The sequence below is a fragment of the Dipteris shenzhenensis genome, chromosome 3 (assembly GCF_047967505.1).
Source record: "Dipteris shenzhenensis isolate YYH24624 ecotype China chromosome 3, Dip_SZ_1.0, whole genome shotgun sequence".
Classification (NCBI taxonomy): Eukaryota; Viridiplantae; Streptophyta; class Polypodiopsida; order Gleicheniales; family Dipteridaceae; genus Dipteris; species Dipteris shenzhenensis.
In genome coordinates, this window is record NC_141598.1 from 22,502,233 (window position 1) to 22,646,411 (window position 144,179).

A 144,179-nucleotide genomic window follows, 5' to 3' on the forward strand; every position below is an offset into this window, starting at 1 on the left:
AACTCAACTTTTTTTGAGACCAAGTTTGTCAATATCCATGAACTCATCCACACCTAATAAGACATCGCTAATAAAACCTCTACCCTTCTCAATGCACATGAATTCATCTACTTGAAATAATGCATCACTTCTGAAATCTTTTACTTTAGTACCAATGAACTCATCCACTCATGATAAGATATCACTTCTATAGTTAAGTACAGGAGATTTCACATTGAAAACATCCATATCTAAAGGGACAGAGCTTGGCATGTGGGCATGCTTTTTACATCTTTTGATATTGTAGTATATCTTATCTTTATCATTAAAAACCACGTGCCTCTTTCTAATCTTCAAAAATTGCATGCTCTATCTCATATCCTTGCCTACCTCATAGTAGGGACTATTTATCCAAGGAGGTTGTGTTATCATCCATACCATCTTCAAAATCCTCATCGATGCAAATGACCACTGCTCCACTTTGTTGAAATCCCAACACTTGACCTTTTGGTACATTCTTATTTACAAATGACCTCAGTTGTAAAATATCTCCTATTCTAAAATCCAAAGAGATGAGCTTTGTATTTCTAATGACGTTGGTTGGATAAGTCTCATCTTTATCCCATGTAATAAATGATTTGTTGGATGTATTATAGGGCATAACATCTCCAAGTATTTCTATATCCCCACATTTATCATTTAGCTCAACATGTGTGCTAAGAATTTTTGATATAGTAACTGTCACCTTATCTTTGCCAAGTCTTCTAAAATAGCAAAGTGAATTTGGATCACTCTCATGGCTTCTAACAAATGCAACTATTTCACTTTTGTAATGTTAAATCAACTCCATTGTAAAACAAATTTAATGGTGATAGGAGTTTATGAGGTCCTCATTTAGAGCTACTCAAACTTATCAGTTTAGGATATAGGGTTTAGGGTTTAGCATTTAGGATACAAGATTTTTTGAGACACGCACATAGGATAGAAGTACCCTGATGCATATTTTTTCACAATCATGCATTACGCATGGTGAGAAACAAAGTAATATGATGCCCAATCATGGAAATGATATCTAATGAGTATAATAATTTCAAGAGGACTTAAAACTAGGAGTAAAACCCATGCAAAGTATCATAGCAATTGGAGATAAGCATATAGAGTAAAATCACACTGATGAGTATTTTATAACACTCATGCATGATGTGTGGTGAGAAAGAAAAAAAGCACACCCAACCATGTAAAAGTTATATGGTGGGTAGGATAATATTCATGGATGTAGGGTTCAGGGTCTAAGGCATAGGATTCAGTGTTTAGGGCTCAATCTTGAGGGTTTAGGATATAACATATAGGACTTAAACTGAGTTAGGTTCAAGGTATACGATTTTAGGATTTAAGCTATAGGGTTTAGGATTTAGGGAGGATTTAGGTGTAAGGTATAGGAATAGGGTTTAAGCCTTAGGATTTATTGTATAGGGTTTTGGGTATAGGGTTTAGGATTTAGGATTTAGGGTTTAGGATATAATATTTAAGGTATAGGGTGTAGGGTTTAGGGATTAGGTTATAGGGGTTAGGATATAGGGGTTAGGGTTTAAGATATAGGGATTAGGGTATATGGTATAGGTTAGAGGGTTTAGGATATAGTGTTTAGGGTTTAGGATATCTGGTTTAGGATTTTGGGTTTAGGTTATAGAGATTAGAGTTTAGGATATAGGGTTAGGGTTTAGGTTTAGAATTTAGGTTTGAGGGTTAGAATTTACACTATGTATAGGGTGTAGAATTTTAGTATCTATAAGGTTAGAATTTAGGTTTTAGGGTTAGAATTTACAGTATGTATAGGGTATAGAATTTCAAGGTTTAGGGTATAGGGTTTTGAATTTAGGGTTTACAATATAGGCTATAGGGTTTTGTTTGAGGGTATAGCTTATATGGTTGTATGACTAAGACTATTCATTTTGGTCTAAATAAGAAGAGCAAAATGAACTCACATTAGTAAAGAACCTCAATCTACATCTTAATGAGGCAATCATAGATGATGATGTCAAATATATATGGGGTCAAAAGTCTTATTGTTGAAATGCCATTGATGTGGGGGCACCAAAGACCTTTACCCAATAGAGCAGGACTATTGATCGTATGCATAGCAAATATTCAAGGCTTTGAAAATGGAAAGAAGTCCAATATAGTACTACATTCAATAGCATTTTTTCCAACAAGAGAAAGCTCTGAGGGTTTAATTACATTTAAAGGGCCCATACATTTTCTAAAAATGTTCTATAAATTCTTTAAAGAGACTCTTAAATGTATCGCGCATGAAAAAAGTGTAAAGAGATAGATGGTGAGGGATGCCAAGAAGAATTTTTTGATGCAATGTAAATTCAATCCAATTGATGGTTACTTTGGTTATGCTTGTAATTAACTCTCTAGACAAAAGATCAAATTTCTTTTAGGTGAGATAACCACAAAAGACGGAAGATGGTGATGGTGATGGAGGTGATATTGACGGGAATGCCTATCTACATCGTACCCTCTCACGTCTTGAGCCTGAGCTACAGACAAAACTGATACAAGATCTGGGACCTAAAGAAGAGCTTGTCGATGACTCTGATTTCCCTCCTCTACATTCAAAGAAAGGTAATAGAGCGCTTTTCTTTAGCGATTTTTGGACTTTGAGAGCAAGCTTCTTTTTTGAAAATGACAGAGAACCTCTTTCCACTAGCTCAGGACGCTCTCCCGCCAGCAATAGAGGAGGAAGCAACTCCCATGCAAGAGGATGCGGAGGAGGTAATATTGATTAAAGGGACATGGCCTTCTACCTTAACTCCACCACTGATAGAGGTTGGCAAGCCAGCAATGGCGAGAGAGGTGCCAAGACCTTGTACTTGGCAACAGTGTAGATCAGAAGAAAAGAGTTTTTCTTCCTCCCCTCTTGGTCGAGATTCATGCTCTTCACCCTTCCTATCCAGAAGAGCCCTCAAAATTCTCCCATGCATGGAAAGAAGAAGATGATAAAGCAACCCACCTGCATGGAGGTAAAATGAAAGCATGCAAACGTAGCAACATCCTCGCAGATAGAGGATTAGAACTTGAAGAAAGAAGCAGAGAAGATGTTGAGAGAGATGATGAAAGACAAGCTACCAAAGCAGTTGGCCTTCAAGCAGCCTTCAGGCAGAAGCGCATGACTCACAGAACCATCAAGCTCTCCCCTCAAGCTTTGGAATGGGAGGAGGAAATGTGAAAAGTGCATGCCAACTTTCAGAAACAAATGCTCAAACTGGTCGAGTAGTGTAGATTGATCAATGTATGCATGTCACTGCTACACTCAATGATGATCTCCTTTTCGAGTCTATGGAGTGGTTAAGCACACATGCATTGGTCAAATATTTGCTAGGTTCTACAGTTCTAGACCTCCTCTCATAGTTATCAAAATGTGGATTCAAACCAACTGGATGAGGAAGGAATTAGTTGTCTCCAACATCAGATTCCTTAGGAAAGGCTATTTTGTTTTCCTTTTTGAAAGGGCCGACATGGCTACAAGAGCTCTGCAACATGGGCTTTGGACCATCCAGAACCAACCTCTCTATCTTTCAAGGTGGTCTCACAAATTCTCACCAACCCAAGGACCACCAAAATACCCATTTGGGTTGAACTACCTGATTTATCTTTATCTCTCTATAATCAACTTCCCTCTCTCTATAAAGGATTGGGTAGGATTCTATAAGTAGAAATTGAAAACTCCATTAACCCCAAGGGGAACCCCTAGATCTACATTCAGAAGGATATAGTTGAGGAATTTCCTAGCTTTCTGGTAACCCTCAATAGAAACAGGAGTAATTATAGAGAACAACACTTGCTCTTCAAAAACCTCCGTAACTCCTACTTCCTATGTAGACTCACTAGCCACTCTATCAAGAATTGTCCTTTTTTATAAAAAAAAACAAGCCTCAAGTTCCCCCCACTCCCAAGACTCCTATGGTGCAATCAAAGAAATGGGTGCTAAAGGTCCGTGCCAGTAATATAGAGAAGGCCCTTGACAATGTGGGACCTCCCTCTAGTCCTAAATCTTCCCATCAACAAGCTAAGTTAAAGTCCCCACAGCCTCTTCTCACTAAGAACTCGTTTGATGCCTTAGGTGAGGATGAATCATGAAGAAGGCATGTGGAAAAAGAATAGCCACAAATCCAATCTAGGTGTCGTTGGGGTAGGGGACCACCAGCCCTTGGATCAGAGAAAACCAGGATGATGACTTTGATCTTGGATGGGCCAAACACTTTGAAGAATATGTCATTAGAAGCGATGATATGGCCATTGACAGCATGGTAGGTACAGACACAAAAGAAGAGCTTCTAAAGGTTTCCCAAGAGATCAAAGAGACCTCCTCCCAAAACTTAGCCTTCATGGTGGTCCAAAACAAAAGAAGGCAATCCAAAATAGCCAGTGTAATAAGTGATAGCCCAAATCCCAGGGCTAGAAAGGGATCCAAAAAGAATGGTAAGTAAAATAGTCTCTCTCCTCACCTATAATGTCAAGAGGCTTAGTGACCCTGGTAGAATTGAGGAACTCTCCTTCTGGCTGAGAGCCAACTCCCTCTCCCCTTTGTTTTTAGCCCTTCGAGAGGTCAAAGTAATTGGACCCACTCTATAGGATAGACTTAAAAGAGTAGACAAAAGAAGAATATGGTTTACCACCAATCATGAGGATGGCAAAGGAGGTACAACTATAGGTATTCTTTCTCACTTTGGTGGATGTATTCTTCAGGAACAGGTTGACACTCAAGATAGATGGGTCTCGTTAATTTGCCTAATCAAAGGACAATGCTTTACTGTCACTTTTATCTCTGCCCTAATAGTTGTCAAGACAGAAAGAACACTTGGGACTCAATAGATGTAATCGGGGAAAAAGGTTTTCTCCTAGGAGACTTTAATATGGTCGAAAATAGCAAAGGCTGGCGGATGGAAAAGGGATTAGTTGTCAAGGGGGAAGAAAGGGAAGCTTGGGAAAATGTTAAGGAGCAACTTCATTTGGTTGACACTAGCAAAGAGGGCTCCTTCACTTGGTGCAATAGTCAAACTAGCCTCAATAGAAGAGAAGCTAGGCCAGACAAAATCTATCTTTCTCAAGACTTGTTGACTGAGATCTCTTCTCTTAGCAACAATACTCTTTCTACCCTTTCTATATCAAACCATAAACCTATCACTCTCCAATGTGACTTTAGAATGGGAAGGCCTTCCACTTTCTTGGTTTAAGGCTGATCCTAAACTCCTTGGTCTTAGGAGTGTTCAAGAGAGGATCATTCATGTTTAGGATGAACTACAAGCAACACTCTCCCTTATCAACAATGAAAGATATAGACGAGGATAAGGCCAACTAGGGTAGTCAGAGTCATCCAGCCAACAACAGATGACATAAACTCGAATCCTATGGAGATATGTGATAACCCGAAATGTCACGTCGATTTGTAGTCTGGGTGCTCCAAACTCAGTGACAACTATATGATGTGGTGGCTTACTAACGAATCATACGTACAAGCACAAGAACCTGGAGTTGCTTCACTCTCACCCAATCCACACTTAAGAGGTCAGGATTGCAACATGGGCTGCCATACATACTTGATGGGCGAACCAAAGAGTCAAAAATAAGGGACTTGGTCCGTGGATCCTAAAAGTCAAAATGAATACACTATCTCTCTAGTCTAGTCGAGTGAGTGCTACATAACCCTTGCTCACCCGAGCCTACATTAATCATCACATCATGAAAATAGGCCATGAAAAAGGGACTCCCAAGTAGGTGTATGATTACACAATCTCAACGGGGGCTCCGTTGAAGGAGAACTGCTCTCGGTGCATGGCGGAAGGGGATGTATTGAAGGTCATAACCTTGGTTCTACCAAGGTTGACCTCCAAACCATGAGTATCTGAATGAGGGCCCCCAACTAGAGAGCAACCCATCCCTCCTAGTGTCTTGATGATAGTCTCAAGCTCATCAATGTAGAGGCCAAATAGGGTTGGTGACAATGGGTAATCCCTATGGTGCTCATGATCTCATTTGTCCATCCTAAACCAATACGAACACAACTGGTTGAAACTCTCATAAAGGGCCATGATTGCTCGGATGATATCCGGATTATACATCAAATACTGTAGTTGTCTTATAAGTCAAGCTTGTGGAATTATATTAAAAGCTTTGTGAAAATCCACAAAGCAATAGTAAACCCTTTGTTTCCTATGCTTGACCTCCTTGATGATACCTCTAAGGGTAAGTATATGATCAAGAGTCACATGATCTGTCCTAGACTCATAGGATCTCCTGCTTTATGAATGGGAGTGATAGTGTTAAGGGTCCAAGTATCGGGGAAACCTTTACAGAAATCCTCATTAAATCACTTAGCCAAGATCAAGGCCATGGTTTTTTATGCCTTATGCAATGAACTCAGTGCATAGTCCATTTTGATCTTTGGCATGGCCATTATGGAGCTTAAGGGCTGCATAGGTAACCCCTTTAGCTATGAAAAGTGTACAAGATGTGGGGCAGGGTATATTGTAGAGATCAGGTATTGGCTAGTGTGTGATTTGCATAAGAATACCAGAGTGTGCTGTAAGCAAGAGGAGTCAGAGAGCACCGTTCAAGGAACCTGTTCTCCGATTCTATTCATATTTCTCAAAGGCTCCCTATTGCCTCTTTTTCATGAGCTATGTTTGATTGTCTCTGATATATCCATCTTATTTATGCATGTATTTCATTGTTATGGGTGCACGTTTTTATGAGTACATATGTTTGCATCTTTCTTATAGGGCATCCCGCTTAGGTTTTTGTGTGTTTATGCCTCTTATCTAGGTTTGCTATATGTAGAATTGTTTTGACATAGTTCGTTGTTTTTGTGTTTTGCAATGCCTCCAAATGTTGTTGTTCCAAGTAAACTGCAGTGCTTGATTTCTTGGTTTAAAAGTTTCTATTTTTTCTCTCTCTCGATTCACTATTTCTCATTGAATGTCTTTTTAAGTAGTTACATGTGTAATTTGTGGAGGTTTGTCCTACACAAGCTACCTCTTGCATGGATAAATACACATATATACATGCAAATGTATGTACATATGTGTATACATGGTTACAAGTTACAAGCCAATTTTTGGAAGGATGGTTTAGGACCCCAACAATACTCCCTGTTGTCACTAGGGTATCAGGAGCTTGTGTTTTTCCCATAGCTACAACTTATAAGGCAACATCTGGAAGGATGGTTTAAGGACCTCAACGATACTCCTATTGTTATCAAGGCATCAGCAGCTTGTGTTTTTCCCTCATCATTAGTAATAATCTTCTTCAATAGAAACCCTAAGTTTATCGTAGATCTAGCAGAACCCTAACCCTAGAATAGAGTTGCTGTAGAGTTGCGGTACAATTGCAGAAACCCTTACCATGATGTAGCTTCATAAGGTCAGGCATCATAGAGAGAGGTCACACCTCAAACACATATAGAGTTGGTTCACATGTGCAACATTTGTGTGATTTTGTCATTGTCTTCTTGCAGTGTTGAAAAATTTTTAGCTGCATCTTCAAAATATACATGCATGTGGGTGCTTTCAAGCAAAAAAATCAACATTTCGTACAATCTTGGGATTTTGGCAATTGATAAGTTACACACTCTTAAGGCCAAGTTTATAGTTAAATTAAAAATGTTATGCTTGTCTTGGTTATGCTAACTCTTCCTAGTACATTTAAACAATCAATGGCCTTTTTTTAAGATGAGTTTATGAATCTTGGCTAGCAAAAAGTTCTTGGGTTGAGTTAAATTTTTTTTGATAGACGTTGTTGGTTGTTTGCATTGAAACATATATTGAACACTTCAACATGACCAAGAGTACCCTCTACTATAATGTGGTTGCCATATCATCCACTTGTGGGCCATGATCAATGTAGAAATTAAGCTCTAATTCCCATACTTGCTATCAAAAACATGCTTTTGCAGGAAGCAATAAGGATATCCAGAGTTATATGAGGAGATTGGATCATCATTTCAAGGTTTTTTCCAAGGGGATGAATTTGGCACTACGACTTGTCTTTTAGACACTGAGGCAGGCTCCAAGTGGTGCAAGATTTGATGAATCTGAGAGAGAGGTAGATTTGTAGAGGACTTTGGTTCAGATATTTTATGATATACACAATCCAATTTGGGTGCTCGAGTGTCCTATAACACAGTTAAGGTTGCCATCATTTGAGGTAAGGGTAGGGCACATATTTCCAATGCGGGCCTAGGAGTACCTAAAAGAATTATGCCCTGACATACCACATATAAATCACATGTTTAATGCTATTGTATGGGCAAAACCTATGGAGCAAGCTTCAGAGAGATTGTGCATTTGCTTCACCTAGAGTCCAGAACATCACACATTGACTCCTAGGATGTTGGATGCAAATTTGTTAGGTTAAAACATGCTTGAAGCGAATCACTATATGAAGGGAAACAATGTGGAACCATTGATTGCAAAGAGAGAAATGCCAGAAGATGAAATGGTTCATTTGTTGAGTACGGAGATGAATACCATCATCGCAGAGGCAATTGTAAGTAGCAAATCTTCTTTAATTTCTAAAATTTTTACCATCCTGTTGTTCCCTGTGTCCTTGAAATGTATTGGTATTAGAAAACTCTAGTTTTTGTTGGGGAATATTTGAACTCTAAACTCCTAGAAAACGATGACCTATTGAAATTATCTTTGTCTTTACAGCCTTTCTTTCATTGTATGCCTCCAGTTTCTTGAAAATTTTTGCCTTGGCCATAGCAGCCAAGAAATCCTTAAATCCTGTCCCTTTCATCATTTATAAAAGATCCTCCTTGACACCTTTTGTTTGTGAGAGAGTCACATGTCACTTCAAGTGCATATTTATATAGATGCATGAATTTTCTTTGTACTCATCTATAGAGAGATCATGCTTCCCTTCTTGAACCTATTTGAAATTATTAAATTCCATTTTTTTCCATGTAGTAATGAGGGGAACAATACCTCTTTTTAGCTGTTGCTTGAAATCCTACCCAAGTGATAGGTTCATTTGGTTTTCCTCTAATCTATAGATGAGGTTTTCACCACAACTTTGTGACTCCATGGAGTTGTAGAGATACAATCTTTGCCTTTCCGACCTCATCAAATTCTTGTAGGGTGGAGAAATCTTGAAGCTTCTCAAGCCAAGCCTCAAGGTCTTCTCCAACCTTCTTCTCACTATCAAATTCTAAAAGTTTGGCCTTCTTAAAGGCTTGCCTAAGAGCCGTTTCAACAACATCCTCTTCAACTCTTGTTCTCTTTTGAGGTCTTGGTTCTACATCATCATCATTTCAAGGTATTTTCACATAAATACCGTTGTTGAGATATCCATTCATTTGGTTTCTTTCAGAAGTATCAGTCACATCCTTGCCTTTGAATTATTTCAGCTCTTAAGTAAATGTTTGAATCAAAAGATCTTGTTCAGCCATTCTTCGTTGAGCCTCATCACTGTCAGCCATCTATCTCACTCACAATCAAGAATTCAACCGGCTCTGATACCACATGAGACGCTCCATACCTTGAAATCAAGATTGAATTTATAAAGAGAAGTAGAAAACTGAAATACGATAGAAGGAGACTTTGTATTAAATCAAAATTAGTTACAATCAATCCTAGATACACGACGGTACTCCATGTATGGAGCTCAAACCACCCGACCACCCTCGAGCTATTCTCACTCTCACTCTCACTTGCATCATATTTCTCACTCTCACTCACATCAAGGTACAAAACTACTACTAACAAAACTACAAAAAAAAAGATACACAAAAATGTGAAGCGTCACACAAGTCGACTACTTTTGCAACCCAAAACTTCACATTCTATTTGCATCATCCAATTGTGAAACTACAACAAAACAATCGACTTCTATATCTACTTGTCTCTCTTAATCGGTCCACAATATAGACTAATTTGATTCATTTCCAAAGACCGGAGCTAGGCATCAATCTTTCCCAACATTTGTCCGAATCAAAGTGCTTTCTTCCTCAACGTCCTCTTCTCGTTATTTTTCAAGGTCTTTTATCAATGTGTTCCTTTAAATGGATTCTTGAGTTATTCAAGCTTTTTAAAAATTATGGACCAGTAACCAACTCTCATAAGAACAATCTTGAAGCAAACCATGTAGACCATGCCAATGAGTGTGACTATGGTAGCATATAAGGTCTGCGGTGTACATAGCTTGTGAAACAATATCCAACAGGGATTAAGCTACTGTCTCCAGGTTCTTTTTCTTGGTAATGTATAGAGTACAAAAGGACTATTCCATATAAGGCTGAGGCACAGAGCTATGTAAGGAGCATAGATCAACGATCTCATGAGCCTTACCTTCGATAGATACCGGCAGAAGCATAGTCAAAAATATCGGCATGGAGAACGTAGAATCATCAATAGCTTTATGCTTGGCGCACCTCTTGACATGGGCTTTGAGCTATCTACTAGTAGTTCATATAGCTCACAACACACGTGAGCATAAGAGTAGCTCTGACTGTGTAAGCATATGAGTAGCTCTGACTGTGTAAGCTCTCTACTGGACAATATGAAATAGACGTCTCAAACATTCATAAGATAGTGCAGTAGATAAGTTCACATAGGATATCAATACACCCACATCTGGTATTTTTGCCACATCGTGTGTGCATTCCTACGCAACACAAACCTCATCAAAGCACACGTATGAAGAAGTACTAAAAAAGACCACAATTGTGGCAAGCTCAACCCGGTTGTTTCTGCATAAAATGTCCTCGGTGCTAGCCTTACAGGAAAATGTTAAGAGACCAGTAATTAAAGTGGGAGCTCTCAGTCTAGTAATCAATGCCCATCCTCACCTCACTAGGATCTAACTTATCCATGCTATTCTCAAATGACAAAGACGTCAAAGTACATGCCATTACTTAACAAAGTAGAAGAACGCCTCATCTCCATAAGAGTTCCCTTTGCCCAAATAAGAGAACTAACTTACGAAGGGTTGTATAGTCTACACGGTAGTATCGTAAACGTGTTTGCATATGTGGATAGAGCACAATGCCTATTACCTCGCCTTTTAACCGACAATGCAATGCTCATGGTTACCATCAAGAGGAAATCAGAATCACAGTTCGTCGCCCTACATTAACAATGCATGCACTTCATGAACTACTTGAAACACCTCTGTACAAGTGAAATAGCATTCAAATAAATCCACCCTGGATGCAACATATATGTGCAATGCAAATATCAGAAAGGAATTGTGGTGATCCAATAGAGCAAGAGAATGTCAATGTGATAGAAGATGATTTACTTATGAACACTCTAGTGCATGGCATATATAGTAGCCAACAGGTTGTGGACTACCATTACAAACCTAGTTATTGCTCCATCGAAAGGATTCCTGCTGTTAAGCTTATTCAGAGACAAATATTGTGAAGAACTGGCATTCCCTACATTATTCTTTGAACGCCATGAAAACAATGCTAAGGCGTGATCCCGAAATGCTCAGACATGTATTATAATTCTTCTTCATCATAGAATTTCAAAATAGATGAATCCAACATGACCATGTCTTGTTGTGGGTAGAAGGAGCACCCCTTTATGAATCAATCCACAGACGATGACTTTGGTTATAATGCCTCTGCCTAGTCATGTCAATTCGAGTCACTATAGGAAAGTATACAAGACGTTTGCGTGTTCTTATCCAAGCAATCGACACTACAACTCACATTAGAAGAATTCTTTCACAATTTGGGAATCACAAAATAAGATTATGTCATGGCAATCTATCACAACCCATGATTTTCCTCCGTAGGAAACCCAACAACATGTACACAAACAACTTCAACCCCACCATATCTAAATTATGGGAAGAAAATACTGATATACAATTCATTTTGAGCCCGCATGGGGCTACATCATATTGCACATCATACATTATTTAGATAGACAAAAAGAAACAAACGATGCAGTACAACTAGCCTCCAAAGAGAGCTTCAAAACAAGGGTAACTGTAGCAAAACACATAAGAAAAGTTGGGAATGCAATCTTGAACACACAGCATATTAGCTCACAACAAGCAGGGTACCTTATGCTACCACTACCACTAAATAGCACAAACTGGGAATTTGTTTACATTAACACCAGTGCAGCCCCAGAATGCACTTTACTCTTGAAAAGATGCAAACAACTGGAGAAAATGGAACCCACGGATAACATCTTCTTTGATGACATCATATGTAAATACATGAAACAGTTAGTGGATCTACAAACTATTCTCCTTGCTAGTTACGCAAGTAACTACAGATTGAAAGCGAAATGTGAACAATAGAGAAAGAAAGCAAAAATTGTGCACTTCAATAACTACAATAAAAACAAAGACCCAGAGAACCACTACAAAGAGCTATGCCTATGATACCTACCATTCCTAAGAGAAGAGCACACCCCCATGGAGGAGGAATTCCAAACTTGGCATGACTTCTACAATGCAAATGAGGATATAATTTCAACCAATCATGCTAACAAAATCCTTTCATGCCTCATTATTGAGACGAAAACACAATCTACGACATCATCGACATCGACAAATGAAATTCGTTTGCCAACAACAAAGAAATATGATATAGCAATTGATGCAACAAAAAGAAGGGCCAAAAAAAAAAAACACAATGCAATATAGACATTATCTCCAATGACATTTTCTATACAAAATTGAGAAAGCTTAACAAGGACCAAAGAATTATTGTAGATGATGTAATGCTACAAAAAAGAATATGACTCGAAAAAAAATTACATCTGTTCTTATCCGAAAATGCTGGCATGGGGAAGACTTTCATTTTGATGCTCATCGTTCAAGGGCTACTTCGCAATTATTTCCATAGACAAGCAACAAACATAGAAACACCAAGAGTCCTACTGTTAGCATATACTAGAATGATGCATATCAAATAGGCGGTACAATGATCCATGCCGCACTCCATCTACCACTAATGATATCTAATTACACAAACATTTCAGTAGAAAAACTGCAAGAGTTGTCAATGCTATACAAAGACGTGGAGCTGATAGTCTTAGATGCGGTTTCCCTCATTGGATTGAATACATTCATTGCAGCAGACATGCACATGCATGAAATTAAACACAACCACATAGAGCCATTTGGAGGGGTTGACGAATTCTGTGTAGTGATCTTTGCCAAGCAATCCCCACAAACGACTCGTGGATATTCCTTCAACAAACGACATCATTCGCTTTAATGTCAACCTTCTAAAGGGAGTGTGTTAAATATTATGAGCTCCAACAACCAATGCAGCAAGATAATAATCACTTTCTGCAAAAATTGAGCAAGATTCGAATCGGCACACAAAGCACAAAAGACCTTCACATACTACATAGCCTATTCTGGAGACAGTCACAAAATAAACACACAATACCACACCTCTTTTACACACCTATTCTGGAGGCAGCCACAAAATAAACACACAATACCACCCCTCGTTTACACAAATGCAATGAAGGACATCCATAACAATTATGCTTTCTGCACACTTGAGACAGAACCACACTTTCTAAAAGCAATTGATATAAAGCATAGAACTTGTAGCAGGAATATAGCAATCCCCTTTCCAAGAGTTTAATCTGCTTCTTTTGAATAAGCACATCCCTTATCTGTTCTTTCCACAAAGAAAAGTTTGCCCCATCAAACTTTTTAATGCTGAAAGCTCCTTTTCAAACATAGAAGAGGATGCCATGATGCAAATAAAGCAAAATCCCTCTTTGCACACTCTTAATCTCCTTATTCCTTTTCCTCCAACGTTATGCTCTCTGTGGGCATTTCATTTCACTCACACAGAGGCAAGTGACATGTATGATAAATGATAGATATATCATTCACCTTGTTTCAAAAAGGGCGAATACAATTTTGTATTTTCAAGACATGTTTGGCTTCCCATAGGTAAGTCTAAGAGAAGGCGATTCAACAAGAAGCGAAAATGACCATTTTTTATTTTCAAAAAATCTTGATTTTTTATTGATTCACTTGCCTCTAGAAATCCTCCACATTTTTAGACACTCTCTCTCTCTCTCTCTCTCTCTGTCTCTCATCGCTTTCAATTCATCTTCTCCCTCGCCTCCCCCCCTCTCTCTCTCTCTCTCTCTCTTTCTCTCTCATCGCTTTCAATTCATCATCTCCGCCCTCGCCCTCTCTCTCTCTCTCTCTCATTCTCACCGCTTTCAATGCATCATCTCCGCCCTCTTTGGCTATTTGGATCTTGGGGAGGCCTGATGTTTTGTTAGTAGTAAGTTGTGTAGCAAATGATGATGATGATGATGATGATGCTTCGTCTTCTTCGTATCTCTTTTTCATGTGAATTGAAAGCCCACCAAAAAAAAGAAGCTTTCATGGTGCTGAACTTCCGTCTGGATTGCTCTTGAAATTTGCGCAGACATTTTCCTTCATCGCAATGCTGCTCTCGAATTAGAGACCTGCGATGACGAAGATCGACACAAAAGCTTTCATGGTGCTGAACTTCCGACTGGATTGCTCTTGAAATTTGCTCAGACATTTCCTTCATCGCAATGCTGCCGTCGAATTAGCGACCTGCGATGACGAAGATCGACACACCCATCACGAGAACCCGGGAGATCCTCCCCATCCCCTCAAGAATTCATCCACATATCAACCACAACGATTGCTTGCTTCCCAACATCCAAAAGAGCAGCACCACAGCTCCTCCCTTGATCATCGCCCTCAATTGCCTCCACGATTATCAATTGGAGCAGGAAGCTCTCTCAGGTGTGGCTCTCGTCCAGCACGTCGGCCTTGCCCACATCTCCGATGGACGAATCGACGTCGCCATCGCCGTTCTCTTGCATTCGCTCGCCTTTCTTCCCCGAGCTGCCCAGCGTCGCTTGCAGCCTTGGCAGCTGATTTTATGCCTCGGATCGGTCGACAAAGCAGCGGATTCGTCCCTTGCCAATGATCTTGGTCTCCATCTTCTGCACGTAGATACTGGGCGGGCAGAGGAGATCGCGGATACCGTAATGGCGCTCGTTCTGGGGATGCTTCGTCACACCCATATTCTCGCAGCACAGGGCTTCTCCAGCTCAGGGTGGCTTGGTACTATTCAGCCAATGTGCCGTGGAATGCGCCGATGCAGAGGCCTCGTATTTGGAATCGTGGGACGTTCGGCCTCTGCCTGCGCTTTGGCGGCCAGGATTGTGGCTTTTAAAATGAAGGTTCTGTACTTTGAGGTCGAAGAGGTAATCTTTTCAACTATTCACATGAGTTGCGCCCCTAAGACTTCGTGGCAATGTCAAATTCCCTTGGGGGACTTATACAGTGATGTTCATACTCTATGTTCAGTAGTTACAGGTTTTCCCTGCTCTTTCAAGTCGCGCACCTTTTTTTGATCGATACTATGAACTCGGAAGATTCGATTTCCTTGTTGCAGGGGAAGGATGGAACTTTGCATGCACGGATGAATTTCCCACCAGCTGCAAGAAAGGTAGAAAGTTTAAACGAGCTCCTCGCAGACAGTGACGTTGTATCTCTTCACTGTTCCCTTACAACTGAAACCGTGCAATTAATCAATGCAACGTCACTGCAGCAGATCAAACCAGGTGATCCATTGGTGCATTGGCCCCACCCGTTGTAGCATTAATTGATACGGCGAACTGATGTGTCTTGGATCTTGTTTTGCACTACCTGATAGTCAAATGAATGCGGGTGCTCAGGAGCTTTGATTGTGAATACCAGCAGCTGCCACCTGCTTGATGACTGTGCCCTGAAGCAGGCACTTATAGATGGGACTGTTGCCGGGTGTGCTTTGGATGGTGCAGAAGGGCCGCAGTGGATTGAAGCTTGGGTGAGGTTCGAACTCTGCGTCTTTTATGTCTGTGGGACATGGGTTCATTTCTACAAACTGCTTCAGTAATTGACTGTTTTAAGCTCCTATATGCATTTCAAAGATCCTTATGGCATGTAAACCAAGTTCCTACAGGTATCTCCATCTATGTGGCATACCATTGAAGAACACTCGAGTGTCTCCTATATTCATTTCAAAGATCCTTAGGGCATGTAAATCAAGTTCCTACAGATATCTCCATCTAGATGGCATATCATTTGAGTGTCTCATAAAGGCCTATAGCTACTGGATTTGTTCAGTAGTTGAAAGGAGGTTTAGTACCAGGTACTCAGTAGAAGCAATTAAAAAAAGCAACAAATAGTCGATATAAATGCAGAATAGAAGACATTGACGTGGTTGAGGCTCTACTTAGAGATATTTGAAAGTACAGCTGTGTCTGCGATGATGTATGCCTTTTAAAAAATCACGTGTTTCATGCTTTATTACTGGCTCTTTTAAATTTTTACATCAGTTAAGCTCAGCTAGGGCAGCTTATCCTTCCAATGGGCCAATAAGTTTTCTTTTGGCTTGCTACATGCCATTTTCAGGGTTTCAAAACCTTTATTTAGGCCTTGGTGTCCCTCTCCAACTTTGAGAGGTTTATCAATGAAAGCGGTCTCTACTCTCCCTCTTCTTGCACCATCTGCTTGACAGCACCTTCCAATCTGGTTTGGCAATGCCACATATACCCCTTCCCGAGTGAAATTCCACTGTTTTGTCCGGAGTGTAAATTTATGGGGACGCTGTCAGTCGATTCAATGAGGAAAATTGACCTGATCCATATATCCGTGCATCTGGACAAGGATCTTCCCAACCACAAGAGAAAGCTCCATGCCAGGTATGTCCTGAAATTGGCAAGAGGCACAAGTACTTTGCCTGTAGCAGGAGTGATCCAAGATTGAAGCAATCTCAAGAAAAACGATTGTTATAGAGTACTTATGTCGAATAGGGATAAGGAAGACTTACCTTCTATCGATCCCCATGACTATGCATAGCATCCCTTTTGGCACATTCACCATCCACTTTGCTAGTGTGGGATGCTTTCTTTTTTAATGTTAAGTGGGGCTGATTTTGATTTTTTTCTTTTGTGCAAGGGACAGACCAAGAAATTATTACATCGAATGCACTGTCCTTTCTTTTCATGCTTTTGCTATGGCTTAGTCAACCCAGTTGTGTCTTTATCTACCCAATTGAACCTTCCCTTCCTCCCTCTTAACACTCAATTCTATTATAGATGTTGGCTTGGAGAGATCAATCTCATGAACTCGAATAAGTTGCATAAAGCGGAGCTCTCGATGCAGTGTTGAATTTATCCTAAGTTTGTGGTTCAATGCCTTTGGCTTCCACCGTTTGCCACCCTAAGTAGGGCTGAATCTTGTACAAGCAAGGTCACTGGTACACTTTGAGATCCTGATTTGTTGTCCTCCAAGTTTGATCTTCTTGTGAGGAAGCTGTATAAAGATTGAATCTTGATGTCATCTTCACTTCTTCACATGGCTTCTTCCACACTATGCTCTAGAATTCTGCCACAGTTTGATTTCTCCTTCACATTGACGCTGAACCTATATTTTTCTGATTCGTATTTGATGCAAACTTCACTAGTCCCAAAAAAACTTCTTCCGAATTTTAGTTCAGAACGTATTTAACTCAACCTGCGGATTTTGTAGTGGTAAAGGAAACAATTTTGATCATCTTAAAATTTAGACAGCAGCTCCCTTGATCCTTTAAATAACATCTATTAGTTAAGAAAGTTTACTTCTTGTATATCTTGGAGTCACAGGGCTCAAGACCAAGCTGCAATGGAAGCTTTATGCAAGGGTTGCTAAATTTAAACCATAGAATAGGCCAGGGGTGGTCCTAAGCTAATCTGAGGCTTATTCAAATGAAGATTGTGGATCACAGGAGCATATCATGTGCACTGTTACCACTGGATGTGGGCAGCCAAATCTGTGCCAAAACTGTGTAGATACCTAAAGATGTAGACGATTCCCTGGCCGGGCTGTATCAGTAAAATTCAGCAATCAAGCTCCTTACAAATAACCTCTGCACTATCCACCCATAGGAAGCGGATCCCATGCACCTGTGGGGATTGAGGTTAGAAGTCTATGCAATAAGTCTAAGGGATTTGTGATTTCAGGGAAGAGTGATCCAAGTAGCAAGAGGCAGGAGAAGAGGTTATTCTGATTATGGCAAATATATGGCTGCTGCGAAACATAAGAGAGATGAGCTCACAATCTGCTGGGATGCTGCAAATCACCCAACAAAGTAAGGTTCACAACAAAAGGTTAACCATTTCATGGTAGGAGTGGTTCGTAGATGCAAGGCATGTGTAGGAGCATCATATGGCTAAAAAATAAGAGGGTCCAGAAAGCTGAGGATAAATCGTGCTCCTCCTGATAAGTGGCCCTTTAATAAAGAAAGTGAATAGCTACTGTTCAAACTACTAGGCTGGTTTAAAAAGGTACGATTTATTTTACCCATACCTTCAAAAAGTACCTCTTTAAACTTCTTATTTTAAATTGACCTTCAAACAAGCCCTACATCTAAGGCACATATTTAGAGCTTATTGAACCAAAGTTTGCGCTCTGGCTCATGAATGTCTAGACTCTAGAGTGCAATAGGGACGAAGTTCTTGGCATTCGCCAAAAAAAGTAAGACCCCACTTCACCAACCTTACCAATGTAACTAGGATGGTCTTAGTGTGCCTCTTAGACTTTGCTCTTTCCCATTCCTGCCAAGACTCATCCCCAAAGCCCACTCAGGAATGATGGAATGTATCCAGTGGCTCCTGAGCAGGCCCTTTCATTCTGATGTGCATGTTGGATCCAAAGATCCAGTGGATGGTGATCTGGCTGTGACTCTCCGTACAACCTCCGAGTCTCTGAACGACTCTTGATCCTCCGTTCAGCTCTAACCAAACTTACCATATGTACATCAAGTGATTTCCGATACCTGCAAGTAAGTGACCAGAACTCTTTGAACCTGAGAATGGTGACCATGGTCATGTAGAGTCAACAAGGAAATCTCTAAACAAATTCACATGTGTGCACAAAAGTAACTATAGGATCCAAAATTACATTAATAATAAATTCATAAAAAATGTAAAAAATAACATGATGGTATAATTAGATGTTCAAAGGTGCTTGCTGTATACTGTTGTAATCGTATCAGACAAAACTATTGGAACAGTCAAGAATCATGTTGATATTTTATTGAATCGTGCAAATGGGATTTGTATGCAGTCAGTGCTGAAGTTACTCTCTTCTTAAATTAGTGCTTTCGCTTGATGCTGATTTTAAATTTCTGCTAGAAAGCATCTCACCCGCACTGGATTTCTTGGAACTTCTTGAAGTATGGGGCATTGGTTAAGCTCACCTGTTCTATAGGGCCCTATATTTAGGTGGGAACATCGTTGTAAATCAAGTCACATAGCATATCGTCATTTGAACCCCTTCGGCAAGAAAATCAACTAATGTTATGTGGCATGTAACACATCTGTTTCTTCTCTTGCAGGTTAGAGAGATGCCCAATGTTTTAATATTGCCTCAAAGTGCTGATTACAGTGAGGAAGTATGGATGGAGATTCGGGCAAAAGCTGTCACGATATTACGTGCCTTTTTATTGGATGGAGTTGTGCCAAGCAGTGCTGTATCGGATGAAGATGATGATGATAGAGATTATGCCTGGCAAGAAGAGAGACAAGACAAACACGATAAGGATGCACTTGAGTGGTCCAGAGATGCAGAACCCCCACTGGGGGACATCCAATCGGGACAGGACTTCCGGCAAAAGCAAACGTATTTAAGTACTCCAGATCCTCGCCTTCAGGACAACACCCTGTCACATTCTTTGAGTCAGCGTGATGGTAGGAGCCATGGAAAGGCTTCAGGGAAAAGAGGTAAGAAGCGGCCTGGTCGTCGTAAGGCACAGCGAAGTGGAGAGTCATTAGCAACAGAAAGGGAGACAAACTGGGTTGCTCTACAGCGAGATGACCGAGGCGCAAGTATCAGTGGCAGGGATCAAATATTGAGCTCCAGCTCCCGGTTTGCTTCACCAGAGGAGTCCAAGCCTAAAACAGAAGCAGGATATTCTATTGCTGGTCAGCTGGGTTTCAACAAAGGGGTCTTTGGACAAGCAATTGATTTCCTTAAAGAGGGTTATGTAGTTGCTTTGAGAGCTAACGATAGATGTGGGTACCATGTGGCAAGGCAACAAGGCCTAGGTCGTGGATGGTGTTTGGACACAATGTCTAATGTTACTATTCGAGATCCGGCAGCCCAGTTTCTTGTTGTGGTGCGAAATAGGGTAGCTGCTCCCTTCCCCTCTTTTTATGCATCCTTTCCATGAAGTATGGCAGAGGGGAAATTGCTTGTGTTAGACTTAGCATGACCTGAAACTACACTGATCTCTTGTGTACGCTTAGTGAGCATCACACTGAGCTACAGCACTGATTTTGTAGGAGAGGATTGGTTTACGGTCTCTTGCTGCGGGAGGGAAACTCCTTCAAGTAATCTCAGCTACTTTATACTTTATCTTTATAAAAAATTACAATCGAACATATATTTGTCTAATTCATCCTAAGGTTGTTTGGTTCTCCATATAAAGGAAGCTCTGATGTCCACAGGCCAACAAGAAACTGGAGCTCGTTTTTGTGAACCATACATTTGATGTGTGGGAGAGCTGGATGCTCGAAGGTGCAAACTTAGAGCAATGCAGATTAACAAATGGCAGATTCCGAAGCGTGAGTTCTGTTATTATATTTTGTGGACACAGCAGCGTATCTCAGTTTATATATGAGAAAAGGAAAAGTTCAGTCATGTTGGTTGTTAGGTTTAGCAAAGAAGCCAGTGTCCCATGTCTTCCACTCACTGTTGTATAATGATATTCTACCTGTGGTAGTGAAGAAAATCCGGCTTGAAATGTTCTATCTGTATTAAATAGATTGCAGAGTGCTCTTAATCTTTAAAGGGAACTTGCGCTGGCATGAGTCTTATCTTGTACTTTTTCTGCAGGTGTCGTTGGACATTGCTATCGAAACTCTTGCTGTATTAGGAGAAGAAGATGGGGTAGCTCGTTGGCTGAGTTGACTTTTCCTTGTTGATTGCGTAATTGCATTTTGGGGTGTAACCTTTTACATTAAATGATCTACTAAAGACACTCTCTTTAGTGTCAATTGGTTGGAATCTATGAAATAACCCTGGTGTTCTCTTCCGTTTGAATTATACACAAAGATAATGTGCGTGTTGAAGTTGCTACAAAAGGAAGTGGAGGCGGTTGGGCTTTGCCACCAGCAGATGTTGAAATGAGAGGATACATTACTATGTGGGAAGACTTTCAATCTTTACAATTGTGACTTTGTTGCATATATACATGCTAGTACCTAAGGTCAGTGGTACTTGAGTTGTATTGAAATTGAAAGGCTGCCAACACGGTCACAAAAAAAGAACGGTAAGTGATACTTTGTAATTAAACGATTTTGTTATCGTCATTTTTTAAACTTTTATCATGTCATCGTTCCTTCAATAAATGGCATGATGCTAGTCATAAGAGCATAGTTGGTGGTTTCAACTTGAATTGCTTTGCCTTTCTGAGCATATGCCAATTTGGTTGGAGGTCTGCTTTCCCTAGTAGACCGTCTGAGTTGCCGTGGTTCTTCTTGAGGTGTCTCTGGCAATTCTTTCTCTTCTTTATCAACCTTTTCTGTAGATGAATGTGTAATCAGTGTATCCATCTCTTGTGTATTTGATGTCTTCCATTCTGATTCCTCATCAAAGATTACATCTCTAAAGATAATGATATTTTAGTTTATGGGATTATACAACTTGTATACTTTACTTTCTTCAATGTAGTCAACCATGATGTATTTACGTGACTTCACATCCATTTTTTTACGATTATCATCATGTATTTGGGCATATGCTATACAACCAAATATACAGAGATGTCTAATGTGTTGCTTATGTCCAGTGAATGCTTTATAAGGTGTCATACTTTGAATTGGTTCGGTCAAAAGCCGATTAAGCAAGTAGTTTGTAGTGGCTATTGCTTCTATCCAATACTAATTCGAAAGATGCTTCTCACTGAGCATTGCTCTAGCACTGTTTGCTAAATTATCATTCTTCCTTGCTCTTGCATTCTGTTGAGGAGTATCTGCACAAGTGAATTGTCTTCGAATGCGGTGACTTCTGTAAAAGTTTATGAATGCTGAAGACACCTCCTCTGTCTGATCTCATGATCTTAATCTTTCTACCTGTCTGGTTTTCTATCATGGCTTTGAATTTTTAAAATCTAAGAAAAACTTGAAGTTTTTCTTTCAGAAAGTAGACCTAATTATATTTGCTGCAATTGTTGATGAAAGTCAAGTAGTAAAGTGAACCATTGATGCTACAGGTCAGGGCATAACCTCATATATCTATATGAAGAATACCTCATGCTCAAGAGGTGCTTCTGTCAAAGTTGGTTCGCTTTTTGTTTACTGAAGCAGTATGCTTCATAAACTTTTTTAAGAAATTGAAGCTTAGAAATTTTAATTACCATATTCTAATTTGTGAGCTCTATCAATATTTTAAAATTGAAATGTCCATATCTCTTGTGTCATACTGCAGAAAGTGGCATCTTTTGTGGTTAAGTTGACATGGCATGCAAATCTGGTATTGAAGCTAGCATTTTAAATAAGCGTATTTTCTTGACTACTTTTTCAACTCGTCGTTGATATTCCTTGGATTTGTCTCTGATCGTGTATTCATCTTTATCAAAGATGACTTGATAGTTATGTTGCATCATTTGATAAACTGACAAGAGGTTCTTACTGAGCTTCGAAACATAGACATCTTTCACAAATCCTTTCGTACCAGTGAAATTATTTGTAGTGACAATGTCTTTCCCTCGAACTAGATTTGGTGTATTATCTGTCGTGTAGATGGTATTCTTTTGTTCTTCTAATGGTTTCATCTCTGTAAACCATTCATGATGCTTTGCCATATGAGATGATGCACTATTGTCGAAGTACTAAAGATCCCGATCGGCTTGGTCAATCTGATAATTGCATTCGTCTTTCGAATTGTAATCAATGTTAAGATACACTGTTTTAGTCTTTTGCATATCCTCGCTTGCAAGAAACATATTCTCAGGTTCATTGACATAATGACTGTGACTAGAATGTCCATTGCGATGATTTTATCTTTCGTGAAAATTATCTTGATTACTGTTGGATTGACCTCCTTGGTCGTACTACTTCTTGCGGTAATCTCTTTCATAGTGTTCAAACTTATAATAATAGTTGCACTGAATGTTTAACAATTTGATGGATGCATTCCCTTTTGGAATCTTTCTCTGTTGGAATGATTTTCTCTTGGTTGTTGATGTTGATGCTGTTGAGGATGATGTTGATACTAACTTTATTGATGACTTTGTTATTGATAATGACCCTTCGTTGAAATTATCTATCTCTGCCTCTACCTCTCCTTCCATTTGAAGTTGTAAATGCTTGATCATTGGAATGACCTTTGCATGTGTGAATGGCTTGAGTCTCAAGTTCTTCACCAAGTAACATTGATCATAGCTCTTCAAGTGTTGGAATTTGTCATTGAAAGGCAATGCTCTGAACTAGATTCTCGTATTCCTCTCCTAGTCCATTCAGAATGACTTGAACCATTTTTGCGGAATTCATGGTCTCCCCTACTACTACGAGTTGATTGTTGTAATCCTTGATCTTGAGTACATAAGCATGATCGGTTTCACTGTTGCGAAAACTTTGGTGGATTTGGTTTCTCAGTGTGAGAATCCTTGAAGTGTTCTTAGACTCATAGAGAGTTGCGAACATATCCCATGTCTGGGGTGCCAACTCTTTTTAGTAAGAAAACTTATCAAAATCTTGAGTATGAGATGAATTTAACAATATGCCATGATTAGAAATTATTCAAATTAATATAGTTGTGTTCTATACTAAAAGAGCTTCAAATATGTCTTGATTTGAAAGGAGATTGGTATTCATATTTTAGTGTATTTTTTGCTTTACCCCTCCTCATCCAAAAGACCTCCCTCTCCCCTTGGGTCTTACATATTATGAAAAATATGTATAAATTTTAAAATCTTGTATATATTTCAAGGTATATATCTTATATTTTGTGTGAGGGGGGACATAAAATTTTTATATTTTTCCCTTGCATATTTGAAATTTTTAAAGAAAATCCATGCATATTATATATGGACCTTGTTCCCCCATACCCTAGATTTTGAACGAAAGTAATAACATATTACACATTGAGTTGACGTCCCAGGATCCCATGCTTCTTTTGATGTCTTTACTGTGTTCAGTTGTCCTACCATGACATCTTACACATTTTGCTTGATCAAATGATATGTATATTTATCTTTCTTGTCCCATTCTGCTTGTGCTATTCTGCTTGTGCTTTGGCAATGGCAGGATTTGTTACTACAGGTGCGGACACTAGTGGTGCAGCTGTGATCCCACTATTGGTGTTGTGGCAATAGGTAGAGTAGAGCTACTGCTGGCTAGATCATCCAATGGTCTAGGTGTAGACCCAGCGACATACTCCCATTTATCTTGAAGTACAAGAACTGTCTCCATTTGGTATTTCCATGTGTCATAATTGGAGTTGTCTAGCTTAGTAGATGCCTTCAAATTGAGATTGCTAGTGGTAGACATGGTGCAAGAAATATACTCAAAGTGTATGTGAAATCATTGTCTGAATCAACTGCAATACACTGATTGTATCAAGTGCAATCTGAACTATTGGTGAAGATAAATATGTAATATATAATCTAATTTGTTACAAGGCTTGTGGCAAATGATGTCGGGAATAGCCAACAGGCTTTACAAGGCTTGAATAATGTGCACTATGCCGAAAAAATAGCCAAATAGGCTTTACAATGATGGCATGTGTAAAATCAAATCATGTGTAATCAGTCCTCTGATCAATTGGTACATGCATCTGAACACTCTGAAGGCTGCTCATTGAACTGTGGAACGTCGGGTTTCAAGAAATGTGATGATGTAAAACCACATGTGAGCGAAGGGACTGAATCCGAGTAGAAACTATTTAGGAATTTTTGGACATGGCTTCGATTGGCTGCTTTGGAGTTCTCTCCCGCTATGAATGATCTAATGTACTCTGAACTAGATTTAGGCCAACTGTCGAGCGATGAAAAAAGTAGCAAATAATTTCTTTTCTTTGTTTGTTTTAGGTGCTGGGTAAGATGCATCGATGTAGAGGCTGATGTGCGTGCATGGATTTGTCGTCGAGACCCAATAGTGTGTGAAACTTGTGCCAAAATGTGCGCATGATGTGATGAGCGTGTAGAGCATTAAAAAATGAGTGTTTTTTGTTTTTAGAGCATCCTCAAATTCTTCTTGGATCAAGAGAGACGGCTTGATCTAGATGGAGGGGCAAAAAAGGGTGCATTGATGCTGTGGCAGGGTGAGTCACATGCAGGGGTGTGCCAGTGGAGCCCTGATGAGGTGTCAGTTAAGGTGCACATGGAAGGTACCAAGTGTGCCTGTGAAGAGGTAGCTGTGCTTAGCGGCTAAGGGTCAATGCCATGTGGCAGTGATGATGTGGTAGATGATGTGGCTATTGATTGGTCAATGCTAATGTGGCACTTGATGACGTGGTGTGATGACATGGATGATGACTCAGATGATGATGGGTCAGATAAGCAGTGATATGGCAACATGGTGCCCTGCTGACATGGCAATGATGCGACAGGATAGGATCATGTGCCATGTGTTGATTTTTGCATGGAGGTCCCTATCTATTAGACTCTTTATGATCCTTCAGAATCTATTGGAGATTCTATGAGTCTAACCAAAATCTTGAGATTCCCTAATGGAATCTATGAGATTTCATTGCTTTGGAGGCCTCCGTCGGTGAGCGATTGAAGCAGAAGGCGTGAGTCTTCATTTGTAGGTGTTATCATTTGGAGATGGTGCTATCGAGGTTCGGTTGGTGCTCGCTCGTTGTGTGCGGCTGTAGATGATAGGAGCTCGTCTAGGCATTGAGGCGTTGATGGTCGTTGGTTGGCCGACATAGGAGCGTCAAATGTGTGGGGTGAAGGTGTAGTAGATAGATGCTAGCCTGGTCGGATTGCCGCCTGTGTCGTGAGCATCTAATGAGTCTATGAGTGTCTATTAAGGGCATGGGTCTAGAGCTGTCTATCCGATTGGAATCAGGAGCTTGAGCTAGTGCTAGGTCGTAGATGCTTATTTTGCCGAGTCATTGCGTTGTAGATGCTCGCTTTGCCAATTTGTTGTAGGGGCGATGAGCGTCATGATAGTCAAGTGATAGTCGACTGATGAAGATAGAGGCAAGGAGTGTTAGACATGTGGGGTGAAGGTATAGTAGATAGATATTGGTCGGATTGGGTTGTCGCCTATGTCGTGAGCATCTACTGAGTTTGTGAGTGTCCGTCAAGGGTATGGGTCTAGATCTGTTCGCCCGATTAGAATTGGGATCTTGAGCTAGTGCTAGGTTGTAGGTGCTCATTTTGTCGGGTCATTGTGCTGTAGATGCTTGTTTTGCTAATTCGTTGTAGGGGCAGTGAGCGTCATGATAGTCGACTGAGGAAGATAGAGGCGCTTGAAGGAGCCTGGTGTGAGGTTGGAGTCAAGGGCACTGGTCGCCCGTGTTGGATCTTTGTGAAGTCGGTTGGGACTTTGTAGAGTTGATGAAGTTGCTTGAGTGTCAGAGCAATTAAAGGTCTTTATGTCAGCCGTAATTTGTAGGTAGCGTAGCTGATTAGCTGAGTTGTTGTGAGAGCTTTGGAGTCCGTCCTAGCTGCTATGCCACTTCATGTTGCATGTGTTGAAGGTTGTCTTTTAGTGCTGAGTTTCCCATGCTCGTTGCCTTGCTCGCTTGAGTCGAGCCTTTGCTTTAGGTCGTAGGTGCGAGTTGAGTGCCATTGTGTGTAAATTAGGATATGAAATCTCTCAAAGAGAGAAAGAGTGAATAGAATAAACACACTAAAGTCTCTCTCATTCTCTCTCAATACCTCTCAAAAGAGCTATAGTTAAAGAATAGATCTCTCCAAGAATAGAAGAAGAACTCTCAAACACTAGGATATTTCTCTCTCTTTCTTAAAACAAAATCTCTCAAATGAAATGAAGGAACTGACAGAAATCTCTCACGAACTCTTGAAAGAGATGAATGAAAATTCTCACAAAGAATGGATGGAATTCTCTCAATGGATGGATGAAGATCTCTCACCGGAAGTGGACTTTCACATAGAACACTCAAGAGAACTCTCAATCTCTCAATCTATCACACTCTCTCACCTGGATTGTAATGCCTCAACGGAAGGCAAGATTGCTCTGATAACATGATAGAATGTGAAGAGGGGAGAGGAGAAGAGTGGAGATGAGGAGAGAGGGCACAGCTAGAGAGCACACCACAAATGACTAACTGTAAAGTAGATTTATTTGAATACCAACCCTTTTATGGTTAGGGTTAGGGCATCTAACCCTTTACTTTATAGCACTCTATTGGGTTAGTGCTACGCACATATCTAACACATGATGTTGAGATGGTTTCTCAATATGATGGAGCTACCTAGGCCAGATGGGGTCTGAGGCGGGGGCCTAATGGCCACAATAGGTGGAGGCACAACGTCATTGACAATGGGGAGTGGGGCCGGCTCAGTAGGCAAGGGAGAAGTGAACATAGTGCTCACAGTAGCAGTAGTGCACATATGTGAAAAAGGCATAGAGGCAACTAAGGGGATAGCGTGGTAGTCACCAAGGTCAAAGAGGGAAGAGGGATAGAATTTGTAATGCAAGGCACACAATGGGCAGGGGTGCCAAAATGGTGGCGGGAAACATCACTATGTCAAGGAAGAACACCACAATGGGATCAAGTTGATCAGGGTCGGTTGTACCAGACTCTTGGGGAGGTGCTTGATTTCTTTGTGGAATTGCTTGAGGGACGGAGTGGAACAAGCCTTGGGCTTGTTTGCTTCTATTTGGAGGAACCAACCCGTTGTTGATGTGGATGTCCACCGTCTTGTTTTGTAGCCTCACGAGCTCGAAGAAGAAAATGTAACACGAGATGCTAGTTTTGGAGAAGAGGTGGTTGAGTAGATGCTCGTTTGTTGTTTTCTTTCCAAAGTGCAACACTAGGGAAAATGCCTTGTGGCTGTCCTTGGGCAAGTGAAGTCAGAGGGAGACCCAGTCCTCTATGAGCTGGTATTACCTACTAGCCACTCAAACGACATTGCCCTGATCGAGTTGGGCAATGATGCTATCAGACTTGAGATGGATGGGGTTGTTCTCCATGGCAGAGTGATCACTTCCAAGAGTTCTCCAGTACCATGGAACCAAAATAGGACATAATCCGATAGCCATTAACTGGCTTCTTGAATGTGTTGCCCTATAATGTGCCCAATAAAATTGTTCCATCATGGAACCGATAAACGATCCAGTATAGTCCAGCCCATTGGAGCTTCAACTTACAAAAGTGAAGGCCTTGCCAGGACCAGGGAGCATGAGCATTGCATCTTTTTCTTTGAAAATATGGAGTTTGGCGTGTCGATATACCCACTTCTTCCAGTGGCAATCCACGACATCAAAGCCATTGGATGCAATGAATTGATCTTTATCGAGTTTGTGGAGTTGGTCCATCTATTGTGCAAAAGACTCCGTCGGTCCTCAGTTGTTTAGACAATGTGATGTGGAGGATCGGAACTAGGTACTCCATGTGTACCACTACCTCAATGCCATAAACCATTTTTGGAGGGGGAGATGCCAGTGGCGGCTTTGTATGCGGTATGAAAGGCTCACAGGGTAGACTATAGCATTTGATCCCAGTCACTCCAGTTCTCGTTGACCACCTTTGTCAAGATTTTTTGGATGAGCCACTTGGCCATTGGCCTAAGCATAGTATATCATGGGGAGCTTATGAATAATCATGTGATGCTTGGTAAGCTTAGTCATGATGTTGTTCACAAAGTAGCCACCTTGGTCACTGATGATCTCCACCCGATAACTAAAGCAAGTCATAATCTGCTCATAGACAAACTTGGTCATAGAAGCTACTAAATTTGTCCCTCATTGCACATGCCTTAACCCAGTTAGTGCAGTACTATTGTGACTATAATGTACTTGTTTCTAGACTAGCTTGAACGCTCAATGAACTCAAAACCCCATTTTTGGAAGAGCTTAAGGGGGAGCACTGTGTTTTGTGGCATGTGATTAGGAATGGTTGGCTAGCCCAATCAATGGCAAGCATCACAATGCTTCGCAAAGGCGATGGCATTGCCAAGAATTGTAGGACACTAGAGTCCGGCATGCAAGATCGTTTGGCCTGTAGTGTCTTGCTGACAAAATATCCTCTAGCCAATTTTTGGTGTGCTTTCTGTAGAACTGCAAATTGTTCATGCAATGGCACATATCGATGAAGCACTTTGTCAAGGCGAAGGCCATAAAGGCATCTCGTGATAATTCAAAATTTTGACTCCGGACTGTGAATCACGAGATAGGTATCGATCGAGGATTTTGATTTCAATGAACTGGAACATATCATCATACCACATTGGTATGAATGCTAGAATGTCTTCTTGCATTTGCTCTACATCTGACACCACCGGTGGTGCTCTATTTGGCGCCATGGAGGCTTCAGGTTCCATGGTCACAATCGTGAATAAGTTTGCACTAGGAAAATAATCCACAAACAAATCAGGGTGTTCTTTGCTCTCCACAATCCGTACAGACAATCAGCGATCGCATGCAAACCCTGTGGAGTATGCATAATAGAAAAGTCAAATTCTTGTAACAAAAACATCCAATGGGCTACCTTACTTGTGAGGTGTGGCTTGTTGATGAGGTATAGGAGCATTGAATGGTCCACATGGAAGGTTCCGAGCATATAAAGCTAGAATTTGTTGACAGTGTAAAGCATGCCAAGATCTTCTTTATTGGTGGTGCAGTAGCTTTTCTCAATCTCTGACTAGCATAGTAGAGGGGTTGGTAGCACCCTTTGGTCTTTTGCTGCATCAATACTACATCAATGGCCGTATTGGAGGCATCGATGAGTAGGGGGAAGGGAAACTTCCAATCTAGCGGTTAAACGATCAGAGTATTTTGCAAGCATTAGTTTCAGGTACTAGAATGCATGGTCACATCGTTCGTTCCACACAAAGGGCTTCATATTGACTTGGATGTGAGCGGGTGCAACTACGTCTATGAGGTACTAGAGCATCCAGCTATGCTAGCAAACATGGCCCAAGAATTGGGTCAATCGCTTACCCATTGTAGGTCGTTTAGCCTTGCAGATCTGTTTGAAGATCAAGAGCAATTCCGTCTTTAGAAATTGGTGTGCTTGAGGTGCATGCCACTACGTGTTGCAATGGTGTTTGTTGGATTGAGTGATAGGCAAGCTACATAGTTGAGGCACAGCTCAAGATGATGGAGGTGCTCTACCTAAGTGCCAAAAACACTAAAGTCATCCAAGAAAATTTGCATGAAGGACATCAAGTATTCATAAAAAATTTCTTGTACAAAGCATTGCAATGCCACCGGTGCATTCTTGAGACAGGAAGTCATCACATTTGATGCAAACACCCCTCATTTGATAATGAACATGGTTTCCTCTTGTTCTTCCCTAACCATGTGTACGTGGTTGTAACCACTAAACCCATTGAGGAAGGGTATGGGGGAGGGTTAGTCACCGTGGCAACATTGGGTTTTTATTTTTCTTTGAAATGATGACTATTGGGGAGAGCCACGTGGCTCGATCAATAGGATATATGAAGCATACTTGCAACAGCTTGTCAATTTCTTCTTTCACCTTTTGGCCATGATTTGGGTTTATCCAATACCGTGTTGTCAAACCATCCGTGAGCACAATCCAGTGTTGGTAAAATTGGGGATCAATGCCCTTCATGTCAATGTAACTCCAAGTGAAAATGTATACAAAGGAGCCAAGAAGGCTCTAGAGGTCAGACTGGAATTCAACCGTAAGCCAAGAACTAACCCAAACAATTCATGGGTTGGAGTTCAAACCAAGGTTCAAGTCGAATAGGTCATCTTCTTTGACATGCCATGAGTTTTGGAGTTCATGTTCAAAGGCTTGCTTTGTCTATATAAGTGTTCGAATGGTAGGATCATCTTCCATGGTATCATCACATGAAGTGTCAAAATCAAGCTATTCTTTTGTTCCATCAAGGGGCTATGTCATTCCTTGGTATTAGTGGTAATTGTCAAGATTGGCTATAAGATCCACTTCGAAGAGGCTGACGAGGTCAGGGTTATTCCAGAGGAACTTGTCTTCTTCATCTTCATGCAACCCATAAATCATGTTGATGCCTTCAAAAACTTGAGGCTGAATAAAAAAATTGAGGCCGTATGCACATCTAAATAGGGTACTTTACCTTTACTAACATCTTAACCTTCCTTTTTCCCTTCTGGATAGTGGTCTGAATGGAGTACCATGCTTTTTTTACACATGCCTGCTAGAGCCATGGCCTACCCAAGAGCATGGGGTAAGAGCCACTAACATACCCATTTATAGCACTATGATGGCAATTACAAATGTGAGGTCATCAACTCTAATAATAACTCCATAGAGAAGGCCCATTGGTTGTACACATCGTTGATCCTCCATTCTTTAAGTGGCATTTGGGGCTGGTCCCCATCCAAAGAATCCGAGCCACCAACACATAACATCAAACATAGTGTTCATGCTTGAGCCACCATTAAGCAACACACCTAGAATAGCTTGGCCCATCAGCACTGTTGTAATTACAACACTATATTTTTGGTCATACACTAGCCTTTTGATCCCTTCAATAGTAGGTCAGGCTGGGCAATGGAAATAGTCGGACTAGCACTAGTTGGGCTTGCATCACACACCGTTGGAACTGTGGTGGCTACCAAAGTGACCTCCTTTAAGATTAGTGTAGTTAGATCTGTTGGATTGAGGAGTTGCATGCATAAGCACTAGTGGACGGTTGGCACAATCTTTACCAGCTCTACTGAACTAAAATGTTGATCTTTGCATCCCTCAATGCTTCCCATAATTTAAAATCGGCGTTTGAGGCCAAATCAGCACCTATACTAGGGTTGACTGCCACATCAATGGGCACACTCAACACTCCCTGGGGAAGTATCTATTTCTGTGAGGAGGGATATTTTTTAAACTTGTATATAGTTGGAACGTGTCCCAACTAGAGATTGCATATCTTTGACCTCACTTCAATACTAGGGTGTGAACTTTTGCTTGTGCCTACCAATCGATTGGCTCTTTGTCTTTCTTGATAAAATAATCATCTAGTAATGTAGGACCTGGTGAGATCTTCATCACTCTTCTCACAACATTAACCATCGCAACATAGTTAGTAAACTTTCCATCCGTCGGCTCATCTAGAGACACAATATTCACTGTGTTCATTTGGGAAGCTGTAGGAGGAGTCACAGTTATTTGGGCATGAAACTTCTCCTTCTCCACTTGATGAGGTTTGAATAACTTACACTCAGTCTTATGGTGACCGAGCACATTACAATAATAACAAATCATCTGCCCAAGGGGCCCACTATTGGAGGTCCATTGTCGACTGTGGTAGGGGTGACTTGTGGTCATGGGAGCCATAGCAGGGACTGTTGCAGATATCGAGGTAGCATAAAGGGCCTGGATCATGGCCGTTGCAAGTTGAGGTGCTTGACGAGCATTATACCATCATGCGTCAGTAGTGTGCATAGCGGTCTAGCATATAGCACACTAGATTTGGTTTTGAGGCCCAGTCTTCAAGTTCATGGGTCATTGTTGTGGCACTTGTTGCACAAAACACTAGATTGGAGGCTCAAAGTAGCTGCAATACCATCCTCAAGGAAGAGGCTTTTGCCGCAAAGTCCTTTTATGGAGTGGTGTCATTCACACGATGCTTTTTACACAAGTGCCAACTCTCACTGTGCTTTTTTGCTTCATCATATGAGCTATTACTGCCGAATGTTGATAGCCTTTCCCTTGTTCCTGAGTTTTGACTAGTTTAATCATGTTGGCTGAGTTTCTATGCACACAAGCTCATAATGAAGATGCTCACTCTTGGAATCTATGGGATGTATCGCACAAAACAACTGAGCAGTACATTTTATCCAGAGACCATGCAATCAAAAATCGTTACCATTACTATAAGAGTGACCATTACACAGAAGGCACGAGTACCTTTTTTGCCATGTTTGCATCACCACGGTAGGAATTCTTAAGGATTACTAGCTTGTGGCCCGAGTTGCACATAGTTGTTTGCAGTATGCTATTGTATATTGCACATTATAGAGAGGCAATAAGGCTATCCTACCAGGCTAGTTAATGGAAGATTGATGAACTCAGTTACGTGATGATAAGTAGGCAAAATGCTGAAGTGACTTGGTTGATAGGTTCCATGGAAGAGAGTTTCCTTATATAGCACTCTCTCCAAAACTATTGATCAGTGAGTCATTTCATCTCCAATCAGCCTTTAATTTCCTCATAACTATGCACATAACGCCTCGACCATGTGTTATAACTAGTCCTCACAAACATGTTTCATACCACCATCCCATGCCACAAAATATTTTTATGAAAACATCTCAAAATCGTGTCAATAATTGCCTTGTTAAAAAGGCTTATAGTTCATCATATTAATATGGATCCATTGTCTATTATTCTTAACTCGTCTTTAAGCTAACATTATCGTGATGCTTGAATTAATGCCAAACAATAACGTGAACACTAGCGTAAGTGAGAGAGAGAGAGAGAGAGAGAGAGAGAGTGCTTAAAATTTGAAACCTTTCAACAACATGACACACAAAGCTCAGATAAAGGTGGACAAGAAACATTTCATTATATGGTTGCATATTCAATATGTAGAAATTGGTACAAGGTAGTCCAAGCTCCAAGGTCAATGTTGTCACTGTCTCTCCCAAGGGCAGGGTGTTGGTCACCTACAGTCGTGTTGCTGCTTGTTGTAGCATAGGTGTATACAAGTGTAGCATAGGTCCTTCAGTCGTATTCCAGTGAGAGGTGTAGGCTACAGTGTGGAAAGTAGATCTCATGCACGCGTGGATGAGAAAGCAAGCTTGATCACAATGATGGATGGAGGATCTCACCTCCATGGGAGTTCAAGGGTTTAGGAGGTTGCAGGGCTCAAAAGGGGAAAAAAGTTAGGTGTTACTAGATGATAGGAGTTAGATTCTTGGATTAGGAGGTAGTGTTGAGAGGCATGGGAGCATGCATTTCTATAAAGGTCCAAAGGATGGTACTGGAGTTAGGTAGGGATGTGAGAAGATTAGAAAAGAGAGTGGCCAGATAAGGGAGATAAGATTGAAGGTAGACCACATATTCCTCTCACATATCTTTGTCGATTCTGGTAGGCATTGTCAGCTTTATGTATGATTTTTCTAGGAGTTATATCCTAGGGAAGTTGATTGTGATTGTTGTAGTAAGGGTAGGAGGTTGGCTACTATCTAAAGAGGGGGGGCTTCCCATCAAGCACTCATATAGTAGTATTGCATCATCCTTTAACCATATGAGATTTGCATGCACTGAGACACAAAACACATTTCTCTCATCTTCATCCATATACTAGCATAGATCCCGGAAAGTCTTTGTGCTCACGGGCCTAGTCCAATCAATACCAGATACTGCATGTAACATCTTGATTTGTGAGTGTTTCCAATGAATGCATATTTTTTCTTCAAGGTGATCCTCTTTCTAGATGGCTGCAACAAGCTCTTGGTATAATGTAGTGATGTCCTATAGCAACAGATCTTGTGTTGACCCCTCCGCATCATCGTTGGCTTGAATTAGTAGTTGAAGTTCCAACTTGGAAATTATTGCCTTTTGATTTTGCAACTCTATGCACTTTTCTTAATACTTACCCAGTGTTGAGGTGTATGCAATCTTTAGACTATTGAATTATTGAGTTGCTTTTGGCTACCCTGGCAATTGATCATTAAGCATGCGGAGTTGGAGTATCTCTTGTTCTTGAGCATCCAGTTCTGCTTTGGCATTCACAAGTATCTCCCTTAATGGTATGCATTTCTTCTCTAGTGCTTGAATTTTATGTTTATGTTCTTTAAGGCTATGATGTAACTCATTGTTTATGTCTATTATGGCATCGATATGATCCTCTTGAAGTAGCAGGCTTTCATTTAAGTGCACCATTTCTTGCTTTAGATAATGACAAGTGACTTGCAAATGGGAAAGGTATAACTGGACCTCTTTGTTTCTTCTCAAGGCATTAGATAGTTGTAGGTGTTTTTCTTGAGGAAAACCGTGGCTTGTAAGGCCTCCTTCCTACTTTCTGCTAGAGCATTTTGAACAAGGAGTTGTTGCTGCATTTTCTTGGCCATTCTTTCCTTAAGCTTATAAATTTTAGTCTCAGCACTTTGCAATTTGGTTTGGAGGGATGAGAGCATCTGTCTTTCCATTTCTCTTTCTTGCTCATATGATGCCATGGTACCAAATAACTATCACCATTGTTGCAATTACTGACTGTAATGGTGTATAATCTAGAATGAAGCAATTTTTGTTGGCACATTATCAACAATGCCCAATGGCTTCATTTTAGTGTGGTTGGCTAGGCGGATGTTGAATATAGACTTCTGTATTGGAGGTAGGCCCCATTCTTCATAAAGATATTTTGCTAAAATGTTTACACTAGATCCATCGTCCACTATTGCAGGGTATTGGCCAAAGGCTTTCTGCTCCAATGAGATGGTTACATTACATTTTTTATGTCATCCATAGCACCGAATTTTATTGAAATAACCTTATCTTCTTCTTCATATGGGGGGAAGTATTGTGAAGATTCTATCCATCCCTTGAAACTCTCCCACATTGTAGGGCAATTTCCTAGTAAGGCTCCAATTGGCATCATGATGGGGCAGCTTATCAAGCTGACTAATGCAATACCATCCAATTGGGTATGTTTTGCATGTTGCTCCATTACCCTTTGGAATGTGTTGGGATCAATCATTGTGTCAATGCTGGGTGATGAGGGTGCTCTAACCTCTGCTGCTGCCATCTTGTCTACCTCAAATTTCTCTTGCTCATGTTGTACCCATTGCTTCAAGGATTGATAACGAGCTTCCTCAATTTCAGCATTGGGGTATGCTTCCTTTGATTCTTAGGTGGCACTGTCTGTATATGTGCTGGGCTGAGCTGTGGGCTTGGTGAGGCTTGTTTTACTAGAGGACTCTTTGCTTTTTGAGTGGAAAGGAGTTTTTTTTGTGCCGCTTCTTTTGGCTGCCTTGTTACGATCAAGTATGGCTAAGATACCACATTTTATGTAGCCACACTATGACTTTCCACACTAATCATCCCCAGGGGTACATCAGGTTTTACTTCATTGTTTGGTTGAGGCTTTGCTCTTAGTGGTCAGTCCATGCATGCATGCCCAACTCCACACTCTCTGCACATAGGTTGAAATGTAACAAGGTTACCCTTATGTGGGCATTCCACAATGCCATAGTTTTCCCCATGACCAAAACACTTGATGGGTTTTCGATATGTGGTTGACCCTACTTGACTTGCATATACATGAATGAGTCCTTCTATACCTTCCATGTAGTACATTGGGTACTCATGTTCATACTTGTATTGTGGTTTCAGCTCTTCAAGTTGGAGTTATTGCACTGGAACTACTGGAGCAAGATTGGTGGCTAGAGGGTACTACAAAGGATTGGCATTTCTCAACAGTTGAGGCACTTGTGTCCACACCAAAATGGGATTGAGCCATGGCACTTGTGCATTGGGTCCTACTGTTGGCTACCTATATACTAGGATTGGCACCTATTGTTGGTACTATTGGGTCGGGATTGTGCAACCCTCATATTGTAGAAGTAGGTGTTTACCTCATGGCCTCTAACATTGCAAGTGGCACACCATAACCTTGGGGGTTGAGTCTGTTCCTTAGGATTGGGTACTTATTGGCCATGTGGTTGGCCATAAAGTGTGGGCATCAGACTTTCTCTCTCCATGGGTACTGTGGTGGCTAAGAAACGTGCAACTTTTGTTCTATGACCTGCATCATTTCATCTTTTACTCTTAGGGCCATGGCTGCCACTTTGTCCTCGGTGGCGCGATTGTTGTTGGAAGTGCTTCCCTTCTTTGAAGGTTTTTTGCTCACAATGAATTGATTTATATTCATCATTGAATCGGTCATGCCATCCTCAATGTCAATTGCCACTTCATGAGCATTGCAAAAATGTGCATAGCTACTAACTTTTTCATGTCCTTGCGAATTGATTTTTTCAGTCCAAAGATGAACCATTCTATGAGGTACTTATCATTTGGACAGGGATTTTCATTCTTCCTAAGTATGTACTGACCTTTTCTTTCTTGTGCATTTCCATATTTCCATATTTCTGACCTTTTCTTTCTTGCACATTTCCATATTTCCCAATTAAAGTGTGGGGTAATCTTGTAGCCTTTCTATTTGGAACCTTCTCCTGAACTACTGGGATAGCAGTGCCCATATGGCTCTTTGTTCTATGAGAAGGTTGAGGTACCATTTCGAGGCCTCGTCGATTAGGACCATCAAAAACCAAGCGGATTTGGTTTCATTTTGATTGATCACCTCTAGCACAACATGCTGCATCAAAGAATTGAAGAAATCTGATAGGATTTCCTTGTCCATTGTACTTTGGCATTTCTAATTTGCCAAAGTTTCTTCTTCCATTTTGGTTGTTGTTGTGGTTGTGTCATTGATCGAAGTAATCTTCAGGATGCAAATGCTTAGGTCCTCCATGCTGCTTGTCGATGGTGAGAGGTTGAATTCTTGGAGGGCGTCAAGGGCAGAAGAAAGTTTGTGAAAGTATGTAGGTACTAGTCTTAGGCCAGATATAAGGTGCATACACAATGCTTAATTGTATCTTTCAAGTGAGTTCATCTGACTATGAAATCCGCCATTGATTTCAACCTTTGTAGCCCAAAAAAGGCAAAAAATATGCAATCAATTGGTTGAAATCAATGCCTATGTAGTGGCAACTAGCGAGACCCAAAATGATGCAAAAATGATGTGAAATTTTTCTTTTGATATAGATCTTTACGTGCATGAAATTTGGATTTAAACTAGGTGCGATTTGGCCTACAAACGGCCAAGATACGAGCCCTTGAAGAAGGGGCAAACATAGATAAATTTTTTCGATAAAGGCCCTCTTTCTCTCTCTCGCTCTTTTTTTTTTTGTTGGGAGGATTGGTTAACCTAAACTAACCTAACGCCCACTAACTACCTATGAGTTAGATCCCTCCCTTTCTCTTTTTTTTTTTGTTTTTTTGGTTGGGAGCCCTAACCTAACCAAATGTACTACAATTAGTTTGACTAACCTAAGGTTAGTTAGTCCTACCCTAATCTCTCTCTCTCTCTCTCTCTCTCTCTCTCAGCCCTAACTTAAGGGTTAGTTAGTCCTACCCTAATCTCTCTCTCTCTCTCTCTCTCTCTCTCTCTCTCTCTCTCTCTCTCTGAGCCCTAACCTAACCTAATGTACTATGGTTAGTTTGACTAACCTAAGGGTTAGTTAGTCCTACCCTAATCCCTCCCTCCCTCCCCCTCTCTCTCTCTCTCTCTCTCTCTCTCTCTCTCTCTCTCTCTCTCTCTCTCTTTCTCTCTCTCTCTCTCTCTTTCTCTTCTCTCTTTAGAGGCTGCACAAATTACAAAAAAGGCACAGTGATCTAGGGAGGAGGTCGCATGATTTTTGGGTGCCAGTGCAATTTTCGAGAAGCGATGATGTGGTTTTCGAGAAGCAGTGGCGATTTTTGAGAGTTGCGATGGCTCGCGATGCCTGCATGGTGCATGGCACCAACCGCTTGCGATGGCTGAGGCAATCTCAAGGGGGGGGAGTGAGGAGTTGGACCTCTTTTGCAGGAGACCTTGGACAAGAGTCCCTCCACAAAGTGGGGGGACCTTTTGGGTCTCTACATAAAGTGGAGGGACCTTTTGGGTCTCTTCACAAAGTGGGGGACTGGCAAAAGTGTAGGCTTTATCTTTCTCTCTCTAGATTTAGTATTTCTCTCTCTAGATCCTGATTTTGCAAGTATGATTGAATGTTTTCTAGAGAGGATTTTGGCTCTCCTCATCCTTTAAGATTCATCATATCATCTTTTAGGCTCAAGATATTACAAGCGGAGCTTTGCCACTACTCTACACACACAATGATCTCATCGTTGTTGCTCTAGACTGCACTTCTGGCCCTTGTTGCCACAGGGTCAACTGTCAGGGTCCACTTACGTGTCACCATTAAAAAAACCATATGTTGGAACAATATAGCTTAATTTGGGAAGACAAGTAATGCATGTGCTCCTTGGCTTGTTATAGCTTTACCAAGAAACAAAGACTTCCCTGTAGATTCTAAGGTAGAATTTGTTTAAGGAAATTTTGTATGAGGGGTAGGCCACACCCAAAACAATTTTTTACTTAATATAGGGGGGTACTCCACATCCCTTATTTAAGGAAAAAATATTTTTGGAATTAAAGATGGGGGGTAATCCGCACCCATAAAAAACTTAAAAGGAAGCAAGAAAGGGGGTCATCCACACCTTCTTTTAGATTTTTAATACATAGTAGATGAGTGGTGAGTAAATGATTGAGAATAAGTGATTTACTGAGGGGGTCATCCACATCCATAATTGAAATTTGTTAATATTTTTAAACAAGGGGGCTATTGAAAGAATGGAAAAACTATATTGAAGTAGAAAGAGGCATTAGAGAAGTTAAGGGCTAAACAAATTAATTGAATTAAAGCTGGGTTGTAGTACCACACCCATGACTGGCAATTAAGGATTACAAAATAACTTAATTATTTAATGCAAGGGGTAATCCACGTCCCTAGGAAGAAAATGGTTTGAAGTAAGTTAGACCAATTGAATGAAATAAAAAGAAAGGAATGTTTTAGAAAGGGAAATAAGCCAATAAGACAAGCATTTGAACCTTATACAATCTAACAATGAAGTCCAAATTAAAAGGGAAAAAATTATGGAAATTTTTATTTAAGACACCACTAAAGGCTAAAACTTTTAGGAATTACAAATCACCCCAAAGGATTAATAAGAAAATTTAAGGAAACATGGAGAGGGTTTTTAAAAATTAAGGAAAAAAGGAGAAAGCAAAAATATATTTTTTCCTTTTAATTTTGAGTGTCTAGTTTCTGGAAAAGTAAAAGACACAAAGCTAACACCAAGTGAAGAATAGACACACACACACACTCACGCGCACGTGCGCGTGCACACACACACACACACACACACATACATACATACATAGATATATATAACTTTAAAAACATAAGTGAAAAAAAGTGGAGATAAGATCAATAAAGAGAGGAGGGAGAGTAAAGAACAATGAGAGAACAATGAATGAACATAGAGAAAAAACTTACTTAAAAAATGAGAAAACATACAAGATGAAATGACAAAGTCCAAACAAAATTAACTTTAAAACCATCAACCCTCATATAAAAGTGGATAAATATATTAAAAAATTAAAGTTATAAAGGTTAACAAATAACAACTAAAAACATGGTAACACTGAAAGTTACCCAGAAGGGAGCCCGCAGGTAAACCACTAAGAATATATATATATGTATGTATGTATGTATGTATGTATAGGTATATATATATATATATATATATATATATATGTATATATATATATATATATATATATATGTATATATATATATGTATATATATGTATATATATGTATATATATATATGTATATATATGTATATATACATATATCTACATATGTATATATATGTATATATACATATATCTACATATATATATACATATATCTACATATATATACAATACATACATATATATATATATATATATAAACTCTATATAAAGTGACTACGTAGGAAACAAGAAACGAACAATGCTGCATGTATGTAGAGTGAAGCAATTATATGCTTCACCGTAGACAAAGGTTTAAAAGAAAACATTTGACTAAGTGAGCCCTAATGCTACCAGAGACTCCAAAGGAAAGAGGAGAGGATGGCACACCACTGACGGCAAATAACAACTAGTGAAGAAGATGGCCAATTAGAAAGGAAAGAACTCCAAGGAGTAGTAGGAACAAGGGGAGGGGAATGAGATAACCAAAGCCTACTCAGTGAACATGTAAGACAAAAGATGAAGTGAGACGTAAGTAGGAAGAGGTCTTAATCATGAGGAGCAGGGCACCAACCAGGTGGGCGAAAATGAGTAAGGGGGAGAAATAGACGAAGAGGTAGTGGAACCTTAACACAATCAATGTGTAAGCGACATTCTTGAGGCACAAATTGAAAGTAGAAGCTTAGCAACGTACCAAGTAGAGGAGACGAACCCAATGAAGAGTCCTCATAGAGAAGCCAAGGAGGGGGAGTGAATATCCCATAAGGTATAGACGAAGTGTAAGATAAAGATATGTAGCTTAAACATGATAATGTTGCCTGATAGTGTACTGGCAACGTAAGTATAAATCAAGAACGAAAACAATCGAACAACTTCAATACCATAAGCAAGCAGATGTCGCCAGGGAATGTGACTTCTACACAATACATTGTCCTGACTCCGTGTGTCAAAAAGGGGATTAGTGTTTCAACATGCACCTACTATTGATGCATGTAAATACATTCTTTCAAACTAAGATGCATTCATGATGGGTCACGACACTAGCAGGAAAGAACACGCAAATTGACATAATTATAAGTGCGTTAATGTTTCAAGAGAGGGAAGAGAACATCGAACCCTAATGGTAACTGAGAAAGAAGCACTAACATAGCTAGAAAGTAGGGAGGTAAAGGAACTTGCATGCACCAAAAGACAGTGCTACAGGATTGTGACATAAGGTAGAGCAAAGCAGGGAGGCATCAAGGAAGTTATAGCTACATGAGTCTTGAGGAAGGGAAGGACAAAGCACCTGCATGTTAGCAATATGAACGTTGAGCATTAATAATGACAATGGAGCTATCATAGCTATAGAACCATCTAATGCTATAGCTAGTCATTCACCATTGTTCGGTGTATAGCAAAGCAATTACTTGTGTCGAGGAGCTGTTGTTGAGCAGTTGGAAGAGCTGCACATGCCTCCACTTCTTTTTTGAATAAAGAATTCCTCTCTTCTGCATATACTTGTGCAATTGTAGAGCTCAAGCTCCCCCTCTTTCACTACATTATTGTTGTTGCTTTCTTTCACAAGAGAGCTTTGATAACTGGGAAAGGTCCAAAAAGTATCCATTCTCATGAAGCACACGAACAATTTTATCAAATGCTAATTAGATTAAAAAATAATTGCTATCTTTGTGATTACAAATAAAATAGAAGGATAAATGGAAGCGAAGACCAACAAAGGTCACTAAATGTAAGAAAGTAAAGGAGCTAATATTTGAGAGACCCATGTACAACGACTGGGTCAACAAATAGTGAAATATATTTCAAATTTGGATTAGCTTGTAAGCAGAGCTTCTATAGAGCATATCAACATAAAAATATCAAAAATACGAGGAAGACAAAATACAATAGCAGACTTAAAGTAGTTGAAAGAAGATTTCAACATCGGGGACCTAGCAATTAGTCAATCTAGGCAACCTTTAGTTCTTTAGTGCCAACATCCTTGATGGAATAGGGTCCCCATCATGCAAACATCACAAAGATTGATAGGCTCAAATGACATCATGGGTAAGCCATGCTGCCAAAAAACTCCATTAGTAAATCACACCTATTACCCAAGGATGGGTAACAAAATCAAGGTAGGGGTGTTGGTAATCCTATGAGTTCATTTGAATAAAGTGAAATCAAGCATGTGTATATGTGTGCATGTTGAGTTTCAATAAGGCATTGCTATTAGTCCTATGCCTAAATTACATCTTCATTAAAATCAAGGATGGGTAACAAAATTGAAGTAGGGAGTTATTAACACTATGCGTTCATTTGAATAAAGTGCAATCAAGGATGTGTATGTGTGTGCATGTTGAGTTTCAATAAGGCATTGCTATTCTAAATTACATCTTCATTAAATTTGAATATTCCAAAATATGTAAAGTTAGAGTAAAAAACTATCGAAAGGAAAATAGGGCCAAGAACAACATTGCAAGAATTAACTATATATTGAGACATATGTCCACTCTTAGATAGATTTGAATACAATCATGTATCTTCTTGTCTATGAGATTATATCTCTCTTTGTTTTTTAGAGTCTTGTGGTCCTTATTAATGAAATCTCACAAGTTTTGAGTCTCAATATTGTATTTGTTCATCATTCTTCTGCAATTCTGTAGTTCTATATCACTATATGTTAGCATTTTAAAATTTGTTAGAAAGGGTGTTGGTTTCCCTTTAACACTAGCAATCCTATAAGTTGGTTCAAGATTACAATTACAATTTTGCTTTTCCCAAGCAAGTATTACGACTGTAGTACGAAAGAACTCTCTTTTTTAATAATATTGCATAATCATTGAAAGGTTGCAAGGGATAGTTAGGTCATTTCTTCAAAAACCCTTTAAAATGTTATTGGTCAACACCAAAACCTTCAAACGTGTAGGGATACTACATAACTTTTGTTTGAGAGCTTTCTTGCTATGTAAAATGAGTCCTAAACTTAAAAACAACATAGAACCAGAATCCATTATTCTCATAGCTTCAAGATCTAGTCCAAAAAAATAGTCCCAAGGCCTATGTGCTAAACTAGGGTGGGTCACCCCATTACTCGAGAGTAGCACCAGGATCAATTCCTTCAAGTAAAGTGCTTCAATCACTTTTTCGATTCCACCAAAGCATCCCTGGGCATTTTTTTAAAAACCTTGTAGAAAAGTGCACTGGCTCACGTGCCACCATCCAATATAAACAACCAATGGTTAGTTTATAAAGGGAAGCGAGGCTTCGTAGCCTATGCACAATTGTCATCCATGTTGAACCACAAAACCTTCTCAAAAAGATTCCTAGGAGCTCAATAATGGTTTCTACAATAGAAGAACAACCAAATATATATATTCATATGAACAATTCCATGCTTAACCAGTTACATCAGCATTCCAAAAGAATTTCTAGTTCTCAATACATAGTACAAATTAGTACACTACCCTTTTCTTTAGTTTTGTTCAGTAGAACGAGGTTTTTCACCTCCTTTTAATGAGTAAATATAAAAAAGTTAATGCAAGTGAGGTGTAGAGTGTAAATGTAGCGATGTTTAGTCACGGTCCATTATTGGACCATAAAGACAAGAAAGACAAGGTTTTTTCTTATGAAGAGATGTGAAAGGTGTCCCTGTGAAGAACAAATGATAATGTGCCAAGTGGGTACATATGCAAAATGTGGAGGTGTTCCCATGAAGCACAAATGATGATGTGGCAAGTGGGTGCACATGCACTATGCAAAGTGTGCTTAGCAAGAGGTGTATGTTTAGGTGGCACTATATGACATGTTGACTATCGAGGTGGCATTATATGTTGTTGCCACATGACAATGTTGAGGTGGCATTATTGCCACATGGATTGATGACCTAGCAATCTACCATGTGCCCAAATGATGTGGCAGTGGTGCCACATGGCTATTTAGATGAACTAGCCTTATTGCTAGGTGGTGGATCTACTATGCCATGTGTCAAAACTATGATGACCCTATCTGCCATGTGGTTGACTGCCATGTTGCTTACCTAAAGTTGTGGACGTTCTACGAAGGAGACCCATCGTCCTTGTTGCCTGCAATCTATGACCATCATAGTTAGTTCACATTGCATTTTCTTTCATGATTTGTATGTTGTTTGGTGTCGCACTTATATAACTTGCATCTCCAGTAGTAGATGTTGCTTGGTCGTGGGTTGTGAGGGGGTCGTGCCTGCTACATATGTCTATTGTTGAATGTTGTACATGTCTTTTCTATCTTGCGCTTTGAGTTTTTTGTACCTACTATATCTATGTCACATCATCAGACCATCTTGCACTATCATGCTCTATTTGTGCGATGCTTGCTTATGTCCTTTTCTATAGTCTAAGGTGTAGCTTAATTGCATATCATTGTAGCCGTTGACTATGTCTTGAAGCATTGGACCTCTATGGTCATCCACATCTATAGTTGCTTTGCTATTGCCTTGTTTTTGCATCATGCTGTAGTTGTTATCTGCTTGTGTCTTGTGATTTTGCACCTTATGGTAGACTACGTTTGCCATCGGTGATGTATTCATCTTTGAGCTTTGACATTGTGCCCCGCTACTAGCATTTGTAGTTGCTTTCTAATTGAGTAGTTTTTTTTGGGTTGTTGACTGTGTCTTGAAGCATTGGATCTTTATTGTTATCCACATCTATAGTTTCTTTGCTATTGCCTTGTTTTTGTATCATGCTGTAGTTTGTCTCCGCTTGTGTCTTGTCATTTTGCACCTTATGGTAGACTACATTTGCCATCGGTGATATAGTCATCTTTGAGCTTTGACATTGTGCTTGGCTACTAGCATTTGTAGTTGCTTTCTAATTGAGTAGTTTTTTTTGGGTTGAATCGACTACTTAGGTACCTTCGTTACTTTTTCATTGTAGCTTTGAGTCATAGCTACTTGTGTTCAAGTGTTGATATTTTTAATACTTTTTGCTAACTGTCATTGTAGAGTTGTTTGTAAGTTGTAGAAGGATAGTAGTAGAGAGAATATATAGTAAGATAAGGTAGGTTACATCTAGCTGAGAGCGGGGCGAACACATGGTATGCACGTATGGCTACATGGTTTGCTAGACACGGATGGACCTCCGTTTCAATATAGTATGGATGCACCCCTTGAGTCGATTTTACGAGATGATATTAACCATATCATATGGTTAGGTCTCCTCCTCCTCCACACATCTTGGGCTTGGGGGGGAGATCAAGAGCTCCCCACTAAGACCCAGTTCTACCGCGACCATTTCATGAGAGTCTCGGAGGAGGGATTCATCAGCAGACCCCAGTATCTCGAGGATAGGGGAGTCTCACACGCACTGAGGATAACCATTGGGCAGATGCAGGTTTCATGCCATTAGCTGAGGATTGAAATAGGGAGAGCAACACATATACCCAGAGAGCAGCAGATCTACATGTTATGCACACTAGGAGAGATTGAGAAAGAGGAGCACTTTCTCTGTGCCTGCTGCCCCGAGATTTAGGGACGATACCACTGTCTTTATCAAGATGGTTGGCCCACTGTTGCGATTGTTCTACTTCCATGACCAGGTTTAGGGCTCTATCTACTTGAGTGGGTTCGGCCCACTATCACGATTGTTCTACTTCCATGACCAGGTCTAGATTGGGCTCTATCTACTTGAGATGCACCGCCACAGGGAGACCTTGCTATGACAAATCAAGGAGCAGCAGGAGGGGACCAAACCACAAGATACAAAGACTGTCCAGACACGATATGTCACAGATTTCTATGCATTTGATTAGCTCTAGGACACAATGGGCTGGAGGAGGAGGAGCTCGCTAATATGCGAGCATTATGGATTGTTGAGAGAGGATTGTAGAGGCTACCCATGGCACGGAGAGCAACCAGAGCGCACTCGCCGACCTATCACAACTTTCCTTAAGGGAGATGGAGACGAGGGGTCACTCTGAACATAGCTCAATAGGTTCAAAGATCGTGAGAAAGCCAGACAGATGTAGATATGAGACATCTTTGCTGCTCATAGACGAGCCACCATAGTGCTGGGTTTTGAATTGAGATCTTGTCCTTGTCCCAGCCATCTTCCTACTTCAGATAGCACATGATATGACATGACATGATATGATATGATACGGCATGTTTTGTATTTGATTTTGCTTGAGCTATTGAGCTCTTTACTTCAGCATAGTACTCAACAAGGGCCTTAGCATGCCCTTGCTCCAGCCCTTTGTGGCTTGTATGAGTTTTTTCCCTTTTGGTGTTCTCTTTACTTTGTCCCATAGGACCGCGAGGCCTTCCACTAACATTAACATATATTTCTTTCTTTCTTTTCTCTCTAACATGAAGAAGAAAACTCACACGGAAAATGAAATTAATCTCTCTATCTCTCTCTCAAAAAAAAGGAGCTACAATCTCCCTTTCTCTCAAGAAACAAAATGAACATAAAAAAATAACTCCAGCTCTCTCACTCTCAATCACACACATGAAGGTTAAGACAACTTAGAAGGAAAATGAAATTAATCTCTCAAAATAGAGAATAGGAGCTACAATGTCTCTTTCTCTCAAGAAGAAAATGAACACTAAAATTTGACTCACAAATTTCTCACTGTCAATCACAAGGAACACAATGAGCCTTACACTCTCATAAGGGATCACAATGCCTCAACAAAAGCCAAGGATGCTCTGATACCATGAACAAAGATGAAGAGGGAGAGGCAAAGAGAAGAGATGAGAAGAGAGGGTGTAACTAGAGATAAAATCATAAATGGCACATTATATTGGTTGAAAAGTATGAATATATAAAAACCTCTTTAGTTTCCATCCCTTTTACCATTTTGGCATTATTTTGTATTAGTGCTATGTACAATATGAATATGATGTTGAGATGAATACTCAACAATAAACTCATCCTACATTGAGCCCAAAATTATGAATACCTCGCATGAGCTCTCCTCTTTTGCACCTACCCTCCTCTTGGATGGTTGATATGTATTTTTGTGCATCGAAGAGATCTATACATTATGTAGGAGATGAATATGTGTGATTTTGCCTCAACTCGCCCTTCTCTTTTTCATAATGCTCAATTTGATAACTGCTCAAGTTTTAACCCAAAAATTCTCTTTCAAATATCATGGCATTTCATCCATATGCCTCTTTCCCTCAAGAAACTTAGGTGTCAAATTCTCATTCCATTCCCATATGTTGATGTGGTAAGCCTCTACTCAAATCACTTCGCTTTTGATATATTAAACGATTTTGGAATTAATTAACACTTTTCATTGCGTATTTGGACTTGAAATGATATTAGAGTCTGCATGCATCTTTGTTATGACCTCCAAACCAATCTCAAATACATCTCCCTTTTGTTTATAGCAAATTATGGACACATGAATGTGGCGAAGATGCTCCTATAATAAAAAATTAAAATCAATGTTCTCTTATAAAACTATAAGAACCTTCAACTTTGGTAGAGTGTTTGTAAGATTGATAAAGGATGGGCTAGAAGGATAAACATCTACAATACAAAGCCATTATGATTTAAAGATGAAGGACCAATGAAGGAAATTTATACAATAAAACAAATTAATAGGCTCAAGAAAAGAGAAGTATAATGATTGTTCTTGCCCATCCTTAGCAATGGAGAAATACATTTAGTAAGATAAGTCACACATTGATGTTCATAACAATGCAACCTTGTTACAAGTACATAAGGCTGCAAGCAAATATATTTCTATTTACATTAGTTTCATATTTGTATTTACATTAGTTTCATATAAAAAGAAAATATGTTTGTATTTACATTAGTTTTATATAAAAGGCAAGATTTCTTTTAGAAAATGCTATTTTCCAAACTCCCAAATCCCATTGCTAGCCTTTGTATGTGAGAAGCTTGCACATTGCTTTCCACTAGTATTAAAATGTCCATCAGCCAACCATGACTTGTTCATCATAGCAAATCCTATGGTGTCAACTTATACTCATGAGATTCTTTTTTTATGTCTCATTAGGAATATTAGTATGCTAGTTTCATACCTATATTTTTCCATCCTTAAATGTTCAATACAATCACATCTTTCTTTTACAAGTCAACACGTTTTACTTGAGGTTCTTTTAAATAATGTAGCTGCATCAACGATTGGAACTTGATGCTATTCCTTATTGCATTGCTACTTTTGATTGTTATGGGCATTCCATTTGACCATGGGATGTAATTATGGAGCTCAAACTTGAACTCTTAGTTTCAGTCCATGTCTTTTGCTCTGGTAGTGGATGTTGATTGTAATTCTATTCATTTAAGAAGGATAAAAAGTTTGGAAATGATAATGCACCACTCACCTACTAGCATTGTAAAAGTCACAAAATAGGATTTTGCAAGCTAATTGACCTCACCTTACTTTGAGTGCAAGTTTAACAAAGTGCATCATCAAGAGAATCTCAAAAGGAACAAAAGAGGTTAATATAAACTCGACTTTATTTTGAACCAGCAATGCTCGATAGGCACTCTAGTGGGATTACCACTGACTCTCCATTATCCTCATTCAAATGTTTGCAAATCGAATGTTGCATAACTACCACTAAATGGGGACAGCCTGCGGAAGCAAAAAAAAGGTGATAGTTGTTGCGCCCTAGTGAAAGGGAAAAGATGGAGAAAGAAACACCTGATTTGCAGGTAAGATGCCCCTAATGACGAGCATGGCGATGTCCTTGGCAGGACCTTTGAGAGCTGCACCACGAGGAAGCTCACCTAGCCGGAGACCATGGAAGATTTTCTTCCAAATTTTTGGGTGATGACGGATGCAAAGAAAGAGGCGAATAGGCCCTCAACATAGAGCGAGGACGTGAAAGTGGAGAGGATGTATTGGTGGTTTTGCTTGTTCCTATAAACTGTCAGTAAATTTTTTATGAGAAACTCATCCATGGAAGTCACACCACTTGCAAAACGAAGCAGATCGAAATCAGAAGAAACAAATTTTGTGCAAAACGAAGCAGATCGAGTCCATAAGGAATGAATTGGGTGCAAGTTTGAGCTTATAGCCATTGTGGGTGAAGTGGGAAAGGAACTCGAGCTCAAAAATCAAACTAGTGAACGAGATTGGCTCAACTACTACTTTGAGCTACAAATTGGAAAAACTAACCTTTGCAACCCGAAGCTGAGAATATAGACATGAAACCAAGACAATGTTTGATTCACGCAAAGGCCCTCCTTGGACTTGAAATCCTTCTTGTCAAATCTCCTAAATACAGATACACCTTCGTGAGCCTTGGCGATGTTGTTAATTGATTTTGTGGTAGGAACCGTTGGGCAGAATGCCTCCACTCGTCAAGCCACCAGATCCTGCAAATCCGTGAATGAAATACAAGATGTAATGGTCTCGTCCTACCACTTACTAAAACCTCCTCCATGCATCTCGCTGTAAACTCCTATATTTTCGTCATGCAAATCGAAATGCTCAAGTGGGAAAATGGAGTGAAATGCTTTCCTTGCTCATGAAAGATTCCCCTTTGCGCAATATACAAAGCAAGCCATCTATTTCGTTGAAGGAGGACACACCCACAGTGCGCGCCAACATGAATTCCGCTGTAAAGGAACACCAATTGCTAAAGCAAAAGACACCATCCAAACTGACCAATAAAAAAAATCAAATATGAAAATTAAGTAAATACTCGATTTTTCTCTTTCAAGCCCAAACGATTACTAAGCCCTACCCCATTGGGGGCAGGCCAAAAATATGTTTTTGATACCGGAAGATGCTTCGAAACTTCTAATTTGATGCAACCTTCAAAGCTAAGAGTAGAAGAGTTCAAATTCTCACTACTACTTTGTTGCCACCTTCAAAGCTAAGAGTTCAAATTCTCTCAACTCTCACCTTGGGAAGATAATCTGATTTAGATATCTATCCTTCAGAAAGCGTAGTGGAAGGATACCAGAAGGGGTATCCTTGCCTGACCCAGCATATTGGAGGCATGCAACGACGGGCAAGAAATGGATAACCGATGGAGAGCTACCACGTGACCATTAAACCCTGTAGTACGATGATCTGATCATGTGCCCATGACTCCGATAAGTTCCGGCAACCATGTGCCCGTGAATCCGACACCATCGGATAGGCAACATTCGTAACGGATATGCAATCTTTGGCGCACATGTGCGCGATCTATGTGATAGCACATGTGGGAGCAAATGTCGGAGGTATTACAATACAGGGGCGTGGCCGATCCAGCTCAGCAGACGCCCCTGTTGTCTCTCGCTTGGGGGCCTATAAATAGCCTGGGGACTTAAACCAGTTCGAACTTCGTTGGTGTTGGAGATGGAGGAGCATTTCGTCCTTCGAGTGCCTCCCTCTGTTGCTGAGCGTCTGGACCGAGTTCTAAGCGAGAATCCCTTGTCGATTGACGATGATAGCATCGACCTTTCTTTCTTAGGTTGGTCTTAACTTCAACAAATTGCTGTTTACACTCTCTATAACGGTCTCTTTTGTCACCGAACAGTAGCGGACTATCCCCTACGAATTCCATGATCACAAGCACCATTGCGATCAATTTGAGGCAAAACAGGATTTACAGGAAGGTTTCAGGTCCGGAATCCAACATTGCAGAACGAATAGATGCTTTCCGAACTCCGAGTCATATAAAGTGACACAGATGCTAGTTTAATTTGCTGTGTCTCATCTCGGAACTGAGAAAGTGCCGTGAGGTACTTTTTTCCAAGGGATTGTCCAAATTTTCTAGAATCGAGAAGACACTTCTCTTGGGGGTGGATAGGGAGCATTAATGACTACAGTATCTCCACATTTGATTCTCATCTAGAAAACGAAATCTCTTTCTCTCTCTCTCGATAAGCGGCACGAAATGAAATGGAATTTGAAGCGTCCATTGAGCAGATGTGCAGAACTTGCCGACAAAGAGATGTAAAAGGGCATCTAAATAGATCGTGACTGTGTTACAAGAACAAGATGCGTAATTCGCTTCGAGAAAGTTCTGCTTCAATCCGAATATTCACGGGAATGCAATCGAAAAAAAAAGAGGGCACAGGATGAACAGCGATGCAACATTTCGCATGCTGTTCTAGCAGAAGCTTTCTTTGATTAAAAGCTACCTAAATTTTCCAGTGTAGCTGACAGATGAGCAGGTTCAAAAGGGTGCATCAGAAAGTCCTCTGTCTTCAGTAGTAGGTCTTGGGAAGATTCATGCACATGACTTGCCCTACATTTTGAGATAAAAGGGGCGTATCAAGACATGGTGGGACCACGGTAAAAGAGAACTCCCAAGCTTCAAAGAATTGCCTCTCTTGTGGTCAGGATAGATGATATATGATTAGAGGAACCTGCTAAACACGCAGCTTGCATTTGCAAACCAGCAATGACAGTATCTCATGGGGAGCAATAAGCAAAATACTATTGCTCTGAGGCTGAGTACATGGCTGCAAATGCAGTAGACTCCTATTTATAGGGCTTGGAAGCCCTCACAGATCTGGCTGACCAGACCCACAGACTGGCCGACCAGACTGTATAAATCCCAACCAGCCAGCTCTACTCCTAAGTGGTCTTCCACTGGCCTGACTCCTGCTGTGCTGCCAACCGGCCCAGGTAGGTGCAGCCTGCTCCTGCAATCAGCTGACCAGCAGACTTCTTATTCATGGCTTATATACTGCCCACTCTGGGTCCCATCTGCTAGCCCTCAATGTGGGCCCTTCTTCCCACCACTTTGCGCCTGTCAACAGCCCTGTATGAGCCTTTAGATGCTGCCCATGTGCCATCTACATTGCTGCCCACATGGCAGCCTTCTCTCAGATCTGCCCCTGTGGCAGCTTTTATATGGCATGTATCTGATCCTGACCATTGCTCCCCTTTGTCCTCATTTGGGGCCTCGCAGGTGGGGAGGTGACTACTAATTTCCACTCCTCTCACCAACTCACCATGGGCCTATACCCACTTGTTGACGTAGATGCTCCATCACCTCCCATGGGAAGCTCACAGGAACAAGCCGAAGGCGTCCTTGATATTTAGTCCTCGAACCGGCAGGTTAGCCGTCTTGGAACACAGTTACCATCCAAGTGGCATCAACAGTACATGGCACCACTCTCCTTGATCATATACATTGTCCAATGCTTTTTTTGCAGTATTCGCCAATTCAAGGTGCAGGATTACCAGATCTGCCGTCATTCCAATGCTCAAAGGCAGGGCCTCAGCATCCTTTTTCTCCCACTCTTCCGCCTCATCTAGACTTGGAAGTTTTTACTGCCTGTCGTCCATCCTGGGGGTTCAGGTCCCTCTTGTTATCACCTTCCATAGACCTAAGACCAATACAAACTACACAATCCTTGCTCGAGAGGCATACTCTATGAAAGAGTGAACGGTCTATGAGACTGAAAGAACCTGATACAACGAGCTGAAGGGGTAGAGCCTCTAAGCCCGGCGACACAGCGATGGTCACCTGGAAGTCAAGCCTGAAGAGCGGGGGGGGGGGCAGCAATGCAAGAGGCTGTGGTGGCATAGAGTCAGTGATGGGATGCTGACAAATGTTGCTGTGTGTGGTCTGCTGTGGTCTCCTGGCTATGGCCCTGCGATAAACAAGTGCCACTGTCACTGTTCCACTGAGCTGGAAAGCATGGAGGGACGGTCCCCGAGTCTGATATGTGCCTCAAGCCACTGGCGGGTCTGCTGTGTCTCACTCTGGTCCTCGGATCTGCCGTCTCCCTGAGACCACCTGTTACGCTCCCAAAAGGGACACACCCATATACAAAATACCATGCTCTAAGTGTGCCTTGCTGCTACTCCACCTTGCACCAAACAGAGAGCTTCAGCTGCTGTCCTACTGCTGTTCACCTTCCTTTATATGCTTGACCCAACAATGGCCTTCAGTGTCCTCCAAAAGTCCAGGGCAGGGCTATGCTGCTCCTTTGTGTGCAATCCTTGCTTTTCTCTGGAGATCTGCTGATAGATTGCTACTGGACCTCCATGCCCCCCCTGTTTATAGGGCGTAGAACCCCCCACAGGTCTGGCCGACCAGTCTATAAATCCGACTAGTCAGCCGTACTACTGACCGGTCTGCCGACCCTGCCACATGGGAGGCTCCTAGTGGTCTGACTTGTGCTGTACTGCCGACTTGTCTGTGATAAGCCTGACCTGCTCCTCCAGTCTGCTGACCAGCAGGCCTATTTTATGGCCTATGCGTTGCCCACTCCAGGGCCATAAAATAAGCCTTACATGTGGGGCCCTTCTGCTGATCACTTTGGGCCTGTCAACAGCCCTGCATGAGACTTACATGTGGGACCCTTCTGCCGACCGCATTGGGCCTGTCAACAGCCCTGCATGAGCCTTAGATGTGGGGCCCTTTTGCTGACCACTTTGCGCTTTTCAACAGTCCTGCTTTAGAATTTAGATGCTCCATGTGGCAGCCTTTGTTGCTGCCCACATGGCAGCCACCATGGGATCTTGTGCTCCTATTTCTCTGTCAGATCTGCCCCTGTGGCAGATTTCTTCTCTGCCCATGTGGCATCTCTCTCGCCCCAATCATTGCTATAGGTACTCCTCCCCATGCCCCCCTCATAGGTGGGGAGGTGACTGCTAACTTACAACATATATGAGCTCCTTGGTGGTGCTACTTCCTAGATATATGAGCTCATAGGTGGGGAGGTAACTCCTAACAGCATGAAGGATAAGGGTGAGGTTTGCCATTCTGAGGCAAACGTGTGTGGCAGTTGAAGATGTATGAGCTCATATTTACAGACGGATGCTAATCTGAGTGTATGAGTTCAGATTTGCAGACAGATGCTGATACTTGGCTTCAGGGACATACCTGGCTTGCTGCAACAGCAGTTAATGGGAGGATTAATCAAGGATTTTTTATCTCTATGCATGAATGTTGATTTTCGTTGCATGCTTTGGGCACAATGTTTCTCCAAATGGAGGGCGGGGGCCTTCCAAACAGACAAAGGGGGAGTTCTCATGGGGGAGGCATTGAGAGCCTTGCGTTTGTTGGTCACTGACGTTGGTTTCACAGCTGACTTGAGGACATTTCACCAAGGTTGGAGCTACATATCATTAGTAAGCTGAGGAGCAGAAAGGAGACTGTAATAATAGCAGAGAACAATATCGCTTCAAATGTCTGAAGTGTTAGAAGTATGTGTGATCTATACAAGAGGCCTCTCTTATATACAGAGCGAAGAGCTTCACATGAGAAAGTATACACTTCAAAGGGTGTGTCCATGAAGAGGTGTGTACCTTTTGGTGAAGGGTGCAACCACAGAGGCTACATTACAAGGTTACAAATAGAAGTGTTCTCTTCATAAGTGCATGCCCCAAGTTGTAGCTCTTGTGAAGGTTGTGCCTCATGGGAGGTGACCGATCAAAGGGGCATACCCTTCCACAAGTGTCCATTCATCCAACCATCCATGAATAAATTAGGAAAGGGACACATCCCAGATCATGACATCGTGTAGAATGAATCATGTTTGATGCTGAAAATACTGTTGTAAGATCTCAGGAATTGCTGCATATCTTACCTTAATCACTTCAGCACTTATTTACAGCTCACAAAGCATATATCACAACCATTAACCATTGCATGATCACCATTTGGCATTTACCCAGTTGTTCACAAACGAAACCACTGAAAAAGGGATGGAGGCTAGAATGCCTCTGCTCAACAAACATAGACAAGTGCACCCGATTGGCCCCAAACACCATGGCACCCCTTTCGGTATTTCTTTATATTTCACAGTGAAATGATTAAAAGTTGCATCTGGGAGACCTTCCCTGCAAGTGAGCACGCAGCCCCAATTCACTAAGCCTTCGCAAGGCTTTCAAGCATAGAACACCATCACATAAGTGCACTTAACCCATAGGCTCAACCCAAAGGCATTCTCTTTTTCGAGTGCAATTCCATTGGCTATCCAGATGCAATCGCACTACACCCCAGCTCCACTCTCTTTGAGTGGTTTCCAGATGGCATTCACAAAGCTTTTCAAAGCTCCAAAATAAAATCAGCAAAGTACCCAACCAAAGAATGACTCATGTAGCACTGCGTGGGCACCTGTGAGCCAAGAAAGAGGCAGCACACGAGGCCAACCAATAGCTTATGGCAAAAAGAAATTGCAGCAGCAAAATCACAACTCACCAAGTCCTAGAAACTCGAACCAAGTCCTCAATCCTACGAAGGGGAAAAGCATCACTACGAAGGGGAGGCAGAGGGGAAGCCATCGGGCCAAACGGAAGTCGAGGAATCCAAACGGGTGAGGAGTTATGAAGAAAAACGGAATTCAGCTGAAGGAGGCTGAAAAACCAGTCCAAAATCTCAACAAAGGGAGAAGATGAGAGAGAAAACCACACATGTGAAGTTTAGAAGACCTAGGAAGGTCCAGGAATGGCAAAGGAGCATGTAGAAGGCACTAGAGCCACCTGGAACTCTAGGGGGGCCACTGAAGGTACATGGCCCTCTAGGGGGCCCATTAAAAATGCCACATCATCATTTTCCAACAACCACTCTTTTAATTCCTTGGAATGCCTTTGGGCCTAGGGATTAATTACGCTTATGTGCTAGGCACCATGCCGCATTTAATTACACATTATTAAGCCCATGCTTGGACTTTTAAAACCAAAGTTGTCACGGTCTTGTAGTACATTAAAGTACTTAGAATTTCACGCCCCCGTGACATACCCCTCTATGTTTCTAGTGCTCCTGCTCATTTTTAGAGAACACAATGATGTCATCGAAGAAAGTGCCCACAAACTTTCTGTGCGCTTTAAAAATTCTGTCCATCATTCTATTGAAAGTGGCAGGTGCATTAGTCAAACCAAAAGGCAGCACAGGGAACTCTTATAAGCCAAATGAAGTGCGGAAGGCAGTCTTGTAGACATCTTCAGGCCGTATCCTTATCTGATGGTATCCACTTTTAAGGTCAATACGACTGAACATTGAGGAACCTTCCAACCGATCCAATATATCATCAATGCGTGGAATTGCAAAACGGTTCTTAATTGTGACTTTATTCAAAGCCCTATAATCAATACACATTTTCCAACTACCATCTTTCTTTTGCACAAGCAACATAGGGGAACAGTAAGGAGAATTACTTGGCTGTATTAATTCCTTTTCCAAGAGTTCCTTCACTTGTGACATTATCTCTTCCTGTTGTGCCTTACTCACACGATAGGGAGGTATATTAGGTGGTGAGCTTCCTGGAATTATATCAATTTGATGATCCTCGAGCCTCTTGGGAGGTAATTCTTGAGAAAGTGCATCTGAGAAGCAATCCTGAAAATCTGAAATAAAAGCAGCCCTTTCTCTATCTAAAGTAGAAAGAGTAGAGCCTTCCTGAACTGGTTGGCTGTCCTCTTTGACAAAAATCAAGTACGCTGAAATATGATGCTTTATTACATTGGAAATACAAGAAGCTGAAACTACAGGGATGGACTCCCCTTTCAACTTTACATCAAGTACATGATTTTTGCCTCTATGAGTTAAATAAATCTTCTTGTTTCTCATCTGCACATCAGCCTTCACCCTGTACATCCAAGGCATCCCAAGCAAAGCATCACACTCTGGCAAAGGCATAATGTAGAAGTCCTCTGCATCCTGATATCCCTGGATATGCATCCTCAACTTGCCAATGATAGGAGTGACAAGTGTGTTGAGTTCAGGGTTGGCCATATCACACATGCCGGATGGCTCCATTTCCTCAGGCTTGATGCCAAGCCTTCCTGCCATATCAGGAGTTATGAAATTCGCCTTTGCGCCAGAATCAAAGAAAAACAAGCAATTCTGATTTCTGATTTTTCCCCATGCTCTGCACATCTCAGTCTTTTTCGTTTCCTCTTCATCATGTGCGTGTGGCAAACTCCCAATCACATCTGGAAGAAGTCCTGCGGAAGGTTTAGGCCTTTTGCCCTTCTGATCAGCCTGTTTATCACCATTCTTATTATCATGTGACCTGTCTCTTTTCTTGAATGGGCAATCATAAGAGCAGTGTCCCTCTCCTTTGCATATAAAACATTTGTTTTGCTCCATGAGTGACTTTTTTCCTTCGTCAGATAACTTGGTACGGGGCTGTTTATTAGGCTGTCCACGCCTTTGACCAGCTTTGAATTGGGCTTTTCCTCCCTTTTGAAACGGTCGTTTGCCATAATTTTTATTTTCAGATTTGATGTCCTTATCCTGGTGTTTGGCAGCCCGTTTGTTGTCTTCTTTCTTGCTGTCCATAAAGCCCAAATTCTTCTCCTGCATCCATGCATATGCTGTCCTTGCATTCTCAATTAATTGAGTCATAGAACCCACCTTGGTTTTGATGCATTAATCACGTAGCTCACTAGGCAATCCACAACAGTACCTCTCTATTTGCTCTTTCAAAGAAGCATGCTTGTAAGAGCTCAATGGCAGCAAAACATCCCAAAACCTCTGGGTGTAATCATCAAGATTCTTGCAAAGTTTGTATGACAAGTCATGCCAGTGTGAAAGTACTTCAACTTCAAAAGTTGGAGTAAGCCAAGTAGAAGAGAACACTTGCTTAAATTCCAGCCAAGTAGCAGGTGCATCTCCATGAAGCATAAGGGTGGTGTACCACTTAAGTGCATTGCCTTTCAAAAATGTGGCGACCTTCCTCATCTTGGATGCTTCTATAAACAAACCCCCAAGAAATGCAGCATCAAACTGTTGAAGGAATGTGAGGGCTTTGTACTTGTCTTGTACTCCATTATATGTATCAAACCTGACATGAGAACCACCATCCTTAAATTCTTTATATACATTTGATATTGGCTGTCCCAAAGATGGCTGTATATTTGCAGCATTCCCTTCACTAGGGAGAGCCATGCTTGGCTGAACATTAGGCATGGGAGCATATGCTGTGGCTTGCATGCCTGGCTGCATTCCCACATTGTCATACATGGCTTGTTTTCTATGCCCAATTGGCGGTGAAATCAACATAGCATCAAAGATAGAATCTGTACCAAAATATTCAGGTTGTTGCCTCAAATATAGCTGAGGTGGTTGAGCCACATTTATGGACTGCACATTATTATTTTGAGGAGTAGAAGTACCCAAACCAAGGCCTTGTGCTGGCTGCTCATACTGTTGCACTGGCTGTACTTTTTGTACCTCTTTCTCAAGTGCTCTTTTGGGTAATCCCTCTCTTTTGGAAGCTGAGTCATTTTTTATGGCTGTCCCTCATGGGAAACTGATGCATGAGTGTGCGGTCCGCCATGAGAAGCTGATGCATGTGTGTACTCACTCTTTCCGTGCTTGTGCTTGTGCTTTGTTTATTTCTTCTTCTTTTTGGCACTTGCACAATCTGAGCCAAATTTTGAGCCAGCTGAATCAAAGCAGTCACTGCACTTGCAAGCTGTGCATTCAACATAGAAGCATCATCTGACTCACTGCTAGAACTAGTATCACCGTTGAGCTCAGCTGTAGCTTCATGTGTGGCCTGCTCAAAAGGCATTTGTTGTGCTCCCTGCAGCTGTACACTAGTTGGATCATTAAGGCTTTCCTGCCTTCTCCTTTGAGGAGTTGTGGAGCTCTCTTGCTCATGGGTACTCACCATGTTTATGGTTGTAATATTCAGCTGTCAAAAAGTGTAGCAAAGATATCCTTCCACCAAACTACCGAGGCCCACCTCTTGAGAAAGAGTGTGTGGTATCTCGGCAATGGAACCAATGAAACCGGCCTCTAATCACTCAGAGTGCAGTGGAACTAAACCTTTAATCACTTCAGCACTTATTTACAGCTCACAAAGCATATATCACAACCATTAACCATTGCATGATCACCATTTGGCATTTACCTATTTGTTCACAAACAAAACCACTGAAAAAGGGATGAAGGCTAGAATGCCCCTGCTCAACAAACATAGACAAGTGCACCCGATTGGCCCCAAACACCGTGGCGCCCCTTTCGGTATTTCTTTATATTTCACAATGAAATGATTACAAGTTGCATCTGGGAGACCTTCCCTGCAACTGAGCATGTAGCCCCAATTCACTAAGCCTTCGCAAGGCTTTCAAGTATAGAACACCATCACATAAGTGCACTTAACCCATAGGCTCAACCCAAAGGCATTCTCTTTTCCGAGTGCAATTCCATTGGCTGTCCAAATGCAATCACACTGCACCCCAGCTGCACTCTCTTTGAGTGGTTTCTAGATGGCATTCACAAAGCTTTTCAAAGCTCCAAAATAAAATCAGCAAAGTACCCAACCAAAGAATGACTCATGTAGCACTGCCTGGGCACCTGTGAGCCAAGAAAGAGGCGGCACACGAGGCCAACCAATAGCTTATGGCAAAAAGAAATTGCAGCAGTAAAATCACAACTCACCAAGTCCTAGAAACTCGAACCAAGTCCTCAATCGCCAAGAGGAAGTAGTAGCCAATGCCTAATTGCATTCTCAGCCAAAGAGGAGTGCAAAGGCATGAAGAAAGAGCATTTACAAGAGCCGAACAGCAAGAATTTCACTGAAAAATGTGAAAAGAAGCACTTCTGTCGCAAAGAAATGGGAGTTCTTGGGCTCAAAAGAAGCGTGCTTCAGAGAGGAATGCATTGAGAAGGTTTTGGAGAAGTTTCATCGCCGGAAAGTCCTCCAAAACTGAGAAAAACCAGTCAACCAGCGCGTGGGATCACTCGAAATTCAACAGAAAGCTGTAGCTTTGCAAGAGGAGAGGCCCAGGAGGCAGTAGAAGCAAAAAGGTAAAAAAAAAGCCACTTTTGCAAATTCGACCAGCAAAAGAAGTGCTCAGCTCTCCTTCTACCAAACGCACGGAGGGAAAAGCATATCACTACGAAGGGGAGGCAGAGGGGAAGCCATCGGGCCAAACGGAAGTCGAGGAATCCAAACGGGTGAGGAGTTATGAAGAAAAACGGAATTCAGCTGAAGGAGACTGAAAAACCAGTCCAAAATCTCAACAAAGGGAGAAGATGAGAGAGAAAACCACACATGTGAAGTTTAGAAGGCCTAGGAAGGTCCAGGAATGACAAAGGAGCATATAGAAGGCACTATAGCCACCTGGAACTCTAGGGGGGCCACTGAAGGTACATGGCCCTCTAGGGGCCCCATTAAAAATGCCACATCATCATTTCCCAACAACCACTCTTTTAATTCCTTGGAATGCCTTTGGGCCTAGGGATTAATTACGCTTATGTGCTAGACACCATGCCGCATTTAATTACACATTATTAAGCCCATGCTTGGACTTTTAAAACCAAAGTTGTCACGGTCTTGTAGTACATTAAAGTACTTAGAATTTCACGCCCCCGTGACAACTCCCCATATCAAATAGGACAATGAACTGATGCCCATTAGCTGTGCCATAAGCTCGAATAAGAGCCTTCTTTTGGTCTGAGAGGTTGCTCTCCTTCTTACCTTGAAAGACCACCGAGGGAACGGCGTTTAAAGCAAGGAAGACTACATTTGTAGTTGAGGCTGGTGGCGGGGCTGGAAGAGCCAATACATTGGTGATGGAAGAAATAGGCGCTTTCGTAGCCTTTTCGACAATGTGGTGGCAATGAAAGCAACGATGTTCTTGGTGGTACCGCTTTTGTTTATCGGACTATAGATAGCCTCCCGCAATGCCCGCTTTAGCCTTCTCATCTGGAGACATCTTGGGCTTGGATTCCTTCTGACAAAAAAATGGCCGTCGTTCTTTTGAAACTGGCTGTCCTTCTAATGATCCTTACCCGCCGTGTTGGTTGACTGCTGCGGGGCTTTGGAATCCTTCTAGAACTACTTGGGCTTTCCCCAGTTCAGCATCATTTCTTGATTCTGGGCAAGAGTTAGCGCCCGCTCGTAATCGGGCGGGTCAAAGTTTCGGACATAAAAATGAATGTTAGTGTCCAATCCCCGAATGAATTGCTTCATCTTATTGCTTTCAGACACGTCCAACTGCTGCGCCAGTGTGATGACCTTGTTACTGTTAGACAACACAGGCAACCCATTTTTGGAGAGACGATAAAACTCATCCTCCAGATTAAGCATATACTGTGGTGGTAGAAAATGGGCTTTGAGATCGGTCACAAACGTCGCCCAAACGAAATTTGTCTCAAAAATTGTTGGGTCAGTATGCTTACTAGCCCAATGTGGCCACTAGGTAATCGCCTGACCTGTAAGATGAGGGACTGCTAGGTGGACTTTATCTTGCTCATCTTGAATTCGCACTAACGGAAAATGAGCGACAAACTGATGAATAAACTGAAGGATAGCTGATTGGTCACACTTACCATCATACTTGACAAAATTTGGTGTGGACCAGGTGAGCAGAGTTAACTTTGTCGATGACGAAGCTGTGGCAGTGATGCGCTCAAACTGGCGTGCATAGTGGCTAACATCTGTTTGTGCTGGAGAAGCATTGCCTCTCGGTCTAGTTTTTGTTGCCTCTCTGCCTGGGGAGCTCTGCACATTGCAATGCCTCCTCATTTTTGCGTTCCTCATGCATAAACAAGGGCAGTTTTTCAAAATCTGTGGTTCCTCTTTCTTAGACGTTGTTTTGTTTGGTCTAGTTGTCTTCTGCTTTCTTCTAGCTGGGGTGAATGTTCTTCAAGTTTTTGTAGGAGGATCCGATTCTGCTCCATAATATTGTCCATTTTTTGGGTGTCTTTCTTCTCTTCATAGTCTTTAAAATTGATGTCTCTCCCCTAACCTTCTATGGCGCTTGATTGTGTGTCCTTTCCGGATCTCAACACAACGATACACTCGCGGTAGTAAAGCTGGATACAAACTGAAGCTCTGATACCAATGTAACATGCAACGGTTATCTGATCGTGTAATCACAGAAAGACCTTTAAAGATACAGACCGAAGCTCTGATACCAATGTGACATGTAATGGTTATCTGATCGTGTAATCACAGCAAGACCTTCTTTAAACCTTTAGCGAGGAATTAGCGTTATGCACCATAGAGAGAGAAAGGAGATGAGGGTAGAGAGAGAATGGAGTCGACAACCGATTGGGTCCCTGTACCCACTGAGGGACCCCTCTCCCAAACAGGGGAAATTTGATTTATACTTGGAGAACTAAAAGATACAAATAACACTCTTCGAGAGAGCACGGAAACGCGCTTCTAAAGAGTACACTGTGCACACGTATTGCAGACCCAAAGACCTGAGAGGCAATGCCAACCAATACTGAGACCTTGATGCTGTCCACAGTGCACACTGACAATGTAGGGCACTTCTGCAAGGCAAGGAAGAAGCTTGTGCTGTTCACCGGGATGCAAGGTTACTGCGTGAGGAAGCTAGGAGTAATAGAATATAAGAGAGCGCTGAGATATGAATGAGATATAGAGCTGAGAAGTGAGCTGTGTAAAACTGTAAAGAGCTGCTAAAAATGTACCCAAACCTTACTCTGTTTGCTGGTCTGAATGCTCAACTGTGGTGCTGTATATACACCTTCCAGACAGGCTGAACTGAGGGCCAAAAGCTCTGGCTGATCAGGGCCAACTCTAGAGGTGTTCAGGGCTGCAGACAAGAGGTTGGAGGAGAGCTATTGGAGGGCTGAAGGCTGGGAGAGCTGAATGCGAAATCAGGGCTGTAGGCCCCCTATTTATAGGGGCTGGAGGACTGAGCCAACCAGCCAAATTGGCTGACTTTTTAGTCGGCTGTTTGGGCTGGTTGGTTGGGCCCTTGACCCCATAAAAGGCAGCCTAGGGAGGGGTGCAGGGCAGCCTATAAAGCCAGCCCTCCCCCAGCCCATTTCCCTTCTTAGTTCCAGCCCTGACGGGCCCCAGAAGGGCTCCTATCCTAGGCTGGACCTAGACCTATCTATAATCCAAAGATGGAAACACTACCCTATAGTCGGCTGTTTGGGCTGGTTGGTTGGGCCCTTGGCCCCATAAAAGGCAGCCTAGGGAGGGGTGCAGGGCAGCCTATAAAGCCAGCCCTCCCCCAGCCCATTTCCCTTCTTAGTTCCAGCCTTGACGGGCCCCAGAAGGGCTCCTATCCTAGGCTGGACCTAGACCTATCTATAATCCAAAGATGGAAACACTACCCTATTGTTCGCCAGCGGGTTCTAGTGAACAAGGACTGATCTTATGACTTGATCTAAGGCTGAGAGACTGACCTACGTAGCTTGTGCTTGATTGTCCTTGGACAAGGGCTTACAAAGGGCTCACAACATACGACAAAATCTCCTATTAGGGAACTATAACACACTTGTCGATGTAGCGAGTGTGTTACCTTGCACCCAAGTGCAGGGGTGCATGTGACAGTCGTTGATCAAGATGGGCCAATAAATCTTTGAGTAGTCCAAATCCGCTACTAAATAGACAATGATGCCATCCACGGATCTCATAGTACAGAGGCCATCTGAATGCAAAGTGTTCCTTTGTCTCAACATCATGCATCTCGCATAGAGTGCCAATTTGTCTCTCACGTTGGATGCCCTCTGTTCTTCCCGCCTCAATACGTAGTTGGTGAGAGGATACTCGGAACTGCCAAATCGAAATCCTCAATGCATGTGGGAGATGGATCCGATTATAGCCTAACGGATCGGTTAAACGCTTCTCCGAGAGCTGCAGGCAGTGATCTCTATAGAAGCGGAGTTTTACCAAAAGCTCATGGGGCGCTATCTAGGTCGTGTACGTGTGGAGCTGTGGGAGGTCCTCTTTGATACGAGGTGGAGTGGATGGGGCCTCAAGGCTATACTGAAATGGTGGTAGTCATGGTTCATGGAGTCCCAAGACTGCAAACAATTGGAGTGTCAAGCGTACTAACTCCTTCGATCTCCCTTAGAGAAACGTTTGAAGCTTTGAGATGATACTTCAAAACATCAAGCTTACTGCTTCCCCAAAGCTTGGGATTGGATATCGAATAGCCATGATGAGGATGTGAAAGGCTTAGGAGGGGAGATCATCCTTCTCTGCACCGATGCAGATATCGTCTTCCTGAAACAGGGTTGCCTCATCCTCCGAAGGGCTCCTTGCTTCAGGGCTGAGGGGTATCATGGGAGTCGCTGATGAGGCTCTGATATCATGTTATATTTAGGGACTGTTTGGACAGCAACCCTAACACAGCGGAATAAACTCAAAGCATTCACTTGTCTCCTCAGAAACAGCAGCAAACACTCACTGAAACTCACACAGATATTACAACATGCAGAGAAGAAATAGAACTCAGTATACTCATCCACAGCACGTGGGAAAACTGCTCACAATACAGCCAGTCAGAGGTGCTGGGTAAAATTGCAGTCAGGGATGGCTGCTCCTCCTAAGATCTACATAAGAGATGATCTGCCACACTAACACAATCTGCGGGGCCTTCAGAGGCATGGGTAGCTGCATTAGAATGACACAAAATGGTCCGCCTATTTATAGGAAATGTAGGGACCTGAAGTCTACCCAAAATAGCTGACTGGGTCTGCTGGAAAACCCGACTGGGTCTGTCAGATCTACAGACTGAACCACCCAACTTTTGCTGGATCTTGTAGCTGTTGCAGGTGCCTACTGCCCGGGCTGTAGATAGGCCCTGGCAGTGTACTATGCCTGCTGTATACCTGCTTTGTGCTACGCAGACACTCCATGTGTCATCGTGGCTGTTCCAACTCCTTCTCCAGGTGCAGTCAATCCTCCAAAGCTGCTCGTCTCTTCACTCCAGGTAAGCCTACCTTGTACAGTGCCTGACCTCTTGTCCTCATATGGGGGCTGACAGGTGGGTTAGTGACACTCCAACATTATAACCATTCTGTGCCTATCAAAGAGATTTCTCATGGATTGTGATAATTTATTTAACTTATTGTCCATAAGTAAAACCTCAGTAATTTTTATTTTTTTGCACAGATGAAATAATGTGAAAGTTGGCCACATGAATAGTGCTTCAGGCGTATTATACAACATCAAAGTCATATGTTCTCTTTGTTTGTGATGTCCAGTATGTATCTATCTCAAGCTATTCATGTTGTGCTTGTGACAGATCGTTAAATAAAATTTCTCAATTATTAAGAATGTTTTTTTGCAGAGGATGGCAGGACTGGTACTTTTAAAATTGGAAATGATACATTTCCAGCAGCCTTATTAGATATGCCATGTGTTCTAGAGTCATATAAGACTTATGATGACAACGTGCTGATCAAAACTGCTGATATTGGTCAGGTATTATGGAGCAACAATCTACAGAAAGGTTCAAAGCAGGACTTATGATGTGGTTCTCAGCTTACTTCAGTTGTGGAAATGTTGTTACAGATCATTATGGTGAGAGAGGAAAGAGATCCCCCTCCAGAAAGTTTCGAATATAGACATGGCATAACACCGCCATTGCGTGATGCTCGAAGAAGGCGGTTTCGAAGAGATCCGGATTTGAATGTATGCTTCCCTTCCCCTTATGTACAAGCTTTTTGTCTCTTCTAATGCAGATGATAATACGAAGTTAATATCTCATATTGTTTATTGACTGTAAGAAGATACGTAGAGTACACACTGATTACATTTAGATATAAATCCTGGAATACTAATAATTCTCTTCAATACCAAGAAGAGGTTCTATTTTTGGTCAGGTAGTTTTCAAGGTGACCCATTTATATAAAGTGACATTTTTGAAGTTTTATACTTTATTTAACTTGCTTTGACCTGCCGAGGTCATCCTTATCCTCATCACTATGACTCTCTATTTGTCTTTGTAGGCCATCCTCTGGTGGTTCTAGTGATGCCTTATAGGCCATGGTATGAGCCTTGTAGGCATAAATAAAGACACTTATAGTGTTAGTGTCTTTTAGGCCACATAGGACACTTAGTCCTATGTGACACCCAGGACACTTAGTTCTAGGTCTAGGTACTTGTACATGGTACTCCTTTGTTTTTGATTATCCAACTTTGACGTGACGGCTAAGACATTTATCATCGACTCTTTTGCTACCTGCACTCTCTCTCTCCTAAGCGATCCTACAGTGGTATCAGAGCCCAGCTTTGCTTCCTGTGCCTTTTGTCCGTACTGTCCGTACAACAGCACGGATGTCCGTACAGTCACGTACGGATATCGTATGTTTCTTGCAGTTGCCCGTACATCTGTCGTAACTGAGTCTGTACTTGCGCCATCGTACAAATTTGTACCTCCGTTGTACGTCCGTACCTACACTCAGTACAAATCTGTAAGTGCACTACGTCCGTACTTGCACTCAGTACTACGTCGTACCGTACTTCATTGCGTTGTGTTCCGTACTAGAGCCACCGTACTTGCGCCGCCGTACAGATCAGTACATGCATCTTCGTACTGTTAGTACTGCACTACGTACATCTTCCGTACATGCACGTGGGAGCCTTCGTACAACTGCAGTACTTCAGATCTCCGTACAACGTACGGCTGTACAATCTTACAGTCGTGCACGGTACAGCGTACGGTGTACTTGATCTGGTACTTGAGCTGTCCGTACAGCTAGTACTTCTCTTGAGATCTCTGACAGGTGTTGCACGTACAAAGTCACATTCAGGACATTGGTAATTTTTGGGGCTTTCAGTTCATTTCACCTTCTTTGGTTGCAATTTCTTGCAAGAACATTGGGGCTTTGGAATTTGGTCTGCAATCTCTTGTTGTTTGCAATACATTGGGACAGATTGGAGAACATTGAGTCACATTTGCAGGACATTGAGTCAGATTTTCAAACATTGAGTTAGATTCGCATACATTGGGTCACATTTGCAAAATTTCAGCAAAATTTGGGGCTTTTCTGTATTTGCCCTCTTTCTAGCCTATTTGCCCTCAATAAATTTGGGGCTTTTGCCAGATTTGCTGTTTTTGCAGTGAACATTGCCTGCCACGGTCACATTTGCCCTTTGATTTGGGTCAGAAATTTGCAGATATTTGCTGTCATTTTTGGACAGCCAGCTTTTTGCAGTGATAGCCTTGAGGCTTTTGGGTTTTCAGGTCTTTTTCAGGGTATCACATTTGCTATGGCTGGGAACAATCAAGATTTATTTGAAGTTCTTCGTGAAGATGATAAGTTGGATGGCACCAACTATCCGATGTGGTCTTATCTCATGAAACATATTCTAGTTGCAAAGCATTTGTGGAATATTGTTTATGGGGCTGATCTGAGGCCAGCCAATGCTGCAGTGGTTGCCTCTACTGCTGGTCCCTCCACAGGGGGTACTCCTCCTGATGCCTCTTCCTCTAGCACTCCTGCTGCTGCTCTTCCAACTCAAGAACAGTCAAGATGGGATGCCAGAGATGCAAATGCACATTCATGCATTGCTTTATCATGCAAGAGAATCATTATTCCACACATCCGGTCTTGCAGGACAGCAAAGGATGCTTGGGATAAATTGGCTTCTCTCTATCAGATTCGCAATGAAGCTCGTGTTGCATATTTGAGAAGGCAATTACAGGAAGTCAGTATGAATGAAGGTGACTCTATGGATGCATACCTGACAAAGGTCAAGGACCTCATGGAACAGCTTGCCAACATTGATGAGGTGGTGCCAAATTCACGGCTTGTCAGTACCACATTGAATGGACTGCCAGATACATATCAAGGGTTTGCTACAACCCTTCGATTAGTGGCCATGGGTAATCCAGACCACTATTCTTTTGATCAGCTGGCTACTTTGCTTTTGCAGGAAGAGCAAAGTAGAGCTAATAGACAAGCCATTATTCCTGATCATGCATTTGCTTCACAGCAGACAGGAAGAGGCAAGGCTTCCAAGCCTATGGGCAAGCCAAAATCTGTGCATAGCAGCTGCAATTCCTCCCATGCATCTAAAAATACAGCAGATAAGTCAAAGAAGAAAAGATGCAACTATTGTCGCAAGCTTGGACATTTCAGAATGCAGGAAGCGCATTGCTTCGGAGAAAAAGAAAGCAGGATTGACAGTTAATGCCTCACATGCTATTGAATCCCATGAGCCAGAAGATGCTTCACATGCACATGCTCTTCAGGATGATTGGGCATGGGCTGTCCATTGCTCATTTAATCCCTCCAAAGCTGATGCATTTTTTACTGCTAATGATGCTCAGTCTTGGTACTTCGATAGTGGTGCTTCCAAGCATGTCACATCTTGCATACAATTGTTTCATTCTTTAGCTGATGCACCTCGAGGGGGGACTGTTACATGTGCTAATAATGCTTCATATGTTGTAAAAGGAGTTGGAGATGTGCAGCTCACATCCATTTCAAGCCATCCTGTCACTTTGACAAATGTTCTTTTTGTGCCTGGAATTGAAGTCAACTTGATTTCAATTTCAGCAATTGCCACTTCAGATTTCAGAGTTTTTTTTGATGGCTACAGATGCCTAGTTTATGATCTTCGTGATGACAATGCCATAGTTCTCACTGACACTTTGCAAAAGGGGCTTTATCACCTTGATCATCACTCAGCTGCAGTTTCTATTGAAGCATTGGCTATTTCAGATTCAGAGCTTGCTGAAACTCATCTTTGGCATGAGAGAATGGGCCATCTCAATTATAGAGCTCTTGCAAAGCTACATTCATAGCAGATGGCAAATAATGTACCTCAAACTCACACAGTTTCCAAACATGTGTGTGAGGGTTGTCTTTTGGGTAAGATGCATCGATTTCCTTTTCAAAAGAATTGTCCAAAACTCTCACAAAGGAAATTGTAGCTAGTGCACAGTGATGTCTGTGGCCCAATGAGGACAAATGCCATTGGGGGGTACAAGTATTTCATGACTCTCATTGATGATTTCACAAGATATTGCTGGATATATCCTTTAAAAGCCAAATCTGAAGTTTTCTTATGCTTTCAGAGATGGCTGAATATGGTTGAGAATGAATCAGGATGCAAGCTTGTCACCCTCAACACAGATAGGGGGGGAGAGTATATGTCAAAGGAGTTTGATACCTTTCTGTCTTCACGGGGCATTATTCACTCATGTACTACTCCTTACACTCCTCAGCAGAATCCTGTTTCTGAAAGGAAAAACAGGTCCACAATGAAGATGGCTAGATGCATGCTTAAGGCCAAGTCTTTGCCCAATAAATTTTGGCTTGATGCAGTGATGTGTGCCAACTATGTGCTGAATAGATCACCTACACGGGCATTGCAGACTATTACACCTTATGAAGCATGGAAAGGCAGGAAGCCTTCACTTTCACACATGAGAGTTTTTGGGTCTCTTGCATATGTTCATGTACCATCTCAGCTGAGACATAAGCTTGTTGACAAGGCAATCAAATGCATATTTATTGGTTACAGCCAGGAGAGCAGAGGGTATCGGTTATACCAACCAAATACTGGGAAGATTATTGTCAGTAGAGATGTAATCTTTGCTGAACATTCAACTTCTCCTCTTGTGGACTGGAAAGCTAAGCCAGATGTTGACATGTTTGATGCCTTTGAATCTTGGTTACCTCTGCCATCCTCAAAAGAGGACTTTGACCAGCAACATGAGCCTCCTGCAGGCCCTCCACCAAGCAATAATCAGCCACTACCTCATGCTGATTTGCAGGTTTCTCTTCCGGCACAAAATGATCCCACTATTTATGATGCAGTCATTGAAGAAAGAGCTGTCAATAGACAGCAAAGGCAAGTTCCCAGATGGCTTCTTGATACATTGAGGGACAGCAAACAAGATCAACATTGAGGGACAGCAAACAAGATCAGCCTTTTGCTGCCCGGTCAAGATCAGGGAATAGACAGCATGGTCACTTTCTTGAGTTTGCACTCCTTGCTACAACTTGCAATGAAGAGCCTCTGTGCCATAAAGATGCTTTTGACAGCAAAGAGTGGATGGATGCAATGAGAGCTGAGTTACATTCCATTGCTAAAAATGACACATGGGAATTAGTAGATCTGCCTCTAGGCAAGCATGCCATTGGAACCAGGTGGGTCTACAAATTACAAAGGAAATCTGATGGCAGCATAGATCGATACAAAGCCCGTCTTGTTGCAAAAGGGTATGCCCAACAACAAGGCATTGACTTTGAGGAGACATTTGCTCCCACATCCAGGATTACTACCATTAGATGTGTCATTGCCATTGCAGCCCATCATCATTGGCAAGTGCACCAACTTGACATCAAGACTGCTTTTCTTTATGGGGATCTACAGGAAGAAGTCTATGTCACACAACCTCCTGGCTTTGAGGTTGTTAGTTCTGAAAATAAGGTATGCCGGCTAGAAAAGTCCTTTATGGTTTGAATCAGGCACCCAGGGCATGGTATGCCAAAATTCATGCACACTTACTATCCCTTGGTTTTTAGAATAGTCCCTCAGAACCCACTCTTTATGTCCGTGGGAGTGGATCTGATTTTTTAGTGCTGATTTTATATGTGGATGATATGCTCATCATGGGCCCAGATACTCAGCAAATTGCAGCTGTCAAGGCTGATCTGCAGCAAATTTTTGACATGTCAGACATGGGACAGCTCCATTATTATTTGGGCATTCAGTTTGCTCATGTTGAGGGGGGTATCATGATGTTGTTGAGGGGGGTATCATGATGTCTCAGTCCAAGTATATTGGACAGCTCCTTGATCGTTTTCAATTTGAGGATTGCAAGCCAATCTCTACTCCAGTGGACCTTGGCTTCAAATTCTCAGCTCATGATGGGAGCCCACCATGTGATATCACTCTTTATCAGCAGGCTGTTGGATGCCTTATTTATTTATGTCACACCAGACCTGACTTGCAGTATGTAGTATCTCAGCTCAACAGATTTATGCACATGCTCAGTTCACAGCATTGGCAGGCAGTGAAGAGAGTCTTCAGATATCTCAGAGGCACTCAGGATTTAGCCCTCTTCTATGGTGATCAGAGTTCACTTACCATGCATGCTTACACGGATAGTGACTGGGCAGGATGTTCCGACACCAGAGTGTCACATACTGGCAATTGTTTTTTGCTTGGCAATGCATGTATCTCTTGGCTCAACAAGAAGCAACCAACAGTTGCCACATCTAGCTGTGAGGCTGAGTACAGGGCAGCTTTCACCGCTACAGTAGAGTTTGTTTGGCTTCGACAGATACTTACAGATCTTGGTATTCGCCAGACATCCTCCACTATTGTCTACACTGAGAGCCAGAGTGCTTTGGCCATTGCGCGTAACCCAGTGTTTCATGTGTGTATCAGCATATTGAAGTTCACTATCATTATGTTCGGGAGCGGTTGTCAGCAGGAGACATAGAGTTGTCCTATCTTCCCACAGAGGACACCATAGCAGATATGTTTACAAAGGCACTTCCTCGTCCCAAGTTCGAAGTCTTTCGATAGGCTTTACACTTGGTTCCCTTTGTGACATGATTTGACATCCCTTGTACATTCATAGGTGGCTATATCCTTTTGGATGAAATGTGCCACCATGACCAAAAAATACCAGGTATTCTGAGACATTTCCAGAGTACTTCAGCCCATCTCATGGAGGGGGGTTTGTAGGCCATCCTCTGGTGGTTCTAGTGATGCCGTATAGGCCATGGTATGAGCCTTGTAGGCATAAATAAAGACACTTATAGTGTTAGTGTCTTTTAGGCCACATAGGACACTTAATCCTATGTGACACCAATGACACTTAGTCCTAGGTCTAGGTACTTGTACCTTGTACTCCTTTGTTTTTGATTATCCAACTTTGACATGACGGCTAAGGCGTTTATCATCGACTCTTTTGCTACCTGCACTCTCTCTCTCCTAAGCGATCCTACAGTCTCTCTCTTTCTCCTGATGCATTGGTAGAGAGAATCTCCTCCGGGTGTGTCATGGTTTTAAGGATGCAGGGCTTACTGCTTGGTGGATCTGCCCATGGTGAGACCTTGACTTCCAGCTTGGGGGAGAGCTTGGATGTACTCCATGGTTGCCGGGTGATTCAATCATTGGATGTCCTATGTTTTAGTATGATATCCTTGTCAATATAAGTGGTTAGTTCAGAATGTTATTGGCCTGGGAGCATAATGGTATCACAGGCAATCTTGTCGAATCATACCATAGAAAAATATGAAGTTTCTTGTCTATTGGAAAGGGACAGCTTTGCATTGACAATTGTTAATTTGATATCTACATAAGGAGTTTTCGTTGGATGCACGTAATGATAGTATAAGCTCCATTGTTTGAGAATTTTGGAATGATTTCAGTGCAAGAGTGAAGGAAGGGGAGGTGCCACATTATTGAACCTGTCTTTTTGTTGCATTCAGCACCTCTTTTGGAGTAAAGTGATGGTATTTTCATGCTTTTGGGAGAGAGAGGAAACACGGTTGCTTTTTGCGCTGCAGTTGAGCCAAAATCAAGCTGGTGGGTTGGCTTTTAGAAGGTGTCAGTTTGCCTGTAGGGCAATCACTCTTTTTGGAGCCATCATAGCTGATATGGGAGCCAATGCTACTTTTAGCTAGGATAGGCTTGAAATAGTTGACGTAGTGATCACCTTTAGCCTTTGAGTATCCCTATGTCCAATATAGATTCTAGAATCACAATATCTAGGCGGCGGAGAACTTGGGCGCATCCAACCACCGATTCAAATCATCAGAAGTAAAATGTATATGCTGAGTTTCCATGCTGCTTTCTTGCAATTTATGTGGTTTTTGCAAGGCCGACCTCAGCATCACCAGGACTGCCAAAGGATCATCATAACTTTTTGTGAACTTAAAGGCAACGTCCTGACAAGTGTGTGATTCCTCAATATCTCGTTTTGGTGATCAGAAGTCCAAAGATAGGCACTGAATGTAGATGGAGAGGATCAACTTAATTTGATAAAAATATCCTACCTCAAATCATATTATGGAGTCTTGGTGGATAGAAACAAAAGATTCTTTGAAAACTGATAAAAAAAAGCTTTGTTAGAAACCTTCTGCAACTCATTCCAAGTTCTAGGTTTTGGTGTCCAATCTGTAGAGAATGGGAATGGGGATGCTGCATTATCTAAGGACATGGGATTGAGAATGGGAATAGGAACGAGAAGCAGAAAGTGGAAACGGGAATGCGAATAATCACATGGATGTATTGTACTATGATGTGCTTATGCATGTAAAAACATGAATAGAACAAATTTTTATTACTGAAACATACATCAACTAAGCAACATGAGCCAAGGTCCAAGTTACAAAAAAAAGAAAATCCTATATTTCTAGAATTGTAATCAAAACAAAGTGATAGGGTCTAGACTTTCTACAAATATAGAAAAATTTTCAGTAATCAAGATCCAATATTGTAATTGATATTTTCGAAAGAAAAAAAGGTAATCGAAAGATGTGACAAACTATATTATAATACGGAAGTCAACAATTCAAGTGTCAGCATTTTTCTGCTTGGATGCTTGTTTGGGAGAGACTAAAATGAAACCATATAGGCTTCACAAGCAGTTGTAGCTTGAATGAAGAGATTGTGGACTACTTTTGATTAGCCTCTCGTTCAGTGCTAGCCTTTGTCACGGCTGAGTCTGCCCATCACCTCCGGAGTGCCGACAGAAACTAAGTACAAAGACCTTTGTATAAATGGATGCTCAAGTATGTTTGGGGGTGTGGATCTGTATTTGTGAGAGCATATGTTTATACTATGGTCTATACCCACTGTTGGGCATTGATGACGCCAATGGGAATGTCATAGTAGCTAGTCCCTTCAATGCGTGATGAAGTTTATGGTTTCAACCTTATGAATGACTATCATGAGTTTGAAACTGCACTATGTTTTTAGTGGAAGAATTTGGGCATGTTCCATGGATATGGAGGCATAGCGTTCAAAGACTGAAAGGTCTTCCAAAATCCACAGCAGTCACTAGTGACCAGATGACAAATGCCAAAAAAACCCTAGATGCAATACTATGAAACCTCTAGAGTCTAGAGTCACGCCTAGACTCAAAACCTCCAAAGCCTCAACTCTATTTAAAGATCATCATATATGATTTGTACACCCACATCAAGGCCCTCTAGATCAATTTCATCAGCACAAGCTGGTCCATCCACTGCATGGGCACCGCTCTAGTGCCATCCTGGTGGGCATTCACCTGATTGTTCTCCTTGCAGAACTGCTATCATGAAGGGTAATAAATCCTCGTCCCTTATAGTTGTCTGAATCCATGCTAGTCAGCAACCGTAGATAACATAGGCATAGACAAGATCTGAGCTCGACAAGCTTTCACGTAGAGAGGAATTTGCATGTTGTCTCAAAACACAAACTACTAATGACTGCAACTCTTGTGTCTCAGCTCTCCAATCCTCCCAACTGTAACAGATGGTTACTTTTTACTTAGGCTAAACTTAGGCTAAAAGTTAGTAGAAAGGCCTTCATTGGCTTGTAAGTGTTCTTTTCTTTTTTTAGGGGATACCATAAGTTGCCATGTGGCATCCTAGGAGGTAATCCCATAAGCAATACTGCTTTGTGCTGCCCTGGGCCATACCTATATAAAGGCTCTAGTTGTACTTGGCAAGGCAATTCATGACTTGTACTTCATTACTGAAATAGAACTTACAGCAAGAGTTCAATACTCAGCTGAATTCTAAAAAGGATTGATTTCCTCCTGTCCTTGTGCAGCCCCTCACAAGTCTCTGTTGCAGGTCCAGCCCATGACCTTCTACCCCTACCTTTTTCCTAAAACATAAGGTACTACTCTATTCTAACCTTCCTGCATATTCTACCAAATTTGGGTGTGTTTACTATCAGTTAGGAGCAGTCCTGTTGCATTGGTATCAGAGCACTTTTCGTGGGAATTGGTGGGAAATTCTTTGTCCAATCACTTTGAAATTTGGAGCATCTACTCTTGAGCCTAGAGCCTACCTCTCTGCAAAAATTCAGCACCAAAAGTGCTCTCTATTGTGAGCTGCCACATGGCAGGCTCTGAGAAACCCTGATTTTCGAAATGCTCAGAATTTGGGGCTTCTTACATCAGTGGAAAGCCCTTGCTTCCTTGATCATTTCTATGCGTGAGATTCCTAAAAGGAAGGAGGATTGAGTCAACATTGACGTTTTTTTCTCTCTAGCGCAAGAAAGTGAAGAAAGCGACGATCTACTGTTTTTCTGCACCAAATTAGGACATTCTTGGCTTGTTCTGTTCGCCCACATGGCAGGCTCTGAGAAACCCTGATTTTCGAAATGCTCAGAATTTGGGGCTTCTTACATCAGTGGAAAGCCCTTGCTTCCTTGATCATTTCTATGCGTGAGATTCCTAAAAGGAAGGAGGATTGAGTCAACATTGACGTTTTTTTCTCTCTGGTGCAAGAAAGTGAAGAAAGCGACGATCTACTGTTTTTCTGCACATTCTTGGCTTGTTCTGTTCGCCCTAACCTCATAAGGCTGCTCCCTAAGTGTGGTGGTGATCTGAGACTATTGGGAGGAGCTATGAGCAAATTCGACTGGCTGGAACAGAAGAAATGCTGCGAAATTTCAGATTTATAACTCCATTTTGGGTCAGCCTTAGTGCATATGGTTGCCCAGCTCCATGGATGCAGCTGATAAAGTTTGATAGTGATCTGATTATTTGTTACTGAGAAACTCGAAATTCAGTTGCAACAGCTAGCACAGGACAGTTATTTGCCAAATGTTCTAGCAATTTCTTGCAATCCAGGTGCAATGTTACGATTTTCTACTTCTGATTGGCTCTATGGTTGATTCTTAGCATAAGGATCGCCTCATCAAGTGGGAAATTTTTTCTCAAAAATTTGACCTGCGAAATTAGGGCAAAACTAGCATTTGGGGCTTTTGGTACTGTTTTTTGATCAGGGCTTAAGACAGTGCATTTACTCTTGATTCGAGTCATTAAAGATGCCTGTAAAGAGGTCTACAGGTCAAGCTAGTAAGCAGACAATGGGTATCCTTGATCCCATCTCAGAGAAGGAAGCAATAGATGATCAGACTGTAGTTTTTGAACCCAATGATCCTCATGTTGGCATGTTCAAGGGGATTTGGCAGCAACTCCTCAAGTACAAACATCCCTTAACCAAGAGCTGATCATAAAGAATTGTATGGACCCAATGCTACAGATATTCAAGGAGCTAACTAATGAGATTAAGACCAATAATCAGAGGATTCACCAAAGGATGCAGAACATGTCTGCCACTTTTAATAAAAGGTTGGACCAGTTCAAGAGAAGCCAAATTTATGATGGGAAGAGACCTGTGGATCCCCAAATTGATGGAGACTTAGGTTCAGATGATGATGATGATCATCCTATACATGTAACTGAACCGGTTGGTTTTATGGCTTTTGCCCGAAGGACCTATCACTCTAGTGGAGTTACAGCTCATATGGATAAGGATTCAACACTGGTAAGACTGAAGAGTTGTGTAAAAAATTCCATGAATATAAGTTGCTACCAGCAGACCTTAGGGCAGCAATGACATTCCGGCAATATATACAAACAGTTAAATCTATTAAACCAAAAGGACCTGTTCATCAAGACAAAGATATGAAAGACAAGATTATACTTCCAAAGTTCAAAGGTGATTCTACCTATCCTGAGGAATTGGAGGAATGGCTCAGCAAGATGGATGACTACTTCCTTCTATATCCAAAGGGTGATCAAGGTAAAATCAGATTTGCTGTTCTTCATCTAGAAGATTATGCCCACTCTTGGTGGATGCATCTACAGCAAGAAGGGTTAACTTTTAATGCTTGGGATGAATTCAAGGCTGAAATGCTTAAAACTTTTATATCTCCTCTTAATAGGGATCAATATATTTGTAAGTGGTATGATCTTACTCAGCAAGGATCAGTGAAAAATTATATCAAACAGTTTTGGAAATTAGCTCTGTTTGTTCATGGTATTGATGAAAGAGTTAGAATGCTCAAGTTCATCCATGGTTTGCACCCTAGTATTGCTTCAGATGTTGTAGCTCAAAAGCCCAATTCTCTTAAAGAGGCCATGCAGTTGGCAGAGCTGTATGAACCCAAATACAATGGGAAGGAGAAGACTTTGGGTATTGGTCACTTTGAAACTAAGCCTATGGTCAAAGGGGTTTCCAATGATGAAAGTAAATTTTTTGCACCTGCTACAACTTCTTCTATTTCTAGGTTTCCCACAGTGTATGGCAGTGGCATGGGACAAAATAAGGCTTTTAAGGCTACAGATGTAAAGTCATTCTTTAAACCCACTCCAAAGGATGATCTGAGTGATAAAAGAAACAAGTTGGTTAAGCAGTTATCTCAAGCAATTGTTGATGACAAGAAGAAGAAGAATTTGTGCTACCTTTGTGGTGAGAAGTGGACCCCTGAACATAGGAATGTGTGCAAAGCAAAAACATGAGCAAAGTTGAGCTTGATTCTAGAGATTGATGAGGATTTATCTCCTAATACATCTGTAGCAGAATCTGAATTTCATGAATATCAGGACTGTGTGAATGAAGGCCTTGATGATGATGAGGATCATAGTTCCAAAAAGGGGACCACCTTTCCCTTTGATCCAAGTGGGTTATCCATGTTTGACACCATGCTTAGGGATGATAGTTTACCAAGGTGCTCAAATGGATCTAGACAATGGAACATTGAAGTTGTTGAAGATTGTGAGGATGAGATCAGAAATTCTGATGAAAATGATGCTGTTGATGATGATGAAGTGTATTGGGATACACAATCAGTTGTGTACAGCATATCTCCTGATGTTTTTATGGGCTGCAAGGACTCTCAAACCCTTAGGTTAAAAGGAACAATGAATAACAGACCAGTCCACATTTTGGTTGACAGTGGGAGCACTCATAACTTCATTAATGCAAAGACACTTCAAACAGTGAGGTTATGCCCATCCACTTTGGATCATGGGATCAAAGTTGAGGTGGCTAATGGTTAGCATTCCCACAGTAAGCAATATTGTCAGGCTGCTCAAGTGCAACTTTCTCAAGACTATACTTTTCATGGAGATCTATTTGTCTTGGAAATGGGACCTATTGACATTGTCCTTGGTTGTGAATGGTTGAGAACCTTGGGAGAATTCTCTATGGACCTTGACAGGCTATATATGAAGTTTATGCATGAAGGTAAGCACATCACTTTGATGGGTCACCAATCTCCTAAATTGTCCTTAATTTCTGCAAGAAGAATGGCCAGAGATCTTTGAAGTGTTTGTGGAGTCTATGCTATTGAGTTGACCAAGTCTCAAGAAGGTAATGGGTTGTTAGTGGAGGATAAAGACATGCAGTCCCTATTACAGCAATACTCTGATGTATTTGCTGATCTTCCTAACCATCTCCCTCCCATGAGAGATGTGGATCATGCAATTGTGTTGGAGCCAGGATCTAAGCCAATCAACAAGGCTCCATATAGAATTTCTAGAGCTGAAAGGGAAGAGGTGGCAAGGCAAATAAAGGAACTCCTTGACAAGGAATTTATTACACACAGTCAGTCAACCTTTGCCTCTCCTGTGTTATTGGTCAAGAAGAAGGATGGCTCATTTAGAATGTGTATTGATTACAGGGATTTGAACAAAATGACAGTTAAGAATAGGTTTCCTATCCCTAGAATTGATGATATACTGGATGAGCTTAGAGGGGCAAAGTACTTCATAAAGATTGACTTAAGGTCAGGCTATCATCAAATAAGGATGAAAGAGGGAGATGAACATAAAACTGCCTTCAGGACAGAACGTGGGCTTTATCAATTCAAAGTGATGGCATTTGGTCTAACAATGCACCTGCAACTTTCCAGGCCCTAATGAACAAGGTATTGCAGCCTTTCCTCTATAAATTTGTGTTGGTATTCTTTGATGATATATTGATCTACAGCAAAACGAAAGAAGAGCATTTATTGCATGTCCAGCAAGTATTGGAAGTATTGAGGACACACCAGTTGTATGCCAAATCAAGTAACTGCACTTTCATGGCTAAAGAAGTGGAATATTTGGGCCATATTGTCAGCAATACTGGCATTAAGGTGGATTCCAGCAAGGTGAAGTGTGTAAAGGATTGGCCTATACCTCAGAATATCACCCAGCTGAGAGGGTTCCTTGGTCTAGCATCATTTTATAGAAGGTTTATAAGGCATTTTGCCAAATTGGCAGCTCCTCTCACTGATCTCCTAAAAAAGAATGCTTTCCACTGGTCTGACAGTGCCAATATGAGCTTTGAAGCATTAAAGGAGGCTGCCTATCTTGGTATGTCATGATTTCTCTCAACCTTTTATAATTGAGGCTGATGCTAGTGGAAGGGGCATTGGAGCTGTCCTAAAGCAGAGTCATGGAGTTATTGCCTTTGAAAGTCGGAAATTGGATGACAAGGAGTCAAGTTTCCACATTTATGACCAAGAGATGTTGGCAATACTTCATGCAATCAAAAAGTGGCACCACTACATTTATGGCAGCCATTTCAAGGTCAAGACTGATCATAAGACTCTCAGATATTTTCTATCTCAGTCTTCTCTATCACCCAAGCAAAGGAGATGGCTATCCATTGTGCAAAACTATGACTTTGACATAGATTACAAGATGGGCAAAGAAAATATTGTGGCAGATTCTCTTTCCAGGATATGGGCTTGTACTTTATCATCTATTACTGAGGTTTATAAAGATTGGATCCATGGCATTCAAGAAGAGTATCTCAATGATCCTCAAGCAGCTGCTATGTTCCAAGACTTGGAAGATCCTGACTGTCAGCAATATCTCAATTTCAAGTTGCACAATGGGCTCTTGTGGTATAATGATAGAATATTGCTTACTGAAAATTCCTCCTATAAGCTGCTAATCTTACAGGAATTTCACTCATCTCCTATGGCTGGGCATATAGGCCTCAACAAGACGTATGATAAGGTAAAACAGAGTTTTTACTAGAAGGGACTTTGGAAGGATGTTCTTGCTTATGTTCAAAGCTGTAAGCCCTGTCAACAAAACAGGGAGTTGAATTTGAGGCCAGCTGGTCTACTACAACCTCTACCTATATCTCAAGGTAAATGGACACATATCAGCATGGACTTTATTACAGGCCTACCAGTGACCTCTAAGGGTTGGAACAATATCTTTGTGGTTGTTGATAGACTTACCAAAGCTGCCCACTTCATTCCTACTAAGACCCAATTTACAGCTTCCAAGGTGGCTAAGCAATTCATGGAGAATGTGTTTAAATTACATGGACTCCCTCAGGAAATTGTGAGTGATCGTGATGCTAAGTTCATGGGGCATTTGTTGGGGTAAAGGCACTGGCCACCTTGTAACAGTTTTTATTCTAGTACTACTAAGTACGCTAAGTACACATTGTACTTAGGTACTTAGTGGTCCTAGTCTTATCCACAGATATATATACTAGTGTGTGTACTTGGGGAGGTACCACTCATTGTGATTATCCCCACTATTGTGTGTGTGTGTGTGTCTCCTCACTCCCTACTCTATCTCCCTCTCCATCTCTCAACTGGTATCAGAGCCAACGGGCTCTCTCTCCCTCTCTCTCCTCCCGTCATCCTCTTCCTCACCCTCAGCCAAGGTGCTGGGTTTGACTTCCGTCACGGGATCTTCTTCGCGAGAAACAGGACGCTCTCTCTCAGCCAACGGGCTGGCCCAAGGAGCGCAATCACTTCTATCGCGAGCTTCCTTCAGCACGAGCAGCCTCAGCTGCATCCAGCTCGCGCGAGGTGTGCGAGCAAGGCGGCAGCATAGGCTCGAACAGCGCGCAACCAACAGGCAGCTGCAGGCAAGCAGCCGGCAGCAGGCTGTCGGCAGCATCTAGCACGCGAGGCAGGCAAGGAGGCGGCGGCGTGAGCAAGCTGCTCACGGGCAGTCGCAAGCAAGCGGGAGCAGGCGCGCAGCGGCGCGCTAACGCGCAGGTCGGCCAAACCGGCCGACACAGGTCGGCTAGGCCAGACAGCCGACTGTCGGCCAGATCTGGCCAACACTTGTCGGCCACTGCCGACAGGCCGACAGGCCCATTCAGGCGGCCGACAGCCAGTCGGCAGCCAGCCGACTGGCCCATCTCCTCCTCTTCGTGGAATCCAGCATCGAAAACGCAGGTGCAAGTACAGAAACTGCTGTACTTGCCCTGAAAAACGTGCTGAAGTTATCCAGCAAGGGCTGCGTGCACTCCAATCGAAGCAGGAACAAGGTACTGTACTTGTTAAAAAGCAGGTACAGCAGCAACGGCTGCACTCATCTCGAAAGTACGCTGTAAGTACATCAATTTTGTGCAGTTCTCCGTCAAGCGTGCAAAGGTACGCAAGGTACGGGTGCACCCTGTGCAAGGGCACACATTGCTGTACTTTCCTGCTCTTCGACAGCAGATTTTATTTCTGCGTTAACACGCACATCGAGGAGGATCTTTGAGTCTCACTGGGCTCATACATTGAGGAGGAATTCTTTACTGTTTATTCGTTGTCCACGGGACAGCACTGTACTTCGCCATTGGCATATGAGCCAGGTACTTTGTTGATTTACATCGTACTTTCATTCCTGCCCTTTCATTTTCGTACCTCGTACTGCAAACTTGCACGTACAGGTGTTCTACTTGGGGCAGGGCTTACACTCGCACTGAGGCTTAGCTTATGCCGCAAATAGTGTCGAGACAGGTCTTATCACTTGGCCAGTGATTGTACACAGTGTTGGCACTGGGTATATGCATTGGTCAGATCTGTTTAGACACATGCAGTGTATGCTATTGGATGCAGGTCAAATGACATGCAGTCACATGCCTTGTGAGCAGTAGCAGTTGATGCCATTTACTGTGTTAATGCACGGAATGTGCCGTCAATTCAAGGGGCTTTTGATGCTATTGTGCGTGGGACATATGCTTTAACTTGTTGCTGAAAGTACAACCACATTTGGTACAGATTTGGTCGATTTTGACCAAGTTTGACTTTCGTCAAAATTTGGGGCTTTTGTTGCCTGACCGGCAATCTGTCAAGTGGGAGCACTCTACATGCATCAGACTATCTCGTGGAGCACTACTATGCTTTGAAAGTGCAAATTTGACTTACAGTGTTTGGTCAAAGGTCAATCTTTTCCAGATTGGAGGTCAAATCTCTGATTTTCTTCATGCATTCAAAGGGCTTTTGAGCCACCTCACTTCCAAACTGTAAATTCAGTTGGGGGGGGAGTTTCTGGAGCATATGGATGTCTAAAATCAGGGATTTTCATAAAAAAATCAGAGATTTACTGTTTTTTTTTTTTGACAGTCCGGGACTGTCAAACAGCAGGTTTGACCATATTTGACTATCAAAAAAGTCAAAAAGTACTGCTGTTTTTTATTATATCAGTTCTGGGATTTTTCTGGAGCGATTTGACGCAGCCGTACCACACTTTCGTCAGCGAAAAAGACAGGAACAGCTTGCTGTACTGTTTCTGCAGCAAGTGGGAGAAAGACTTTCAGTTGGTTTTATGCCACTGAAACAGTACCAAGTTCACTTTTGATCGTACTTCCGCTGCGGGAGAATTTTCTTGGAGTGACTGGTGCTTAATTGCACGCCTACAGGGAGTCAGGCGGTTCCATTGAGGAACAAACTCTACTTTCTTTACCATGAGTTCCGGCAGCGACGTGTCGTCCTTGTTCCAGATAAAGAAGCTCGAAGGAGCTAAAAACTACGACATATGGAGGACACAATGCTACAATGTGCTGATGCAGAAGGACCAGTACAAGCCTATAAAGGAGAAGGGTGTTAAGCCCTCCAACGTTACTGATGAGCAGTGGGAGAAGATGGACAACTTGGCCATGTCGACCATTATGCTTACAGTTGTTGATTCACTGGTTGTAGGCATCAGGGATGAACCTACTGCGTGGAGGATGTGGAAACGTCTTGAGGATACTTATGCCAAGAAAAGTGCCACGGGAAAAGCTTACTGGCTGAAAAAGCTTGTTGGTCTTCAAATGAAGGAGGGGACACCTATGTCCACTCATATTATTGAGTTTAACAGCATATTCAGCCAGGTGATCAACCAGGGGTTGAAGCTCGATGATGAGCTGAAAGCTACACTCATCCTATGTTCTCTACCTGAGTCATGGGACACATTCAGGACTTCTACCAGCAACTCAAATGCCATTCTGTTATTTGCAGATGTGGAGAGTGCTCTTCTACAGGAAGAGATGAATAGAAAGAACAATGCTGTTGGGAAGTCGAATGCTTTGAATGCACGCAGTAGGTCCAAGACACGTGGAAATAACAAAGAAAGAGAGAGGAGCAAGTCCCGCTCTAAAAGTGATCTTGTATGCAATTATTGCGGCAAGAAGGGACACATTGAGAAAAAGTGTTTTCAAAAGAAGAACGACCAGAGAGCCAAAGAAGGCAAGGCTCAAGGCAAGTCTAAGGGCAAGGAAAAAGAGGAGCTACATGTTACTTATGTTAGTGACAGTGACAGTGGACGTGAGATATGTTTCACCTCTTCACTGGAGGCTCATACACTTCATGCTGGTGATGGATCAGATATGCTTTCCTGGATTATAGATTCAGGTGCTTCCTTTCATGTGACACCCTACAGAGATCTGTTTGTCAGATATGCAGGAGGGCAGAAGGGAGTTGTCTTTCTTGGTGATAACCATGCATGTTCGATCATTGGCATAGGTGATGTCAGGCTTGTTCTTGAGAATGGCCAACAGTTAATGCTCAGGAGTCAGGCATGTCCCTGAAGTGAAGAAGAACTTGATTTCCACAGGTTTATTGGATGACGATGGTTATCAGACCACCTTTGGCAGTCAGAAATGGAAAATCAGCAAAGGGGCAATGGCTATAGCCAAGGGTCCTAAGGTTGATACTTTGTATTCACTTCATGCTGGACATTGTCCGCATTTCGATGTAAATGCCGCCGAGCTGCCAAAGATTTCATTGTGGCATAGCCGGCTTGGCCATATGAGTATTAAGGGAATGGAGCAATTGGCTCATTTTGGTTACTTGCCGAGTCTAAAATTTTCAGATTTAAAGAAATGTGAATTTTGTCTCTACGGTCGTCAAGTACAAATACCTCATAAGAGAAGGTCAGATCAGAAATTACAGCTCTTGGAGCTTGTACATACAGATGTGTGTGAGATGCCTACACTCTCTTTAGGAGGTTCTAAGTACATACTGTCATTCATAGATGACGCCACCCGCAAAGTGTGGGTTTACACTCTCAAAAAGAAGAGTGATACGTTCAAGGCTTTCACTAAGTTTGTTGCACTGGTCGAAAATGAGACAGGCAATAAACTGAAAGCTTTACGATCTGACAATGGTGGAGAGTATTTGTCCAAAGAATTTCAAGAATTCTGTGAGGCAAAGGGTATTCAAAGGGTGTTGTCTGCACCATATGATCCTCCACAGAATGGTACCGCTGAAAAAATGTTCAGGACCATTCAAGAGAAAGTCAGATCCATGTTGTCACATGCTGCACTGCCCCACACATTTTGGGCTGAAGCTGTAAAGACAGCTGTGCACCTTATTAATAGGTCACCAAACAAGAGACTATGTGGCGGTGTGCCTGAACAGGCATGGACGGGTAAGCCTCCGTCTTACAAACACCTACGGGTCTTTGGTTGTGTCGCGTATGTGCATGTGCGCAGGGAGGACAGAACTAAACTGGATCCAAAGTCTCTTAAATGCATATTCCTAGGTTACGGTGACAAAGGTGAGATGGGCTACAGGATTTGGGATCCCAAGAACAGAAAGCTTATACGCAGCAATGATGTCGTGTTTAATGAAACCATCATGTTCAAGCAACCTGTTGTACAGCAGGGACCTTTAAAAGTAACTATTGATGATGACAGGCATCATGGGCAACACAGACAAGCTGTAAATCAGCCACAACAGCAGCATAACCAGCCATTAAATGATGCTGCAGCAGGTCCTAATGGACAGCCAGGTATGGCAGAAGACATCCCAATGGATGAGGCACAGTTAGGTGATCTTCCTGACATGCAAATGCAGCCAGGAGACATGGGACAGCCACCTTATCTGGGTGATGAACAGGCTGGACAGCCAGCTCAAGACGATGGTCATTGGGTTAGAAGGTCAACCAGACCGACGCAGCAGCCAGAAAGATTTGTTCCAGGCATTGATTATTTGATGCTCACTGATTGTGGAGAGCCTTCATGCTACAGAGAGGCTAGGCAGAGGGCAGACAAGGTTCAATGGGATCTTGCTATGAAGTCTGAAATGGACAGTCTTCACAAGAATGGCACTTGGGAATTGGTATCCTTGCCTACTGGTAAGAAGGTACTGCCATGCAAATGGGTTTATCGACTTAAGGTCACACCTGGTGAAAAGCCAAGGCATAAAGCCAGACTGGTTGCCAAGGGGTTCAAGCAGGAATATGGTGTTGACTTTGATGAGATATTCTCTCCTGTCGTTAAGATGACAACTCTCAGAACTGTATTAGCATTGGTTGCACATGCAGATATGGACTTGGTCCAAATGGATGTCAAGACGGCATTTCTTCATGGTGATTTACATGAAGAGATTTTTTATGCAGCAGCCAGAAGGTTTTACAGTGAAGGGAAAGGAGAAGCTTGTGTGCAGACTGAAGAAAAGTCTTTATGGTCTTAAGCAGGCACCCAGAGAATGGTATCATAAGTTTGATACATTCATGCAAATCCAAGGTTATAGGAGAAGTGACATTGATCACTGCTTGTATACCAAGAAAGCTTCAGATGGCAGTTTACTGATCCTCATTTTGTATGTGGATGATATGTTGATTGCTGGAAAATCTCATAAGGAGATCAATGCCTTGAAGAAAAGATTGCACCAAACCTTTGATATGAAGGATCTTGGTGATGCCAACCATATACTGGGCATGCGGATACTTCGGGATAGGGAAAAGCGGTTGCTATACTTGTCTCAGAAGGAATACATTGGCAAGGTCTTGCAGAGGTTTCACATGGAGGGGGGGAAGAGTATTGGTACTCCATTGCCTCCTTATGTGAAAATCAGTGCTTTGGACAGCCCTCAGACAGATGCCGAGAGGGCTGAGATGTCAAAGATTCCGTATGCATCAGCGTGTGGCAGTCTCATGTATGCTATGGTTGCAACCAGGCCCGATATTGCGTTTGCAGTGGGAGTGGTTAGTAGATACATGGCTAAACCTGGCAGGAAGCATTGGAATGCAGTGAAAGGTGTCATGAGATACCTGAAGGGTACACAGGACCTTTGTATATGTTTCGGCAGTCAAGATGCAAAAGTGCAGGGTTATACAGACTCTGATTATGCCGGTCACCCTGATACCCGGAAGTCTACTACCGGATATGTTTTCACTTTCACTGGAGGTGCAGTGTCGTGGGTATCTAGAATGCAGCAGTGCATTGCTCTGTCTACTACAGAAGCTGAATATATTGCAGCCACTGAGGCATGCAAGGAAGCTATATGGCTATCTCGGCTAGTGGCAGATTTGGGCTACTCTAGTGATACTCCATTGTTGCATTGTGACAGTCAGAGTGCCATACAGTTGGCACGAAATCCTGTTTTTCATGCAAAGACGAAGCACATCGACGTGAAGTATCATTTTATCAGGGAGGTGCTTGAGAACAAGCAACTTCAGCTTGTGAAAGTTCACACTGATGACAATCCAGCAGATCTGTTGACCAAAGGATTGGCTGCTGAGCGGTTTGCACACTGCAGACGGCTTATCGGTATAGGATAAGCAGACCAATTGGTCTTGTACATGATGATGTATATTGCTGTTTTTTCTTTACTCTCTCTTATGGGCACATTGCCTTTAAGTGGGAGGTTGTTGGGGTAAAGGCACTGGCCACCCTGTAACAGTTTTTATTCTAGTACTACTAAGTACGCTAAGTACACATTGTACTTAGGTACTTAGTGGTCCTAGTCTTATCCACAGATATATATACTAGTGTGTGTACTTGGGGAGGTACCACTCATTGTGATTATCCCCACTATTGTGTGTGTGTGTGTGTCTCCTCACTCCCTACTCTATCTCCCTCTCCATCTCTCAGCATTTTTGGCAAGAGCTTTTCAGTCTATGGGAACACTTCTTACCCCAAGTACAGCAGATCACCCTCAAACTGATGGGCAAACAGAGAGGGTTAACCGCTGGTTGGAAGAGTATCTAAGGCATTTTTGCTTTTATATTGAAGCCATGTTTGGCTGTAAAGCTCATGTTCCATCAACCATTATTGATCAAGCATTGACAAGCCAGCAAGCCAAGGATGATTTGGCTCACATGACTGCTCTATTACAGCAATGTAAAGATAATATGGTAAGGGCCCAAGCAAGGATGAAGGATTATGCTGATGAGCATAGGAGAGAGCTTCATTTTGAAGAAGGGGATTATGTATTTCTCAGATTACATAAGTCTAGGCATGCTTCCTTGAAAGGTAATACCAATGTTAAACTTGCTCATAGGTCTTATGGACCTTACAAGGTTTTGAGGAAAGTTGGGGAAGTGGCTTATGAGTTGGAGCTTCCACCATCCTCTAGAATACACAAAGTATTCCATGTATCACTGCTCAAGAAGTATTTGGGACCCAAGGAGCAAGTTATGGAAGAGCTACCTCCTATGGATGAAGAGGGCCAAATTGAGTATATTCCTAAAAAGATCCTTGGATTTAGAGATCATGTGCTGAGGAACAAGTCCTACATGGAATATCTTATCAAATGGAGAGGTCTACCTGATGAGGAGTCTTCTTGGCAGCCGTCTACAATTGTGGAGCAGTACCCTCAATTGCTTCGCTGAATTCTATTGCCAAAATTGAGTCTTTATGAGCAGATTTGATTTTCTCTTGCTATATGGCGTATATGGACATGCTGCAGCCAGCATTCACTATCCTTTCTCAGATCAGCATGTCTCTCACTGGATTATATGATCAGATCTGTTATGTTGGACAGCATAACTCTTCCGCCCGATTGCTTGATTTCTTGGGAATATTATATGATCCATTTACAGATCAGCATGCCTACAGGGAGGTATTTGACTAAGAAACTTCATTGCTCAGCTGATATGACCAGAATTGAGCTGTTCAGGTTTACAAGGAGCATTGTATGTCCAGGTTACATCCTTTTCAAATTTGAGGACAAATTTCTATTTGAGGAGGGAGGATTGTAACAGATGGTTACTTTTTACTTAGGCTAAACTTAGGCTAAAAGTTAGTAGAAAGGCCTTCATTGGCTTCTAAGTGTTCTTTTCTTTTTTTAGGGGATACCATAAGTTGCCACGTGGCATCCTAGGAGGTAATCCATAAGCAATACTGCTTTGTGCTGCCCTGGGCCATACCTATATAAAGGCTCTGGTTGTACTTGGCAAGGCAATTCATGACTTGTATTTCATTACTGAAATAGAACTTACAGCAAGAGTTCAATACTCAGCTGAATTCTAAAAAGGATTGATTTCCTCCTGTCCTTGTGCAGCCCCTCGCAAGTCTCTGTTGCAGGTCCAGCCCATGACCTTCTACCCCTACCTTTTTCCTAAAACATAAGGTACTACTCTATTCTAACCTTCCTGCATATTCTACCAAATTTGGGTATGTTTACTATCAGTTAGGAGCAGTCCTGTTGCACCAACATTACAAACTATGGAAGAACTGATAGAAAGAAGGTTGATGAAGACCCCATGGATGTAGTTGGATGTTGTTGGCCCTTGGGTCAGGCCAACATAGGTGAATGTACCAACACATGCGTGAGAGCAGGTGTTGTTGGTCCTTGGGTCAGGCCAACATAGGTGAATGTACCAACACATGTGTGAGAGCAGGCGGTACTCATGATTGGTGAACATGCGAGTACATAAGTGGCTAACTTCTTGAGCAACGAGCGACAGCAGAAGCTAAGGTGGTGAGCCCAAGTTCGAGGAGAAAGCTAAGGGTGGCAGACCAATGGTGAGCACTGATCCAACAAGCCATGAGTTTCAGTAATAGAAGTTTGTTTGCAGTTAGTCTAATTAGTAGAGAAGCATTGTAACAGAGAGCACGAGCGACATTTATTGTGTTTCACAACCTCTCTCTCACTTGGCTAGCTAGGATGGGAGCTTGCATAACTGAGTGTTCAATTCAAGCGGAGGCAACTTTATTGTAAACAGATTCTTCTCTTAATACAAGTTTGGTTTACTTCCATATTGTCTGTATTATTCTTTGCTATCTATTTATTTGTTGTGCGATACAGCAGAACTTACCTCAAACCTGTGATGTTGGGAGGGCTTCTAAGAGCTCTTCATCCATGAAGGGGGCCTCTCATTGTGCCGTAATGCTCGGTGTGACCACCTAAGGGATATAGACCTAAGCTCCTCTTGGGTTATCAGCGCCTCAGGGGCCTCCTCCTTATTGAAGTGTAGCTGGTCATCTCCCCTTTTGTAAGCCCCCTTTATGAGGAGAGCGTGGGGGAGGTGGGCCATGATAGGATGGGGCTGCCACATATGGGCAGCATACAAACAAAGAAAAGACAGAAAAGGGGGCTGCCACATGGGCAGCACTCAAAAGAATGTACCTGGCAAATGGAAACTCTCCTGGAGGACAGAATGGTCAGAGGCTGGTTGGAGCAGATCTGCGCAGGATTTCCAGCATGGAGGAACATGACGTTAGCAGCCCGTGGACCTGCAGGTACTGTATGGATGGCAGGCGCCTCCTATATGGCCTGTTTGCAGCTGCTGTACAGAGGTACAGAGAAGGCTTGCAGGCAGGAAAAGGACCAGGAGTTTGTGGGACTGAAGGCGCCTATACAAGGGATTGTACAGAGGGCTGGAGCTGTCTGTACGGAGCTGGAACAGTGCCACCAAGGCTGGAACAGAGCCAGCAGCAGGATGGCAGAATGCTTGCAGCAACATGTTGGCTGACTGGAGCAAGTTTATGGGCAGGAATAGACCCCAACTGGGGTAGTAAATGGCCTGGGCTAGTGGCTGTGTGCCACATGGCCAGGCAGGCCAGGTTGGGCTGGTAAAAGCCAGCGAACCTGGGTCGGTTGGAGCAGACTTGCCTCCACAGACTGAGGGGCCGGCCAGATGAGGTTGGTTTATTCTAGGGGCCTTTGGTTGTCATCACAATGTAAATATCCTAAGTCAAAGTACAGTTGACCATTTATTTGATCATAATTAAAGAGTTTTCCATCTAGGTTAATTATGGTCAAAAGAGTTCTTCTATTGGTCAAAGAATTGACAACAGTCAAAGATACTTGACTTCGGTCAAGTAAGCCTGATTTCGGTCAAGAAGACTTGGTTTATACCAAGAAGGTTAACTGCGGTTAACCAAGATGTGCCAACTTCGGTTGGAGAGACTTGACTATAATTAAGGCGCCTCGACCCTTGGTCAAAGCCCTTAATTATGATCAAGAGTGTTGACTACGGTCAACCAGAGAATCAATATATTTATATATTTGTTATGTGTGCACATGTGTTTAGTGGGGACGCCCACCGTGACTAGAATTAGTCCACAGTGTATTATTTGCATGCAAAGCGCTAACAATTAATGGGTGCCATGGTGGTGCGCTTTAATTAATTGTTGCAGGTACTAAGAAGAGTTATTTTCCCAAGCGTTATGGAGCCTAACAAGCATCTAGGAGGCGGTTCGCGTGAGCAAGTGCTTCGAAGACTCCAGAGTTGCCCTTAGTGGCATGTAATTAGGAAAGTAATTTAGAATTTAACAAGTGGCTTGTTGCCAAGAAAGAGAGCCTAAGGGCTCATGTAATATGATTCACGTTTTGGAATTTTGTATGAGCAGCTTCACGCTGGACTCTTGTACTCACTTTCTCTCAAGTAATAAAGTACCTTCGAGGGGGTCCAGCCCGACATGTTGTCCTAGGCCCTAGCTGTCTATAGAGAGAGGGAGAGAGAGAGCTTATGAGAGTGTTTTGCAGTACGAGTGGTTCCATTGGCCCTATAAACAGATTGCAGCAGTAGAGCAGCCAGGCTTGGGCCATCATCTGGAAGGAGCAGGAACTGCACGGAAGAGGCTGATTGCTGCAGTCATAGCTCAGAAAGCATCTTCATCCTAGGCTGTATACGAAGGCAGCAAGGAGGCTGATTGCTGCAGACATAGCTCAGAAGGTATCTTCATCCTAGTTTGTATACCAAGGCAGCAAGGATGACGAATCAAAGGGGGAGCTTGGGCCTTGTCATTGACTGCGTTCCAGAGCAGCAAGAAGGTCAAGCAGCCAAGTTCAAGCACCTCCTTATTTGTGGCTGTCCCGGAGGTCAGCTTGAAGGTGTGTTTGTGGTGCATGACGATGAGGCCCACCTAAGCTCTTACGGAGCACATAGGCCGACTGTTTTGGGCGTGCCATGCAGGTGGGAGAACAACTGTTTTGTTTATGTACAGGGGTGCACATCTAGATAGCACTTTGCTATCTAGATGTGCACATGCCGAGTGTTTTGGGACTTCCACGGAGGTAGGAGAACGACTGTTTTGTTTATTTACAGGGGTGCACATCTAGATAGCACTCTGCTACTAGAGGGTGACACACTAGGCATTGCTTTTGTATTGTGACCGTCAGACAGAAATATAAGTTTGGTTGGTTCTACATCTTTCTTGTGCATTGTCCATTTATGTGCTGCAAATCTAGGCTAAATACACATAAGGAAAGAAGTTTTGGATTCCACATATTAAACACCACTGTGTGAGTTTCTGGGCTCTATTAGTCTTCCGCTACATACACCCTCTGTTATGTCAATTTCTAAGATGGTATCTAAGCTCTGACAAAAGTTCACGAGTGGTGTAGCTTGAAGGCAAGGATGTTGCTGAAGGACGACCTTGATTCAAAGCTCTAGGGAATCATCTTCTACACTTGAAGGATGGTGCCCTTGCAAGGAGGAAGACTCAGTTTTAGACAAGTGTACGATTTTCTACGTATCTCTTCGGTTCATTGTGATATCCGCTAGGTATCCAATCCCAAACTAGGACTAGGGAAGAGGCTAATTGCCGCAGACATAGCTCAGAAGGTGTCTTCATCCTAGGTTGTATACCAAGGCAGTGAGGAGGACGGATCAAAGGGGGAGCTTGGGTCTCATCTTTGGCTGCGTTCCAGAGTAGTAAGGAGGTCAAGCACTGCCTTATTTGTGACTGTCCAGGAGGTCAGCTTGAAGGTGCCTTTGTGGGGGTACGACGACGAGGCCCACCTAAGCGCATAGGGAGCACGCAGGCTGAGTGTTTCGGGAGTGCCACGGTAGGATAACAACTGTTTTGTTTATGTATAGGGGTGCACATCTAGATACCACTCTGCATTGGAGGTGACACACTGGGCATTGCTTTTGTATTGCGTCCGTTGTGGACAGAAATATAAGTTTTGTTGTTTTGTTTATGTATAGGGGTGTACATCTAGATACCACTCTGCATTGGAGGTGACACACTGGGCATTGCTTTTGTATTGTGTCCATTGTGGACAGAAATATAAGTTTTGTTGGTTCTACATCTACCCTGTGCATTGTCCATTTACTTGCTGCAAATCTATGCCCAGTACACATAAGTAAAGAAGTTTTGGATTCCACATATCTTTAACATGCCCACACCCAAGGCTCCTGCAAACATTCTCTTTCTTAGTTGCTGGATCGGTCTGCATTCTATGATTTGATTGGTCCAATGTTTGGGTACTTGGGTGGGGTGTGGTCTTTGTGTCTCTCATAAAGGATACATCTTTACTAGTGGGACACTGATGCTTGTAACCACTTCAATGGAGGTCCACCCTCAAGTGCTAGGCCCTAGTGAAGTAGCTCAGTAGTGAACCATGCTCAGATCTACATGGTAAGCTTGATCAACAAGAAGACTCTCTTGTTATGCCATAAGTAGACTAACTGGGGCCGAACCAAGATTGGACTGTCTAGGGTCATGGCCAGGCTAACCTGTGATCTTGGATTGGATCTATGGCCAACCCTCACATGGGGAATCGACTAAGCAAGCCCTAATCACTTTTTGAGTTTTCTCAGAGGACTCTGGACTGATATTTTTCATTTTGCCTTGTATGGTAATTCCATAGATTCCAAGTTCTTTATAGATACTACTATTGGAATTTGATTCTAGATGAGAAGAACAGTCTGAGAATCATTGATTAGTTTTCCTATCCTGATTTATGCCAGCCTAAATCTATTTTAAAGGGGGGAGAATGTTATGCCCTTTACTGGACTAACTAGGGCCTAACGAAGACTGGACTGTCTAGGGTCAAGGTAGGCTAACCTATTGATTGGATCTAGGGTTAGCACGTGGTCTAACCTAGGGTTCAGATTCACCTAGCATTGAGACAAGCTAGTGTGAAGGAGGTTTAGACCCCGTGGTTTGGGCTCGTCTAAGAAAGGCATGCTATTCCAAGATTAGCATAGCTAATTAGGGTGGCTTTAAGCAAGTAAAGATACTTTATGCATGAATCCTAAAGTTAGGGCTAACTGCTAGTGCTAGGCCTATAAGTATGACCCTGGGGCTCAGTATTGGTGGGTCTAAGGAGTTAAATCCTCCTCTGGACACAGATCTGCTGGCTTGGGAGTGACAGCTAGGGGAAGGAGTACGCGGTACAGGATGCATGCTCTGACTTTGAGGCTGGCCAGCCTCTGGCGGTGATCTAGACCTCATGCTTGGGGGTGGCTCGATGTACTGAGCCTACGGCTGGGAGGTGAGCTGCTAGCACGGCCCCTATGGGATGTTTTCCAGGATTGTCCGGTGGTTTTGAGGACTTTGTCTCGGAGTTGTAACCCACCAAGGTATTGTCAATCGACCTAGTGGGCATCTCTCTTTAGATTCTAGTGGGGTGCTCAGCATTGAACCTGCTCAGATCTTCATGGCTGACACGGGGAGATTTGAGATGGGAAGATGACACGCACTCTGGATTCGATGCCCTCATCTGTACAGATTCAGTCCACATTGGAGATGTACACAGGATGCATAGTTCTTTCGCCTGGAGGCCATGATTTTTCAGCCAGTCATATGTACGATTTGAAGCCAGTCAGACAGAAAGGGATGTCTAAGATATCTCCCCCTTCAAATGAATGACCACTATTGGTGAGTGGATCACTTTCTTGTCCCTCATTGCAGATGAGCATGTAGAGTACAAGGCTTGAGATCTTGCTGGCACTTGATAAGATTTTTGGTTTCTTCTGTACTTAAGTGTAAGAGAAATACTTAGGCTCTCCCATTTGGTACTTTGTAGACTTGTATGCATGTGTGTCTTAGACCCTTTTTTGGTCTTTTGAAGACATTTATAAAATCAATCAATCAATCTCTGGATCATCTGCTCAGGCACAGGCCGTGCATAGTTGGCTTGATGGTCATATGCACTTGTACACCCCTTTTTGGTCTTTTGAAGACATTTATAAAATGAATCGTTAATTCATTCATTCTCTTTTTCATCTGCTTATGTACAGGGCTGTGCATAGATAACTAGATGGCCATGTGCATCTATGCACACACGCACACACATGTGAGAGATTGTCTTTTTAATGAAACAATGGGTTAACAATAGTTGGAAATTTCATTTTTGGAACTTGTTAGAGCATGGTTAGACAGTACATCAATGCATTGTAATTAGTATAACTGCTTTCAATAAAAGTGTACGGACTATCTTTTGACTGAGAATTTGTTCCTGCTTGCACTGTAATAATAATTTCTAAGCTCATACTGTAAATTTTAAACATTTTGCTCTGGGGCATCTGAACCAACCGAAGAGGGCTCCTTGATGGTTTCTGCAGCCTGAGTTGGTGCAGCAAGTCGAACAAGATTTGGTGAACATCATGGCAGGAGGGACAGCTCAGGATGTCGATATCCTTCACTTTGCATAATCATGTACTTCATGTCTTCATGCATTTTCCACGTTTCCCCAAATATGAAAAAGGATTTGTCCAAGGAAGATGAGGTTGTGCTCTTTGAGCTTCAATCATAACTGGTCTTTTTAACTGGTTTTTGAACGTCAGGTTACAGCACATGAAACAAATTTCAGATAGATGATTTATACTTAACAATCTTAGCACATGTTGAGGTTGTAGAGCAGGAGGAAGATGCAGATGATGAAGAGGAGCACCCTCAGCCTTCTAAAAAGTCTGCATCTAGCCCCATTAAGGCTGTTGTCGAAGGCCCCAGCATCCAGCATGATAAGAGTGAATCTGAGGATTATGATTAACCAATGTTTTTGTGGCAAGCGCCTTCAAAGTCATCTCCTCTCAATGCAAGCAGGTTGTCATAGAATACTCGGAGATACCCGTGTGTCGAGATGGAGCCTAATGGACTGCGCATCAGGCTGGAATCAGTTAAAAAGCAATTGGTGACCTGGGAATGGAGCACTTTTATGTCTGCTATTTGGTTTTGCTAACAAAGTGAGACTTAATGTGTGAGCCAATGCTGTCTTATGTGTAAAGAATTACTCGCAGACGTGGATGTCCTTGCAAGTCAACAGGCGATGTTATAGACTTTTGCAGGGCTCTTTCCATGGTATTTGATTATAATCTTTCGGAGTAAGGTGGATGGAGTTACTGGCAAGATCATTATAAGCTGTAAGCATTTTCCACTGTTGGCCCTAAGCTCTCCACTGTTTTTTCTTGGACCTTATATTCCTGGGTGTTGCATTGTAATCTGTAGTCTGTAAAGAAAGTCTTTTAGCATGTCAATCCTGACAAGCGATGTAAAATGTGTTATGGTTGGCATATGTTTATCCAATACTTTGTTGGACTGGAGTTTGCATGTTGGCTAGACTCCCATATGATCACCGAAGGAAGACGCCTAAGAGACCCTAGAAATCTTTGATTCAGCCACTGCTGACTCCCAAGCAAAATCCCTATAATCAAGTCATGATTGAAGTGGGCCATGATTGAGTTGTGGATTGGGCAAGGAAAACTATGGGGTGACTCACTATTCAGATATGCTTGTCATTTCAAGTTGTCATTGAATCTATAAGAATTGCTGTTCATCATCTTTTATAAGGATGTTTCTTATTGAATTAGATCATGTGATTGCGGACATATCCATGAGGGTTTCTCGGTGGTTCATCTTGATTTCACGCTTACCTAGCTTTACCCCAAACCTTGCCTCATTAGGGTTAGACTTACTAATAAATTCACAGTACATTATTAGCATTCCTTAAACATCAGTAGATGCTGGACCACCCTTGTTAGTGAAACATATATGATGGTCTACTTGATCAATGTTCAGAAGGTAAAGGGGCTTTGAAGACCTAAGAATGTGTCCATGGATTGGAGGTATTCTATACAAAGAGGGCGCTTCATAGCTGAAACAGCACTACCTCTATCTCTAATGGTTCTAACTAGTTCTGACCCCTAGTCAGATTGAAACCGGCCTTTAATCACTCAGAGGACAGTGGAACTAAACCTTTAATCACTTTAGCACTTATTTACAGCTCACAAAGCATATATCACAACCATTAACCATTGCATGATCACCATTTGGCATTTACCCATTTGTTCACAAACAAAACCACTGAAAAAGGGATGGAGGCTAGAATGCCCCTGCTCAACAAACATAGACAAGTGCACTCGATTGGCCCCAAACACCGTGGCGCCCTTTTCAGTATTTCTTTATATTTCACGGTGAAATGATTACAAGTTGCAACTGGGAGACCTTCCCTGCAACTGAGCACGCAGTCCTAATTCACTGAGCCTTCGCAAGGCTTTCAAGCATAGAACACCATCACATAAGTGTACTTAACCCATAGGTTTAATCCAAAGGCATTTTCTTTTTCAAGTGCAATTCCATTGGGATGTAATCACACTGCACCCCAGCCGCACTCTCTTTGAGTGGTTTCCAGATGGCATTCACAAAGCTTTTCAAAGCTTCAAAATAAAATCATCAAAAGTAAAATCACCAAAGAATGACTCATGTAGCACACTTCCTTGGCACCTGTGAACCTAGAAAGAGGCAGCACACGAGGCTAACCAATAGCTTATGGCAAAAAGAAATTGCAGCAGTAAAATCACAACTCACCAAGCCCTGAAAACTCAAACGAAATCCTCAATCGCCAAGAGGACATAGTAGCCAATGCCCAATTGCATTCTCAGCCAAAGAGGAGTGCAAAGGCTGAAGAAAGAGCATTTACAAGAGTCGACCAGCAAGAATTCCACTGAAAAATGTGAAAAGAAGCACTTCTGTCGCGAAGAAGTGGGAGTTCTTAGGCTCAAAAGAAGTGTGCTTTAGAGAGGAATGCATTGAGAAGGTTTTGGAGAAGTTTCATCGTCGGAAAGTCCTTCAAAACTGAGAAAAAACAGTCAACCAGTGCGTGGAATCACTCGAAATTCAACAGAAAGTTGTCGCTTTGCAAGAGGAGAGGCCCAGGAGGCTGTAGAAGCAAAAAGGTCAGAAAAAGTCACTTTTGCAAGTTCGACCAGCAAAAGAAGTGCTCAGCTTTGCTCGTTCTACCAAATGCACGGAGGGAAAAGCATATCACTGCGAAGGGGAGGCAGAGGGGAAGCCATCGGGCCAAATGGGAGTTTAGGAATCCAAACGGGTGAGGAGTTATGAAGAAAAACGGAATTCAGCTAAAGGAGGCTGAAAAACCAATCCAAAATCTCAACAAAGGGAGAAGATGAGAGAGAAAACCACACATGTGAAATTTAGAAGGCCCAGGAAGGTCCAGGAATGGCAAAGGAGCATGTAGAAGACACTAGAGCCACCTGGAACTCTAGGGGGGCCACTGAAGGTACATGGCCCTCTAGGAGGCCCATTAAAAATGTCACATTATCGTTTCCCAACAGCCACTCTTTTAATTCCTTGGAATGCCTTTGGGCCTAGGGATTAATTACGCTTATGTGCTAGGCACCATGGCGCGTTTAATTACACATTATTAAGCCCACGCTTGGACTTTTAAAACCAAAGTTGTCACGGTCTTGTAGTACATTAAAGTACTTAGAATTTCATGCCTCCGTGACAGACCCCTCTCTTGAAACAGCAAAGGGTATAGCATGAAAGAGTATACAAGAAAGCCGTAGCTTTAGTATACAGAGACAGTGAAAATATGGCTAGGAGAGGCATGCATCCATCCGTATACACTGCTCAAAATCTATGTGATCCCCGGCGATCAATAGTCAAGATGCATCAATATCATGAAGTCTCACCGCAGAAATACTATCAGCTCAGTATCTCGGATGAAACATACAGTGTCATCAAGCGACCTCATGAAATCACACTGAGCCCGTGTGTACTGAGGGAGTGGAGGTGCTACCCCCCTCTCGAACACCAGGTAATGCTCCAGACGCTCGCTCTGCCGAACTACCTGTAGGAGCCTGGACTGCAGTCGGCTCTAACTGGAAAGCATCAAGGTAAAGCTGCAATATCCCATGTGAATCTGTCAGTTGACCTTCCTCCATCCATTTCGCATCAAGTGATGGGTAATTTTGAAATTTTACCAAGTAGTGACGGATAACTTTACCCTTGAGCTTTCGATCTCTGTGCCAGAATCTACTATGGGACCAGAAGTTCATCCTGTTCTTCCACTTCAGGCTGTACCTCATCAGGTAAATCCTCGGGAACATCTCCATGATATTGCTTTAATAAGCTCACATGAAAGGCATTATGTATCTTCCAATGCGGAGGCAACTTCAGCCTATAAGCTTCCTCGTTTATCTTTTCAGAAACCTGGAAAAGACCATGGTAACACATGTTCAGCTTTGTGTACAACCTTTCCTTGCCTTTCTTATTTTTCAGCAAAACCCAATCACCTTCTGTGAATACCAATTCCCTGCGGTGCTTATCTGCTGCTCTTTTCTGCTTGTCTCGACTTCTATGCAAGGCATATTTGATCTTCTTGTAAGCCTCTTCAAGGCTTTCCACAAAATGATCAGCTTCGAAGATTTTCTCTTTTGTATGCAAAATGGGAGGTATCTTCCTGGCACCTTCCACTATTTCAAAAGATGCTTTACTTGTGGATGTGTGCACCGTATTATTGTAAGCATATTCCAACAAAGGCAAATAATGCTCCCATTTGCCTTTGTGGTCTGAGACATAGCATTTAAACATATCCAAGATGGTAGAGTTTTCCTGCTTTGATTGTCCATCAGACTGAGGGTGAAAAGATGATGAAAAATTCAGCGTAGTGCCCATATTTTCAAACAACCCTCTCCAAAAGAGGCTGGTCATCCTCGGATCTCTATCACTGAGTATGGATTCAGGCATCCCATGATACTTGAAGACATGCTGCAAAAACAATTTGGCCATTTGATTTGCTGTAATTTTCTTTCTTACTGGCACAAAGTGGGCTTGTTTGCTAAACCTGCAAATTATTGTCCACAATCCATCATGTCCAGTAGGAGTATGTGGAAGATCAAACACAAAATCCATAGCTATGCTTTGCCATGGTCTATTCGGAATTGGCAAAGGTTGTAACAACCCAGGTGCCTTCTGCCTGTTAAACTTTACTTTTTGACAAACCATGCATGTTCTCACATATTCTTCCACATCTTTCCTCAAAGATGGCCAATAAAAGTATTGCTCCACTGCTGTAATTCCCCTATGTCCTGCATATGGAGGAGGGTGACTTTCCATTACGACTTTCTGTCGCATCTGATCAGTGACATAGAGTTGTCCATGCATCAAAATGAAACCCTCTTTCAACATATAGTGATCATGCCTTTGACCATCAGAAAGCTGATCATAAATAGTTGAAAAATCAGCATCATTAACATATTGATCTTTCATCACATCTAACACATTGTTGTAAGCAATGCTCACTGCTGAAACACTGGGTTTCTTGGAGACTGCTTCAGGCTGTGGTTTCTTGGAAAGTGCATCAGCCACGACATTTTTGTTACCCGGCACATGTTGAATTTGAAAATGAAACATTGAGAGGAAGTTAGCCCATCTCATGTGCTTTTCAGATAATTTTCTCTGCGTGAGAAAATGTCTAAGTGACTGACGATCTGTTTGCACATAAAAATCAGCTCCAAGAAGGTAATGTTTCCACGTGGTCAAAGCATGTATCACTGCTAACATTTCCTTCTTGTATGTTTACAAGTACAATTTAACATCTTTGAGAACTCTACTCTCATATGCAACCACTCTGCCATCTTGCATCAAAGTGCCTCCTATGCTGTTCCCACATGCATCACAAGTTACAGCAAAGGGTTTTGCAAGATCTGACAAGATAATAACGGGTTCAGAACACAACTTTTGCTTCAGCTCTTCAAAGGTTGCATTTTCCTTTGGTCCCCACTGAAACGGTATAGCTTTCTTCTGTAAAGCATGCAAGGGAGAAGCAATTTCCGCAAAGCACTTTATAAACCTTCGATAGTATGAACACAACCCAAGGAAGCTTCTAACTTAATGCAGATTTTTCAAAATTGGCCAACTCCTTATGGCCTCAACTTTTACAGGATCCATCTTGACTCCATCCTTTGACACTATATGACCGAGAAAATGAATCTCATGCATAAAGAACTCACTTTTCTTAGTGTTTATTAAGAGCTTGTGTCTTTTCAACTCTTGAAACACAATAGTGAGGTGTTTCTTGTGCTCCTGCTCATTTTTAGAGAACACAATGATGTCATTGAAGAAAGTGCTCACAAACTTTCTGTGTGCTCTAAAAATTCTGTCCATCATTCTATTGAAAGTGACAGGTGCATTAGTCAAACCAAAAGGCATCACAAGGAACTCATATAAGCCAAATGAAGTACGGAAGGCAGTCTTATAGACATCTTTAGGCCGTATCCTTATCTGATGGTATCCACTTTTAAGGTCAATACGACTGAACATTGAGGAACCTTCCAACCGATCCAATATATCATCAATGTGTGGAATTGGAAAACGGTTCTTAATTGTGACTTTATTCAAAGCCCTATAATCAATACACATTCTCCAACTGCCATCCTTCTTTTGCACAAGCAACATAGGGGAACAGTAAGGAGAATTACTTGGTTGTATTAATTCCTTTTCCAAGAGTTCCTTCACTTGTGATATTATCTCTTCCTGTTGTGCCTTACTAACACAATAGGGAGGTATATTAGGCGGTGACCTTCTTGGAATTATATCAATTTGATGATTCTCGGGCCTCTTGGGAGGTAATTCTTGAGGAAGTGCATCTGAGAAACAATCCTGAAAATCTGAAATAAAAGCAGCCCTTTCTCTATCTAAAGCAAAAAGAGTAGAGCCTTCTTGAACTGGTTGGCTGTCCTATTTGACAAAAATCAAGTACACTGAAATATGACGCTTTATTACATTGGAAATACAAGAAGCTGAAACTATAGTGATGGACTCTCCTTTCAACTTTACATCAAGTACATGATTTTTGCCTATATGAGTTAAAGAAATCTTCTTGTTTCTCATCTGCACATCAGCCCCCACCTTGTACATCCAAGGCATCCCAAGCAAAGCATCACACTCTGGCAAAGGCATAATATAGAAGTCCTTTGCATCCTGATATCCTTGGATATGCATCCTCAAGTTGCCAATGATAGGAGTGACAGATGTGTTGAGTTCAGGGTTGGCCATATCACACATGCCGGATGGCCCCATTTCCTCAGGCTTGATGCCAAGCCTTCCTGCCATATCAAGAGTTATGAAATTCGCCTTTGCCCCAGAATTAGAGAAAAACAAGCAATTCTGATTTCTGATTTTTCCCCATGCTCTGCACATCTTAGTCTTTTTCATTTCCTCTTCATCATGTGCATGTGGCAAACTCCCAATCACATCTGGAAGAAGTCCTACGGAAGGTTTGGGCCTTTTGCCCTTCTGATCAGCCTATTTATCACCATTATTATCATCATCTGACCTGTCCCTTTTCTTGGATGGGTAATCATAAGAGCGGTGTCCCTCTCCTTTGCATATAAAACATTTGTTTTGCTCCATGAGTGACTTTTTCTCTTGATCAGATAACTTGGTACGGGGCTGTTTATTAGGTTGTCTACACCTTTGACCAACTTTGAATTGGGCTTTTCCTCGCTTTCGAAACGATCGTTTGCCATAATTTTTATTTTCAGATTTGATGTCCTTATCCTGGTGTTTGGCAGCCCGTTTGTTGTCTTCTTTCTTGCTGTCCATAAAGCCCAAATTCTTCTCTTGCATCCATGCATATGCTGTCCTTGCATTCTCAATTAATTGAGTCATGAAACCCACCTTGGTTTTGATGCAATAATCACGTAGCTCACTAGTCAATCCACAACAGTACCTCTCTATTTGCTCTTTCAAAGAAACATGCTTGTAAGAGCTCAATGGCAGCAAAACATCCCAAAACCTCTTGGTATAATCATCAAGATTCTTGCAAAGTTTGTATGACAAGTCATGCCAATGTGAAAGTACTTCAACTTCAAAAGTTGGAGTAAGCCAAGTAGAAGAAAACACTTGCTTAAATTCCAGCCAAGTAGCAGGTGCATCTCCATGAAGCATAAGGTTGGTGTGACATGAAGTTGGGAGTAATAACTTCACGCACCTCTTCACTTCCTACTACTTTTGAATTGAGTGATAGAGATATTCATCACTGGGAAAGGGACATTAAAAAGAAGCTTTTATACCAAGAAACCACACCATACTATCCTCCCTTAGATGAGAATGAAGATGGTAACATCCCAAGTAATGTTATACTCAAGCATAGGGAGAAGGAAAGGATTAGCGGAGGCTATAATCTCAGCAAGCCGGTCTGCGCCAAAGAGAAGAGCGATACGTTGTTGAAAGAAGATCTTGCGGCTCAACATGACATGAACTGATATAAATCAAGGAGTTTGAAGGGGATGATTGTGTCAGATGGGTCGGTTTCGGGAAAAGGTTACACCTTCTTCATAGATACCTTTACAATTAGCTCAAAATACTAAGAGGGAGTGAAAGCTCCAAGACTACTCATAGAGAGAGAATGAACTAGAGAGAGATGGACTCAAGAGTTTACATAAGAGAATATTTACAAGAGGGAGAGAAGGCTTATGGAAGAGGCTTGAGGAGACTAGAGCTACAACAACATGAGGCCTAATGGTGGAAGAGATGATGAACAATGGAGAGGAGGGCTCCTTTTATAGAGATTTTTTCACTCTCCTTCACCCATTTACAATTGCTCCCTGTAGATTCCTTTCCCCATCAATCACATAAGCTCGTATGTCACTATCCATGTCCTTTTTGGCTACTCTTGCCATGTGTTCCATCAAAAGATGCTCAAGACTCTTAAAATATTGAGAAAGTCAAGAGTTTTCCCACATGGAGCCCATGGGGACCCTCTCTTTTCCATATGTCCATATCCTCCTTATTCCACATAGGAATTCTAGAAAGATTCCTCTTGACTCCACACTCCTCCACATGCCTTTAATACGCTTGGCATGTGATCTCTCTTATATTATTGGAACACATGGATATGAGCCCACCTCTTTATATGATTCACTCTTCCTATTTTCTAAAAATCCCATAATTTTCTATACACAAATAACTCTCACCCATACCAAGGTATTTATAATTCATACCTATGGTATTTATAATGATCCATTCCACTCATCCTCTCAATCTCATACAATATCTTAGAAAATAGAAATAAGTGAGAGTCGCTAGGCTATCACTTGATACTCTTATCAAACATAGAAGAAAACAATACCAATGCTAAATAAAAAATATCAATTTTTGGCATCACATCTTCCCCCCCTAGCAGATCCTCTGTAGTGACAGAGAGGGTCTGCTGGTCCTCAAGGTGGTCGAGCATAGAAGAATTTAAGGCAATACTCATTGGTGCATCCGGGTATCACTATGCCATCAACATCCTCAAGCTGATAGGTTCCGTTCGTGAACTTCTTTTTGACTTGATATCGTCCCTCCCATTGGTCGATAAACTTTTTATCTATCCGCTTGTCCAGACGGCTATCAAATCTCATGACCAAATCTCCTTCTGCAATATCTTTCTTCTTTTGTAATTTGGTGTCAAAACCGGCCTTGCGTCTTTTTTGAGAAGCTTCCAAGTTTTGTAAGGCTTGTAATCTGCATTCATCCAAGGCTTCTAGCTATACCAAGCGTTGAGCATAGGCATCCTCATGTCCTTCTTTTCTTGCAACAGCAGTGCGAAGACTATGTATCTTCAATTCAATGGGTAAAATGGCTTCTATTCCATACACTCATTGGAATGGTGTAAACCCAATAGCTAGCTTGTGTGTGGTTCTGTAAGCCCATAAAACTTCTGCCAAGTGCCTATCCCAATTACTTTTCTTAGTGTCTACAAGCTTTCCCATTGAATTGCACAACAATCCATTTGTTTTCTCAGCCAAGCCATTACATTGGGGATAGTATGGCGTGGACATGCTATGATTTATCTTTAGCTTATGCACCACATCTTTAATTAGTTCATTTCTAAAAGAGGTTCCTCCATCAGTGAGAATTTCCAAAGGACAATGAAAGCGTGAACAAATTTGATTAAAGAGAAATTTTGCAACTGTGCTTGCCTTGCTATTGACTGTGGCCTTGGCCTCTGCCCGCCGAGTCGCATAATCTGTGGCCACCAATAAATAATGCTTGCCCTGAGATGAGCGAGGGAGTGGTCCCACAAAGTCCAACCCCCACCTCTCAAATGATCCATTTGCTGGAATAGGCTTCAAGGGCCCAGGAATCAACTGTCGCCTTCCAAACTTTTGACATACTTTACAACTTCGGCACCATTCATATACATCCTTATGGAGGCGTGGCTAAAAGTAACCTGCATTAAGAATTCTCCTCTTCCATCCCATATTCTTTTATCCGTTCCTCACCCCTGAGCACGCACAACATTCTCTTTCCCAAGATCTCTTACCAATAATAGCAAAATGACCGGAGCATTCATGACACATTTCTAGGATTCTCGTAGTCTCCATGGGATGGACCACACGACGGAGCACCTTGTCTTTTCCCAATTTATAAAGAATGTCATCAATAATAGTATAGAGACAAGCCTTCCTACCAATCTCTACTTCTGTTGTGGAGTTAACCCTCGAGGAAACATACCTTCTTCTACATATTGCTGAACATCTTGCAGTTCTGGCCATCCATTGTCTACCAAAGAAACCACTCCCAGTCTTGTACTACATTAGCTTGAGTAGCTAACTCATCTACCCTTTGATTTTCTTTTCTGTTTATATGAACAAACTTGCAAAAATCAAATTGACTACATAGTACCATAGCCTTTTGATTAAGCTTCTTCAAACGAGGACTTCTTGTCTTGTAATGCCCTTGCATTTGCTTTATAATAAGTTGAGATTCTCCTCTTACTTTCAATTCTTTAACTTGACTTTGAAGACAACCCTGCAAACCAAGAATCAAAGCATTATACTCAGCTGCATTGTTAGTTGTGATACCTGGAAGCTCTTTGTCCTCTTGCCCATACTTCTTGACATTCAGAATTCATCAAGACCATCCCCCTAGTGTTGGTAAACTGAAAAGAAAGCATGGAGTGGACACAAACTCAGAATTCTTGCTTATGGAATGAAGAAAGATGAGGTCCTTAAGTAGGCACCTCTTACATGATCACTAACATCACTGATGACCTCTGAGCTCCACAATCATCTCCTCAATCTGCTCCTAGATTCTCTCAATCATCCTATGTGGCTTCTACCACCACCTAATTGTGCTTATGGGCACCTAATTGTGCCTCTATCACACACACATAGAAACCAAGTTGTGCCTGAGGCATACAACTTGAGATATCCCAACAAACCCCCCCTCAAGGGAATGCCTCAGGCTATGTCAAGGATACATCTAGCACAAGGTGTCACATGCCATCTCATGGTGGTCATGGATCTATCAATGGCTAGGATCTCAAGCTAGCAAGGGTTCCCATGGGTGTAAGGTAAACAAAAGGGATACAAAAGATCTTCCAATGGTTATCTCCCCTGCATGTACATGCACACAATGTCTGCAGGAGATACCATGGAGAAAACACATACACATGGCCTACATCATATGGTGACCAGAGGTGTTTACAAAACACACAAAACACAATAGTTTATTTCATTCATTTTGGAGGACTATCCAGGCTGAGTACCTTGACTCAACAAAAGAGAGATCTGGAGCATACATAGAGATGATTCAAAAAGCATAATCTTCAAAGGATGCCTCATCTTGTGGAGGCACATCAATTGAAAGTAGATTGGCATTTTCTGTCTTTGAAGTTGCTTCCTTTTTGGCTCTACAAAACCTTTCATGATGATTGTTTTTGCCACAATGTTTACATGGATTGATTTTGAAGCAGTCCTTTGAGAGGTGATTTGTCTTCCCACAATGATTGCAAGGTGAAAACTTGCCCTTCTGGATTTTTATGGCATAGGCTGTGTCATTGCCTTTCCGGAGCTCCATGTGCCTTTCTTCTTCTTGGAGAGCAGAGATAAGACCTTCAAGATTAGGATTAGGAAGATTTTTCAAAGTGGTAACAATATGATCATAATCTTCAGGCATACTCTTGAGTAACACACTTATCAAACATAGAAGAAAACAATATCAATGCCAAATAAAAAATATCAAATTTTGACGTCAGAGTTGGTGTACCACTTAAGTGCATTGCCTTTCAAAAATGTGGCAACCTTCCTCATTTTGGATGCTTCTGTAAACAAACCCCTAAGAAATGCAGCATCAAACTGTTGAAGGAATGTGAGGACTTTGTACCTGTCCTGTACTCCATTATATGTCTCAAACTTGACATGAGAACCACCATCCTTAAATTCTTTATATACATTTGATATTGGCTGTCCCAAAGATGGCTGTATTTTTGCAGCATTCCCTTAACTAGGGAGATCCATGCTTGGCTCAACATTAGGCATGGGAGCATATGTTGTGGCTTGCATGCCTGGCTGCATTCCCACATTGTCATACATGGCTTGCTTTCTATGTCCAGTTGGCGGTGAAATCAACATAGCATCAAAGATAGAATCTGTACCAAAATATTTAGGTTGCTGCCTCAAATATGGCTGAGGTGGCTGAGCCACATTTATGGACTGCACATTATTATTTTGAGGAGTAGAAGTATCCAAACCAAGACCTTGTGCTGGCTGCTCATATATTGTTGCACTGGTTGTACTTTTTTTACCTCTTTCTCAAATGCTATTTTGGGGGATTGTTCTCTCTTAGAAGTCACTTTTTGAGTCATTTTTAATGGTTGTCCCTCATGGGAAACTGATGCATGAGTGTACGGTCCGCCATGAGAAGATGATGCATGTGTGTACTTACTCTTTCCGTGCTTGTGCTTTCTTGATTTCTTCTTCTTCTTGGCATTTGTTTGCACAATCTGACCCAAATTTTGAGTCAGCTAAGTCAAAGCAGTCACTGCTCGTGCAAGCTGTGCATTCAACATAGTAGCATCATCTGACTCACTGCTAGAACTAGTATCACCGTTGAGCTCAGTTGTAGCTTCATGTGTAGCTTCATGTGTGGCCTCAGCAATTGCGCAGTCATTTTCATACTTCTTTGTCTCTAGTAGGTCCACTTAATGTCTTTTGGGATCATCTACAATAAACCATAGTTTTAGTTATTAAACCAGTATTTCACCACCAGTTGGCACTACTACTCTATGAACTAGCACTGCCTTGTGAGAACTAGCTTAGTGAGTAGGCGTGCTAGCTATATTTAGTATTAGCAACTACTGTTTAGCATTGCTAACTAGTATCATGGCTAAGAAGTATACTAGTGCTATGTTAGTACTTAGCAATGTTAGGTCATTTAGCACATCACTGCTAATAAATTGCTAGCAATTCCACTAAAGCACTTTCCTATCATAATAGTGCCAATTATTACATATATCTATTAGCACTACAAGCACTCATGGTAGTGTTATGCTAATAGGTAGGTGTGTTAACTAGTGTGGTAATGTTAACAATAGTACGGCTAAGAAGTATACTAGTCCCATTCTAGTACTTAGCAGTGTAAAGTACTAGTATAGCACTACTATTGAGTTTCTAACAATGCCAATGAAGTCCTTTGCAATCATAACAATGTGCTAAATACTATTTAGCACTAGTAACTGACAAAATATGAAGAGAGGAGAGAAGAAGAGTGGAGATGAGGAGAGAGGGCACAGCTAGAGAGCACACCACAAATGACTAACTGTACACTATCTAGATTTAGTGGAAAATGTAGAATATATACAAACCCTTTTAGGGTTAGGGTTAGGGCATATAACCCTAGCAATTTATTGGGTTAGTGCTATGCACATATGATCACATGATGTTGAGATGGTTTCTCAACACCTTCCCTCAAGATCAACCTCATGAAGTAGGCCTTCCCTCAAGATGATGGTTCTGGGGAATCGAAGAAAGACTGAGCATTACATTCCATCACACCCCTTTAATGGGGATGTCCTTTCTCTGCATCAAACCAAGAGCTTGTCATTGCTTCTTGAAAATCTCTTTGCCAAGTGGCTTGGTAAAGATGTCTGTAACATTTTCTTTGTTATCACAATGTTGTAGTGTGATGTCACCAAGTAACACTCTTTCTCTGATGAAGTATTCTATGACATCAATGTGCTTTGTCCCGGAGTGATATACTGGATTCTTGGCCAATGCTTGAGTTGATTGGTTATCATAGTATATTGTTGTTGGCTTTGATTCATCAAAGTAATATGTTTTCAACAATAGTCTTCTGAGCCATATAGCCTCACATGCACCTATAGTGAGTGCCCTATATTCTACTTCAATTGAAGACAAAGAAATAGTTGGATGTTTGTTTGGCAACCCATGATATAGCGCCTTGACCAAGGAAAATGCATATCCCCGTGTCGATCTCCTAGTCTCATAATCTCTGGCATAGTCACTGTCACACTATCCATGCAACCTCGGATAACTTTCTATGTATTCTATCTCAAACTAAGTACATCTTTCACCAATCCTTTCGTACCAGTGAAATTGTTCATAGGGACGATGCCTTTCTGTTGAACTGGATTCGGTGTATTATCTATTGCTATGTATATGACATTCTTCTATCCTTCTAATGGTTTCATCCATTTGAACCATTCTTGATGCTTTGTCATATGAGATGATGCACCATTGTCGATGTACCAAGGATCTTGATTCAATTCTTGGTCAACTTGATAACTACATTCCCCTTTTGAATTGCAATCAATGTCAAGATACAATGTTTTAGTCTTCTGCATATCCTCACTTGCAAGAAACATATTCTCAGGTTCATTGGCATAATGACCGTGACTTGAATGTCCACCACGATGATTTCCTCTTCCCTGGAAATTCCCTTGATTGCTGCTGGATTGACCGCCTTGGTCATACTGCTTCTTGCGGCAATCTCTTTCATAGTGTCCAAACTTATGACATTAGTTGCACTGAATGTTAGCATGTTGGTGGATACGTTTCCTCATCCTTGGAATCTTCCTCAATTGGAATGATTTCCTCTATCACTATCTGAATCAACTACAAAACACTGACTATGTCAAGTGAAATTTGAACTGTTAGTGAAGATAGAACTACACAATATAATCCAATCTGTTACAAGGCTTATGGAAAATGATGCCGGGGATATCCAAGAGGATTTACAAGGTTGGAAATGATGATCACAATGCCAAAAAAATAATCAAATAGGCTTTACAATGATGGCATGTGTGTGTGAAATCAAATCATGTGCTATCTGCCCAGTGAGCAATTAGTCATTGTCTTTGAACACTCTAAAGTCTACTCACTGAATTGAGAAATGCTAGGTTTCAAGTAATGTAATGATGTGAAACTGCATGTGGGTGAAGGGATCGACTCTGAGTAGGAAATATTTTGGAATTTTTTGGCATGGCTTTGATTGGCTGCTTTGGAGTTCTCTCCACTATGGATGATCTAATCTACTCTGAACTAGATCTAGACCAAACTTCGAGTAATGAAATAGCAAATAATTCATTTTCTTTGTTCGTTTTAGGTGTTGGGTCAGATGCGTCGATGTAGAGTCTAATGTGCATGAAAGAAGTGGATTTTATTGAGGCTCAAAAGTGTGTGATACATGCACCAAAATTTATGTGTGATGTGAAAGCATGTAGAGCATGAAAAATTGAGCGTTTTTTCTTGTTGGAGCACCCTCAAATTCTTCCTGGATCAAGAGATACGGCTTGATCTACGTGGAAGGACAAAAAAGGTGCAAAATGATGATGTGGGTGATGTGGCCACTGTGTTCACATGGAAAAAGTGTGCCTAGCAAGGGGTGTGCCTGTGAAGCCCTGTGCTGAGGTGGTAGAGCACATGCAAGATGTAAAACTGTGCCTGTGTAGAGATTGTGCCTGTTGAGCACTGATGATGTGGCTGTTGTATGCACATGCAAGGTGTTGTGTGTGCCTTGCAAGAAGTAACTGTGCCTAGTTGGGGGCTGTGCCACATGGCACTAATGATGACATGGCATTTGACTACTGATTGGACTACTAAGGTGTTATTAGTGACATGGCAATCCACATAGACATGATGACTGGGCACTGCTTACTTTGACTGGATGACATGGCTCTACTGAGTCGTGGCAGCAGCTGACATGTAGGAGATGATGTGGTAGATAGGATTTCCCACTGAGGCCCCCATTTATGGCACATATTTACAAACAAAAAAAGTGGTATATGTGACTACAAGGTAGGTTCAACATACCAATAGCATCAACCCGAGCACTTGTAAACTTTCAACAAAAAAGTGTTTCCCACTAACGGGCCAAGGGGGCAAGGAACAATGGCACAAAGCTACTTGGAATGCATGACTTGGAACATGTGATTCAAAAATGTATGTGCCCATTGATTCCTTCATCTCCCCCCCCCCCCTCTCTCTCTCTCTCTCTTCAAATTTTACCTATCATGCACCAAAACAAGCACTTAGAAATTACAAACACATCATGAAGTAGACCAAACACCCATTTCTTGTAGTCAATGACTTGTGCATAAGGAGAACATAACTAGTGAAGAATATACAAGTTATGGAATTAAAATCAATGATTAAATTGTGTTGAAGTTTTCTAGTTTTTCTCTTTAAACTCTCAATGTTGCTAATCAAGATGGTAGACTTTGATGTGCAATAGTACTAGCTCCATGTAAAATTTAGGCCAAACCAAAACTACCTTCACCTTTCGCCCTGACTTTGGAAATGGACATGTCCACATCGAAAGCCACTCCTCCTTGGGTATATTATTATATCCAGAAATCCTCTTAGGATTATGAACAATCAAGCTAAGCCCATAGTATTTTTGTTTATTTCCCCTTTTTTCTTGAGGAGGGTTAGTTGATGAGTGGGTAGGTCTAGTTTAGTTAGTGGTGGTTAGGTTGAGTAAAGAGGGTAGGACTAGGGGGCAGAACCATAGGCAATTGTTCTAGGGGATAGAAGCTTTTGTTGATATCATGGGCCAAGGCATGAAGGAGAGGAGGGGAAGTGGGAGAGAATGAGGGGGACCAAAACTGAAGAGCGGGGGGGAAGGGGGGCATTGCAAGGAGAACATAGTGAAAGGGGAATGGGGCTAGGGAGGAGATTGAGGGGGAGGGAGTAATTGACAGTGATGGCAACACAATGGTTAAGGGAGAGGGAAATTTAAGGAGAGAAGAAGGATGCTAAAAAACATGATATGCTTTAATACTAGGTCACATTTTGAGACTCATCCTACCCTTAGAAAGACTTGTCTTTTGTCCTCCACTCGACCGATACTTTAACTAGACCATTGAGCTGTACACAAAAACAATCAAATTATGCCAGATCCAAACACTAGTATACAAAATGAGTCCTTGATTACACAAGGCTATAAAGTGCTTCACTCAATTATGACCCAGTCAAAATGTGCAATAGCCCTCAAACTACTTGTGTTGCTCTAGTACTGCAACTTCTAGCATGCCACTCCAAAACCTTGGGCTTGGTCATTCCAGGCTGTTAACTCTCATTTGTCCAATAGAATCCATCAACTACTACTTTCATGAATATACTCAGGAACTAGACATGGGATCTTGTTGCCAAACCAGCTCATCTTGTGAGCTCATAGGAGGGACCAAATGGATCTCTAAGGTTAAAATTATGATTCAAGGAAATGTTGGTCAATTATAAGGCCCAACTGTCAGCCAAGGGCTTTGCACAAATAGAAGAGCTAAGATATGGTGAAATCTTCACTCCTATGGAAAAAATCAAGACGATTTGGACTGTGATGGCACTTGCTGCCCCAATTAGCATGGTCCATTTATTAGATGGATGTCAAGTCAGCCTTCTTAAATGGGGACCTCAAGGAGGAGGTTTATGCAGAGTAGCCACCAAAATTCTTTATATAGGGTGATAAGGTGTGCAATCTCGATAAGGGCTAAGACAGGAGCCATGCACACGATACAACTAGGTTAGTGAGTATTTGGTGCCTTAGATGCAAACCTGCACATCCATGTAGAGGGAATAAGAGGATGATCGAGATCACCAAAAAAAAATCAAAGGGGGGAATAGCAACTAAAAATTGGATGCTGAAATGAGTGGCCTTGGCCTTCTCCACAATTTTATTGGCATTGAGATATGGCAAGAGCAAGGAAAGACATTCATTTTGCAAGGGAAATATTGCTTGAGGACCCTTGGAGAGGTTCCAAATGGAGTGTTTCTAGAAAATAATTACTTTGATGGTTCAGAGATAGGTTGACATCACACCGCCACTACACTTAACCTGTTATATTTGACCTAGTAGGATTCAACACATAGAATGTCACATAGTCGAAATACTTGACCCGATTTTGACAATTGGTTGAGGAATCTGCTATATTTGGCCACTCAAATGGACATCTCCTTCGTAGTTGGCCTACTCTACCACTTTGCATCGACACATTAGAAAGCTAGATTACGAGTCTGTGAAGGATACCTCTAGATACAAAATCACATATCTAAGTGGAACAGACTTTCACACATATTGTGATTTAGGTTGGGTCAAAAATGTGGGTACACATGTAGATATTTCTTTGTGTTTGGTTTAGGTCCATCTCATGGCTTAGCAAGAAGTAGCCCACACAATTGCTTGTCCTCAATAGCAGCAACAGAGTAAAAGTCAGCATCATGGCATCCTATGAGTCATTGTGGCTAACTTGGATCCTGAAAGACATTAAGGTCTTTCAATAGAGTGAAGTGGTGGAAATCTACTGTGACACCTAGAGCTACATCGTAATCATGAAGAATTCAGCATTCCATGCAAGGATGAAGCACATCAAGGTTCACTATTGATTCAAATGAGAGATGATCGAGGATGGGTTTATAAAATTTATTTACTACCCAATAGAGGAAAATACTATGGATATCTTCACCAAGTCTCTATCAAAGGAAAATATGGATCACCTCATGCTATTGTCAGGCAAGGCCTATATTAAGAACAATGAGAGGGGGTGTTGGATATCATTGCCCCACATGTGAGCCCCCATAATATGAGGAAGAAAAGGTGGCAAGTGATGAACAATATGGATATGTGCTTCACAATGAAGCCAAATATCAAATGCTAACTTGGATTGAGGGGCCGAAATGGGAACCCAAAGCAGGTTCTAGATATGAAACCTAGACTAGGTTTTAGTAGGTAATTTGGACTAGAATTCAAAAGGCAAGAGTCATCTTAGGTTGGGGAGCTGGATGACAAGTAACTCTACAAGACTCCTTGAATTGATTTCATGTGTGTTTGTGTGCGTGTGTGCATGTGTGCATGCATGCATGTGCATGTGTGTCTATGAGTGTTCATGCACATGTGCATGTGTGTGTGCATGCATGCTTTGCATGCACATGTGTATGTGCGCATGCATGTGTATCTATATGTGTGTGTGGGTCTGCATGCATGCGTGTGCATCTGTGTGTGTGTGCACGTGTGTAGGCTAACAACCCTGAGATGAGTCAGAACATTGCTTCAATGGTTGAACTAATAAGTTATAGAGCTAGATGTAATCTTAGTAAATTCAAGGACAAATTTTAGGCAACAAAAAAATCAAAAACTAATTCCAAGACTTAGGCAAGAAATGACAACACCGCAATCCATGATTGCGAGGATGAGAGGTAGCTCGATATGGAGTCATAGCCTTCTCCATCATAAATTTCCAATTTGGTTTATCCTTTGGTTAAAAAGACAATGGCTCATCGCGAGATCAATTGAGCCTAATCCATTAGACCATAGTTCATGATTGGCAGTTCTAGAGCCTCAGTACCCCCTCTGAGGGCTCTCTTATCCATTGCCTAAACCTCTCTATTCTCAAGGTTGCAATCCAAATCAGTATCATTTGATCTTGGATTTGAGTTTGCTTCTAGGACAAATCCCCTACTACACGAAGGTGTGACCTCAAGGACAGTCTTTTGGAAGATCACATCATGACTGATCAACACCTTCTGGATTTTTGAATCATATGACTGGCAAGCCCTGGACTCCTCTCCATAGCCAATGAAGATGTATTTTTGGCTGCATGGGGCAAGCTCGATCTAAGTGTCACTATGAACATGGAGCCAAGCCTCATACCCAAACATCCAAATATGGTGGTAGATGACTTAGTCTAGCTTCTTCTTGGAATACTCCTCTAAATGTGCCTTCCCTTGATGATGTTTGTCTTGTAGTATGATTGAGGATACTTGCAATAGTGTCTTCCCTTGACCACCTTTGCTTTGTAGTATGATTGAGCCCCTCATAGGCTCAGTCCCGTCTTGACAGTGACTCAATCCTTTTCTTTGCCATTTTATTATATTGGAAAATCCTTGTCATTGGTACTTTGATGAGTGGTCCTAAATTGTTTGTAGTATGTACCAAACTTTGATGGCATGGACTCTCCACATTTTTCTCTCCAAAAAGTCCCGAGTTCATAGCCCCTCCTTCCATTTTTAGAATTGGTCAAAGGCCCAAGACCTCTTTGATAGTGTAGATCCATGTCATCTACGTGTAGTTGTCGATCAAGGTTACAGATTTGGCTAGAGAACGGCCATGATCCCACAAATGTTAAAGTGGACAAGCTAGAGTGGTTTCATGGTCCAATTTGCAACCCCACCACTAAGAATGGATCCTAGTGCTATTGCCCTCCATGCAAGACCAATAAACCTAGTGGTTGTTGGTGATTGGTGGAAGCCCTTCCACCATTCCATATCTATGTATCATATCCAAATTAGGTATACAGGGCATGGCTACATCTTGAAGTCATATAGCCTTGGGGCACCTTTCTTGTCCTAGATCAACATGACACGACTCTACAGAGGCCTTCTTCCTCTTCCCATTGGATGATAATTTCCTTAGTCCTTGGACTGAAATAGGCCTTACATGAATGGTACAATAGATTGACAAAAGAAGCACTATAAAGGATAAAATAGGCCCCACATGAATGGTACAACAAATTGATGAGTATTACTTGGAGATCTTGAAGGGGTTCTAGTTGGATAATTGTAAACCCGAAGTCATTCCACTAGAGGTGGGCATTGAAGTTGAGCACGGAACAAACACCATAGCAAGAAGTCAAAAGATTTACCTAACAAAGGAAGCAACCAAGGTGGGTGATCATGTACATGGAGTAGCTGATCATAACGAGTGACCACTAGGGAAAAACCAAAGAGGTATAGAACGCTTGAAGACAAAGTTCAAAAGGACTAGCCTCGACTTCTTAACATCAAAATTCATCTTATATGAGAAGTATTACTTGGAGATCTTGAAGGGGTTCTAGTGGGATAATTGTTAACCCGAACTCATTCCACTAGAGGTTGGCATTCATGTTGAGCATGGAACAAACAAACACTAGAGGTTGGTATTCATGTTGAGCATGGAACAAACAAACACTATAGCAAGAAGTCAAAAGATTTACCCAAGAAAGGAAGCAACCAACAAGGTTGACTTATGTTTAAAAGAAAAAGCTGCCCAAGTTGAAAGCACATATGCTTTTATGATAACTATCATGCAAATGGAAGAGCCAACATATTTTGAAGATGGAGTCCAGTGGTAGAAAGCAGCGAATGACAAAATTGAGATTTGGTATAAAAACAACACTTGGAAATTGTGTAATCTCCAATAAAGAATGAAGGCAATTGAAAATAAATGGCCTTGCAAGGTTAAGTGCAATCTAGATGGTGGCATTGAGAGACACAAAAGCAAGACTTTTTACAAAGGATTTTGCACAACATTTTATGGACAAGTATTCGGTTGCACATAAAAAACAGGAGTATTTCGTTCACGCCATTTCATTGCTTTTGGATGCCATCTTGTTCTACCACCACAAATAGCACCAGATGCCCTCGTCTGCTGCCTTGCCTCTGTGCCCTCTGCTCCCCCTCTGCATAGGTCATATGTAAAGGACTACCTGTTGTTCTCGGTGGAACTCAAGTGGCACTCCGGTGCCGGAATTGACACCCAAGATCTGGGGTTTGGACACTTGCTCTAGTCAGTGCGTGTGCACTGGCCCTGAGTTTCTAATGCGTTGTCCGAAGTTTTCAGCTAAGGCTTAGTGCAAACGAGAAGAGAAATGCGAGAAGCGCCATTGAAGTGAAGATTGGCATCTCCATTTTGGAGGTTGCCATTTGATGCACAGAGCGCTATTTGCGCTTACCCAATCAAATGATGCCACCTACACGTACGCAGCACGCAGAGAGCTCCTGCAGCTTGTCAGAAGACTCCCCTCATCTCCCTGCAGTCCATCAGACGGTTCATATAATGCAGATCTTCGTTGTTCACGCGTATTAATCGAAACTCGGCTTCATTGACGCACCTATAGCCCTGTGCACACCGTGCACTGGCTCTAATAGATGAGGACTACCCCTATCTGCGATTTTGTTCCAGAGTGTTGAGATTCATACTTGAGTGTTGAGATTCATACTTCCTGAAGCTTCGAGGCCTGTTTCCAAAGTGCGAATTGACTCTAATTTAATTCATCTGATAATTGGTGAACGATGTGACGAACTTCTTCTACTCCTCGGATTCTTTCACTCCACGCTCCGGATCAGTCTGGGCTCTGCAGTCGGACTCCTCCAGAGGTCTCCAGCTCCACTGCAGCACGGCAGCCAAGTCCCATGTCAGTGTTCGCACGGCCTTTAGGCTCATTCAATGGTATTGGCAAGCTGACGCTGACGCACAGCGCACCTTTGTGCAGAAGGTTTGCTTTCTTCACGAGCATCCGATAGCAACCGATGAGGAGCTTTGATCTCGATTCTCGGCTACAGACAGTCCAGGCTCATCATCACTAGCCATCAGCCAACTGCGAGCGGTGACGATGGTTGAGGAGGATGTCTACGGGGCAGCGCGGGCTGTGCTGTCGTTTGTTGAACGCCCAGTCCCAATCCGCCCACGTCTTTTCTTCTTTAAAAGACCCAAGAGTTATAAAGAGCTGCAGAAGCGGCCAGCCCCGTAAGTCTCATACTTTGCTCCTTTCTTGCGGCTCCCGTGAGTCGCATTTGCTTCCAACAAGTTGATCAGATCGGCCACTGACTGTTGTTGGAGTTCAAGTCACTGCCCAGCCTTATAAGGCGTTCACTATCGGCTTTGAAGCTTGCACTTTTCGCACGGCATCGGTGACTACAGCAATGACAGCATATTGCGGCATCCCGAATTTCGATCCTGGAAAATCCTCAGGACTCTCAGGACTGATGAGGAATCAGGACGCAATTGCAGTCGCAAAACTATCTTGTTGATGCCAAATGAGTTTGTGTTCGTCATCCTCGGATTCGTCCAACAAGCAGCCCAAATGTTCGCCACCTGTCCCTCATCCCTTAGCACACTCCGACACACACCCTCATAGCACAGACTACCGTCGATGTTCCTCTTTGGTACAACTTTTGCTCAAGCACTCTGCCAAGTCTGCGGGCCTGTGCACATGGGGACGAAAAAAGCTCCGCTGCCTCCTTGCAATGTTGTTCGTGCGGCAATCTTGCCCGTCCATGAGCCTTGGGCATGCTCGTGTGTAAACACCCTTAGTTTCAGCTACATAGACTACTCTCGTGAAACTGTGGCTTCTCGAATTTTCGAGCTTGCAAATTTCAGCATCGAGCACCATTTTTTGTCTAGCCAATTCCAACTTGCCATTTGGTCACAGCCCTCTAGTACAATCAGAGTTGATAAGTTACTCTGCCCTAGCCAATGAAAAATGGTGCACGTACAAACTCTACAGCTCACACATGACTCCATTGCAGGTTGTACAATCTCAGCAGCTCAAACAAAGCTCCGACTGAATTATTAAATGCGAGACGAATTGGTTCACACAAAGCTTTTGCAAGTGGGGCTTCAGCATCGCACTAACTACACGTTTCTTGCCTTGTGTGCACAGACCCAAAAAGCCTAGCAATGCAATGCTCAAGCTAGCATTACATAACGACATCCCGACTCCCCACGAAGGCTAGCTTGATCTCACATTAGAATTGATTAGGCTTGGTAAGCATATTGCAGGCTATCTCTCCCAAGTGCATGCAAGATCAAATTGTTGGGCAAATTAGAACGCTTGGGCATAGTAATATTGGGTCGGCATACCCTCAAACAAGGATGCAAATCTGGGAGAAAGGAGCCTCCAACATTGCAACCAGCATGCGAAATTTCAACCTAGCTACAAGTGACACAGGGAGAGCATTGCTGGTAGGCGCAGGGAACTACAGGCCTCATGACATTGTGATAGTTTTGTGGGAAATGGGAAATTTAGTTGCCAAGGTGGCATGTGGTCCTTCACCTTGTTTTCCCATATTTTTTCCAAAGAGCTTGAGGTTAATGAATTTGTGGGTTTAGAAAACTTTTTGCAGATTGAAAATAACATAAATCCACATTTTCACCAAGTATCATGATATCTAACATGGGAATTAGTTTTCCCCATGAAAACCCTTTTCCACCATGTCATTAAGGCTTAAGAGAGTGTTCATGGAGTAGCTCACATGAGGGCTACATCAGCCCTTTTTTTTAAATTGAAAGTTTAATTTTTTATTGAAAGACTACATGAGCCCATTTAGAGCATTCATGCATAATCGTCATTGCAAATTTGGTCCCCAACAGATTCAGCTACTACCCAATCTATGCGGCCGCATTATGCTTTACTCTAACCTAGTGAGTTGCAGTAAGAGAATGTGATCTACCCTAATCTAATATGGTTGCCACCTGCTGCTATTGCTTGCAAGGTTGGCAATTTGTCCCCTTTAAAATACAAGCCTCATGTTTGGCAACTAAAGCAAACTTAGAAGCATTGAATGTGTCTACAAGTACCATCACATGACCTCCACAATTTAAAACAAGAGGCTTCTAAATCTGCCTTTCCCATGGCCTACTCTTTACATGCAAGTTCCTATTATAGCCATCCATGGCCACACAGATACACCACACCCTTGTAGATGTTGTAAGTAACAAAAGTTCAGTAATAAAGCTCACGCTGTTGCTTTATAGCCTAAACAAACCCTCTTGTTTGAAAACATTAAAGTACCACTAACCTAGACTAGGGGACTACTTTAACTTAGAATCAAATGGTGGAAAAGTTAAGCTCTAGACTCGACTCGATTGCAATAAGCCTTTATGCTTCCAATCAAGCATCTCTGGTGCATTTGAAATCCATTGCTTTTGGATCCTTTTCATAAGATACATGTGGAATTTTTAAAAGATGTTCACAATTGCATGGTATTCATAAGACTTTAACAAAGGAAAAATGGTTATGTGGCTTAACTTAGATTTAATGATATGCGTTTATAGCTTCTATTTCCTTTTTTCTAATTTCCCATTTTGCTAGTTCTTACCATTGATCTAGACTAGGGGACTACTATAACTTAGAATCAAAATGGTGGAAAAGCTAAGCTCTAGACTGGACTTGATTGCAATAAGCCTTTATGCTTCTAATCAAGCGTCCTTGGTGCATCTGAAATTGATTGCTTTTGGGTACTTTCCATATGATACGTGTGGACTTTTTGAAAGATGTTCACAATTGCATGGTATTCATAACACTTTAAAAAAGGAAAAAGGGTTATGTGGCTCAACTTAGATTTAATAATATGCGTTTATAGCTTTTGTTAATATGAGTCCTTTTTTCTAAATTCCCATTTTGCTAGTTCTTGTTTTGTTTTAACATATGTGCATATTTATGACTTCTGAAGAATTTTGAAGACCATTCATGATAGAGTTTTTTGATTGTTTTCCTTCTTTTTTCTTGCTTCTGTTTGAATGATATATTGCATTTACTCCTTTCTCATTTTGATGTCCTTGCATTCTTATGTCTTTTCAAACCTTGGGCTTATGGGTATTCAAAACTTGAGTCACAATTGATCTATTTGTGCCTTCATCATGTTAGTTGTAACTCACTTTTGTCTACATGGCCCACTATCCATGCTTACATGTAACTCTTAAACATTTACAAGCTCCTCTGTAATGTGATTTCAAATAAAACTATTTGCCACCAAATTGTACCTTGTTTAGAGGTATTGCGATACAAAAAACAAAACTCTCTAAACAAGAAACTTTTTAATTAGAAGACAAAGTATACAAGAAGTTGCTAGATTCTTTAAGTGATACTTTTCTTAGTGAGAATCTTCCTTGTGAGATTGGCCCAATTTATTTTGATAGTCACAGTTTCACTACCTACCCTTTTCTATGTGCAATGTATTTTTTGATACTTACCCAAAAGATAACAAAAAGGCTTATTGTACCAATGAATGCATGGTTCTTTTCTCACGACCTTGACTGAGCCATCAATTTTTATTACCTCTTACCATAGGAGCATTCCATACATCATATCCCCCACCTCCACATTCTAAGGGGATAAAAGCATCTAGCTTCATCATTGTCCCTTTTCAAGTACTTTCTTCTTCGAGTCCTTCTTTTTCCTTCTAGATCCCATCTCATTCGTTTTCCTTCTAGGTCCCTTCTCCTCTTCTTTTTACTCTCCTCCACCTTATCCTCAACGTTGAATATTTCAATTGTTTTCCTTTTGTCCTATTGAGCCACCCCTTGATCTGCAAGACGTTAACCACCACAGAACTTGGCTACCCACTTAAGAAGTAACCATGCGAGTAACAAGTTCAAGCACATCCCTCACATTAGTGGATCCATGGATTTGGGCAAACGTGAACTCAACAGACCATGGCAAAAAAGCCAATGTTGGATGCTTTTTGGGAGACCAAAGCACCTTGGTGGTTATATATATACATATATACATATATATATATGTGTGTGTGTGTGTGTGTGTGTGTGTGTGTGTGTGTATATGTATATGTATGTATATATGTATATATATATGTATATATATATGTATATGTATATGTGTGTGTGTGTGTGTAAGAAATCAATTTTTACCCCAAAAAAGGTACATTGATGAAGACATAAAATTCTACTTTTTGGAGGACTGATCGAAAAATGGCACAAATGTAGCTAAAAAATAACGTCTTAAAAACATAATAAGAATAATAAAACCAATGTAGCTTGCATGTTGCAAAAATAACAACTTTAAAAACCTAATAATAATAATAATAATAATAATACTATTTTTTGTTGGGAATTGCAAAAAGAATCCAAAAAGAACTCGCATCATTGGTGTTGTAGGTGTTTTGAGTGCTCTTTTTGCCCCCAAAAGTATTCAAGTTTGCTTTTGTGCAACCGCCATCCCAATCAAGTGCTTGACTTGTTTTCTTGTCTTTGTAAAGTCTAGAAAAAAAGAAAACTTGGATGCTTCTGGTGTTTCAAAAAACATATGAACTTGGTCAAACCCAACCCCTTTGCTTCACAATCTCTTTGTTTTGGTCTAGGTTTTGTTTTGTTTTTATTGAGGGGCAAAGGCCTCCCTCCCTTGTAGCTCAAAATGTTTAAGCCTCGTGGGGCTACAAGTATGGTAAAATGTGGCAAAATGTGGTAAAGAGATAAACAAATTAAGGGGCATCAAACTTTGTCTAGGTATGTGCTATGATGTGGTAGAGGGTGTCCTTCTGTGATATCCTAGTGAAATTGGTTTATGTGGTACATATGGAGTTCAATTTGTTGTATCCATAAGATCTAGATAATGTTGTAATCAACAAGTGCATATGGTTGGTTGCTTTAAAATCAAACATGACATTCTTAAATTCATAAAGCATGCATCCTAGCAAGTACATCCTTTATAGTAGATTCTGGAATCAACCCCCATCCTAATTTACCATTCTCTTCTAGATGACCTTCACCCACTTATATAAAACATTTGATAAAAATGGCATATTTGGTGCTAAAACTGCTAGAAACTACCCTGGATTATAATGGGTAATTATCGTGAACAAAGCTTTATTACATAAATTTATACCTTCGTCAACTTGTTTTCCAATTGCATCCCCTTTATCCACCCCATACGACCAATTTGTAGAAAATTGCTTGAACTGGCATAAAATTTGTTATTCCTTGGTCCTTGCTTGGCCAACTTGACCCTTCTACCCACCCATATGGCAAATTTATTAAAAAATGGCCTGTTGTTGTGAGAAGGATTAGAAAATATTATGATTGGATGAATTGGAGGGGAGAAAATGTCATGATTAATTGAATTAGAGAGGAAATAAACTTCCAATGTTTAAATATCCTTGATCCAAGGATAATCCCATTAATGTCTAGGGTCTTTCACAATTGTTGCTTGAGTGTGACCGCTAAAGCTACACCCTTGAAGGCCCATTTATTGAAAACTAGTTCATTTGATGTGAAAAGTGCTTAAAAGATCATGGATGGCTAAATCAAAGAGTATTAAGGATTGAGTCTGATAAAGGTCCTCAAAAACAATTTAGACCATCATTTTTTAGGTCCTTTCTTATGTGTTTCCATAATTAAATCCCCTTTACCCATCCCATAAAACAAATTTATTAAAATTGCATGGTGCAATATCCAAATTGCTAAAAAATATTGTGATTATTTGAGATGGAGAGAGAGTTGATTATAATGGTTAGGTAACCTTAGACCATGATTTTTCTTTGAAGTTATCCTCAACTTGGATAATTAAAGCAATTCTCCATCCTCAAGAGGACTGGGCTCACTCCTACTTAGGAATGTAAGCTCTTTAAGATCTCTGAGAGCTCCCAAGTGGAAAAACTATCTACGATGGGAAACGCTCACGGAACTTGCAAATCCTAGAAAAACACAACAACACTCTTCAAAAATATGCACAAACTCTCAAAACTCACAAACGGAAGAGACAAAACAAGCTTGCTGGGTACAATCTCCCCCCATAGGTGTGGTGCTCTCCTTCCACCTCCTATGTATTTATGTATATTCCCCAAAAAGCTTTTGAGAAAAAATCATACCAAAAACCTCTGTGCTTTCCTCCATACCCGATTTTACAAAAAGCCCATCCACCTTCTAGAATAGCTGGCTTTTTCTAAAAATAGAGCTTTTTCTAAATTTAGTTTATACACTTAGCCAAGCCACTAATAATCCAAAATTCAAACATGTACATAGGCTTTTGTAATATCAAAAATTAGGCATAAGCCTTATTCATCCCCGCATCACTGGAGTTGTGCCTATGTGCCCAAAATATAGCAGATCATGCTTGCCAAATGCCAGCGCCCGATCAATTACTCTTCCCTTGAGTTCACATGATCAATAGTAATGAAATATTTCAAACATAAGATAACCTTGGAATTAATCACCACAATCAATCAATCAACCTTTCAGTATTATAGCATTGTGAAATTAATAAATCATAGATGAATGGTGCACACATGCGACACATACCATCCTATGGTGCACCTGATGCTACACATGAATAAAATCGTACGGATGGCGCACACATGCTACACATACCATCATCACGTAAGTGGTGCGCACAATGCTACACACTCAAATAGCTGCCGCAGTCGTATATCTAGCCATGTAGGAGTACACATGCATCACTATGGAATAGTGAGCACACATGCATTAGCTGCGTGACAAAAATGATGGATCTCACTAAACTAAATATACTGAAGGATTAAATTAATGGGATAATATAACTCCCTCTTGCTTGAAATCGCAATTGCCCTCAATTGCATGACAAGAAAGTAGTCAATAAATCAGGGTACTGGCGAAAATATCGCTCGAGCATCCACTTAACATCCTCAACGGTGTGGTTCTTAGATGTAAGAAGATAAATAGGATATGAGTTTCCATGTCTTGTTTGAGTGATTTGTTGATCAATGATCTAGTCTGGCTCTAAGAGCTAGGGTGCATCGTCTAAAATAGGGCGAACTGGTGGGTCTCCATGGAAAGGTTTCAGAAGGTGCACATGAAAAGAATTATGAATTTTCCAATCGGGTGGTAATTTGAGCCGATAGGCATTGTCATTAATGCACTCCAAAACTTTAAAGGGACCATAGGATCTAGGAGCAAACTTAACTAAAAGGTGTGTCTCAATACTCTTAAGTCTGCGCTTCTCAATACGTAACATGACTAGGTCACCTTTAGCAAATACAACTTTCTTTCTACCCTTGTTTGCACGTGCAGTATACACAACTTGAGCATGCTCTATATTCTTTTTGATAGTACTCAAAATGCTAGAGAAATCTTCAGTAAATCGATCAGCAGCCTCTAGTTGGTGCTTAAGGCAGGTCAATGGAGTAGGAATGGTCTTTCCATAGACATTTTGGAATGGAGATTTGCCTATAGCAGAGTGCTTAGTGTTGTTGTAGGCAAATTGTAATATGTGTATAAATTTGTACCATTTTCCAAGTTGACCAAACACGTAAACACATAACATGTCACAAATAGTATTTTGTGTGACGTCAGTTTGGCCATTAGATTTGGGATGAAAGCAGTGGAAAAATCTAACTTCGTACCAAGATTGTCAAAGAGTGCGGTCCAAAAGTTACTATAAAATTTACTATCCCGGCCTGACACAATTACTTTTGGAAGGCCATGGTATATAAAGATGTGCTTGATGAACAAATGAGTAGCCTGAACTGCAGTCAAGGTCTTCTTACAAGGAATAAAGTAAGCCTGCTTGCTAAATCTATCAATGAAAGTCCAAATCATATCATAGGAAATCCAGTAATAAAGTCCATAGAAATCAACTCCCATGGGCCATCAAGAATTGGTAAAGGAATAAGTAAACCTTGATATTTGCCCTTGTAGCAAGTTGCAATATCAACTTTAAGCTTAGGCCAGAAAAAATCTTGAATTACAGTCTGATACATAGTAGCGATGCCTCTATCTCTCATGTAGGGTGGCTGATGTACCTCTTCTAGTACCAAGCATCGAAATGGTGCAGTGACACACAAGCGCTTTTTGTAGAATAGATAGTCATTATGAATGGAACAGAGGCCATAGGGGTGCTATTAGCTTGCTTAATCTTATGCCAAATTTTTGAAAAGTCTCGATCAATAGGATAGTCTGCCTTCATAGGCTCGAAAGGGTCTCCCTCGATGGCTGAGATATTATTTATGCTAAGTCGACGGCTCAGTGCATCGGCAACTACATTGTCTTTGCCTGGTTGATATTGGATCATAAGTTTGAAGCTGTCAATAAAGGCAGCCCTTTTAATGTGCCGATCCGAGATCACCGACTAAGTAAGGAGATGTCTAAGACTCTGGTGATTAGTCTTAATGGAGTAACTCGGAACCCATAAGATAGTGTTTCCAGAGTTTAAGGGCATGCACCACAGCAGCTAATTCTTTATCATACGTGGAATAGTTTAGCACTGTTGGTTTTAATTTACGTGACTCGAATGCAATTGGACGGTTATCTTGCATGAGCACAGCCCCAAAACCCTGTCCACTAGCATCAGTGACTCTAACAAAGAAGGGTCTTGTAAAGTCCAGCATGGTCAAAACTGGTGTGTGCGTCATTGCACCCTTAAGTTGTTGAAAAACTAAAGTGTGCTGCTCACCCCAAGAGAAAGCACGAGTCTTACGTAGTAGTTCGGTCAATGGATGTGCCTTGTGTGCAAAATTTCTAACAAATCTGCGATAGAAACTACACAAAGATCGTAACTCATGGATATCTTTAGGCTGTGGCCAGTTTACTATCACTTCTACCTTCTTGGGATCTACTCGAATGCCTTCAGCTGAAACAATGTGTCCAAGATATTCAATTTTAGGCTGGAAAAATTAACTTTTCTCCGGGTTGGCATACAGTTGGTTCTCATGTAAGAGAGAGAAAACAAGATCCAAGTGTTTCTCAAGTTCCTCTTGACTCTTGCTATAAATCATGATATCATCAAAGAAAACTACCACAAAGTATTGATAGGGTAGGAAGATATGATTCATCATCTGACTGAATGTGGCAGGTGCATTGGTCAATCCAAAAGGCATAACAAGAAATTCATAGTGACCAGTTTGGTTTCTAAAAGCAGTCTTGAAAATATTTGGCTCGATCACTCTCACTTGATGATATCTTGACTTAAGATTGATCTTACTAAAGATTGTGGATCCTTTCAACTTGTCAAGTAGATCATCAACTCTCAGAATGGGGTATCAATTTTTCACTGTGATTTTATTTAAGGCACGATAATCAATGCACATTCAAAAAGTTCCATTTTTCTTCTTGACAAGAAGAACGGGTGCCCCAAATGGTGAGCTACTAGGTCGAATTAGGCCTCTAGCCAAAAGATCTTCTATTTGGAATTGAATCTCTTGCTGCTCAGTAGGATTTTGTCTATATGGTGATTTACACGGTGGTGCGCTACCTGGAATAAGGTTAATCTTATGATCCTCAGGTCTAGATTGAGGTAGGCCAAGGGGTAAGTCTTCCATAAAGCAGTCATCATAGGTAGCTAGAAAAGGATCCAAAGGCTCTTTCTTAGTTTTCTTAGTCTCAGGACTAGCCTCAATCTTATTGACCATAACCAGATACGTCTTCTCACATTTGCGCAAAGCCCTTTTAGCTTGGGTATGTGACAATATAGGCCAAGAGGGAAGATTCTTGTTGCATTCTAGAATCATAGTCTCAGTGCCTTAAGTCATAGTAATGGTGGATTCAAGATAATCAGGTTTGGCATTATGATTAACGCACCAAGGCATCCCTAGAATGAGATCTTGCTCACGCAAAGGAGTGACTAAGAAATCACGGCTCTCAACTAATGGCCCTAAAGTCACCTCAAGATCCTTAACCATTTGCAAACAATTATAATTCAATCCTTGAAAAGCTGATTTGCTTTATATTTTGTTTTGATGGTTGTGAGCCCTAACTTTTCAACTAAACGTTGCAAAATGAAATCATGGGTGCTTCCATCATCAAATAAGACACTGTTCTTTTTCGTGCAATAGTGCAGTCATATGTAACAAAGAAGTACAAAAATAAGATGCATTTTTACCTAAATAACACTTATCTGAAGGGGTGTAGTCAGCATCTTCAGTATCGTCGTCCTCATCCTCGCCCTCTTGCTTGAAAGATTTATCATGGCATCCATCATCAATGTAGTTGATCCGTGCGGAGTTGTTGCGCTAACTATTACCGTTGGTACATCCATTGGTTCTCCCTCCATTGCCTCCGTTATTGTTGGTAGCATTCTTTGCTTGGGTACCTATCTTGTGTGTAGCAAGTGGATTCTTTCGACATTCATAAGAGTAGTGTCCCTTCTCTTTGCATTCGTAACATGTGACAAGTTCTTTGGTTCTTCGATTAACACATGACTTAGCAGGTTTTCAGTTAGACTTACCATCATATCTACCAACTTTTCCACTTACACCCTCCTGCTTGAAGTATGAAGTATGCTTCTTTGCTTGAGGGGTGTGAGTAGCAAAGCTTCTTCCTTGCTTTCTTTTTTACTCTAATGCCAAATCCATAGCATTAGAAGCTGTAGATGGTCGAAGCATACGTACATCAGCACGAATAGTAGGGCGTAAACCCTCAACAAAGGTATGACATTGCTCCTTTTGGGACACTTTCTCAATGGTTTGCAATTGAAGTAGAGAGGAAAGATATTTCTCAGTGTATGTGTCCACACTCTCATCATCCAACTACCTCAATCTTCGCCATTGCCTGCGAGTGTCCTCTTTAAACTGTGTAGGTAGAAAGCACTTCTTGATTTTATCTTTGAATGCTTCCCATGTCTTTGGAACATGAGTGCTTTTGGCAACCACACTCCACCATAATTGTGCACTGCTTGTCATGTGACTCACAGCAACAAGTTTTACCTTCTCGATCTCTTCATACCGTACTCCCAAAAAGTATTGATTGAAAGAACTAATCCATGCAAGTAAAGCTTGTCCATCTCTTTTACCATCATATTTTGGAAAAGAAAAAGTTTCGCAATTAATCTTACCAGACTTCTTCTTATCACGAAGCTTGAGTGCTTTCAAGATGGCCTTTCTCACGTTGTCTTCATCATTGGACTCATGTGAAGGAGTAGTGTCATGATGTCGTCGTTAGTGAAGTCTTCACATGTCACTTCTTCTTCCTTTGATGTCTTGTCTTGCTTCTTCCACGCTCACTATCACTGGTGTCTAATGATTTGCTACTTTCACTTTTTTCATCATCTCTGTCCTTCATACGGTTCTTACTTCAGTCATCTCTTTTAACACTCGATTTGCACGTCCGGCTTTATGCGTGTCGCACATGTTGCGCATGTACTCAAGTTCCTGCTCAAGGTCCCGTGCATGATGTTTCCATGCATCCAGTGAATCTAATGCATGCATAGGTTCCTTGTCCTCAATTGATATTGGTGGCTTCCAAGTTGTCATCACTTGGCGTAGAGCATCTTCAATCTCTTGACATTGTTGCTTCTCATGCTGATCGTGTTCTCGCCATTCTTCCTTAGTAAGTGTCATCGGTGTTGAACTTCTTCTTGACCGATGGTGATCATTTTCCACATCCTCATCATGATGTAGATCTTCAAGATAACCTATCTCTGATGGAATACGCCTTCCAGACATAGTTAAGTATGTGCACAATGCAAAGAAGAAATCACTATGAAAGGAAATACACACAAACACAAGACTTATCTCAATTCGGTTTCCAAGATTTGAAAGTGGCTATTTGTCGAATATTATCTATGTGGGCTCTCGAACTCACACGATTCCAATAAGTGAATCCACGCTGCAAGGTACAAAGCAAAGCTCGTGTCCGATAGACTGCCTCCTGCTCTTGTGAACACTTGCTTTTGAGATTCTCCTCTTCCAAAATCCGTTGGATTGCTCCCTTGTTTGCACTATTGCCTTGAAGGATATCTTTATGACTAGGAACTTCAAAGAAAAGATCAACAAAGTGACTTGATCGAGTGGATAGTCACCAATTGTTAAGGGGACTTGAGCTAGAATAGTACCGGGATGGGGGACCTCCCGGGAAGTTTTAAGAGCAATCTCCCAAGGCTTCCTCATGTGCACCCAACGGCACCAACGGTGCTTTCAATGCCAGGTATGCCAAGGACTATAACTTGGTCACTCATACACTTGGAGGAGCTAAGGCACGGGTGTACGTTCACAGTCTTTGACCTGTCTGTGTACGAACGACTTCTTTTGCTGCAATTTTTTTTCCGTCGCACGTTTTCCTGCTTGCGAACTATTCTGCGCTATTCGCTTTTGCTGCTTCGTTACGCTCTTATGCGCGGTGTCTGCAATCTGATGCGTGTTGCGGTTTCTTGTTCGAGGATGCGAGGTGTATGTACTTTCCGTGCTATGGATGACGAAACCTAGCTTTGATACCACTGCGACGGGAAATGCTCACGGAACCTACAAATCCTAGAAAAACACACCAACACTCTTCGAAAATATGCACAAACTTTCAAAACTCACAAACAGAAGAGACAGAACAAGCTTATTGGGTACAATCTCCCCCCATAAGTGTGGTGCTCTCCTTCCACCTCCTATGTATTTATGTATATTCCCCAAAAAGCTTCCGAGCAAAAATTATACCAAAAACCTCTGTGCTTTCCTCCATACCTAATTTTACAAAAAGCCCATCTACCTTCTAGAATAGCTGGCTTTTTCTAAAAATAGAGCTTTTTCTAACTTTAGTTTATACACTTAGCCAAGCCACTAATAATCCAAATTTCAAAGATGTACATAAGCTTTTGTAATATCAAAAATTAGGCATAAGCCTTATTCATCCCCGCATCACTAGAGCTGCGCCTACGCGCCCAAAATATGGCGGATCATGCTTGCCAGATGCCATCGCCGGATCAATTACTCTTCCCCTGAATTCACACGATCAATAGTAATGAGATATTTCAAACATAAGATAACCTTGGAATTAATCACCACAATCAATCAATCAACCTTTCAGTATTATAGCAACGCGAAAGTAATAAATCACAGATGAATGGTGCACACATGCGACACATACCATCTCATGGTGCACCTGATGCTACAGATGAATAAAATCGTACGGATGGTGCACACATGCTACACATACCGTCATCGCGTAAGTGGTGCACACAATGCTACAAACTCATACAGCCGCTAGCCATGTAGGAGCACACATGCATCACTACGAAACAGCAAGGACACATGCATCAACTGTGCAACAAAAATGCTGGATCTCACTAAACTAAATATTGAAGGATTAAATTAATGGGATAATTCCAATTCTCGTAACACTATCCCATGCTGTCAGCCATCTGTAATCCTGAAGCATGCAAAGCCAAAGGTATGAAGAGGTGAGGAATGTCCTCTTTCATACATTGGCTTCTTAGACATTCCCATTTGCTTGACCTATCCTCCTAGATCTATTGGTTGTCCACACAGCTTTATGCAATATTAAGCACCATAGAAGACAAGCATGCTTTTTTGGGATATCTTTATGCCATATTTTTTCAAACCTTTTGTACCAAGCTTGAGAACAATCCCTTCTATGCCATTTTCTATTCAATTGCTCAATCAATCGCTCCTAAAACTCCACCATAATAGGAACTAGAAATAAAGAATTTACTGCCTAGCCATCTGAACCCCTTGGGGTTTGGTTGTAGTCTTCCACCCATCCAAGCAAGGGTGTCTCTATCCCTCAGGTCTCTCCTTTCCACATTAGCATAATATTAAACCTATTTAACCTAAAGTCTCTCCTTAATTCAGTATCCTTTTTTCACATGCTTGCTCTCATGTCCCACAGATCTTGCCAACATCTCAGTCTTTTTTTGTTAAGTCTAAGTGCACCCTTAATGGAGCTATCCTCCAATGGTTTGTCTCCCCAAATGTTGGAAAACTAGATAGATTATCTTCACGAAAAGCTCTAGTCTCCTTGGAGAAGCCTTTCTAAACCAAAAAGGGTCTCAAACTCTCCCAATCTTTCCACATTCATTCCCTTCCAGTGTTTGACCCTTTGGCTATGCAGGGTTCACTTTCAAAAATAGCCATGCCTTTAGGGAGGAATTTCTAATGTCCGCATTGAAATGGTTTAACCTTTGAAATGTCATGTCTGGCTAGCTTTTAGAGATTTGATTCCTTCCTTTTGGGTCTAGATAAAAATTTAAAATTATTAGCTGCCACTATACAAAATAATATGTTGGAAATGTATGCATATACATTTTCTCAAAAAAATGTGTTAACACCTTTCGCACAAGTGATCCCTTCCTTAAGTCACAATCACAATATAAAAGGCCATTTGAAAACCAGTATAGTCAAGGATGTTCTCCAAATCTTTTCCAAGTTTTGTTTAAATTTTGTGTTATGGGGTAGAGTAATACCGATGTAAAAGGCAACTTTTTTTACTTAATATGAGATAACCCTCTTTTCTTAGGAAAAAAAAGCCTTGCTTGTATGAAGTCTTATTATGTGTTTCTTCTTTAACCGCTTGCTTTTATGAACCATTGTTGTGTCTTTCTTGTTTGCCTATGTAAGTTTCTTGGGCTTCATTTGCCTTTATTGTTACCCATAGTTGTGTTACTACACTACTAACATTTTCTTTGAATTCTTTTATTTGCATTTCTTTACCTTTAGCTGTGGAAACTTATGCTTGTAGCTTCAATTGTAGGTAGAATATATATTTTTAATATTTTATTTTTTTGTGGGTAGAATAGATTGAAATGGTTATAGAACTTTGTTTATATATTGCTACTATTTGGCTTAGCTCTCAAGGCTCCAGTTGTACCTTGCCTCCATAGAGTCGTAAGCTAGTTGTGGGAGGGAAAGAGTAAGGTGCTTATAGCATAGGCCAACGGCCTCTACCCATCGTAGGCCAATTTTTGTAAAGGTATGGCCAATTTTTGTAAAGGTATTTTTTTCGGGTTAACTACCCGTCAGAATATATTCGGCAATTTTTGGGAAAAAAAACAATTGAGGTCCCTTATCCCAAGTGGTTTTCACGCTTTTATTATAATCCATCAATGATGAGGGTTGTTGGAGGATGGATTTTCCCCATTTGATGGGGTTGCAACATTTGATCTATACGGAGTGAACCGGACCAAAGTTACATATGTTAACCATAAGGGGCCAAATGAGGAAAACAATAAGCCTAAGCGAAGGTGGAGGTGGAAAGATGAGGGGGGGGGGGGGGGGGATCCGTTACGGCGGACTTTACGAGAGGGGTAAAGGCTAGGAGGAGGAGCCGTACGGTCACACGCGGAACAAAGGAGGCAATGGTGTGAATGTGGGAGAGGCAGTTAAAAAAAAGGAGGGCAAAGCGTTGAATAGGGGGGTCGAGAAAACAGGGGGCCCCAAAAAACCAAAAGGCCAAAAAAAGATATAAACTCGGAGAGGAGGAAGATGTGTTCTGAGTCGTGGCTTCCCTGTTGAGAGAGCTACCAAGCAAAGCCACTCTGCCAGTTATAATACAAGCTACTCTGCCACTTTACAAAACTTCTCAACAAGCTACTCTGAGGCTTACAATACTCAGTTCTCAACAAGCTCTACTCTGCCACTTACAATACTACGCTCGGCCTCCTCCCTCCAACACAAACCATGTTGGAGGATGAATGGTTCATCCCTGCTCCTCCCTCCTCCCTTCCTCTCGCTGTTGCTTCTGCTCCCTTCCTCTGTTCTTTCTCGCCTCACCTTCACCCCCTCGACTTCCACCACCCTTCCTCCTCCTCCTCCTCCTCCTCCCCCAACACTTTCCTCGCTTCCGCCGCCCACCTTCCTTGTCCATCCTCCCCTCCTCCTCCTCCTCCTCCTCCTCCTCTCGATCATCGTCCCATCCCCCACTTCGCTTCCCTCCTTCACTCCTCCCCCGCTCCTCATGCTCCCTTCGACTCCTCCACCGCTCAATCCATCCACCCTGTCAACGATGCTTTCTTCGCTGCTTCTTCTTCTTCTTCTTCTTCTTCTTCTTATGTTCGACCCCCTTCCAACCTCGGCCTCCAGGCTTCCCTCGGGAATTTCGTCCCCCCCCTCTCCCTTCTTGGTGACCTTCTCGCTCCTCCCCCGCATGGCAACAACCACTTGCTCATGGCTGCCTCTCAAGGTGGCTTGCTTGCTGCTAGCTCGCTGCGATCTGCGAGCCCCAGAGGCGCTGCTGCGCTAGATCATTCGCACAATAACAGTGCCAATCTCAGTCCTAGGGGCCTCTCGGTCGGACTACTAGGCGGCGATTCTCCTTACAGTCCTCTCAGCGGCAACATCTCCAACTATTTCCAGAGCGCCATGGGAAATCCTTCGCTTAATCTTGGTATGGGAGGGGCATTTGGAAACAACTTCGGAAATGCCTTGCATCCCGGAGTGAACGACATCCTGAACAATTCTATAAGCAACCCAAATCTCAGCCTACTCGGTAAGGATGAGAGAGCTCCATCACGCTCTAAGCTGCTCAGGCCGTTGGAGCTCTCCCCGTCTGCCGGTTCTCAACCCACTCTCTTCCACAAACGCGCGCTTCAACGGCATCTATCCGTACCACTTACCTCCGCTCCTATCTCCCCCTCTCTTAAATCTCCTCCAATTTCTCCTTCTCTCAAGTCTCCAACGGTGCTGAGCTCTAGCGCCGCCCAATCGTCCATCGGTCTCCATGAGGATAACAGCCTCGGTACCAAGACGAAATCTAATGATCAGAATGATTGGAAGTTGCACGGCCAAAGTTCGACACGCGAGGAAGTGGGCGAGCGAGAACTAGCTGCAGCTGAGCTCGAACTTAAAGAAGACGATGACATTGACGAAAGCGGGGATGCGTCTGGGGTGCTCTACGAGACTGATGATGCCGGAGTACTGGATGGCGCTCCGCAAGCATTAGCGAGTACAGGAGACGCTTCAGCTCCTGCTACCGCAGAGAAAGGAAAAGGGAAGAAAGGTCTGCCTGCCAAAAACCTGATGGCAGAGCGCCGGCGTAGAAAGAAGCTCAACGACAGATTGTACACGCTTCGTTCCGTGGTGCCGAAGATAACAAAGGTTTTTCCATTCGACACCCTTCCTCCTTCGCTTCATCTGAATGTTACCTTTACGACCTTTTGTCGTTCTTGCTGAAGTCTAATTAAGTAAATCGGTTGTATTCCTCAGATGGACAGAGCTTCCATACTAGGTGATGCTATTGAGTATTTGAAAGAACTCCTGCAGCGGATCAACGACCTTCACAATGAGCTGGAAGCTTCTGCTCCGGAAAGGGCGATGTTGCAAGGTTCCCCAAGCTTTCAATTCTTGACGCCAACGGCTTCTAATCTGCCCCCCGTTCGCGTGAAAGAAGAATGTCCCTCCTCGATGACGAGTCCAGACACACAGCCTCCCAAGGTGTGAGGGCTTTCGGAGCTGAAATGCGTCTTGTTCGTAGAATCAGTTATACTTTTACTTTTCATCTCGCTAGGGGATTTAGAGAAACGGATGGTTTGTGCAGGTAGAGGTGAGGACGAGAGAAGGCCGGGCATTGAATATACACATGTTTTGTGCGAGACGACCGGGGCTACTGCTGTCCACCATGAGAGCTCTGGATGGACTTGGGCTCGACGTACAACAAGCCGTGATTAGTTGTTTCAACGGCTTCGCTCTGGATGTTTTCCGAGCTGAGGTACCTAAATCGAGATCTGCGCATTCTCAATCTCCGCGAAGTCTGTACGTTAAATACGCTAATGCTTCTTGATGGGTTTTTTGCAGCAATCCCAGGACGGCGAAGTGGCACCGGAGGAGATCAAGAGAGTTCTACTGCTTACTGCTTCCTCCTCCTCCGCTTCCTCCTCTCAGAACGCAATCTAGTAGACTGTAGCCCAATTCTCTATCCTCACGTCTGTGTGCCTACAGTCAGACAGACAGTGAGAAAATTGAAGACGATGCGTCTCGTGGAACAAGCTCCACAGGACGACTGGTCTTTGCAACACATGTTGTTCAAGCCGCTGCTGTCAACGCGTCTTGTTTTCATACTCTTCGGTATGTGATACGCATAAAGTCTGTTGCAAAAATCTCAGAGCTGGACTAATCAGGTAAGAGAGCAGTAATGTCCGCCTTCCAATTGTGCAAGGCTTAAGCGCAATTGGAATTGCAATTGCAATTACAATTACAATACAATCCCAATGTAACTTGTAACAGAATTCGACGTTCCCTTAACTGATTTCTATGCTCCGAATATTTGCCAACGATAATGTGAACTATCCATTTAAATCCCCGATCTTTGTCGTATCTAAATTAAGGTTCGTCACTTGAAAGTTGAAAACGGTAGCATTTCGTGGACTGTAGAGTATTTATATCTTTACAAAAAGTGTCAACATAGAGTTTTTTACTGGAATTCATTTTTTTGCTAGGAACGGCTGAGATGCGCACCACATGCATTACTAGCTTTACCACGTGGAGGCTTCTATGTGGGTCTTTGTTCATTGTTGGTGGTCCAATTTTACGAACGCACACATGGCCTTCCATTGCAGCTCTCACCATGCTTTGCATATTCGTGCGTCGTAGATCACCTTGCTTCATCACTTCCATTCATCGCAAAGCACCTTGCTTCTACTCCTTGTAATGTTGTGCTCGTAAATGCTATGGGAAAATGCATGCGAATGTCGAGATGTTGCAAATGTTTGTAGATCACAAGGCTACTCCATGGAGTTTCTGTGAGTGTTGTCTTTGTCATTGCTTTCCCAATCCCCCGCCCCCCCCCCCCAATCGCCATTGCATCTCATCACCCCCGACTTCTCTTGCTTTTGTGATCGTTCATCATTCCATCCCTTTGTCTCTTTCACTAATGGATGGATCTGCATGCATCCCTTTCTCAAGACTCGCATTTGGGATGCGCATCTCATTGAGGATCTGGGCCTGCACTATTTCTAAGGTTGAGAATCGCGTTTGGGATGCGCATCTCATTGAGGATATGGGCCTACGCTATTTCTAAGGTTGCAGGTCTAATTTGCTCTTTTCCATTGATAAGCTCGTGTTCTATTTCAATCTCGAATTGCAGATAGAGAGTTGCAATGTGTTATTTGGGAATGATATGAAGAAATTCGATCTTCGAATTGCTATTGCGGTGTCACATAGGTGAACCCTCCGAAATATCAATGTGAATGTTCCTCGGGTAGTTTGATTTGTATAGTTGGGCAAGTTGGGTCAGGGAAATCGACATTATTGGAAGCAATCCTTGGAGAAGTGCCCAAGTTATCTTGAACGGTGAGTATGCCCGGCTAGGTTGGTGCACTTAGTCTTGAATTATATGTTTATTGTTGTTAGTGCTAATTGTGCCAAATTCCACAGGTTAGATTGAGTGGGAGCATTGCATATGTAGCCCAGTCATCCTAGATCCAAAATGTCACAATTGAAGAAAATATTAGATTCAGGAATCCCATGGATCCTGAGTGGTACCAGGAAACGCTCATGATTGTGACATATACTTGTTGAACGATGTGTTTAGTGCTATGGATGCACACACAGGGAGCGCTCTCTTTCCGTAATCATAACTAAAATCTTGGGTTGATAAGATGATCATTGATGGATACCGCATAGGGCCTTGCCAGTGTTGCAACGTGGTTTGGCATCGATTGTATGCCTTTGTATTCAAGTACAGAGGCTAGCAGAGTTGTAATTTGGTTTGGCATCAATTGTATGGCAAGTAGGTGTTCTAATTTGGTCTACATCGATTGTATGCCAATTGTATTAGCGCGAATCGGGATGGCAACATTGGCGGGAATGCATGCCAAATCAGTGTTCTTGCGGCCTGAGAGGTGTGCCTTACGCTATCGTTAAATGATTACGGTAGGGATGAACACCCAAGCAGCGTGACAGTGTAAACTTCTTGCTTGCTATTGAGTGTATTGTTGGGGAATGGCTAGCAGGAATGTATCAAGGGCATGTTGTCAAGGAAGACATTGGTGTTGGTAATGCATCAAGTAGATTTTCTACATGCAGCATATCAAATCTGGGTAAGCGAAGTAAATAGATATGCAAAAATGTTTATAAGTGGACGTGTAGTTGCTTGCTCATGGTTGTTGTGATTTACGGAAAAAAAGGATCAATTGGCTTCATTTTCGTGGTTCGAATTGAGTCCGATCAAACGAGTGTCCACAATTCTCCAAACCATGGCAAATGCGAAACCGTCTTCACGTTAGGAGTTTATGAAAAGCTAAGGTCGCATAGGTGTGGAGCGCTTCACATGGGTTGCTTCCATAGAATTTCGACAAAGGAAAGATATGGACCAGTATGGGCACGAATGATCATATCCCAAACAAGAAGCATTCCTTTCTTCTATATAAGTCTCATTGGATAGCTGCTGTTGCCTTTGTTTTTTCGTGTCTTCTCGTTCCGTCTCTTTCTTCCTGTCTCCAATGTTTTGTGAAGAGATCTCATGAAGCATGTCACAAGCAGACAACAATGTTTACCAAGATGATTCAAAAAGATCTGGAGACTCAATGGACACCAATAGTGGGGAATTCGAATGAGGTCCGATGTTTTTCCAGTTTCCTTTCAAAATTCCGTTCAAAATTTTGAGTTCTTTTCCATGAGCTTACGTTTATGATGGCTCTATGGAGGAATGATGAACATGGCAGAATCTGGGAACCTTGGCAGAGGGAAAGCATCATCGAGGTAAAAGATTTAGTGTCGCTGTCGTCAACCCCCCAACCCTCTCCTGTCTTGCAAATAAATGCGCTTTAATAGTTGCTCAAGTGCTTCTTTGCTACCTTGCAAAGTGAGACCTCGCATCGTGTGCAAAGATCCTCCAATTTCGACCACTCCTTAAATGCAATGCTCAGCTTCTAGACTACCGAGCAGACCCCCTTTCTAATCATTCGAAATAATGCTGACTGTGCATCCTCCAAATCCTTGAGGTCCTCCTGAAATTCATCCTCACGGGATAGATAGAGCTCTTTGCATGTTCAGGCTTCCCGAACAATCCCCCACATCCCTTCGTATCTTCATATTGCTTTGGCAAAAAACAGTCTACTAGGCGGAAAGAAAGAGTGGTTTGGGGACAGAGAAGACTCGCACCCTTGTTGCCTTCCAGTCCAACGGCTGACCCCTCAAAACTGCTCTAAACTTGAGTCTCAAGTCACCACACTCTCTTCTCTCATTCACCTTAGTATTTCCACCCCTAGCTTTCTCTCCTCTCTGCTCGCGCCGATGAAGATTTCAGCTCTTTTCCCCTTGTTGCCTTCCTCTACACACTCTCTCCTCTTATTTGCTTTAATATTTCCAAACTGAAATCAACCGTACACTTTATTTTCGTCTTCATTTTTATCCACTATAGAAATTGTTGAGCAATGCAAAGTACAAAGTCGTCTATCTGAACCATGCCATGAAGAAGTTTGCTCACCCAAGACGACTTCAAGACACGACCAACAACCCTAGCCAAGGAATGCCTCCGTAGCATGTGAAGCATCGAAATCTATGCATGCCGCCGCGAGCATATTTACTTGTGCTTTTTTTCCTATGTTCCTATCATGATTTGCTTCTATTGGTAAAGCGACTGTTTTTTAAATGTTTTTATGAATAAGCTACCCTCTTTATTGTAGACATCCTTATAGATATTGGTGTGTTAAAAAGAGGCATCGGGAGTAGAGCGGATGGACTTGAAAATTTTAATCCAATAGAAGGTAGGGTTGTACTTAAAGAACATGCATTACCAATGCATCAGGATTACTATCTCTCGCTTTGTTGTTTTTCCCAAAAAGGCATTGCCCCTTCGATGAGGGAGGCGATATGAGCTCTCGCCCAGCAAGGAGTCATCTCAACGGTGGTTGAAACTTGTGTGATTAAGACATTCGTCCCCCCACCCCGGTCAACAAAGAGTTTCCCTTTGGAACTAGCTCCATTCATAGATGGCGGCATCCAGAAGAATTCCAAAAAGACATTGAAGACCACATTCATTGCAGCTACTAAGCAAGCATGTGCCAAAGGTACGCCTCTCTTATTCCCTCACCAAACATTCTCTTACCTAATATGTTCGAGGCATTCTTATTTTGTGTCCCCTTTCTAGTTCACCAAACTGTCCGAGATAAAGGCTGCGACCTTAGGCTCAACTACGAAATTAAGATATATATAAGACCACCAATTCTGGAGGAGCAAGGCGACTCCAACATCACCAACGATTAGTTTGGAAGAAGTATTGGATAGCTTTGCTTTTAAAAACAGAACTTTCTTTTTGGTACTTGTTGCCGTAGTATGCACAACGTAATGTGCCATCCAAATCTTAAAGTTATGATTCTACAATATAGTTATATTGCAAATTCATTATGTTAGAACTCATGACTAGTTTTATGACTTAAAGTGGAGTTACTTTTAATTGCTTTGGGTTTGTTACTCATTTTGTTTTGGTTTTCACCACTGCATAGAAGGACCAATTGTGGCCCTCAAGCTAGAATCTTAATTCATCTGATTATATACTCTTTTTGAGATCCAAGCATTTGTTTCCAAGCATTTACCATGTTGTTAATGTTCAATTTACTTTTTAGTTGCAAGTTTTTATGTTGGAAAGAATATAAACTTCTTACATGAATAGCTTTGCTATTTGGTTTGTTGCAATTTGATAACACTAGTGCCCTTTTATTTTGTGTGTAGAACATTTACAAAAAGTTCATTTGATGAAATTAGACAAACATAGTATATTTTGTTTTTTGTTTTACAAATTGAAGTCATATTTTCTTCATGTTTGCAACTACATCCTTGCAAGAAAGAAAAGCTTTTGTACTTGTTGCAAACTTTAAAATTTGTAGATTGCAATGCTTTGATAGCCACATCTTTTAACCTCCAAATATGTTGTGATATTTAAGCATATTTGGTTGTCCTAGTACATTATGAAGATCATACTTGAAGTTTTTACTGTGTTTTCTCTTCCAAGTTTAGGAAAAACAAGGGATAATGTTAAAAAACGTACATTATTTGTGAAAACAATTCGTTAATCAAAATAGGATGGGACTTTAAGAGATAGTAATCTCAAAAGCAAATTGTGTAGCCAAACACTTATCAGATACATTTAAATAATTCTCACTCAAATGATAATGGAATTTTTTAGGAAGTTCAAACATTGGGACGCATCATGGAATTAGCCTTTGCAACAACAATGTGGAGCCCCCCAATCCAATAGAAAACCTCTTTCTTCTAAATGATGGAAGTGGCCCTAGCAAGACAGACAGACATTCATGATGGCATCATCCTATCAATCCAAATGCTTTGCCAACCTTACCCATAGGTGCATCGTTTGAGTTTGTATCGCATCGCTTCGCCTTCGAAGGAAAAGTCTTGGCAAAGTACGACAATTTCAAAGCGAAAGATGTGCCATACCCCATTTACATGCACATAGATCTCATTGATTCTGCATGCTCGGAGACCATTACATTACATGTCCCACACACATGTTTTGATGTTTTCCAAGTTGATGAATTTTATAGAATTGAGGTTCCTAACATTAGCAAAAGAGGATCTTGTGAGGGAGGAACATCCTCTTATTCTTTGCGCATTGACGCAACCACAATAGTTTTGAAGGGCAAACCATTCAATGGGGCTATATCCTTAGTTCCAGATATGATCATATACCACTACGTACCTTGGGTCGCAAACCAGATGGAGAACTTGCGTCTGCCTTTTACGTCAGTCATTGACACACTTGCATTTGTGATTGTGAAATTCAACCTTGATGGCCCTCCAACTGATCAGATCATTGTTGTCGATGGGCCCAACCCCAAGGATCGAGCTACAATCACGAGCAAACATCCAAAAAAGCTTAATTTAATGGAGATTTCCAACAACTTTCCTTTTTTTTTAATTAATTATGCATGCGGCAGATGTCTTTCATGTCCGAAGGCAAACCCTTACTCGATTAGTGGACGAGTTCATTGATGAAGGCATTGTGATGTATGTTGCGAAGAATATTTCATACATGACGTGCAAGGGGGCATGGGTTGGGTGTATTTGATTTCACAATCTTGGGGGCAGTGCCCGAAGGGAATCTCCGTACCACTTTGCATGATGCCTTCACATGGCAAGTCTTCCAACTAGGTTATGGCAAAAAGGTACATTTGGCCTACTTATTAACAAGTTCATGCACTTGGAATCCTTGACATTGTGACAATCACCTTTGTTTTGTTTGCAAGTGCATGGTGTACTTCACTTTGTTGGCCTCAACAACCCTTTGGTTGAGTATCACAGTGAGGCTTGTGGTGGCTGCCATGTGAGCCGAGATCCTATGCGACCATATTACTATAGCTGTGATGGCATCCAAGTTGTTTCTTACTTCCCTTCTTTGAAGGGCCACGTTGTCTTGTGTGACGCTACCCAAGTTGCCGTGCAAGTATGTGGCCCACATGTAGATGAGATATTGGCCCTTCATTGCCCATTTCTAGAATTCCATAATCGGAGTATTGTCACAACGCGTTGCATGCTGCTTGAAAAGAGTCCCACCAGAGAATTTACCATCAATAGTTCAGGATTTGTGATGTCCTTTGCAAAGAATTCCTAGTTTGAAAATAGTTCTGATGTACAACCCATTGTGTATGCCTCGCCAAGCTTTTTCTCCTCCACCTCAGTTTGTCTACCACTGTTGTTGCACCCCACAATAGTTCTGATGTACATCCCATTTTGTACGCCTCGCCAAGCTTTCCCTTCTCAACCTCAGTCTGTCTACCACTGTTGTTGCACCCCAGCACTCAATTTTTTGCGTTTGCAAATACTCCAATCTATTTTTAAAAATATACAGAGGTTACCTGTCATCTTACTTTCTTATCTACGTTATGCTTACATATGGTCTTTTCATATTGGCATTCACAACAATTGCAACCCTTATGTATATCTTGCCAGCCTTAAAGCAAAAAGACATTTGTAGAATTGTTACATATCATACTGCTTTCGTAATTGTGCTATATTTGGATGTAATGCTTTCAAATGAACATTCATACTTCTCATTATAGTATTCAACCTCTTCTTCCTATGAGAAACGTTGGGTTCACATACACAATCTGATGTTTCCTACTTTTATTCCAAGCAATATGCCAATGTCATCTAGTATAGTCTTCATATACTTGAACAAGATTTGAACATAATCTTTTGAAGTTCATGTTGTACATCTAACCCTCCCATTCTCTATCTTTTAGTCTCCCTATCTTTATTTCCATGTGTACTTCCCTCTTTGTTCTTTATGCTATTTGCAAGATTACACGTACATAAGATTCTAATTGCATGTGGCAAAAGCTTTCAATTGCTCTCCTTTCTCAATGGATTCAAGAATTGACTTGAGCTCCTTCAATGTCGACTAGAACAAATAATTCAACAAAAAACCGACTTGCTTACATTTTTAGTAGCTCTCTATCCTACATACACATATGATATGATGTTCACAATGCTTGTAGACAATGCTCTCAAGAACAACATCAACGATCCAACAACCAGTGCAATAGATCAACAAGGGCCACGTCTACATCCAAATGATGTAGCAAGCAAGACTGCATTGTTTGCATTACAAAACTCCACCAATTGCCCTCCCTTGATGTTTCATAGCCTTCAAACGCTACATCAACTTCTTCATTGTACAAATTATGGAATTCACTAACTCGAACAACAAACAACCAAATTTCTTACTCGTAGATGTGTCAACGACTCCTGCCATAATCATGCCATTGGCAAGGAAGCAGTTCAAAAGAACATACAATGGACAAAGAGTGAGGAATCATCCCTTCAACGTCTCTTATAAGGAAATCCGCATTCCACAACAAAACAAATTGCTACTCTTTACAAATAAAGTGCACAATATTGAGGCAACATGCAATAAAATTTACAAACTAAAAGCCATGGCTCTCCATTCTAATAATGCCAATGAAGTGGAATGCTTCATATGAGGTGAAATAAGAAACCATATCGAATGTGGCCTGATTGGAGATACATCGGCTCCAAAGCCCAATGAAGCCAACTCCTTGAAATGGAAAAGAGGGACCCAGAACCCACAGACGAAGTACCTTGCAAAAATAAATGACACACCATGCTTCACTTGCTTTACATGTGGATGTTTGACATTCATATTGAAATTGAAAAATGTGAATATCAACAAAACATCTGTAAATTAAGACCTGAATCAAGTAACACAAGAAGCCAAACAGAAAGTGCTTGCTTGCTCACTGTGCTATAACCAAATCTGCTCAAGAAAAAAGCCCTAGTTCTCAAAGGAAAACATGTCGATGGCCACCCCCCAGAATAACACATCCAACATGAACAAAATCGAGGAGCGACTTATTTTGATAAGAATATCTTTCACACAAATAAGGCAATTAACATATGAAGGCTAGCTTGGGCTCCATGATAGCATCATAAATGTTTTTGCAGACATCGACAGAGCGCAACAAGTTCTCCCATGGTTCATAAACGACTCTGCTATAGTGATGACAGTTGCTATCAAGCGTTGCTTGCATTACAATCATAACTACATTAGTGGCTTGGTTTGGCCCACTTTGACGATGCGGGCACCACAAGAAATGCTTACGACCCCTCTGTATATTAAGAACAACGTTAAGATCAATCAACTTTGGACCGAACACATCCAATAGTTGAATTGCAAAGAGGAAGAATTGTAACAAACATCAACAGAAAAAAAAGAGCACGGTATTGCACTCGACATCTCAACCGATATATTTGTACATGGCATTTACAAAAGCTAGCAAGTTATTGATTTTGAGAACAAGCTGATAACCATCGCCCCTTCTGAAGGATTTCATCCTCTTAGCCTTTTCAAGGATGGGCACTGTGAAGAACTTGCATTTCCAAGTCTTTTTTATGGACACGCTCATGCTTATTGCATATCAAGTCATACAAGCTACCAGGACATAGTGAGGTGGGAGCTTTGCAACAAGGATAGGAGATCTGCATGGTCCCTTGAGAACTTGTTCTTCAAGATAATGAAGGTGTTGGTAAGACAAGTGATGTCATATGTTTGGGTTCGTATGCACAAAGGGAATATGCAAGGACAAAGAATCAAGGCAAAAATAGTAGTACTCGATACAAACATTGAACAGTTGTTACGATCAAAAATAGGGTTTTAGGACTTCATTTGCTTGAGAACGTCGACTCATTACAAGCAACTATTGAAGTGCAACGTCTTTGCAATGATTAAACAACTTAGCCTGCCTACATTCTTCATCATGTTGTTCGCTACCAAGAAGAGAT

The 144,179-nt window shown here is 41.7% G+C and overlaps 3 protein-coding genes across 5 annotated transcripts; all 3 read left to right on the forward strand.

Annotated features, from left to right (window-relative positions):
• The first annotated feature begins 14,266 nt into the window (after nucleotides 1-14,266).
• On the forward strand, nucleotides 14,267-45,870 carry LOC147903522 (C-terminal binding protein AN-like). Of its 3 annotated transcripts, none has more exons than XM_087399643.1 (7): nucleotides 14,267-15,236; nucleotides 15,428-15,596; nucleotides 15,711-15,841; nucleotides 19,394-20,185; nucleotides 20,340-20,387; nucleotides 20,505-20,621; nucleotides 20,893-21,335. In XM_087399643.1, exons 1-7 carry the CDS (start codon nucleotides 14,580-14,582, stop codon nucleotides 20,965-20,967), a joined length of 1,989 nt encoding a protein of 662 aa, XP_087255769.1. In that variant the 5' UTR covers nucleotides 14,267-14,579; the 3' UTR covers nucleotides 20,968-21,335. The 3 variants fall into 3 exon arrangements, with proteins under 3 accessions (XP_087255769.1, XP_087255778.1, XP_087255786.1); XM_087399652.1 differs by having other exon boundaries at nucleotides 19,394-20,173; XM_087399660.1 differs by lacking the exons at nucleotides 20,340-20,387; nucleotides 20,505-20,621; nucleotides 20,893-21,335 and adding an exon at nucleotides 45,856-45,870 and having other exon boundaries at nucleotides 19,394-20,173.
• A 4,809-nt stretch (nucleotides 45,871-50,679) lies between these two features.
• On the forward strand, nucleotides 50,680-95,631 carry TAF7 (TBP-associated factor 7). Its single transcript, XM_087372611.1, has 5 exons — nucleotides 50,680-50,892; nucleotides 65,403-65,536; nucleotides 65,627-65,746; nucleotides 94,779-94,848; nucleotides 95,058-95,631. The coding sequence occupies exons 1-5, from the start codon at nucleotides 50,778-50,780 to the stop codon at nucleotides 95,204-95,206; spliced, it is 588 nt and encodes a 195-aa protein (XP_087228737.1). The 5' UTR covers nucleotides 50,680-50,777; the 3' UTR covers nucleotides 95,207-95,631.
• A 37,358-nt stretch (nucleotides 95,632-132,989) lies between these two features.
• Nucleotides 132,990-135,206, forward strand: LOC147903524 (transcription factor ICE1-like). The gene is made up of 4 exons (XM_087399673.1): nucleotides 132,990-134,021; nucleotides 134,130-134,357; nucleotides 134,461-134,631; nucleotides 134,718-135,206. Exons 1-4 carry the CDS (start codon nucleotides 133,092-133,094, stop codon nucleotides 134,814-134,816), a joined length of 1,428 nt encoding a protein of 475 aa, XP_087255799.1. The 5' UTR covers nucleotides 132,990-133,091; the 3' UTR covers nucleotides 134,817-135,206.
• Nucleotides 135,207-144,179: the final 8,973 nt, after the last annotated feature.

Coding starts and splice junctions, on each gene's coding strand:
- LOC147903522 (XM_087399643.1), top strand. CDS start 14,580: ATGACGAAGATCGACACACCCATCACGAGAACCCGGGAGATCCTCCCC. Junction 15,237..15,427: donor TGTACTTTGAGGTCGAAGAG/GTAATCTTTTCA, acceptor TCCTTGTTGCAG/GGGAAGGATGGAACTTTGCA. Junction 15,842..19,393: donor CGCAGTGGATTGAAGCTTGG/GTGAGGTTCGAA, acceptor CTTCTCTTGCAG/GTTAGAGAGATGCCCAATGT.
- TAF7 (XM_087372611.1), top strand. CDS start 50,778: ATGGAGGAGCATTTCGTCCTTCGAGTGCCTCCCTCTGTTGCTGAGCGT. Junction 65,537..65,626: donor AAACTGCTGATATTGGTCAG/GTATTATGGAGC, acceptor ATGTTGTTACAG/ATCATTATGGTGAGAGAGGA. Junction 94,849..95,057: donor AGGGACAGCTCAGGATGTCG/ATATCCTTCACT, acceptor CAATCTTAGCAC/ATGTTGAGGTTGTAGAGCAG.
- LOC147903524 (XM_087399673.1), top strand. CDS start 133,092: ATGGCTGCCTCTCAAGGTGGCTTGCTTGCTGCTAGCTCGCTGCGATCT. Junction 134,358..134,460: donor CAGACACACAGCCTCCCAAG/GTGTGAGGGCTT, acceptor TGGTTTGTGCAG/GTAGAGGTGAGGACGAGAGA. Junction 134,632..134,717: donor TGGATGTTTTCCGAGCTGAG/GTACCTAAATCG, acceptor GGTTTTTTGCAG/CAATCCCAGGACGGCGAAGT.